General features: G+C 39.4%; 9 protein-coding genes and 1 long non-coding RNA gene across 11 annotated transcripts in view; 6 read left to right on the forward strand and 4 right to left on the reverse strand.

Annotated features, from left to right (window-relative positions):
• The first annotated feature begins 6,327 nt into the window (after positions 1–6,327).
• myo1ca (myosin Ic, paralog a) lies at positions 6,328–45,334 on the forward strand. 2 transcript variants are annotated; one of them, XM_072675465.1, is made up of 32 exons: positions 6,328–6,453; positions 22,889–23,047; positions 25,023–25,138; positions 26,400–26,598; positions 27,264–27,344; positions 27,818–28,000; positions 28,229–28,327; positions 28,419–28,532; positions 29,162–29,233; positions 29,351–29,470; positions 31,690–31,772; positions 32,078–32,183; positions 32,304–32,384; positions 32,545–32,636; positions 33,635–33,729; positions 33,835–33,881; positions 34,794–34,874; positions 35,695–35,800; positions 36,029–36,146; positions 36,231–36,344; positions 36,478–36,554; positions 36,809–36,877; positions 37,078–37,162; positions 38,323–38,482; positions 38,826–38,909; positions 39,785–39,878; positions 40,650–40,708; positions 40,817–40,952; positions 41,791–41,861; positions 41,950–42,047; positions 42,152–42,251; positions 42,842–45,334. In XM_072675465.1, the coding sequence occupies exons 2-32, from the start codon at positions 22,922–22,924 to the stop codon at positions 42,869–42,871; spliced, it is 3,096 nt and encodes a 1,031-aa protein (XP_072531566.1). In that variant the 5' UTR covers positions 6,328–6,453; positions 22,889–22,921; the 3' UTR covers positions 42,872–45,334. The 2 variants fall into 2 exon arrangements, with proteins under 2 accessions (XP_072531566.1, XP_072531555.1); XM_072675454.1 differs by lacking the exon at positions 6,328–6,453 and adding an exon at positions 14,644–15,385.
• Positions 45,335–47,266: 1,932 nt separating this feature from the next.
• On the reverse strand, positions 47,267–68,777 carry LOC140551802 (uncharacterized). The gene is made up of 5 exons (XM_072675492.1): positions 68,741–68,777; positions 51,816–51,974; positions 50,718–50,819; positions 50,359–50,586; positions 47,267–48,955 (listed from the first exon to the last, which is right to left on the reverse strand). The coding sequence occupies exons 2-5, from the start codon at positions 51,972–51,974 to the stop codon at positions 48,452–48,454; spliced, it is 993 nt and encodes a 330-aa protein (XP_072531593.1). The 5' UTR covers positions 68,741–68,777; the 3' UTR covers positions 47,267–48,451.
• A 5,114-nt stretch (positions 68,778–73,891) lies between these two features.
• LOC140551812 (uncharacterized) lies at positions 73,892–80,206 on the reverse strand. The gene is made up of 3 exons (XR_011979284.1): positions 79,219–80,206; positions 77,010–78,828; positions 73,892–76,812 (listed from the first exon to the last, which is right to left on the reverse strand). It is a non-coding gene; the product is annotated as an uncharacterized lncRNA (long non-coding RNA).
• Positions 74,470–77,474, forward strand: epd (ependymin). The gene is made up of 6 exons (XM_072675507.1): positions 74,470–74,599; positions 75,003–75,037; positions 75,161–75,295; positions 75,553–75,739; positions 76,132–76,216; positions 77,107–77,474. Exons 1-6 carry the CDS (start codon positions 74,518–74,520, stop codon positions 77,228–77,230), a joined length of 648 nt encoding a protein of 215 aa, XP_072531608.1. The 5' UTR covers positions 74,470–74,517; the 3' UTR covers positions 77,231–77,474.
• panx1b (pannexin 1b) lies at positions 79,234–88,920 on the forward strand. Its single transcript, XM_072675479.1, has 7 exons — positions 79,234–79,635; positions 82,980–83,107; positions 83,249–83,454; positions 84,152–84,357; positions 84,786–85,105; positions 85,313–85,484; positions 85,809–88,920. The coding sequence occupies exons 1-7, from the start codon at positions 79,455–79,457 to the stop codon at positions 85,889–85,891; spliced, it is 1,296 nt and encodes a 431-aa protein (XP_072531580.1). The 5' UTR covers positions 79,234–79,454; the 3' UTR covers positions 85,892–88,920.
• A 5,943-nt stretch (positions 88,921–94,863) lies between these two features.
• Positions 94,864–97,068, forward strand: LOC140565371 (GTPase IMAP family member 8-like). Its single transcript, XM_072692579.1, has 3 exons — positions 94,864–94,912; positions 95,437–96,143; positions 96,313–97,068. Exons 1-3 carry the CDS (start codon positions 94,864–94,866, stop codon positions 97,066–97,068), a joined length of 1,512 nt encoding a protein of 503 aa, XP_072548680.1.
• Positions 97,069–98,100: 1,032 nt separating this feature from the next.
• On the forward strand, positions 98,101–102,203 carry LOC140534822 (NACHT, LRR and PYD domains-containing protein 1b allele 2-like). Its single transcript, XM_072659893.1, has 6 exons — positions 98,101–98,111; positions 99,443–99,660; positions 99,959–100,215; positions 100,357–100,467; positions 100,580–100,718; positions 101,932–102,203. Exons 1-6 carry the CDS (start codon positions 98,101–98,103, stop codon positions 102,201–102,203), a joined length of 1,008 nt encoding a protein of 335 aa, XP_072515994.1.
• A 4,208-nt stretch (positions 102,204–106,411) lies between these two features.
• Positions 106,412–107,899, forward strand: ins (preproinsulin). Its single transcript, XM_072675528.1, has 3 exons — positions 106,412–106,466; positions 107,024–107,204; positions 107,666–107,899. Exons 2-3 carry the CDS (start codon positions 107,027–107,029, stop codon positions 107,812–107,814), a joined length of 327 nt encoding a protein of 108 aa, XP_072531629.1. The 5' UTR covers positions 106,412–106,466; positions 107,024–107,026; the 3' UTR covers positions 107,815–107,899.
• A 576-nt stretch (positions 107,900–108,475) lies between these two features.
• Positions 108,476–135,231, reverse strand: LOC140543683 (uncharacterized). The gene is made up of 23 exons (XM_072670150.1): positions 135,127–135,231; positions 132,375–132,601; positions 131,318–132,022; positions 129,558–130,217; positions 128,443–128,477; positions 128,263–128,327; positions 127,933–128,150; positions 127,111–127,364; positions 126,785–126,895; positions 126,523–126,661; positions 126,054–126,089; positions 125,219–125,470; positions 117,506–118,204; positions 115,725–116,429; positions 114,915–115,565; positions 112,251–112,318; positions 112,026–112,090; positions 111,722–111,939; positions 111,234–111,484; positions 110,980–111,090; positions 110,721–110,859; positions 109,919–109,957; positions 108,476–109,571 (listed from the first exon to the last, which is right to left on the reverse strand). Exons 2-23 carry the CDS (start codon positions 132,427–132,429, stop codon positions 109,300–109,302), a joined length of 5,748 nt encoding a protein of 1,915 aa, XP_072526251.1. The 5' UTR covers positions 132,430–132,601; positions 135,127–135,231; the 3' UTR covers positions 108,476–109,299.
• Positions 135,232–140,088: 4,857 nt separating this feature from the next.
• arhgap35b (Rho GTPase activating protein 35b) overlaps positions 140,089–144,179 on the reverse strand; it is a 17,398-nt gene continuing 13,307 nt past the window's right edge. The window contains exon 7 of the mRNA XM_072675542.1: positions 140,089–144,179. This exon is cut by the window's right edge and continues 1,803 nt beyond it. The gene's annotated coding sequence lies outside the window, so the exon portion shown is untranslated.

Raw genomic sequence — 144,179 nt, forward strand, 5'->3', positions numbered from 1 at the left:
GTTGAAATTTTAAATCTGTACATTTTAGTTTTAGTACCTATTCATTTTAACCCCTTAACACAGCAAGGCTCATTACACGCTATGGTGTATTACTCAGTAACAACAAGGACAGCTCGTAAGCTATTTAAGGGGTTAACTGATCCGATTCTAACAAATGCTTGACCTAAAGGTGCACGTATTTGTCACTGTACTGTGTACACTGTACAGCGAAATGTGTCCTGTGGTAGTAAACACACACACACACTAGTGAACTAGGGGCAGTGAGTACACACATACCCAGAGCGGAAGGTAGCCAACTCCAGCGCCCAGGGAGCAAGCCCGGGAATCAAACCCACAACCCTGTTATCGATAGCCCGGCGCTCTAACCGCTGAGCCACCACTCCACCTATTATAACATTTAAATGAATGCTTGAATAAATAACACTTAAAGGGAATTTGAACTGAGGAAATGAACAAACGTATTGCATAGTTTATTGGAGAAGGAGTAAACAAAGTCATTTCAAGTGACAGACCACCGCTATCTTCATGGAAACATGGTCTTAAAAGGGACTATTTTGCTTTACAACATCCTGAATGTATGTCAAAAGCTGCTCTTCACTCTCATAACATGCTGTCTTCAGCAGCAGGGATTTCATATAATGGGTTTCTTTTAGAGACAGTAAACTGTTCAGACATCTGATCCCATTCAGCAGCACTGTGAAGAATTCTGACTCTGTAACTTTCTCTGGAACAGAGCGTTCCTCACCAAACCACTCTCACCAAATTCATTTGCAAACATCGTAACCATTTATTTATGCAGAACTATTGTCAATTTGGTGGAATTTGCCTTCCAAACCGTAGCTCGAGCCTGTATGGATTGTAAAGTGAGCTGAGGGACTGGAGGGTAATAAATAAGTTGGGATTTGGCCGGTTGTGTTTTCTGGGCCGCATCTCGTAAGGAAAGAAGGCCACACAGTGCTGGGAGGGCTCAGCGTGGAGTGAGTGAAGTGTTTATGAGTTGGTGAAATATGGTGGGCTTTTCTCCCTCATAATGGAGAGCGGAGGAAGAAGACGGTGCGTCGGGAGATGGAGGGATGGTTAGTGTGAGAATTGAAGAGGGTTTTAGTGCTACGTACGTGCGTGTGTGTTCACAGATTCTGTCTTTCGTCTTGGCAGCGATGAGACTCTAATACAAGCAAAAGTGAGGTACAGCTGCCCACTTTCACAGCCTCATCCACACACACGCTCACATACCTCACTCCTTCTCCCCTTGCCCTCTCTGTCACACTCCACATGCAAACTCTGCTCAAAATCAACTCAATTAACACACGCCGAGTTTCTGTTCAGTGTCAGCTTTGTGATCTGTTTGTTCCCCCAAATCTCTTTATTGGCACAGCTCGTCCTGTGTCTGTTCTCCAACACACACACACACACACATACATTGCCCCAAAGAGCTGTTTTGTTAACACCCCCAACTTTTACCATCTCTGTGTGCCACATACACTATATGTCCAAATATTTGTGGACACCTCTTCTAATAATTGCATTCAGCTACTTCAAGTTGCGCCCATTGCTGACACAGATGTGCAAATGCACACACACAGCTTGTCTAGTCCCTGTAGATAAGAATGACCAATAGAATAGGACTCTCTGGAGCAGATAAACATGAACATATTAAGCCAGGCATGGGCTAGAGGGCTATTAAGCCCCCCAGAATTGAGCAGTGGAGCAGTGGAACTGTGTTCTCTGGATTGATGAATAGTGCTCCATCCAATATTTCTGGGATGATTTTGGATGTTGGGGATGAGGTAGGGTGGTGGTCACCCAACATTCTGACCTTACTGATGTTCTTGTCACTTAATGCAATCAAATCATCACAGCAATGCACCAAAGTCTAGTAGAAAGCCCACTGTGGGGTTGGACGGGATGATCTAGCCTTGGTTCCCCATGTGCATCAGTGAGCCTTAAGCACCCGTGACCCTGGCAACCAGAGGTACCTCACCAGACCTGCCACACTGGAAATGCTCTGACCCAGTCGTCTAGACGTTACATTTGGCTCTTGTCAAAGTGACCCAGATTTGTCAAAAGTCAAAGTGCTTACCCATTTTTTCTGCTTCCAACACATCACATTCAAGACTGTTCACTTGCTGCCTAATATATAGATCCCACCCCTTTACAGGTGCCACTGTAACCAGATAAGCAGTGTTATTCAATTCATTTCATCAGTGGTAAATAAAGTTGTGGTAAGTACATTAACAAGAACTCATATTCCATTTACACTTGTATTAAATATGGACAAGATCAGTCCTCCGGATGTGGTTTAAGTGATCTTCCTTGTTCCTTGTTCACCTGCACAATGATGTTGCGTTAAAGGCAGTTTGAAAAATGCTCATGTGTGATGGGTGTGTAATGTGGTGTACTGGTCCTCACATTAAGATAAAATAAAAGATTGAGTGGCTGAGTGGGAGTTTTTACATTTGTACTTTAAGGGTTAACATGAAAATAGTAAAAGTATTACTTTCAATAATAAAATAATAAAGAAAATATATAAATATATAATATATATAAATAATAAAACTAAATAAGAAAAGAATGCTACTAAGAAAGCTAATAAGAACCAATGAAGGTACATTTATACTGTTTGTACTTGTAGAGCTAAAAGGTACCTGTACAGTACCTCTCCAGTGCAGTTGGTATTAGCTGTTAGTTAGTTATTAGTTAGGTATAGTTGGTATAGTTATAATATATTATTGTCACATCACATTATGCAGGTGTAAAAAAATAATAATAATAATAATAATAATAATAATAATTTACAAAATAGAAATACTGAATATTTACACATTTACACAACTTCCACCATACATATACACATATTCTGCACACTATACACACTCTCGATTTACAATATTGCACTGGTTTAAAGCAGTTTAAATGTATAGGTTAGATATAATTTGAAAGAACACTAGATATGTGTGAATTCAGGTGCAGTACTGTGGGTGGGGAGACGTCTTTGTGGGTGCAGTGTGACTGTGCATCAGTCAGTGCAGGGTGCAGAGTGTGTTTGTATGGGAGGAGGTGTGAAGATACAGATACAGATGATACAGATCCATTTAATGAAGGCATAAATGTCGTTGATCAGGGATCTACTTGTAGGACTACACATTTCCACTGGGGGGGTTATTAGTTGTCTAGCGGAGTTCTTCAATTCCTGCCCTAGAGGGCTGTAGACAACACATTTTGGTGATTTCTCTGCTCAATCACACCCACTACACCTTCCCATTAACAGATCAGTAAACCCATGCCTGTTTAAGCACATACCAAACTGGACATTAGCTCTCCAGGATCACAACTGAAAAACCCTGACGTATTTGTATTGGGGTGCACTAGAGGGCGCCAGACACTTTCTTACACTGACTGCACAGTAGCCCACAGACATATATACCAGGGGAAGTCAAGCCCCGGCTTAGAGGACTGGAGGTCCACACGGTTTGGTGAGCACACTTCTAAAACACACCTGTTTAATGTCATCAATTATTTAGATAGTTTGGTTGGTGCAAGAAAATGAACAAACTGTAGCTTCTGCCCACCAGGGCTGGCTTGGTCTCCTAGTTATTTAGGTATACTTACTCTACAGTTGCATACACACACTATCTAGCTATACTCTGACTGTACCCTAGATAAGGCAGTACTATGATGTTGAGCACTTTCCATCTTATAATCTAATTGGCTAACTGAATATTCTCCCTGCAGCGTGACTGAGTAATACAATTTTCCTCCAATAAACTGACTGACTAGAGTAGAATCCTGCAATTTGACTGCCTTGTTAAATTGGTGAACACTGTTTTCTACACTTCTATATTGTTATTTAGCTATTTATCTGGTCCTGGATTAACTACACTTTTGTGTTTTCTTGCTGTAACACACCCACCAACTCACCAAGGGCTTATTAATGAACTGATAGTAGGGAGCAGGGAGCAGGGAGGTGCTCAAATGTGCAGGGCAGGTGACACTTCAGGAGCAGGATAGGAAACAGCTTATTTAAATAATAAGCTCAGGCTAAATGACATTATTCAGACTCCTTTCACGTTTTTAATGTCTTCACATTTCCCTTAAGAATCCCAATAACGGCCGCTCCCAACTCCAAGCAGCACGCCTGCCCATCTAGCGAGTATTTTCCCACCCGTACTCCGCCAAGCCCCGCCCCTCAGCGCTGAGACAGGCTAGTGGCTCACAATCACAAACCGTTACTAGGACAGTCCTACACAGTCTTTGCTGCTGCCTATGCCGAAATAAGTGACATTCAAGAGGTTACACAATATATTTTATATTACATATCATTTTATGTTGTATTATTTTTCTTTTTATTGATTGCATTATTATGCATAATAATTATAAATTATGATATTTATGAGTACTAGTGAACGATAAGACTGCATTCATGTAATTATTTATGTATGCATTTACTGCACGTTTATGGTACTTATTCAGGTTTTGAATATTTTGGAATGTTATTGGGGGAATAAGAATTAATATATTATTAATATATTATATAATATATATATTATATATTAATATATTATATATACTAATAATATATTAATATATTATTAATATATACGTTGGGAATAAGAATTAATATATTTGATCATTTATACTAGACCTTGCATGTTCAAGGACCTTAGGCTTGGACCATAGTCGAAGAAAATAAAAAGAAAGGAAAAAGCACATTGCAAAGAAACAGGAAAGCACTTAAACTTAGAAAAGTCGTCACCAGGTTGCAGCAAATAAATACATAAATAGATAAAACATACAAAACACAAACAATGTAACAAATAAAAACACATATAAGCTCCAGATGACCCAACTATCACAGAAAATAGTGAATCAGGGAAAAAAAACTAAAGCATGATCTCATTAAATTCAGCAAATAGAGGATGAGTAGGTTTCTTCACGCTTTGCTGCAGTAAGGCAATCCATCCCTTTCATATGAATGAAGTGTGCCCGGTCTTTACTCCTTTTTTTGTACCGCCTGAGTGTTATCTCTGTCTTATGGTGGAATATATATAGGCAGGCCTTAATGGAATATAGGCAGGCCTTAATGGAATATAGGCAGGTCTTAATGGAATATAGGCAGGTCTTAATAGAATATGGGCAGGTCTTAATGGAATATAGGCAGGTCTTAATGGAATATAGGCAGGCCTTAATAGAATATGGGCAGGTCTTAATGGAATATAGGCAGGTCTTAATGGAATATGGGCAGGTCTTAATGGAATATAGGCAGGCCTTAATAGAATATAGGCAGGTCTTAATGGAATATGGGCAGGTCTTAATGGAATATAGGCAGGCCTTAATAGAATATGGGCAGGTCTTAATGGAATATGGGCAGGTCTTAATGGAATATGGGCAGGTCTTAATGGAATATAGGCGGGTCTTAATGGAATATGGGCAGGTCTTAATGGAATATGGGCGGGTCTTAATGGAATATGGGCAGGTCTTAATAGAATATGGGCAGGTCTTAATAGAATATGGGCGGGTCTTAATAGAATATGGGCAGGTCTTAATAGAATATGGGCGGGTATTAATAGAATATGGGCGGGTCTTAATGGAATACGGGCAGGTCTTAATAGAATATGGGCAGGTCTTAATAGAATATGGGCAGGTCTTAATAGAATATGGGCGGGTCTTAATGGAATATGGGCAGGTCTTAATAGAATATAGGCAGGTCTTAATGGAATATAGGCGGGTCTTAATAGAATATAGGCAGGTCTTAATGGAATATAGGCAGGCCTTAATGGAATATGGGCGGGTCTTAATTGAATATAGGCAGGTCTTAATGGAATATAGGCAGGTCTTAATGGAATATGGGCGGGTCTTAATTGAATATAGGCAGGTCTTAATGGAATATAGGCAGGTCTTAATGGAATATGGGCGGGTCTTAATAGAATATAGGCAGGTCTTAATGGAATATAGGCGGGTCTTAATGGCATATGGGCAGGTCTTAATTAAATATAGGCAGGTCTTAATGGAATATGGGCGGGTCTTAATTGAATATAGGCAGGTCTTAATGGAATATAGGCAGGTCTTAATGGAATATGGGCGGGTCTTAATAGAATATAGGCAGGTCTTAATGGAATATAGGCAGGTCTTAATGGAATATGGGCGGGTCTTAATATAGGCGTAAAATAAAACACATAAATAAATAACCCTCAATAACCCGGCAACGTTCATTTTAAATTCTCTCGCGCACAGCCTACTACTACCGACCAATCATAGAGCAGGAGGCGGGGACTGTCAGAATCCAGGTGGGGAAAAAAGACAGTAGTAACGCCTGTCCAGCTCGGGTAACGTGATGCTCGTGCAGGACGCCACTGAAGCGAAGCGGACCGTCAACGGGACGCACGTGGGCGAAGGTCGTGCAGGTGCTCGAGTGAAAGAGCAGGACAACACCTGAAACCGCGGCAGGACTTTCAGGTAAGTGTGTCTCACAGCCTGAAATAGATTCGCTGTGTTTTGAATATTAATCGGGATCTGGTTCTTTTTTTCGGACCCGGGACTCTATTCGCTGACAGAGGTGCAGTAAAGGCAGAGTAACCTAAAACCGGGCTCAATAAAATCACCTCAGCTAAACCGTGACTGAAGTATTAGGTCTCAAAACCGAGTGAACGCACAGAGCAGTGGACCTGCTTAGTCCGTCCTGCACCTTCCAGCACTGGGGTGTGTTAGACTCCGTCCTTCTCTTTCAGGGACTTCTTTTTGCCTAAAGCTCTAAACTGAGAGGGGTGAGCAACAGCAAAGCAGTCCAGGAGCAGAGCCAGCGTGCCGTTGTCTTTATAAGGCTGGTAAAATAAAGTTGGTTTTATCAATCAGATTTTTCATTCCAACGGAAACTTGTATGAAACTTTACCTCAGAAATAAATTGAGTAGCTCAATATAAGATATTACTGGAGAAATATGTTAGCTAGCTACTTTCCTCATAAATATACACAACGCTGTTGTCATTTGTACAACATATAGTTATTATTGATCATTTATTCAACCTAACTAACCTACATGTGTCTGCTGTTGTCGTGTGTCAGCAATTTAGCTAGCTAACAGTTTGCTGATCCGTTTGGCCTCATCTCTTGGTATTAATACTAGCGGTAGTTAAGGCTGAATCCCAAATGAACAAATGCCCTTAATTAATGACTTGTGAAGTGCACTATGTAGTGAATAGTGAGCCATTTGAGAGACCGTCGCAGTGCTAAGCATTTGTTAGAGTAGCTAATTACAGCAGGTCGGGTTACAGGCTTAGAGCTAAAGAGCTAAACAGCTGGAGAAAGTGGTGGAGGCTGAAACAGTAATGCAGCTGTTATTACCTCACTAGAGGTCCTGCGCCAAAAGAAGACTGCCCAGGTGTGTGTGTGTGTGTGTGTGTGTGTCCAGCTCTTTTTGAGGACATGCAAAGTCATTGCCTCTGTTTTGACATTGTGAGGACATTTAGCGATCACATTCTGTCTGGATTGAAGTTTGTGTAGTTATATTTTGCATGAAAATGACATGTTCTCTATTTTGTTAAAAATGCAGCAGCCATATGACCGATATATGTAGACCAAAGGAAATGTAACATTTAGATGGGTTGACAAAACTGCTAAGCTGTTAAAGCTGGCCTGAGTTCCTGAGGTTAAGGCTAAGGTTGGGTTAGATGTAGCACAGCAGCAGCGATGTCATTTAGACGGACATGGAAACACCCAACAGAGACAGGAATATAAACCTGTCTGTGTTTTTAAGATTTCTCTCTCTCTCTCTCTCTCTCTCTCTAAAAGACCCTCCATTGTGCTCCCGCTGTAATGACCCCGCTGGGAGAAAGGGTGGAGAGCAGTTACACATTCATAAACCAAAAAAGCGCTAGTGGACCAGCTGAGTTTCTCACATTCACACATTTTGTTCAGTGGAAACTATGTGGACAGTTTTGCCGGATTACAAAAAATAGTTTAAAGGTTACAGCAATTTAAAAAATGAAGACATGGACAGAGTCCTTCAGAGTGGTTTGGTGAAGAACGCTCCGTTCTAGAGAAACATACAGAATAGTCAGAATTGATCAGAGTGCTGCTGAATGGAGCCACATGTCTGAGACGTAGAGTTTACCGTCTCTAAAATCTTTAGTTTATAAGTTATAACATGAAATGGTTATGAATATGCTGCCTGATACCAGAGACATTATATTTCTCTAGGTTTGAGATTAATTATTGAACTAGAAGAAGGTAATTTTGGATAGGAAATGAAGGTCCTGGTTCCTGTGATCACCACTGTGAAGAGATTTGATTGGCTACGTTTCTCTATAGTGAACCATTTCACTCCAAACCCTGTCAATGCCATCCATTATTCTTTACTTTGCAAAACCATTAATATAAAAACAACAGAAGACAATTGCCAATGAAATCACTGCCGAATATTACACAGATATTGTTTTGGGCTTTGGGCTATTTTTGGATCTTTTGCTGGCTCACTGGCTGTGACATGTTTGGGCTAATGGTGTTTGTGAGCTGCTTTAGAACATTGTGTGTGTGTGTGTGTGTGTGTGTGTGTGTGTGTGTGTGTGTGTGTTTGGAAGTGCTAGGAGCTCTCCGGATGTGTGTACTGGAGCTTCCTGGCTCAGGTCACAGAATGCCGGAGCCATCCGAGAGATTCTGAAAGGGAACCCCACCCTAATCTGAGTGATTAGCGTTAAAGGAGCAGCACTTCTGTTTGCATGCATATGCATAGTTTCTCAGGACCTGCCGAGGACATTCCCCCAAATAACTAGAAGTCAAGATACTTGGTAATATTTGAAATTTAAAACTGTCCAGCAGAAAATGTAAACAAATTTCTGTCCCGTACTTATACATGATCAGACTAAGAGTAAAGTCGGCTGCTTCGATTGACTGCCATCTGCTAGCTCTTCCTGTACAGAACTGGGATTTTGTTGCTCTAAATAGTGAACTAGCTCCTACAGTTAATGAGCCAAAATTAGCTACTTAATATTCATGCTAATTGCTGCTATAGGCTACAGTACATACATGAGCATTTAAAAAAACATGATGCAGAAAGTGAGCACCCTAATGCAGAAAGTGAATATTTAACATTAAGCTAACTTAATGTTAGCACAGCTTATATATATCCCCCTTCTAAAACCAAACCTAAGCCTGTCCTTGTGAGCATCTACTTGATGTTTTGTTTTGGGCCAGCCTTTCCTGACTTAAACAGGTCCATTAACAAATTTGTCCTGTCCTGTTTACATTTATGACCCAGTTAATTGGGTAAGTTATCTGAGTGACCATCAAAACTGTCTTTTTTTAGGACTATAAATGAATTTAGTATTTTCAGTGTCCAGCAAAGATGTCCCATGCACAACGCCTTAAGGCCTCATGACTTTTCAATGAGAATTTTGGAGTGGGTGGACACCTTACTCCACTTACCAAAGTTGGCAGTGCTGGTGTGTATGTGTCTGAGTGAATGCTGGTGCACATGGGGTGTGTGTACAGTCAAAACAGTATTAAATGCTCACACACACTCTCTCTCTCTGTATTGCCAATACAGTACTAATATAAACACAAGTAGATGTACACTGTATGTCCAAATGTTTGTGGACACTCCATCTAATGAATGCATTCAGCTCTTTTAAGCTGCACCAATTGCTGACACAGATGTGCAAATGCACACATACACACACACACACACTGTTTGTCTAGTCCCTGTAGAGAAGTACTACCAATAGAATAGGACTCTCTGGAGCAGATAAACATGAACCTATTGGCATCATGTCTAATGCCAGGTGTGGGCTAGAAGGGGTATAAAGCCCCCAGCATTGAGCAGTGGAACTGTGTTCTCTGGAATGATGGTGCTCCATGAAGTACTTTTGGGATGAGTTTGGGAGTTGTGGATTGGGTGAGGTGATGATCAATCAAACGCTTTTGTTGCTGAATGCAATCAAATCCTCATTGCAATGCTCCAAAATCTAGCAGAAAGCCTTAAACAGTAGAGACAGTTATTCCAACAAAAGGAGGATAAAACAGTGAATGAGCAGGTGTCCCAATACTTTTGTCCATATAGTGTATAATTAAAGTTTAACATAATAATGAGTCAATATTGTGCCTTACTAAATAACTTTCTCATGGACATGACAAGATGCTACAATACATCTGTCTGGATCTGTCTCTCTCTCCTAATAAAATGATGCATCTAAAGCTTCTAACTTTCGATTTCCTTTAAGCATCGCCATGGCGACGGAGATGGTTGGTAGGCATCTATGCATGCTGATATTCTCTTTGCCATTAAAGTGTTTTTTTCTGATCTATTGCTTTAAAACCCCAATCTGGAACTGCAGTGTCAGGAATCATCCACAAGGCCGTCTCAGGTGTGGTCTCGCAACATCAATTGTTGTTTTACAATCATTGAGAGACTTATTTATGTTCCTGATTGGGGCTTTAGCAATTAGTGAAGTGTGTTTGAGTGTTTTTGTCCTTTTCGTACACACACACACACACACACACACACACACACACAGTAGTCAAGGATGAGTACTTAAAGTACATTTCAATAGCCTGGTGAAAAAAAAAAAAAAAGATTTATCACTTGCCCCAGACTGAGTCAGCCAAGACATGTTTGATGAGTCAAGACAAAATCCTAATTGGTAGGTGTTGTTAGGATCTTGTCATTTTTGTGCAGTTAAATGTGTAATGATTGGTTGAAATTATTGATAATCAGATCACAGCGGCATAGGAAGGGAGGTGCCTACCTGATAGAGCTTGGATGTAGTGGGTGAGTAGAGTATAATGGAACGGAATGGGCTGGACTGTATGTATTATTTCTGTATTATTATTGTGTAAATTGATATCTGAAATGTGTTTCATTTGTTTGCAATAAGAGGTGCTAGGCTAACATGGGTGAATCTTAAAGAATTTGACTGAAGAGGCATTCAAATTTTATTAAAAATCAGTAATAGGGAGGGGGAGACCTTATTTAAACATTTAGGCGGAAACTAGAACTGGAGTAGTTTGTTGTTGTGTTCATATCGAGGGCCAAATTTTGGTTTTCAATGAAAAGGGACACATAGGTGTTCACTGTATTTAGGCTGTTATGCCTCTATATGGCCAAAATAGTTTAACTCTTGATTTAAACTCATATAAACTCATATATATTAAGTAAATAATTCTGACCAAAACCTTTACTTTTACCACAGTGTACAAAACATTTTTTTATTTTTAGGAAATAATGATAAAATTAAAAATATTTAATAAAATAATTTAATTAATTTAATTAAAAAATATGGTCCACTGGGTTCCACCGAGACAAGACCACTGCATTATTTCTAGAACTACTTTGTGTTTATTTACTTTTTTATGGGAAACGGTTTCACCAGTGGTTGATTTAGATGCAGATACATATAAACCTATCATGGTGATGACAAGAAGGTGGGACTCAAATCAGTGAGCAATCCCAAACATTTGACACCATTTAGATGACCATTTAATCCTAGCCGGACACATTTTTACTTACCTAAAAGAGGACACGAGGTCACTCTAGTTTATAGTTAGATAAATGTATTGTGTGGTAAATTGTAATGTGCAATACTGTCCTCTAAACCACATGGATGTGTCTGACAAAACAAAAGGATATCAGAATGTGGTGACAGTCTATGTGCAGTATTTTTTGCAATGTTAGCATCTCTCGTTCCAAGCTAAAAAAGCAAAATTCAGATACCCAAAATGGTTTGGCTTATAGACTTCACTTGAGGAAATTGTGTAAATTTGACTTTTTGCTGAAATATTTCCTGCAAGGACTGTCTGGACTCCTGAATCTGGGCAGTGGTGAATGTCCAGGGACTGGGTCATTTCTTTCTCAAGTGGGCTTGATCAAAGTGAACTTTGCCTGTTCTTTTCCCTTAAGCACACGCTTATTTGGGACAACTGTGTGTGTTTTTGTGTTCGTGTTTATGTGAGCAGCGGCCCTGAAGTAATTTAGCAGTGAGGAGACGAAGGCAGAGGGAAGAATGGCGTATGTGTTGTGGGAGAGTAAGATGAAGAAAGATAGAGTTGTCCAGCTCGAGTTTATTGGCTAAAACATGGAGTAGCAGATGGGTTCTGTGCGATCAAAAACACAGGTGGTCGACGGAAGAACACACATCAGCGCACTAAAATGTGTGTGTGTGAGACTGACTTGGAAGAGATAAGATGTTGAAACAGAGCGTAACTGAACTTGGCGAGACTGAGCAAAGATGAAACTGTAGGGCCGAGCCAAGCCTCCAACCTGATACACACAGAGGGTGTGTGTATGCATATAACACATACATACCTAACACACACACACATGAACATATGTATAAGTAGACATATGTAAAAAAAATATGCCATATATGTTATTAGTACTATTGCATAGAGGATGTATTATTATTACACATACATTATTACTCATTCAGTATGCAGTACTTGAGGATGACCTGTTGTCCTTAAAAGGCATAAAAACACAAAATCATGTGTGTGTGTAAGAAGAACAGTGCTGGGTTTGTATTTGAGGTTGTGTATTTTCCTCGTCATATGTTTATCATAAGACTGATTATGTAATAGCCATGTGTGTGAGAAAGTTTGTGGATGTGTGTGTGTGTGTGTTTGTTGCTGATCTCCATGGTTACTCTGTCAATCATCAACGTCCACCTCAGTGCATAATTTATACTGCCTTTGCGAATGTGTGTGTGTGTGTGCTTGTGTGTGTGGAACCTACTATCTGTGGAAGACGCATTGTTTTAATTAAGCAGCTGCCACAGTCTTCATACATATAACCGATGATGAATAGTGATACAGCTGTATTTACACCATATCGTGGAAGTGCTTTGGTATGCAAATACCCTGCATATCAGAGCACTGTTTCAACTAGACACATTCACCCAGACCCATTGGTCTAACTAGTCAAGCTTACCCCCTGTCCAAACTAGTCAGGTTTACCCCCTGCCCTAACTAGTCAATTTTACCCTCTGCCCATACTAAACAGGTTTACCCTCTGCTCTAACTAGTCAAGTTTACCCCCTGCCCAAACTAGTCAGGTTTACCCCCTGCCCAAACTAGTCAAGTTTACCCCCTGCCCAAACTGGTCAAGTTTACCCCCTGCTCTAACTTGTCAATTTTACCCTCTGCCCATACTAAACAGGTTTACCCTCTGCTCTAACTAGTCAAGTTTACCCCCTGCCCAAACTAGTCAGGTTTACCCCCTGCCCAATCTAGTCAAGTTTACCCCTGCCCTAACTAGTCAGGTTCACCCCTGCTCTAACTAGTCAAGTTTACCCCCTGCCCAAACTAGTCAAGTTTACCCCTGCCCTAACTAGTCAAGCTTACCCCTGCCCTAACTAGTCAAGTTTACCGCCTGCCCAAACTTGTCAAGTTTACCTCCTGCCCTAACTAGCCAGGTTTATCCCCTGCTCTAACTATTCAAGCTCACCCCCTGCCTTAACTAGTCAAGTTTACCCCTGCCCAAACTAGTCAGGTTTATCCCCTGCTCTAACTATTCAAGCTCACCCCCTGCCCTAACTAGTCAAGTTTACCCCTGCCCAAACTAGTCAGGTTTATCCCCTGCTCTAACTATTCAAGCTCACCCCCTGCCCTAACTAGTCAAGTTTACCCCTGCCCAAACTAGTCAGGTTTATCCCCTGCTCTAACTATTCAAGCTCATCCCCTGCCCTAACTATTCAAGCTCACCCCCTGCCCTAACTAGTCAAGTTTACCCCTGCCCAAACTAGTCAAGTTCACCCCTGCTCTAACTAGTCAAGTTTACCCCCTGCCCAAACTAGTCAAGTTTACCCCTGCCCAAAGTAGTCAAGCTTACTCCTGCCCAAACTAGTCAAGCTTACCCCTGCCCTAACTAGTCAAGTTTACCGCCTGCCCAAACTTGTCAAGTTTACACCCTGCCCGAACTAGTGAAGTTTCCCCCCTGCCCTAACTGGTCAAGTTTACCCCCTGCTCTAACTAGGCAACAGTGCACATTTTCAGTGTGTGAACTCATGCTTATTATTAGGTATTTGTGGAGGAGGTGGGGCTTTTAAAATGCATTCACCCTCAGAACCCTCAGAAGAGTTGCATTTAACCTGAAAATAAATGTATAGTGATATTGAAACTAATTACTGTACTGTGATGCACAGATACCACTTTTTATTTCCAATACAGATACATAATCATCAAGTATCTGCTGATTCCAAGTACTGATACACAGTCGAATCTAACTAGGTGTTAATTATGCCCTTCCACTTTTATGGATGTTATTTTGGCAGTTTTGTGAACAAATATCTTGAAAGAACAGCTTTTGCTGGTAAATTACTTGTTGGTATAACTATGAAAGCATATAGCTGTCCAATCCATAATTGGCCCCTGGGTTGGATCGGGACATTCCTGGTATGCTTACAGCTCTATGTGATCCTGTGATATATTTGGAAAATGTATCAGCACCACCCAGCACTAGAAAGAGTCACATTCATCTTTATTTTTTTCTCCTGCGGTGGGTCTGTTCCTCATAGGCTCCCAATGTGTCCCAGCATGTGAAGGAGAGAGAGGGAGAGAGTTAGAAGGCGAGGTAGAGGGAGAGGGCGAGGTAGAGGGAGAGAGAGGGAGGGGTAAAAAGTAAAGGGAAAGAAATGCTCCCAGGCTGAGTCATGTGATTTTTTTGTTTGGAGCTTTTGGAGACAGCCGTTGCGATGGGATGTCGGCCTCTGCGCTTAGTGGATTTTTCCGGAATCTGTTTTTCATTTTTTTCCCCTGCTCTAATTTTACCCATGTCCTCCTCCACTCTCACTAGTTCCAGTGATCCTCTGCTGTTTGACGTTTTCTTTTTGCTTTTTTGTTTCTCTTTAGGAGAGTGACTCATTCCAGCTATGTTAACATGCTAGAAGAAAGAGCGAACGAGTGAGAGAGAGAGACAGAGAGAGGGAGAGAGAGGGAGGGAAGAAAGAAGAGAACAGAAAGGAGAGATGGATAGAAAGAGCATGTTTCAACTTAATTGAAGTCTGCAGAGTATAGGAGCCTATAGGTGGTGTGTTTGCTAAAGCGAGAGAGAGAAAGGTAGCAAGGGCGAGAGGGAACGGAAGGTTATGGAAAAATGAATTGTAAAATGAAGGAATTGAGCAAGTAAGGAGAAAGAGTTTGTCATTGGGTGTGACGGTGTGTGTTGGAGTGTGTTTGGGACAGAATTCCAAAGAACTACATTTGAGCAGAGGCAGTCCTGCACACACACACACACACACACTCACACGTACATACTCCAAGACGTGCAGCTGACGGCCTGTCAGACAAGCTCTGAGGAATAACACTGAGGGACTCCAGGAACGAGGGATTCTTAAAAAAGAGAGAAAGTGTGAGAGAAAGAGGGGAGGAAAGCAAGAGACAGAAGGATGAGGTATCTTGGCAGGGTAAGACAACCTGTACTTTCTTACTTTAACTTTAATAAATTGTCTAAATGTTTGCTGTATGTGTGTGACCGTGTGTGTGTGTGTTTATGAACGTTTAGGCTTGCTGTGAAAATGTGAGGTCATAGAGAACTGAATTACATTCAAGTGAGTTGTCTTTGTATATACAAGTGTACAGTATAAAGAATTTCAGCAAAGCTATTCTCAGATACATATAAAACCATATATATAATATGTTAAATTTTGTATTATGACTGTAATGATTTAATATGCAGTATTGCAGGAGCAATGCAAAAGATGCAGTACAGGAGCAATGCAAGAGTTGCAGTAGAAATTTTGTGTAACCTGTAGCCTTACAGAACAAAAATGTGGGTAAGGTAAAGTAAGGTGGGTAAGTTTAAAGTAAAAGTTAAACTTACAGTTTTATTTACTGTAAAAAAAACAACAACCTGTAAACATTAGCCTTACAGTGCACAATGTGTGCAAAGTCTAAGTTTAAACTTTAAAAAGATGTGCTAAAGTTATCTTTGCATCTCAGAAAAATGTTCAAAAGGTATGTTTACACTACAATGCAAAAATAATCATCTCAGTACAAAACTGTACAGAAGACAGCCACAGAAGACAGTTACATTAGTCTTACATAATCCAGCTAAAGGGGTGTATGTGTGTGTGTGTGTGTATGTGTATGTGTGTGTGTGCTAGCATGTGTGCTGCAACCCCCAAACGTTGCCCCATCACCCTTCATGCCATTACTTCTCAAACGTCTGAGAATGATTTCTGCTCTTACCCAACTCTGCACTTTTTCCACATTTTCCACAATACACTCTGCAGCAGCTCTCGCCCCTGCCCCTTTGGGACGGGGACAGTGTGCCCTGCCCAGTCCGGGGCGCTCTCCTGTGGGCTATGGAGCGGAGAGACGGCCCTTATATGGAAGAACCCTAGCCTTGTAAAGACAGACAGGCCCATGTTCAGCCGCCCAGTGCCAAATCCCACTACAAAGAGCACTGAACTACACTACCCACAGTCCTCTACTGTAAAACAAGCACTCAGCTGAAAAACTACTACACCCATTAATGCGCATGAAATATTTGTTAAAAATACACAAAGGACTGCAGATGGCATTATACTACAGCTGCACCTTTTTATTTTACAGATTAAGTTTCAGCTCCGCTTTAGTGCCACGGATCGTCTCAAAATTAGACTTTTATTAGCAGTAGTAGTATTAATAATAGTAAGTGCATCAGCAATTGCTTATTTCGGGAAGCATCAACAAGTGGACTCATAGAGAAAATATCAAAAACAACTGTTTTTCATCTAGCTATTTTTAGATGGCCCTGAACTTCAGAATCAAACCAGTAATAATGTCTGACTTAGATCTTTGTTATTGCAAAATATAGGTAATAAAAGAAAAACCTACAAGATACAAGATACAGTCATCACACTAAATTGTGATCTCAAGCTCCCAGTTACACCTAAAGATCTATATTGAATAAATAAAATAATAAAATATAAAAGTAGAGAAATGGTAGCAACAATATGACACAATATATGAAGGAAATAGACCTTGAACATATACAGCGCTGTTAAATAATGCATAAAAGAGACCCTGGAGGAACAAAACACACAACAGTGTGAACACAACAATGTGTATTAAGAAAAGATATTTAACCCCCAGTCCCCCATGTGTGTTTGACCTGTAAATAAATGTGCTAAATGGTGTTTAGCTGTGATTGCCCCTTGGTTTCCGGGTGCTGATTACACCACCCTTAGCAGCAATACCTGCAGGCAAACTACATTCTGTAGTTGTTTAGTGTTTCACAAAGCAGTGGAGAACTTTTGGCCCACTCCTCTTTGGAGAACTGTTCCAGCTCACTGACATTTAAAGGCCTTCAAGCATGAACTGCACATTTCAAGTCTTGCCACACCATTCTAATAGGGTTTAGATCAGGACTTAGACTTAAATTTAAGCTTAGAGTTCAAATTTGTGAAACATGCTAATAAATGCATGAAATCAGACTGTTGCCTTTTGTTCTATCAGCTTTTATGTGTTTGGTTTAAGATGTTAAGTCAATCATTGTTTGAAATGTGCACAATTTCAGAGAGTACAGACAGGGGCAAACACTTATTCACAGCACTGTATACATGTGGTTCTATGGCACAGAAAACTGGTTCGGTGTCCCCAAGCAGAATTTGTTCTTTTCATGCAAAAGTATCTAACGACTCTGCTCACTAGTGAACTTGCGGCTGGGCCTGTTAGAGGGAAATATTCAAAATACTGCTGGATGAAAGTGATGTGTGATAAGAGCGAAATCTTTGTTTCTCATGAGAACAGTGGAATGTTATTTAAGTGAGAGATACTGTCTGGAGACATAGAAGGAGAGAGAGAGGGATGAGGAGAGAGGGGCAGATGTTTGTACCTAGAGTTTCAGCCAATTTAAACACTGCTAATGGAGAATGAGTGAGTGAGGGAGAGAGAGAGGGAGAGAGAGAGAGAGAGAGAGAGAGGGAGAGGGAGGGAGGGATGGAATGCACATTAAGGGTGTAGTGATTAATGCCAAACATGATGTTTGGAATCATTTAGTTGTGATCTTAATTCCATTTTTAGAAGTGTGTGTGTGTGTGTTTGGGGTTTGTTTTCTTACACTCTCTGGGCATGTTCATGCATATACCTCATCCTTTATGTCCTGTAAGTTGTAAGGTGGAGTCTGCAAAAGTACAAGGTTCAGTTGTGACCTCTATCTATTGTACGTATCTAGAATAGATGATTTTGACAGTGGACAGGTGTTAGCATGGGCCATGACTGGTCTGCAGCCCCATATACAGCTGTGTGTTGTGACACATTCCTCCTGTAACCATTCTCAAACATTTCAGTGGTGACTTGTGCCACCGTGGCACTTCTTTTGGGTCTTTTCAAATGGGCTAGCCTTCACCACCCTCAGGGATTGATGAGCCTTGGGCTCCCAACGTACTGTCGCAGATTTATGTTTTGTACCACTGTTTGTAGGTACTCACCACTGATGACCAGATGCACTCTCACAAGCATTTGCATTGATTTACCAGACTGTTACAGTCAACCCTGCTCTTGGGGGAAGTTGTAACGCTTGTGCTCTGGCTGCTTCGGCTGAATTGTTCGTAAACGGTTGGTGCTGGACTCCACAGGTTGCATACATTAAAACTGTATGTAAATGTCTATCTCTACCTTCTGTGTCCAGTGACCCTACCACCAAGGTTTCGCACCCTACCACAACACTTCATACACTTTCTGTTCTCTTTAGTCCTGCTTCCGGTAATCAAAGGGGGCTTAGGTCTTGTAGTTAATTGTCTTTCCTTTCTAGTTATACAGTATTCCTCTACTTTAGTCAAATCACTGATATCAAACTCTCAAATAATTGCTAATATTGCTCAAATATTGTTTTAGGTTATGCCCCATTCTCTCCAATGTGTAAACATAATAAAGACTAATAATCACTCCCATATGTATTATATACAGTACTGTGCAAAATCTTTTTTTTTATCTTATTTTATATTAGTGAACTCTAAAAACATTAGCATAAACACAAAGCAACACAAAGTCAGAAGGGGAGAAAAACACAGGTTTGATGAACACAGGCTGATGTCTCTGTGAACTCCAGTCACTGTATGGATTTGTTCAGTTCCACCAGTAGCTCACCTGATCTACTTTAAAGAAGGACTAAGATAAACTGGCCTGTAAGATAAACTGGGTGTTGGATGGGAACTGGAAATACTGGCCTTTATTCAGGACAGCACTAGAAGTGGTTAAGCTAAGCTAGCACACTCACTGTATTTTAATGTTAGTATTTTATGAACCAATGGACACTTAGCTTTGCAGATGAACGATCAGTTTGCCAGATGGCCAGATGGACATAACTAATAACACACACACACACACACACACACATCATAGCAGCAGTATAGGCAGTGTGGAAACAGTTACAGTTTGGCCAGATTCTGACAGCACATTACGCTTAGGTTAAAACAGTGGAAAATCTGACCTCAAGGAAGGGAAGTGTGTGCATGTGCTAGTGTGTTAGTGTGCTAGAAAGAAGGAGGAAGAAGAGTGTGGTGTTTTCATTCTCTGCGTGCCAGTTTGTGTATCTGTGCACTTTGTATGTGTAATGCATAAGTGTGTGTGTGTGTGTGTGTGTGTGTGTGTAACAGGAAGGCCACCTGTAGGTACTCAGCATAGAACAATACCTTGGCAGCAGTAGCAGTTCTCTCTCTGTCTCTGTGTGTGAGTGTGTGTGTGAGTGTGTGTGGATGTTGGATTTCCTTGGCTGTGCTCCATTGTTGTTCCAGAGATTCTTTTCCTTTATCAAGGCGGAGATAACAGCACCCTAATGACCTTAACGAGCTTAACGAGATTTTAACAACTCCCCAGAGACGCCTGTTCTCAAGAACACAACACAGGCCTCACATTGTTAATACATTGTTTACAGATGGCAGGTTATATGCCAAAAATGTAAAAAATTGCTATATTTTCAGGACATACGGTCAGTATCATCAGCTAACACTTTGAAACCCACACCAGCTAAGCGAAATAACAAGAAGGAACTATGTCACATTAGAAACTGTACTGTAGAGTAGACCAAATCAGTTTGCAATACCTGTAATACCACTAACTTTCAATTGGTCATGGCTGAGCAACATATTTTAAGTCGCTGTAAATACAACGTGAATAAACCCAAACCTGTACAAATGATTTAGAAAATGTTAAAATGGTGTTTGTCTCGTGTTCTGTTGCTTTTGTGGCATTACACCTAAGACAACTGGAGGCTGTAATCGCTGCTAAAGGTGCTTTAACTAAGTACAGAGTTAAGGGTCTGAAAACTTTCCTGCCTTTGCGCTGTAGAGCTGAACCCCATAAGAAAAAATTAAAGCACAAGGTTTACTAATAGCAACAATGATGGTGTGAGGAGCATATATTTCAGAACATCTAATATTTAGTTTTGTGGAAGTAACTCTTGCTGTTATTATCACACACACACACACACACACACACACTCTTTCACACATGTCCACAACGTCTCATAAGCAGTGTTATTTCTGTATTTCTACATACATGTGTGTGTGCTTTTATCTACTTGCTGCTTGCCTGTGTGTCAGAAGTTTACATGTACACACACACACACACACACCGGATTGTGTGTGCTAAGCTCTGGTGTGTTGACAGTGCATACAGTGTGTGGTGTAGGATTACATGGATACCAGTGAAGTAGTGAAAGCGCTGGGCTCTATGATCGTTCCATCACATGCAAACCTGAGTACTGGGGCACAAAATTGCACCACAATTTTCACCACATTTTCATCAATCATGATTGTGATTGAAAAGAGTTTAGCAGTGGTTTTATATACAGCCACTGATGGCTCAGTAATCAAATGGCTCAGTAATCTTTGCCTCTTTGTCTTCTTTGATAGAAGAAGATAGAAAACCACTAAAACCTCAAGGGTAAGTTGTTAGTTTTTGGAGAACCAGAAGCCTGCAGAGTAGCTTCAGTGCACCTTGATATAGATTCTACAACTGTTTCTCCAAAACATACTCTGATCATGTCAAGACCTAGACTAAGCCTCTACAGAGCCTTTGTTTTACTGAACTATTCGCGAGTGGACTTTTTTTTTTAATGTTGAGGTGCATGACCCTTTTGGCATTTGACCTTCAGATCTTCAACTTCAGACTTTCTCCTGCAGGATTTCTGGTAGTCCCTCATGACTACCAGATGGCATTCTCGCACCATCACACTACCGCCATGATTTTTAACTGTCGATGTTCATTTTATCAAATACTGTGTTAGCCTTATCTCTGACATAACAGGGATCCTCCAACAAGCTCCCCTTTCAACCAATTAAGCCACAGATCATTATTCCAAAAGCCTTGATTGTCTTAGTGTTCCCTAGACGGTCTACATAAGCCTTTATGTTCCTTTTGGTTTTCGCCTTTCATCTTTCTTTCGGATACCGTTTTGTTCAGTCTCTTTCTAATCATGAGTCATGAATGCTGGCATTATCTGAGGTAAGCAAGACCTGCAGTTCTTGAGAAATTTCTCTAGGTTCTTTTGTGGCTTCCCAGATAGCTAAGCTCGTTTATAGTAGTCAGTCCACATCTGGGAAGATTTATTACTGTTTCAAGTTTTCTACATTTGGACATAATGACTCTCACTGTGGTTTCTTGGATTCCTAGAGCCTTAGAAATGACTTGCGTGCTGCATTTGCCGAGACTTTTTTGCTTACTTCACCTCACTGTAACAATTGTATTTAACCTCTTAAGGTCCTGCGTCCTCATATAGGGACATTACATTTTTGCTTCTCTGCACCATGGTACTTCATTTTTTAAACCTTTGACCCTTTGGCCTCATTGTTTTTTTTTTGTTGTTGCAAAAACGGCTTTCTGTACAAAGACTAAGTTTTGTTTTTATACTTGTTAAGTCCTACTAATCCCAAATAGGAGAAATCAAAAATGCACACCAACAAAAGTGTGTTTAGTGATGTTTAGATTCTGCAGAACAGAAAGTAATCAAGTCTTTGTTGGTTTGTAAATCTGGAACAGTTAAATATGACAAATGTACAAAAATGCAAGGCCTTTTTCTTGACACTTTCCTTTTAATTTACTTATATTTATATTTGTAGTTTATTACACTGCATTTCCTATATGATTATATATTACAAAGTTAATACACATTTTTGTCCATCAGTCAATTGGAAACCAGCCAGAAAAATACTGCTAAATTTTCCTGGACAGAAAAAAAACATTGCTCAAATTATTGCTCAGATTTGGAGAATCCAACACAGATTAGAAGCGTTCCATGTTTTGCTACATGTTGTAATTCAGTTTTTTTTACCTCAGCTTTGTGCATTTTTTCTTCAATCAGAAAAAGCGAGTATTGCTAACAATATAATACATAAGTAGTTTTACAATAAATATAAACTTTAGATTGTTATTTGTGTTTAAGTATAAGTTGTATAGTTTATAATTAATAATGATAAATGAATAATGAATGCGAATGTTGCGAACTGTAATGAAAGCAACAAGCCACAAGTTTGTGTTTTGCAAATAATATCATGCCACTTGGTGGCTAGTAGGCACCAACTTGCAGTAGTTAGCATGTTCCCCCAGACTGTTACTTTATTAAGGGTCAGGTTTTTTATTTAGACTCATTTCCATCCGCTTTGGCATCTGCTGATTAATTGTTCTTGGAAATTCTTGCATTCTTATTTATCTGTTACTGTCTTTCCTTTGCTGGGCAAAAGAATGTTCCTGTTTGGAGATACTGTGTTAAAAATAACAGATAAACAGGTCAGTGGAATTCCACAATTAAGCCCAATACATGCTTGATGTCTGACATTTGCCCCTTTAGGTCTACCCAGGTGCTTTGAGGCTAATGTAGCTAAAAAGCAGCGAAGGCTTAAAGCCACTGGGTTAGCATCTTTTAAACTGCATGCCGGAATCATCACACACACCTCAAACCGCTCTCTTATACTGTCATTCTATAGGAGGTGGAGGTGGAGAGAGGTGTTCGGTTGGTGATGGAGAGCGCTCTGTCAGCGAGGGATCGGGTGGGGGTCCAGGATTTCCTGCTGCTGGAAAACTACACCAGTGAGGCAGCGTTCATCGAGAACCTGCGCCGACGCTACAGAGAAAATCTCATATACGTAAGATAAACACATACACAAACACAACCAGCATTATCAGACCAGTAAGGTAACTTCAGGGACACTGGTAATAATTGTGAGCCACCTGGAAACCCCATGCTCCTGCACATTTACCTGAGCAATGTCTGCCACAACATTAAAATATGGCACAATTTTAATAACCCTACAGTTTTTATTGTCATACACCTTCAGCAAGAAAGGTTTGCTTCTTGCTTATGTAACTATATCAAGTTCATTAGTCTTAGCCAGTTTCTTCGGGATGCTCAGGGATTAAATCTTGTTCGGGACTGTGCAGCAATCTTTTGAATAAAGATTTTCCATTAAAAAGAATATATCAATGCTGTCACTGATGTATCTCCAAAACAGCAACTTTACACAAAACCTTCTTAACCACCAGTGGAAGTTCAGATAAATTATTGATTAGATTATATTACACTTAATTTTGGATCACTTCTGTTTGTCCATTTATTATAAAATTTGGACACAAAGTAAAGAACAACTGCCAGATTCACATTATGTCAAAATGGAGATACAGGGGTTTTGTATGAAAATATAGGCTTAACCAGTACATGACTAGGCTTAACCAGTCAGTAGTGAGTTCTAAATGGCTGAAGGATAAAAGCATAAGGAGATGTGGCGTGTATAGGGTGTGGGGGCCTTGCAGACGGTAACTGGGTTAAACCACTGAACATTCACATAAGGGGGTGCCACTAAAAGTTTGAGAGAATGGAAGATGATTGTTTTTGGCACTGTATCTATAACTAGTCTTTTATAATTTAATGAATGCAGTGTTCTAATAAAGAATTCATTTAAAATCATAAAAAGTATAGTATGGGTCCCTGTCTCTTTAAGGCCTATGGAAACCAAACCCCTTTCATCAACCCTGGGTAAGAAACTAATTGTAGATCCTGGACTAGGGGTGGGCAGTATGATGACTTGTTATCATTATTGTGAAGTTACATTATAGAAAATGATGCTCAACTGGCAATTCTTCTTCTGGTCAGATTTTATAGGCACAAAACTTAAATAATAATAACTGGGTTTCTCAAGCAGTGATTATGAAGCCACATTCATATGTCTTTTAAAGTCTGTTCTTTCTCCAGAGACTGTTCTGGTTATATTTTTAGCTTCATTAAACATTAGTAGAAACATAAACAATACCTTAAGTTAGCACACAGCTTTTGACTTTGCTTAAAACAGTGGTCAATGGAGCTTCCGTTCCCAGTTCCGTTCAAAGTGTCTGTAAACATCAACAATCAGTCTTTAAGTGTAGTAGCTGATGGGATGTCAGCATAGTGTATCAGGTATTGTAATTAAGTTTACAATTAAAAGTTTTCTACTATCTTAACCACTTATAGTGCTTTGTTGATAATACACAAAGCAGGACTGTAAATCACAGCAAAAAGGCCATTTTTTCACAGATGAAAAAGAGGCCATTTCATCAATACAAAGTATTTATTAAAATTTTTAGGAAAGCAGCATCATCATCACCAGCATGATCCACACTGCAGTGTTGTGTTTGGTCCATGTTGCTTAATATCATTTCCCTAATAGAGCATATATACATTATAGGCCCAAATGTTAGTCAGTGCCCCTTCTAATGACTACATTTAGCTACACTAAGTTGCACCCACTGCTGATAGGGAGCTCCCCAGAAGCCTTGGAGACTCCTCCAAGACACTCTGACCCAGTCATATAGCCATATTGATTTGGCCTTTGCCAGATTGGCTCAGGTCTTCACACCTGGCCGTTTCTGCATAGTCCATTCTTCAACATTCCACGCATTGACTTTAAGAGCCAACTGTTCATTTACCATCTCACATACATCCCAGACCTTCACATGCCTCACTGCCCATAGCTAATTTTGTAATAATGTTATTAGCTTTATCTGTGTTATGCGTGAGAGTGCGGGCCCACATACAGGCTTTTAGAGTTTATGTCTCTCTCTCTCTTTCTCTCTCTCCCACTTTCACAGACATATATTGGCTCTGTGTTGGTGTCTGTGAATCCATACAGAGAGTTAGAGATCTACTCCAAACAGCACATGGAGCGCTACAGAGGAGTCAACTTCTATGAGATTTCACCTCACATGTAAGTGTGTAAGTGTGTGTAGGGGTGTGTGTGTGTAGGTGGGGGGGGTCTTGGGAATCCTGGGGAACATTCTGCTCATTCTCTCAAAATGACTCACTTTTCCTGGAGACTCTGGTGATTGGACCCATGCACACAGAAACACACTCATTGTCACACACACACACACACACAGTAACAGCACACCCTTTTCCATTAGCAGTGTACTGAGATTTGAGCTGTTGCCAGTAGCTGGAATCCCGGCGTTCTGCTGTAATTACAGTTTTCCCTTTCCACCTCATTCCATTTATTCATCCTGAGGCCACCAAAAGAGACTCTTTCTCATACAGGCTGTAAGATATGGGCATTATACTATATTTCAGGTACACTGCTATTGATGATGATTACAGTATGCTTCATGTTACAATACTTAAGCAAACCCCTGCTTAAGTATTGCTTTATTTGTTCTGAAATATGTCGGAGTAAATCGGAGTAAATACTAATATGAGCTCGCTTCAAGGTAAATAAGTAAGGCCAGTTGTACTTCTATGAGCCCCTTTTTACACCAAAATCTATGACCAATGAATTCTGTGACCATAGAGGACGCTGTGGTTCATGAAGTGACGAGGGTTTCATTCGCCGTTTTCTACTTATGAAAACACCAGGATGCTCATGGCTTATCCAAACCATAGGAATAACACTTGTTGGCAAAATGCCAGGGACAGGAAAACATTTTATACACAACCAAAAGTTGAGTTTCTGTGCAGCGTCATCACAGAGATGCGCACTCAACCAGGGGGCAAAAAGCAACAGAAGGCAGCCCTCCTCACACTAGAGTAACACTGTGGTCACACTGAGATAATCGGCACAGCCAGAGCTACCAAGGCTTCCAGTGTAATGTATGCCGGCCATAAAAGTTGAAAGGCTATTAGGCAATTAGTGTTATTTCTGCTAAATGTATGTACTTTCTGTTAAATATGTATTTATTTATAGTCCTCAATAATAAACTATTTACCACCTAATATTGTAAACAAAACAGCTAGCTAACAAACTCAAAACGCATAAATACTGAGATCTGTTAACAGCTAATTTGCTATGCTGAAATTTAGTCTACATACGTTTTTTTTAAAGAATGGAGAATAAAAACAATTATAGATTGTATTAATTCCAGACCTCACGTTGCGTGTAGGTTGCGTCCAGTGTATAATCACAGCTGTTGCTGAAGTGTTCGGGAATACCATTTTAAGGATGTCATGAGTGTATTTGTCTGTGTGTGTTCTCTTAGCTTTGCCTTAGCAGATAACTCCTACCGTGCTGTCAGGACGGAGAGGAAGGATCAGTGTATTCTGATCTCAGGAGAAAGCGGGGCAGGAAAAACGGAAGCGTCCAAAAAAATCCTGCAGTACTACACCACCATGTGCCCCACACGCAACAATACACACTGCATCAGAGAGAAGCTACTGCAGTCCACACCAGTGCTGGAGGTACACGTACACTCACACTCATTTCAAAGAGGGGCTATTACGGATAAACCTGGCACTTTAAATTAAGACAGACAATTGTGCAGTTTGTCTACTTTTCATTACTGCCCCAATTAAAGAACTATAAGAACTCTAGAATGGGCCTAGTATAAGTCTGGTAATGCTTTTTAAGCAGATTTATAATATAGCAAAAAATCAAGAGCCAACTTTAGATGCTCTCTGCTGACACAGACAGAACAAAATCAACAGTTTCTTGTTGAATAAGGACTAAAATACTTGTAAATGTGAAATAATTAGTGCTGCTTAGATCTGTTTTTTTTACTTTACTTTTTAATTTTTTACTTAGCTTCTGAGAATTGTCTTGTTCATACCAGATTATTTATTATATACTAAAGTCTGACTGAAATTCTGTATCGATTTATGTTTATATGTATATATTTGTATATATATGTATTTCTGCAGAAAAGAAGTCACAAATAGCAGCATCTTGGAAACTCATTTTGATCATTCTGTGTAACTCGAAAATTGGTTTATTGATTACTCTATAACAAGCACTATGTTTGGCCCTGTTCACATGTAGGCTCTATCTGAGATAAAAAACTGCAGTCTAACATTAGTGTTAAGGGGTCTCTAGTCTCTTCTAAGTGCTGCTCATTCTCCATCTACAGGCTTTTGGGAATGCTAAGACTCTTCGCAATGACAACTCCAGCCGATTTGGGAAATACATGGACGTGCAGTTTGATTACAAGGTTAGGATACAACAGCTTCAGTAGTGTTAGCATCATCAGGTCGTGCTCATATAGAATGCAACTGATATATCTGTTTGTATTTGCAGCTGTTTTGCTCACGCTGCAAAGTGTAATTGCACTAATGAACAGCCAGTTTTGGTGTTGAAACATTGTTTATTATATTCCTCGCTGTACCACTGTAACATCTAATTTATGAAAGGCTTTACAAACTATGTTGTGGAATCAGACTTAATGAGTAGTTCAAATAAATAGTTCTGAATTAATCAATTTGTTAGCTGACTACTACATCAGATTCACTATGAAAATTATTCAGTGCATCAGAAATTTCTCCACTGAAATCCACTGAAATAGTGACTGGAGAAACAACACCTGCTTTTAGAATCACCACCTTCAAAGTGATGTGTTATACACTTAATTACACACCTAAATGCTCAGTCCCTCCACCATGCTGTTGCTATCTCTCCCCTGGTCAGGGTGCTCCCATCGGGGGCCACATCCTGAACTACTTGCTGGAGAAATCACGGGTGGTGCACCAAAACCATGGGGAGAGGAACTTCCACATATTCTACCAGCTGCTGGAATCAGGAGACGCCGAGTTGCTGAAGAGACTGGGCCTGGACAAGACCAACCCACAACAATACCACTACCTGGTTAAAGTATGTCTGCGTACGATTTGAGATGCTTTGATGCTGCTTCTGAAAAGTATGGGCGTTAATGTATGTAGGTTTTTAAAGGCATTTTGACCTCAAGACTTAGATGCTTTACTGAAACTTGCTTTTTAGATACATACTGTCGATGTCTTTATGTATGAATCAAAACAGATTTTGTTAACTGCACATGCTAAGATGTTTAACTATTTTGAACATCATCTGTGTTCCTGTCAGGGTAACTGTCCAAGAGTGAGCTCTATCAGTGATAAGAACAGCTGGAAAATCGTCAGCAAAGCTTTCTCCGTCATCGGCTTTAACGAGGAGGAGGTGGAGGTAGGACACACACACAGACACAGAAACAAACAAACGCCAGTATAGATAACTCAATTCCTCTGTTTGTTTTTTTTTTACTTTTTTTCTATAGGAATTACTGAAGGTTGTTGCTAGCGTTCTACATTTGGGAAACACTCAGTTTGGAGAGGATGAATTTGGAGAGACACACCTTACCACAGAGACTCAGATCAAATACCTGACTGAGGTGAGTTATTTATCTGTCTTAGCTTTAACACCTGACACAGGTGAGTTATACACCTGTCTCAGCTTAAATACCTGACTGATGTGAAAAAGGAATAAGGAATAAGGAGTAAGAAATACGTTTTTTGTGAGACAGGTGGAACTGCTAGTAGTAGTGGGAGGGTTTTCTACTAGTTTATTTGCAGGGTTTACTACAACCCTAACAATTTCAATAGGGTTCTTGCACAACATGCTTGAACCCCAATAAAATATGAGAGCTTTAAGCTTGAAATACATCAAGCTTGTAACATAGTGTATTGTGAAGTAGTGTATTGTCTCTGTGCTCATTCAATGCCAGCATGAATCTCCCATCTCCCAGAAGCAAAAAATGTTGAACAGAGAAACGTCTTTGTGTGGGTAATAACTTGTAAATGCTAATATTTATGGAGCTTAACTAGTGCTATTAGTTTAGAAAATGGTTTAGCTGTAAAAACCTCCATTCAGTACCGGTGTGAGATGAAATGCCTGTCTCAGGTGAGTTGAGGCTGGATTTATGCATTTCCTCAGAAATAATTGTGTCCTTACTATTCGGTTTTGTTGTAAAACGTTAAGCTAAAGCACACCAATCTCATGCTCATGTTGTTGTTTTGTCAGCTGTTGGGTGTGGAGAGGTCATCTCTGATTGAAGCGCTTACTCATAAGAAGATTGTTGCCAAAGGAGAGGAGGTAAACTATGTCTTTGTCCCTCTGTCTCTCTCTCTGTCTGTGTTTCTGAGCACATTCATATTCTCTAACACATTTTGATTAGCACAGAGACATTTACATGTTGTGTTTCTGTTGCAGATGATCGGTCCACTCAGCCTTGAGCAGGCTCTCTCTGCTCGAGACGCCATGGCCAAAGCCATATACGGTCGTACCTTTACTTGGCTTGTCCAGAAGATCAACCACTCACTGGCCTTCCAGGTGTGGTAGCTCCCAGTTTTCACCAGCTTATTTTATACTTCTATATTCTATACTATACTTCTATATTCTATACTACAGAGTATTCTACTTCTGCTTTTAGGATAAATAAACATTCAAAATATACATTCTTATGAGCAGATTTACTCACTGTTTGTATCATTGTAAACTTTTGCATATTTTGGCATACAAGAAATGACCATCACGATTTACAAAAGAGGCGCACCGGCTCTTTAACACTAGACTAAGATCAAAGAGATGGTCACTGCAGTTATGCCTCATTGCATATACATTGCTCAAAGTGCAAAATAGTTTTTTCACATTTTCTCTTTATTATTTTGCTCATTTTTGTTATCAAACTACTGTTAGAAGCATATAATGGAAATGACTTGGCTGTGCAGTCTTTCCATTACTAAAAGTGGCAAAGAATGCATTTAAGCATCTTTGGTTAGGGTGAAAAATGCTCAGGCACAGTTTCACAAGCCTGAGCCTATTTACAACCCTGTTATTTTGCAGCTGAATGAAACACTGTGATTTCCTTTTATTCTAAGCTCTATTTCCTTTATGATAAACCTGGGAACCTTTCTATGGCTAGCTTTTTTGTTATTGTGACAACTCACAGTAGCCAAACAGCATAGCCTTAGCCTAGCAAAGCTTAGCACTGTAATGAGACATTATAATTATATTTTGTAATCTTACTGGATAGGGTTGCTGTCTGTGTACTGACCCCCTGTTATTCAAATATGTAGAGGAAAATACAGTTGACATTCTTAAGCACCTTTAGAGCTGTTCCTTACTTCAACCCTGTGGTTTCTATAGCAGGAAATGTCACATCCAGGCTTTGTTGGAAGCATTTAGCAAAAAGCTTGCACTTGTGCATTTAGTTCAAACCACCAACTGTAAATGAGCATGATGACTAATCACATAGGCTATAAGAACAAAAGTACTGGGACACCTGCTCATTCATTGTTTCTTAAGAAATCAAGAGTATTACAAAAAGAGTTTATCCATGACTTGGAGTAACTGTCTCTGGGGTGCTGTACAGGGAAGGCTTTTCTGCTATATTTTGGTGCATTGCTGTGAGGACTTGATTGCATTCAGCATGTTAGTGAGGTCAAGATGTTGGATGTTCACTACCCCATCATCATTCCAGAGAGCACAGTTCCACTGCTCCACAGCTCAGTGCTTGGAGCTTTTTGTTTTACCCCTCTAGCTTTATACCCCATTTCTGGCATTAGGCTTGGTGCCAAAAGCTTCATGTTTATCTGCTCCAGAGAGTCCTATTTTATTGGTAATACTTCAACAGGGACTAGACAAGCTGTGTGTGTTGTGTGCATTTGCACATCCATGTAAGCAATAGGTGCAACTTAATGTAACTCAATGCATTCATTAAAAGTGGTGTCCACAAATATTTGGACATGGAGATTCAGTCCAGTCCAGGCAGTCCTTTTATCCAGGTCAGAATCTGGAGAAAAAAAGTCATTCATTTGATCTAATGAGGCAAGGTTTGAAGCTAAAACAGAGAAAGCTAAAAAATGTCTTTTTCTTCTTTGCTATCTGGCGGAAACGGGCTTCCATACAAAAGCATGTGAGTAAAACAGGTTTTAACAACAGGATTTTATTGCGCTGGTCTCTAATTACGAAGCAGCACCTGTGTTCATTTGCATGGACATTGCATGGACGTTTGTAGGTAAATTGGTGGTGCTGCTACATTGGGCTTGCCCACCAATACCAAATACCAGCTTGTTGGGATATGCTGTTTATGCCTACTGTGCTGTCTGTATTATACTGTAGGTTGTCAAATACATAAATACGTGTTATGCTTCTGTAAAACATAGTCAATAGTTTGGGAGCAGCACTTTTTTTTTAGAAATATGTTTATTAATATAGAACACACATATAGAAAACACTGTTTTTTTTAAGTATAGTTATCCTGTAGTGTACGTACCATGTGTGCAAAAGTGTCCACCTTTCCTGAAGTTACTGAATGTCACAGCGCAGTGAACTCACATCCTGTAATGGTATTCAGTGTATCAGTGTGTTTACATTAGAAAGTGTTGGTTCTGTAGTGTAAAGGCTTTCAAAGGCTGTGGGGAGTGGATTAATAAGGGCTTTTTCCAGCCCACTGAAATGTTCATGCTTTGGATTACATTGCCCCCTAGTGGGAAGGTCATGCATTGCACTATGTGTGTCTTAGTTTGAATAACGTGGTGTGTTTACAGGACGAAGTTTACTACACCAGCAGATGCTCCTCAGTAATCGGCCTGTTGGACATATACGGCTTTGAGGTCTTTCAGAACAACAGGTCTGATCTCATCCCTCATTTTGACCTTTATCCCTTATTTTTTTTACAAATATAGAGACATATATAAACATAAAATAAAGTATCTACAGAAATCATTCTGTCTTATTTTTGCCCTGTGGAAGGATATAAAAAATGTATACATTTTATAATATATAATTTATTATATATATATATATATATATATATATATATATATATATATATATATATATATATAATTATATGTAATTACAACAATTAGAAATGATTGTTGGACTGTTCCTTTAACTGTTCCTTGAACGTAGTGACACTCTCTGTCTCTGTAGTTTTGAACAGTTCTGTATTAATTACTGCAACGAGAAGCTGCAGCAGCTGTTCATCGAACTAACGCTGAAGAGCGAGCAAGAGGAGTACGAGGCAGAAGGCATTGGGGTGCGTGCATGCTTGCAGACATGGGCCTGTGTGTGATGTTGTTGTGCGATCCAGTCCAAAATTTTAAAAAGATGTGAATGCAATCTCATTTGTTCATCCAAGTCCTTTTCTCCTGGGCAGTGGGAGTCTGTGGAGTACTTCAACAACAAAGTCATCTGTGACCTGGTGGAGGAGAAATTCAAAGGCATCATCGCTATTCTGGTGAGAGTGTGTCCATATATGTGTGTATACTGAAATGAAATTGAATTGAATTAATCTCAGCTGAACTGGTTTGAACTGATGTCAGAACTGAATTGAACTGAAGTAAACTGATTAAATTGAAATTGAATTGAGTTGAACTGAAATAAATGGTGTGACTCAGGATGAAGAGTGCTTAAGGCCAGGAGACGCCAGTGACATCACCTTTCTGGAAAAGCTTGAGGACCGTTTGGGAGGCCACGCCCACTTTGTCACGTACGTTTTCACAGTAATCACTACAAAACCAAGCCCAGATATGTCCAGAAACAGTGAAAATATATTTCTCTGAAAACAAACGTTAGCTCATAGTTCACTGAGAAGAAAATATCAACGACAGCTAATTAGCATTCACTCCTGTTGTGATTAGTTAGAGTTAGCTGATTTCTCCATAACTGGAGGTGTGTGACAAAAAAAGAGCCTCATAAAAGCTACCGAGATCTGGTCAAAGTCTACACCTCTTGCTCCTGAGCTGGGGCTAACAGTAGCTTCTATTTCACACCTACAACATGCAAGTGATGCAGGCATCTAAACGATGACATTGTCATCAGGAGATTGCAGGTTCATGTATTCTAGAAAGCATGACTGGCCTCACTCTCCTTGGGTTGGTAGGATGGCCTCCTGTCATTACTCAGCATGATGCTTTTCAGTGTGGGTGTCTGTTAGCTGATGTAATTGAACTGGCAGTTCTATGGCACACAAGCATTGTGTGATAGGATGTGCGAATCTGGTCAACATCCTTGACATAGTGAGCCAGATAACCAGATAGATCCTATCATCGTTATTGTTTATCGTGATAATTCTGCAGATGATAATTGTGTATGCAAATGTACTTTTATTGCCGAAACTGAGCCCTACCATAGGAACAAAGGCTCATCAACATTCAGGCTCATCAATATTCAAACCTTTCAGGTGTTTAAACTAAGGGAGTTCCACTTTGCGCTTTTACCAGCTAATTAAAAAGTATAGTTTGATTTAAATCTGCTCCTCATAACAAAGAAGACACTTTCGACATGAAAGTGTGTAGAAGCTAAAATGTGGGGTACATTTCAAAATGCATTGGATGCCACATGTTTAGATGGCTTTTTTATTCCACAGTATATCCATAGCAACTTTGTTGAGAGGCTGTCTAAAATTGTGGAGGATTTATTTTTAGCTTACAGCTTGAATTATGTGTATAGCTATAGTTGCTGATTGGTCTGTTTAATGTGTTCCAGTCATAAGCTGGCCAATGGGAAGACTCGTAAGGCTCTAGGCCGTGAGGAGTTTCGACTGTTGCACTACGCAGGAGAGGTCAACTACAATGTTAATGGTGAGAATAGAAATGAATTTGTCCATCTGTCCTTTATTTTTCAACAGTCTCTCTAACAGGTTCCCTGTTCTAATGCTCATTGGTTTCTGCTCAAATCTGTTTCAGGATTTCTGGACAAAAACAATGACCTGCTGTACAGGAACTTGAAAGAGGTAACAATTATAATAGCTTTGTGTGCACATACAGCTTCAGTGTAAAAGTATGAGTATGAGCGGAGGGTGACTTAGCCTACAAGGTAACAGTAGTGTTACTTCAGTGACATAATGACTCAAGTTAAAGTAAAAGTAGCTGCCCCAAAACCAACCTGAGTGAAAAAGGTATTAGGCCCAAAAACTCCTCAGCACTCAAGTTTCCTTTTAAACAGAAGTGGAACTTCTGAGTACATCCAGCATTTGTCAGCATAGAAACTGAAGCATGTTGGTTTGCATTTCTATTTCTGGAAGCATTTTGGTCTAAATTAAAATGATAAAGTTCTAAAGTAAGAATTATAACTGAACTGAAAAAGGTACTGAAATGAAATATTAAAATTTAGAGATATTATTTGAGAAAAGAACACAAGTAAGTAGCTCAATAAATGAGATTCATATCAACACATATCAGTGTGTAGTCAGCAGTGTATTGCTTCTATACACTCTTAAGCAAAAAAAGCAGGATACAACACTAAAAGGTTTTTTTGACCATTAACAATAGTGGAATAAAAGAAGCACCTACAATAGGTTTTCCCTGTACCACTGAACCAGACTAAATACCATGGATCTATATGGAACTACTGCATTTTTTAGAGAATCCTTGAAGAATCCCTATTTTAGGGGTTTAGTGGGCCATCTTTAGCCATCTATTATTATTATTATTATTATTATTATTATTAGATCAAAATCCATCAACATTTGCATGAAACTTGGCATCCTGGAGTTTGTGAAAGGTGCTATACAAACAGATATAGTTGTTATTATTATTATTTTTGTTTGTAGTATTATTACAACTGACAGAATGCAACAAGTTAACACCCACATCTGCTGTTCATCTGCTGGATATGTAATTCTGTACGTGTTGTTTTCTGACAGGTGATGTGTCAGTCAGAGAATCAAATAGTAAAGGAGTGTTTCCACACAGATGAACTGACGGACCAGAGAAGACCAGAGACAGTGAGGAAGAATTTCATTATTACGCTCCTATACATGTGTTGCCATACTATGTATGCTATATGGCTTTTCATTAAAGCAATAGCTTGGCAAAAAATCAGAAGAGTATGATTAATCACTGAGCCCAGATGCAGTCCAAGGAGAGATGTTAGGCTAATAGTGGTAAAAAATAATGGACTTAGACTGTCACCTGCCACCTTGCCATCTGACATCTGTAAATGTATGCTGGAATCGTAATTCATTTGCTTTAAAAGTCTTGAGCACAATAAATGTATTTAGTTAAACTGCAAAGATAGGCCTTATTTTATTTCAGTTGTGTTAAGAAGTTTATGTTTGTGTTCTTAGACTGAAGTAAGTCATACAGTGTTCTAAACAAATGTGAAACAAATGAAGATGTGAATACATTTTGAGCAGGTTAAGAGACATTTTTATTTATTTTTATTTATTTATCTATTTTTTTTAGATTGGTGCCAGGCCAAGTCTAGTATTTGTTAGCCTTGCATCTCCTATTCTAAACTTAAGAACCAAACCTCTGAGATCAAGCATGTCTTGGCTGATTGAGTGCATCTGTTCTTTTGATTTTTCACCAAACTATTCCTTTAATTCAATCTTGTAACAGAGTTCCCTGAATTTCTGAACATACCACCCGAGAAAACACAGTTTCTTAATACACTGAATGTAAGCACAGAAAGAACACAAGTTATTGGATTTTTAGCTTCAGTACAACCTTATTTAATATTTAATATTTAGTATCTTGTGCTTCTATGCATACAATCAAACATTTGCACACCCATTCACTCTAACCTCTATTTTGTGTGGACAGGCTGCTACCCAGTTTAAGCTGAGCTTGGCCAAACTGATGGACATTCTGATGTCTAAGGAGCCATCATACATTCGCTGCATCAAGCCCAATGACGGAAAACAGCCAGGTGTGTGTGTGTTTACTTTATTCTGCTGTCCTTATAGGAGCAGCATAAACCCCACAATTATAGAAATACATAAGCAGCCTGATTAGAAGAGGAGACTTTTGTTGGTTCAGTGAAAAATGATAAACATCTATATTTAAATCATAGTGCTATTTTTAAAATCTTTTTCTGAAGATGATTTAAAGCTTATTTAGTCCACATGTGCTTTCTTCTGTGTGTATGTGTGTGTAGGAAGGTTTGAGGAGGTGCTGGTGAGACACCAGGTGAAATATCTAGGCTTGATGGAGAATCTAAGAGTGAGAAGAGCGGGATTTGCATACAGGCGGAGCTTCGAGGCTTTCCTACAGAGGTAACAGACACTCGTGTCTCTGAGTTTGTATCAATAACAAACTCTTCAATTGTCTTCAATTGTGTATGTTTCTTGTGTGTGCAGGTATAAGCCCCTGTGCCCAGAAACGTGGCCAAACTGGCAGGGTAAACTGTCAGATGGTGTGTCCACTCTAGTCAGACACCTCAACTACAAACCAGAAGAGTACAAACTCGGCAGGTGTGTGTGTTCATCTGTTGATGTACAGTTTGTGTTATCCGTCCTCCAGCCCTGCTATTGAATTCTTCTTATGCTTTCTTTTTTTCTTCTCTTCTTCTTCCTCTTCTTTTTTCTACTTTTTCTTCGCCTACAGGTCGAAAATCTTCATCCGCTTCCCAAAGACCCTCTTCCTGACGGAGGATGCTCTGGAAATTAAGAAACCTACTATTGGTGAGTGAGAGACCAGTTCTGATATACTGATTATTTTTATCCATTTTCAGTGATATTTTCATGACCAACTCACGTCCCCATGCTAATATGATCAGAACTACAGGCCTAAACCATCACACAGTAAACTTCAGCAGTCTCTAACATACTGTCTGGCGATGTTTCTGGCATTGCATTGCATACTGATATCCATAAACATGCACAGAAGCACAGACAAAACTGTGGTGTAACATACATTTCTATTTCTTTGTCTGCAGCCATCATACTGCAAACGAACTGGAGAGGCTACAGAGAACGAGCCAAATACCATCGCATCAGACATTCAGGTAAACGACCAAGGCCCAGCCAATCAGAGATTGAGTCAGGTATCTTTGACCAGTCAAATCAGTTTAGGACAGGTAAGTCATAGAAGACAGTCTGACTAACAACAAATAAAAATGTGATGTAATTTGTGATAGAAATAAAAACAGCGAGGGTTCAGTGTGAATGACCACGTGTGCGTAACAGCATCTGTCTCTCTCTGCAGTCATTGTGATCCAGTCATGGTGGAGGGGGGTCAAAGGGCGCAGAAGAGCCAAGTGCCGCAGACAAGCAGCAGACACAATCCGCAAGTGTGTGTGTGTGTGTGTGTGTGTGTGTGTGTTTGTGTGCATTGCAAAGTGACATGGGGAGAGACAAAGAATAATAATTGACATGAATACTCATGATATTTGATCACTATTTTCAGTCACTCTCAAATACTTTAAATGAAGTCATCAGTCAATTAATTATTTAAATATAATTTAACTAGCCAGTCAGTTATCAATCAGTCAATCAATCAGTCATTCAGTCCCTTAAAACCAATGTCAGCCAATCAATTTCATTGAGTCATTTCTGGTGTTCTCCCTTATCCAACCAATCAGTCACTTTAAATCAATCCATAAATCAGTTAGTCATGTAAAATCAGTCAGTCAACACGTTAGTCAGTCATTCAATTAGTCACTTAATAACAATGAATCAGTCAGACAGTCAGTCAGTTACTTCAAATAAATGGCCCAGTTCCTTAAAATCAATCAATCTTTTAATCAGTCACTTAAAAATCAGTCATTCAATCAATCAGTCTCTTAAAATCAATCAATTATTCAGTCAGTCACTTAAAATCAATCATCCCTAATCAATGTCAGTCAGTCGCTATATAAAGCTAGCGACCGGGGACATCTGTGAGTGTGATCAATCAGTCAGTCATTTAGGCAGTCACTTAAAATCAGTCAATCTATCAGTCAGGCAGGCAGTCGCTTAAAATCAGTCAATCAATCAGTCAGTCAGGCAGTCACTTAGAATCAGTCAATCAATCAATCAGGCAGTCACTTAAAATCAGTCAATCAATCAGTCAGGCAGTCACTTAAAATCAGTCAATCAATCAGTCAGTCAGGCAGTCATTTAAAATCAGGCAATCAATCAACCAATCAATCAGTCAGGCAGTCACTTAAAATCAGTCAATCAATCAGTCAGTCAGGCAGTCCCTATAATCAGGCAATCAATCAGTCAGGCAGTCGCTTTAAATCAGTCAATCAATCAATCAGTCAGTCAGGCAGTCACTTAAAATCAGTCAGTCAATCAATCAGTCAGTCTCAGCTCAGTAACGCTAGTGAATAGGGAATATTTTATATTATAATATCTTTATATTTTGACATGACACATGAACTAACAACACACAAGAGTCCATTTTAAGTTCTGGTTGTCTTTAAAGAACCCCCCCCCTCCCCTCTCTGCCCCCGTCTCTCTGTACCAGACTCATAAAAGGCTTCATTCTGAGGAATGAGCCCCGATGCCCCGACAACGAGTACTTCCTGGATCATGTCCGTTTCTCATTCTTGATGACAATCAAAAGGAACCTGCCAAAGAATGTTCTGGACAGAACTTGGCCGAGACCCCCGCCATCACTTACAGAAGTATATACGCACGAACACCCACACACACGCTCACACACTCTAATGTAGAGGAGCTTTCAGTATGAGTGTATGCAAATGTGTCTCTCTCCCAAACCCTGTCAGGGGGTTTTCAGTCCACCATATCGAGGGTAAAACAGAGTTACCCTCACGCACACACACATCTGCACGCACCAAGTTTCTTAGAATGAGTAGTTTCATGGGCGTAGTTGCCAGTTGTTTTCTTATTAATATATGCGTAATACTGGATTTCAAAAACTCTCCCATTTAAACAGTGGGGAAAATCTGTAATTTTTGTACCTGAACTGTAATGTGAGTATGTGTTTATCTCTGTTACTAACTGTAGGCCTCGGTCCATCTGCACCGTTTGTGTATACGCAACCTGGTTAATGACTACTGCAGGAAAATCCAACCAGAATGGAAGAACCAGGTGAAACACACACATATTAGTTTTTCAATTTGTTTAGGACATGGGGCAATTAACATGTTCAGTAATTCAGCAGCATTGTTTGCATCGTTCACATCAATAACTTAACCTTTACTTTTGCTGCTGGTTATCCAAAAGTGTCCTGTGTGCGGTGTCTAGAATAGTCTGTTTAAGGTACTTTAAAAGCTGTTCAAAAGTTGTGTTTGTATGAGAAGGGCTAAAATAACAGGAGACTAAGAAAAAGAAGAAAAATGTTTAATTAAACTATACTTTAAACATTGTTATTAATTTGAAAAGAAGTGGTGTTGATCATTTACCGTGTTAACAATTTACTAACACCCCTGAAATCAATGGGCTGGTATCATGGACATAGATTAAGGCTAGTCTTGGACTAAATTACAGTGTCAGTGATGTTTCACCAATATAAATGCAACCTAGTTTGGGTCAGGAATATTACACCAACATTTTATATGCATAATTAATTTTGTGTGATTATGCATATCTTCACTGCCCAAAAACCTTCTCCAAAATGGCACGTTTACAAAAGCAGGAAAAAAAACATTTAGTGGAAGTCAGTGTAAAAAGATTTTATTCAATGCAATTTAGAAGCATTTCTATTGGTCTATTCATCACATTATTTCAAAAAGTGGAAAAACAACAGATGAGGATGAAATTCCAGCATTTGAGGAAGAACCAGCTTAAGCACATATTTACAGAAACACACATAACTTATAAGTAATCAAGGAAACTTTAACAAGAACCTGGTAAAATACACATACGCTAAAGAAAAATCCAGGAAAATCCGAGAAGAGCCAGGTGCACACACACACATACACATGCTCAAAGACGCTTACACTTTTTTCTTACTCTCTTCACAGTTGGAGCAGAAGGTTGTAGCCAGTGAAATCTTTAGGGGCCAGAAAGACAACTACCCTCAAAGTGTCCCTAGGTTGTTTGTGGGCACCAGGCTAGGTAATATTACACACACAAACACACACACATATATACATACCAATGGCATAGCCGTAATTTAAAGCATTGGGTCCCAGGAACATCACAGTTGTGAAGACAAACAATCAGTCTAATTTACTGTTAGATGAGAGACATTTTTGGGCGTACCATCCACCTCAACAACACCTTGGCAACAACCAATGTCTACACAAAACCTAGCAAGGCTCCCTGTTTCTCCAAAATCACTATCCACTCTGTAACCAAATGTTTGTGTACAGGGACACTGCCAGAAATTATAGGCCCCATTAAGAGATATTACACTGAGCCACACTACTCTAACAGTTCTGCCTAATTACTTAATTAATATTTTTTTTCTGTCAGTTGCAGGCCCTTACAAATGTCCTAACACCCACCCCCATATGGTGCCCCTTAGCAACACCTCAGCAACAACCTCTTATTTCTCTGCCAGTATCTCTGCACTCAAAAGTTGATAGATGCACTAAATGGCCTAGAAACACTAAAGCAACTACCCCATATTCTTCTACAGCCACTAACAATAATATGGAATACCATAGCAATATATTAGCAACCACTTAACAACCACGTAACAACCAGCTTGCAACTCCAAACAACCACTAAACAACTCCATAGCATCTGCCCCGCAACACAGTAGCAACCACCCAGTAATGCCTTAGCAACCACATGCAATACTATAGCAACCACCTAGCAATCTCTGAATATACACACAAACACCCACAAGGGCTCTCACACACTTTGACATTTCCTACACAGAGAATGAGGAGATCAATCTCAAGGTGCGACAAACTCTTGGAAGTGACAACAGGGTGAAGGTATGTGTGTATGTGTGTGTGTGTGTGTGTGTGTGTAATGCAGTGCAATTAAACAACTTAGCGTTGTAGCAGTATAAGGATAATCTTTCTGACTCTCTCTCTGATTAGTATGGAGTGGCAGTGACCAAGTATGATCGGCATGGGTTCCGTGCACGACCACGGCAGCTGCTGCTGATGGCATCTGCAGTGATTCTGGTTCAAGAGTCCAAAATCAAGCAGCGCATCGACTACAGTTCACTACTGGGTAAGAACAGTTAGCACAGGAGTGCCCACATCCTGGTCCTAAAGATCTACCAAGCTGCAGAGGTAGTGTCAACACTAATCCAACACTCCTAATTCAGGTACTGAAGGTTTTCAGATGAATCTCAATAATAGAGGCAGGTGAGTTTTGAACTATTCAGTGTGGTTGATCTCCAGGAACATGTCTGGGCACCCTTGATTTAGTATATATGGTGAATTAACCTTATGTGGGACATTTTACTCCATTGGTGGTGCTTCCTGTGAGAAGGCTTTTTGTGCTTCCTAAAGATGGCTCCATCCTAAATTGAGATTTGACATTAGAGAAGTCATATGATGTTTGATCACATGACATTACAGTTGGGGCTAACCCATAGTTTCGTTGACATTCATTTATTTTGTGAAACCTACACCAAATCAAGCTAATAAAGTTGTCCCACATTAGGGCAATTCACTCTACCAGCTAATTTATCCACAAGAGCTTACTGAGCTTACTCTTGCATATTGACCATACAGGGGTGTTGTATTTTTGTACTGGAGGGCAGTTAGGTGATTTTCCTTCTCTAACACACCTAGAAAGCCTGACGTGCTGCTGTGTTACATCAGAAAATCACCAGACAACACTCCTGGACTGGTCACTGAGACACTGAGAGTGATGTCATGTGAATGTCAAGTGTTAATTTCTGTTAAATTGTTCTCATGTGATTGATTTGTTTTTCCCCTTATGATACATTTCCCACACTCATTAGTCTTGTGATTTTTTGGTGGTAACAGTACTCAACTGTTAATTTTTTTAATTCTTTCTCTCTCTCTCTCTCTCTCTCTCTCTCTCTCTCTCTTTGCAGGTATCTCTGTCAGTTCCCTCAGTGACGGTCTTTTTGTTCTTCATGTGCCCACTGCTGACAGTAAGCAGAAGGTGAGGAATGCTGTGCTTTAGCTTACTGGGACAGTGCTGGCAGCCTGTCAACTTTCAGGCTGTGACCTGTTGACCTTTTTGTATTTAGGGGGACCTGGTGCTGCAGTGTGATCATGTGATCGAAGCCGTCACCAAAATCGCCATCATGGCGGACAAGATACACAACGTCAACATCAGTCAGGACAGGTTTGTGTGCTCTAGTTTATTTGTGAAGTGCGGTGGATATTGACACATTGCAACACAGCAGAAACATCTTGACTGCCCCCCCACTGTCCCCTCCTCCCTTTCAGTATTAGGTTTGCAATAGCCAGGGGCAAAGAGGGGATGATTGATTTCACCTATGGGGCGGAGCTAAGAGTGGTCAAGACCAAAAACGGGCACTTGGCTGTGGTAAGATACATACAAACATCCATACTTATACACACCTTCCATATATAGTGTTTTAACCACCATAGTAACTTAAGGGACTATGTGCTTGCAATATCCGAGCGCTGGTATTTGTGTCCTCATGCTTTTGTGAAGTATGGTTCTAGCAAAAAGCTCAGATTTTTGGAATAGAAAGATATGTAAATGTTTGAGCATCCCTGGTAAATGTGAATGTTTTTTGATTTCCAAAGCAAGTTCTTCTAAAACACAATGACTTATTCTTAATTTTAGCTATAGCAAAGACAAAATGCAAAATTATAACGCAAAAGTGATTTGATCTGATTAATGGTATGTATGAATGTACTGACCTAAATTTGGACATATCAGTAAAGTTGCAATACAATAGATAGATATTTAAAGGGATATTTGGTCCTTTTTTTCGATGTGTAGGAATGTAGGTCAGTTCAGGTTATAATTCTCATAAAATTCTCACTGGAGAAACCAAGGGTTTAAGAGTTCACAGGAATTGGGCAGAACAAAAATAACATGACATATTGAAGTTGTTTGTTTAAATAATCATCATGCATTCTCTGTACTGTTTTTTTTTCTTTTAGACTGCCCCCCAAATCAACAGCAGTGTATGATCAAGTGTCAATCAATCACAGCTCACTATGAAGAAGTCTTTTTTGCTGTGGACCGGTTTGTCTGCTGAAGAATATTCTGCTTTAGCCAATCACCACACAAAAGCCACACCTCTTTTGTTTTATTTTGCAGCTGACATATAAACCAAAACCACTTTTTATGGACTACTGTTGTACTGAAGTGATAATTATGTTTCTTTTATTTTGACAGCTTTATTTTTGACATTTCAAATGCGCCATTTACACCAGTTTTTATTTTTGCCTTTGTTGATTCACTTTCACATTTAGGACATTTAGCGTGACTAATGAAATTAATTCAGTGCTTATTATTATTGATATTATTTTGATTATAACAATTATTCATTCAAACATTTAATCTTACTGTCTTATTTAATTCAGTTGCCTACTTACACTGACCAAGTTACCCGTTCAGAATGCCCAGAAAATGTCCACAAAACTTTGCACTGGTTTAGATCTTAGAGTAAGATCGCCCTCATTCACATTCCAGAGAATCTCCTCTTACTACAGCAGATCACAGCTCACTTCCTGTTTGAATTGCCCATCTCTTCACTTCTGCTTTTTCCGGTTTTTACTTCCAGCCGTGTAAGTATATTAGTGGAGTAGGGTAAATTTGATAGCTTGACTTGAGAAACTAGATTCAAGAATCATGCCTTCTAGGTTCTTAGTAGGAATGCACTGTGAATGGGAATTGGGAATCTTTTGATGTTTCAACCATCATACATTCATTCATAAAATGCAGAAGTTTGGACTAAAGCTATCTGAATCAGTATTAACATTAACAAAGAGAAACATACTTCTGTTGCAGTAAAATAAATAAAATAATACAGAGATTTTTGTGCAGTACTCACTTAAACATTCTGTTTTTCTGGTGATACATCATCATATTAAATCATCCTCTTTGTGTAAAAGCTATACTTGACTATAGAATTGATCCCTGCAAAGTTCATTCATTTTCAGTGTAGTTGTTGTGGGTTCTGCTATATGGCTAAATGTGTCATATTAGAAACTCAAATTTTTACCCGGTCAGTAAAAAACAGAAAAGTCCTCTTCTTTTGTTAGTCTTAGCACTTTACAAGGCTAGTAAAGCTCCTTATAAGTATAGTGCACTGTAGTTAGAACACACTAAAAATGCAAGACTATTAGTATGGGGGGGGAAATGTAATCTAACAAAAGGGCAAGGGGGCCAACATAGGTCAGTGACAGCCTACAGACAAGAATTTAAAATGTACAACTAGATGATCAAGAATTCAAAAATATTCACATGAAACCCAATGTTTTAAATGTCAAAATCAAGCAGTATTATAACCATCAAAGACAAAGACAACCATTTTCACCATTTGTGGTACCATCGTTGTGGCAACTTCATGTTGAACCACATTTGCTCCCATGGTTTGGAGTTTGCTTTGACTTGCACTGTTAACTGTAGGACCTTACATAGGCAGGTGTTGGCAATCCTCAATCATGTCTAATCAATTGAATCTTCTACTGGTGGACTCCAATCAAGTTGTAGAAAGCAGTATCAGTCTCAACAAAATGCACCTCAGCTCATATCAAAGGATGCGCACACTTGTGAACATATATTTTACATTTAGAATTGTAATAAATGAGCACAAATGTCTAGAAATCTGCTTTCACTTTGTCATTGTGGGCTAGTTTGTATAGAATTATTTGACAAAAATCTCAAAAAAAAATATTTTCTATTGTAGAATAAGTTTATAATGCGGAGAAGGTGAAAAGCATGTGCAGACTTTCCAGCTTGACCGTATTTCCTGATTCACGTTCTATATACAAATTCAATTGTTTAGCCTACTTCCATCATCTGTCACTAAAAATGGTTTTAGCAATACATCATAATAATAATGAACTTGATAATTAACCTCAAAATCTGCACTGGAACTGAACCAGTGGTTATGCTGTTGAAATACTAACGTTATCTTAATGTGTTTAATAACAGAGATATAACTGTAACTACAACTGCTGGAAACACTTTTTTCAGTGTAATTTATAAACTAACATTTATTTATTACAAAATATGTCAGTTCACTACAAATGAATGGATTTAATAATTGATTTGGATGTGACAAATTTACTCAAACCAATCGTGTCTTTCAGTTAACGAATGTACTCAAGTGCCTTTTGATCACTGACTGAAATAGAGACTAAAATAGGTTTTGCTGGAATTTGTAATCATCACATTTATAGATTGTAGAATGCCCCAAGCATTCTATGTATCAGCTGAGTCTGGCTCAGACCCGTCGTTCCTGTCGAAAGGTTTCAGTGACTCACTGTCTTGGAAATGTTCCATATTTCTTTCACATTTTAAGCATAGACACTTTCATTCTAACTGTCTGTAGGTGTACTTGTATATACTATGCTCTCATGATATTTCACACCTTGAGTCCCACTTAGTTGACTTTCGTTTATAAATAAACCGAAATGATCCAAGTTGCAGACTGCATGTTCAGCCCTTCTTATCAGACAGAACTTTAGTCAGACAAAAACCACCTGCAGGAAACGTTTCAACAAATATCCCTAGGTTTCCTGCACGTTGAGTCACTACAGCACAGACTCAGCACAGGGGTATAGATTCGATTCTAAAAAGGCCTGTCTCCACAGGTTTTACAGGCAAATGTGATCGGTGGGTCAGTGAAACTGCAGAGTTGCATAAATAACAAGACAACAAATGCTGTCTTCATATCGCAAGTGTCACACAGCACCCTTAAATCTCCAAAATAATCTCCAAATAACTTTACAGGGGAAGGAAAGAAAACATTTACCTTTTAATGGAAGATTTGGATGATTTCAATTTATTCATTTATGAGAAAATTCTGACACAACTGCCAGATTCACATTGTCAGAAAGTGAAAAACGGCAAAAGTGGAGATTTATACAGCTTTATACAGCTTTTATTAGAGGCATATTTGTTGATCTGACCCACAAAAAGTGCTGACTCTGACTTTTCTGGTATTATAGAAGCAAAAGCAACGTAGCACTGCTCTTGAACTTGAACTCTTCAAGATATCAAATCCTAATGACGCCCAAAAGAAATTTTGAAGTGAAGTACGTTCAAAGTTCAAAGAAGTTTGTTTGTTCGTTTTAGAACTAATTACTGTTGTGTTCAATTAATTGGAATCAAAGACTGTTCATTCGGTAGTTGACAATGAGATTAAGATAGTCCAGGGAAGGGAGTTTGTGAAGCATGTTGTAGGAACGTAAGGAAGGAAAACGTAAACAATTACCACATATAGCTGCTGTCTGATTTAAAACACATATCTCCATTTTTGTCTGTTTCTTCCCTTGTAGCTGCTCTGTTTGAATAATTATGGATGAATAGACCAATAGAAAGGCTGTACATTACTTTGAATAAACTCTTTTTTTACACTATGTTCCATTCAAAGGCAAAAACATTTTGCCTTCTCCTGTAAAGTCACCATTTTGGAGATACATGATTGTAATTGGACAGTGATGATATGCACTAAAGAGCTAATATAAACAGCTTTTTCATTGCTTTAATGTAATAATAAACAGTTCTTTAGTAAAGGCAGTGGTGCTACATAGAACCACAACAACTCAAAGAACCAATTTGGATGCTTAAATGGTTCTCTTCATGGTTAAAGGGTTCCTTGTATTGGAAAACGTTCTGTAGCACCAAATACTGTATGGAATATGTTTTGCATGGAGTGCAAACACCTGGATGACTATACATACAAGTTTGACCTCACTACTAACATTAAAATCGAAGGGAGCAGATTAGAGATTAAAAGGCTGGTTCTGAAACTGTGAGCACAAACATCTTCATCAAACTGGATTTCCCAGAGTTGACCGTTCACCAGAAACTCAGCAAGGCAGCTACGAGGAAACAAGGCCTCACTTTGAAGAGTCCATAAAAGTATCTGACCAGAGACTAAAATTCCCTGTATAATCCAACATTGCAGACTGTTATGAAAGCCCCAATTAGTCTTTGAGGTTTCTGTAGAAGTGTTTTTATGATGTCTGGTGATCATTCCAACAAACTCTGATTCTGATTTTTGATCGTGATCTCTGCTTAATATTAGATATTGATATATGATAGACCTTGCTGTTTTTTTGTTGTTGTTTTGTTATTTGCTGATTTATAATTTACTAACACAAACCAAAACCAGGCCATAATCAGGCAAAAAACCTGAAAGTGTAGAAAGTGGTGAAACAATTTAAAGAAAAAACTATTGGAATGAATACTGTTCCTACCAACTAGAGCAGAGAGACTGATTCTAAAAACGAATTTCAATTTCAGTTTCTATCTTCATTTACGGCAACACTCCCCTTCCCCCCTACACATCACCACCACACACACAGATATACACACCACTGAATGCTCAGCATGTTTATTTGGTCATTGTCACACTTGGTCATTAATATATGTATATATACATTTCAAATAAATAATCAATAAATATAAAAATAAATAAATGCATTAGGGTGGAAAGTACAGGAAAGAGGTCGGGGAGAGTAGAATATTGCGTCCGCTACTCGCCCTGTCCCATGATTGGCTGGATCCCACAGCAGGGAGGAAGTAGGGGTTTGTTGGGGAAGTACTGGCGAGGCGGAACTCCCGCAAGATTCTTGTGTGACAACTGCACTGCCAACAGCAAGATGGCAACGGACGGTTATTTTTGTATTGCTGTTGGTTTTTGTTCTTTCAGTATTTGGATTCAATGACAGCATTTCTAGTTCTGCTTTAAATGCATGGACATTACAACTGATAGAACTGAGGACTGTAAGTTAACAAGTTTGCAGTTCAGCTTAAAAGGCTTCCAACTAGTGCAGAATGAATTCCAGTAACATAAAGCACTACATTCAGTCTAAATCTGTAAAACATTAGACCATTGGCTCAAAATGGTCAAACCTTGTAAAATCCCCCTTCCCTTTTTTGTGGTCACTCACCACACAAACTGAACAGCTAAAGTGCAACATCTACTTGGCACAGTTTCAGACTTCACAGTGTGTCTCTAGTAGCAAATACGTGAACATTTATAGGCCTGTGCTCCACAGGCTAGAGCAAATCCAACTGTGAGACTAGACTGTAGTTCTAGACTACTATAGGTTCATAAAGAAGCATTCATTGGCCAGGGGAGGATGTTTTAGTGCCATTTCTTTTTTTGAACCTGCAAACTTTGGGCTTAAAGACTTAAACACATTCACATTTTTGTTGATGCCTGCATATGAACACACGTTAGATTTGCTCTTGGACCTTGTGGCACACAAACCATAGCTGCCTCGCTTCCTTCATTCTTTGTGAAACTCAGAATGTAATGTAGTAAACACAGTATTCTGAAAATGGCATCTGTTCAGCAGTGGACGATTACAGTGAAGGACTATGAAATGACAAAAAAAAGTCAACAGTAACTGATTAATAATAAATAATATTCCGTAATAATAAATAAAACAATGTGGTAGAAATTTGAGGTACTTGTGTGTTACATTAGAACACAGACATTTGTGCATGTGTGTGCTGGATGATTAGTTTCTTTTTTTTTCTTTCATGTTTGCCTTCTTTCATTTTGCATTTTCCGTTTGTGCGTCTTAGTATTTAGCCCGCAGAAGTGTATAATCTCGTGCTAGCCTGCTTAGATACCGCTCGAGATCCCTGAGAATAACATAACCCTCCAAGCGGGATACCCACCTTGATGGGCCAGACACTTGGGCGGTCGGCTTGGCCTTGGACGTTGCAGCGACCGTAGCGACCTGAGTGACTTCCTCAGAGCTGGAAGCTGCTTCTGTACTTGCAAATGAGGTCTGTCCTTCATTGGTGGCTGCCATGTCCCATGGGGTTGAGGTCAGAATGCGGCCCAGGGTGGAGTAAGGCCCAGGCACGCTGGCAATGGGGCTGGAGGTAGAAGTAGTGCTTGTGGAGGTTGGGTTGGAGGTTTGAGATGACATAGCTGCTGAGCTAGAATGTTTGTCAGTGGTCAGGAAGGGGTTTAGGGTCGGGGTGGGGTGTGTTGGGCTAGAAAAGGCACTGGTCGGAGATGCAGTGGGCATGTAGTCAGTAGCGGGGTCCTGCTTTAAGACCTTCATTTCCGCCAGCTGTGGAGAAGAAACACATGAACATATCACAATGAGCGTCAGTCATTCAGGCCCTTCCATTCAAAACAAATGTGGGATTTCACAGAATGGTGACTGAAACCACATGTGTGAAATCATCATTAAGGCCAAAGTTTCTGAACCTGGTCCTCATGACCCAGCATTTCCCAGCATTTCTGCACAGTATGTTATGACTTTGCACCTATGTCTCTGTGCTGTCTCGATGCATACATATTAGGCAGGTAACAGCATATCATGTTTTATTGGACTGGACTGCTTTGAGACTAGCATGTCAACTAGCATGTAAACAGTTGTTCAGCTTGTGGATGGCTGAAATTATGTATACTGAATCAAGACACCGGCATATTAGAGTACCATACTAGGACACTATGCAAATATCACTTCTAAAGAAAAAGCACTGATTGGGGCTTTCATAATTCTCTGTAGTTTTGGGTTGCACAGGGAATTTTAGAGTTTAATGGACTTCAAAGTGAGGGCTTGTTTCCTCGTAGCTGCTTCAATGAGTTTTTGGCGAACGGTTAACTCTGGGAAATCCTGTTTAACAAACATGTTTGTGTTTTCAGAACCAGCAAGACCTTCAATTTCTAACAGTCACAGTCATCCAGGCTACTATATATTGACTGATTTGTTATGAAGTAAGCTCACGATAGTATCATGTACCCAGTGTTCTTAATTTAAGGTTAAGGTGAGTTAAGGAACATGCAACACAGCAAAAATTGGTGGGCTGCTACATGCACCCCTTCAGGGCCACTGCACTACACAGTTTAGTTTATAGTCTCAAAGCACTCTCTATATTCAGCCAGCAAGCCGAACTGGGTGCTGGTGGCGGTCAGGTAGACCTGTAGGTCTTCCATTTGACAAATGTATAGTCTAAAACATGGAATGTTAACGCAAAGGCACTTGGTATAAATGTGTAGATGGAGGACACAAGGAGAACCGCCAGCAATTTAGGAAACACAAATAACCGCAATGCTTAAGTTATTCTGTTTTTGCCCATTTTGCCTTGGCAAACGACTGCAAGTGTTCCTTGCAGTTGTGTAGAATAGGGGAAAGTCTTTTACATATATATGAAAAAAAAGTCCTGGAGCGAATTGCCCCGAAACTTCCTGTGGACTTTTGGCACAAGCCCTACCTAGTGGTGAGCTCTCCCCTATTTTGCAATGGCAGTGTGGGCTTTAGTGTGAGACTTAGTCATCATTTAAGAAAGTGCAAGCCTATACATGCTTACAGACAGAAGATCTTGTAGGAAGACCACAGTGAAACAGAAACCCTACAGGCCCAGCAAAATGATCCAGACTTTGTAAAGTGTAAACTGGTAAGTGTAGTTGGGTCAGAACTAAACTTTAAAATATATAATGTGTGTGTGTGTGAACACACTCATGTACCTGAGAGCTGACTTGTCTCATGAGGTCACGCAGATCCAGCTGAATTCCCAACATGCTTTGGGGCAAAGTGAGCAGTGGCCTTCCTCTTTTGTTTCTCCTCTGAATTGCATTGTCTCCATCACTCTCTGTCCCTTCTTCCTTTTCCATCTCCAGTTTCCGGCGCTGGCTCTCCAGGTGGGTCCAGAAAGTATAGAGGTCACGAGAAGCCGAGGACAAACGCTCACTGTCCTACATGCACACACACACAGCCGAGATGAAAAACTGCTCTTCATATACAGTATTGCTGTGTTTGTAGTTACAGCAATAATACTCTCTTTTCTCTAACAGACACACGCACATACTCACACACACACACATACCTCCATTTGTAGCCAGGTTTGATATTTGATGGTGACTGACGGTAGTGTGTTGAGTACAAGCCTTCTGTCCTCAAAGAGACTGTCACCAAACTGCTGTTCCTTCTATCGCATAGAAAGAGAACATGATCTTTAGTACCAATCATAAGGACAAGGTAAGTGTTAGGAGGGTAACAACACAGAGCATCATATTGTCTTGTTCAATACAAGCCAGTGCAAGTTCAATGCACACAAGCAGCAAATAAGACATTCAACAGACTGGACATGATCAAATATTGCTGAATAAATTACATGAAGTTTAATAAAAATGAAACAAGACGGCTCACAATGAGGGTAGGGCAGGACAAGCACGCTGCTAGCAAATGTGTATTAACTTGGGGCTAATATATTAGCTCATTACTCACTAGTATTATAGTTATATTATTATATATTATGTTAAACTTTTGTATTTCATTTCTCCTTATTTTTCTTTTCTGTTCAATTAATCGAATCTGGCAGAGTTATTAAAGTACCATGGTTAAAAAGTACAATTATTATTATTATTATTATTAATATTATTAATATTAATATTAATAATGATCATATTACATTTAGCCCAACATGTAATGAATTATTCACTTAATATAAATTAAAAAATAGAATATTTCCACCTTAATACTGCAGAGGCTCCGTACAATCGCCACACACATGTATGGTATCAACTTATGAAGTTTGTCGCTACACAGGTTACAAACTACGATACAGCATCAAAAACAGACAAACAGACAGACAGACAAACAGACAGATAAACAAACAGACAGACAGACAGACAAACAGACAGACAGACAAACAGACAGACAAACAGACAGACAGACAGACAAACAGACAGACAGACAGACAGACAGAGACAAACAGGCAGACAAAAAAACAGACAGACAAAAAAACAGACAGACAGACAGACAAACAGACAGACAGACAGACAGACAGACAGGCAGGCAAACAGACAGACAAACAGACAGACAGACAGACAAACAGACAGACAGACAGACAGACAGGCAGGCAAACAGACAGACAGACAGACAGACAGACAGACAGGCAGGCAGGCAGTGTTTGTGTCCTTACGTATCGTTGCAGCAGCTGCTGCACGCGGGCCCGGACGGAGCGCGTCAGTCTGAGGGAGTTTGAGAAGCCGTGGTGCGCGCTCTGATGGCTGACTAGTGAACTCCAGCTCTCCCAGAAAAACGCGCTGAAAAAGATCCCGAAAGCCAGTCTGCAAGCCATCTACAAACACACACACACACACACGAATTAAACACGAGTAGAATGAATGCCCCAAGGGAAACAAATTAGATTATTAGATCACCATGGTTACTGAGTAATTAATGAAACCGCAATACGCAATAAGTGCTGTAAAAGAAAAAAAATGTCATCGAGATTTCTTGTAATAAGTCAATACAAATACGGGTTGGAGGTGAAAAACCACACCGTGCTAAAAAGCTGCTAAAAACAACTAAGCCCTGAAGTGTTCTGCGATTTTCTGCGAGTGAACCTTTAAAGCACGCAACATAAAAACAGACCCGTTTCAGTTAGACTCGGTTAATCATCTCCTCTGGTGGTAAATATCTGTAAGCGCCGAATCCACTGTTTCAGTCTCATTCTCCCTATCAGCTCTGATTACAGAGTGAAATCCATCCCGATCATCACAGCCTGGCCACCAGACTCTCTACCTGTCCTTCTCCTCATGTGCTGCTGAGGACGGGCTGCTGAAGTCGCCCCGAGGTGCTGCTGAACCCACAGCATCCTAAAGTCCATTAAAGTCCAGAGACTCACCTCGGATCTTTGAAGTGAATGGATGGAGGCAGGGGCTGTTCACGTCTAACTGCTGCTGTGCGAGACTGAGAGTGAGTGTGTGGGGTGTGTGTGGGGTGTGTGTGAGTGTGTGTGAGTGTAATGGGATTTTATAGAGCTTTTCGTGATGTAAGGGGTTTTTTCTGGTATCGATGTATCGGTCAAAAATGTTAACACACAGATTCCTAAGTCATACGTACATTACTAAATACATGTATAGATACAGTCTTGTGCAAAAGTTTGGGTACCCCGGATCAAATGACACATTTCCCATACGTTGTGCAAACACATACACCAGTGCCGGATGTTGGAAATCGTGGCTGTTTTCATTTAACATCAACAACTTCCAGGTTGTCAAAAAAAAAATAATAATAATAAGAGGAAAAGACCTATAACTTTCCAGTGGCTGTTTGTTTTTATGATCATTTTTATGAATTATCCCTGTTTATCTTCATTATAATTATAATAAAGGGATTCTGTGCTGCTATGACCGCTACTAAAATGACCGCTACTAATTCGCCTTTACTGCTGTTGTTAACAATATAACATAGCCTGGTTAATATTGTATTATATATATATATATATATATATATATATATATATATATATATATATATATATATATATAAAACACATATATATTATATATATCTTATTATTATTATTACTATTAATATTATTAATACTACTACTAATACTAATACTAATTTTCTCTTTATTATGTGCTTTGTTTCAGTTCTGTAAAGTGTAAGTTTTTTTTGCTTTATTTGCAAAACTGCACGAGCTTCTTACTGTACCATCATGGGGGATCCCGTTATGTAACGAAACTCGTTTTAGAGCTTTTCAGGAGGAAACTCCTATCTCTACCCCACCCACCCCCCCCCTCCCACCACCCCTCCATTTCCTACTGTACTTGCAGTTCTTGTACTTCCATTTATTATATTGTTATACTTATATTCTTATTCTGCTTTACATAATTAAATACATAAATCTTAAAAATAATCTTAAAAATAATCTTTGAAATAATCTTAGAAATAATCAGAAAATGATTTTAGATGTGGCTCCCGTCCTAAAGTGAGTGCCGCCACTTCCGACTGAACAAATGATGTAGCGTGAAGTCGCTTCATTCAGCTCGACCAAACACTCTGAATTAAGCCTGTTCAGTAGTCTCACCACCGGAGGTTTTGCATTGTTTGTGTATGGTGTAGGTGAGCATTGTGCTAAATGCTGGGAACAACAGGCTGACGCTAAAATCCTTTCTAAATATGAGGATCCATAATAATCAGGCGTGCCAAATTACATGTTGAACTTCTAAGTAAAATATGTTCACATCCTCTCCCCTTCACGTGTGGACAGGCCCTGTCTGTGCTGACCAGTGGCTCAGACGTCTTTTCAGTGGTGGATTTGTTAGAAATTTGATTTAGAAAATTGGAAAACGTTGAACATTTGATACAAGCAGATACATTCACAAATTAGGGTCATTTTTTGCAGCTCCACAAACTTTACAAATCACCTGAAAACTGACTGAGAAATTATCATAAACAACAGTATCCAAATCATCAGTTCTCAGATATCAGATAAAACAGATATGATTATTTATTATTGTAAATATAGTAATAGAACAATACAATAAGTACATTATGATATGTATTTAATGTATGTATAATTTGTATTATATATCTGTATTATTATTATTATTATTACTGAATGTTACTGTACACAAATAATGCAATGATTAATGTGGTTCCAAACACTGATACAGTAGTTCCATCAAATCAGCCAAAATACATCTGTTGTATTTTATTATAGATAGATAGATAAAGACATATATGTTTATTAATCTCAGAGGTAAAGTCACATATTTTAGCTCAATAATAAAATAGTGATAACACAGGACAAGCTAATACATATTAATAAATACATAGTAAATATAAAAAAATGAAACTTCCATTTAAAAAGATAAAATATTATGTATGATATTAAATATTTATAAATATATAAATATGTGACTTAATTAACTTAAATACTTTACTTGTTTCGAAAGGCTTATTGTGTGTAAAGGAGCAGAAGTAATAAATATTGGCTACTGTAGTTAAAAGTAGTAAAGTGGATAGTAAAGTGCATTAGCTCCCTCTGTGTGTGCAGTCGAGGTAGCTCATGATTCCCACTTGTTAGCAGGTTCAGTAATGACCAGATGGTAAAGAAGACCACAACGAATCTTATCATCACCATCTGAAAAACAAATCGAAAAAAATCCAAAATAGCACCTTTACAGAAGAAGGAGAAAACCTTCTTAACTTCTAGTGAGAGTCAGTGTAAAACAATGTTATTTTCAGATACCCTGTCTTATTTAAAATCATTTAACAAATCCTCCACAGAAAACTTTTATTTTCTGAAATGTGATACTAAAGAACATAGCATATTAAATTATACATGTTGCATTTTAGTTTTAATTTTTTTAAGTTGTAGTGAACAGTGAATATGTAATAGGATTTCCTATTTTCACTTAAAAAACACAAACCATGATCTTAACACACCCTGTCCAGGGGGTGTTCCTTTCTTTGCACCCCATGATTTCTGGTAGAAACCGAACCCACTACACCCCTGACCAGGAAGTGTAGGAGTAGACACGAAGGTTATTGGAGGAATGAATAAATGAATCATTTTAACATAATTTGACCAGGGTGCCAAAAGTTTGCAATGAATTTGTGGGAAAATGGGTTGCGGGTTACAGTGAAATCAGGGGTTTCGTCTTAGTTACAGTCAAACCAGAAAGTCTACACACCACTTTCTACTTCTCCATTTTTATTATGTTACAGACTCATTCTACAATGGGTTGAGTTCAGTTTTGCACTTGTTTCTGCTCATTTTGCACAAAGGTGTCACTCCTGGTATTCAGGCCAAAATGTTTTCATGGTTTGAGAGTCCTCTATGTCTCTATTTGGCAAACTCCAAGCAGGCTGTCATGTGTCTTTTACTGAGTAGTGGGCTTCCATCTGGCCACTCTACCATAACGCAGTGATTCGAGAGATTCCAGTGCTGCCTGGATGGTTGATCTTCAGAAAGGTTTTCCAAGTATACGCTGGAGCTTTGTCAGCATGGCTTGCGGCTTCCTGCTCACCTCCGTGGCAAAGGCCTGTCTTCCCCAATCGTTCAGAGTTTGCTCCCATGGCTTGGAGTTTGCTCTGACATGCACTGTCAACTGTGGGACCTTACATAGACAGGTGCTTTGGCAATCCCCAATCATGTCTAATCAATTGAATTTACTACAAGTGGACTCCAATCAAGTTGTAGAAACATCTCAAGAAGTATCAGTCACAACGAAATGCAGCTCATATTTGGGTTTCATATCAAAAGGTTTGCACACCTGTGTACATATGATATTATACATCTCAATTTTTGATAAATAAGCACAAATATCTAGAAACCTGCTTTCACTCTGTCACATTTTGGGCTATTTTGTGTAGAATTTTATGACAAAAAATGAACTCAGTCTATTGTAGAATAAGTCTATAATGTAATAAAAGTTAAAAGACGTGTGGAGACTTTCCGGCTTGACTGTGTGGTCAATCTCTAAAATGGACAAATTGTAAATGGTTTAAAACTTTAAGAGATGGTAACTGTCAACAATTGTGAGTTATTTTGTCTATCTCTTTCTTCTCTACTTCGTAGAGCAGCTTTTCTTTTAGTCTTGGGACTTTTTGGTCTTAGAGCAAATTAAGGGTTTTTGGTCTTAGAGCAAAATAATCAACGCCGCTGCCGTGATGCATGCCCGCATTCCCAGAAGTGCTGCTAATAATTGTAATAACTGGGCCTCAAAGGCATAAACATGTTATTTGGTCTCAGAGCTAAACGGCACGAAACAAACAAAACAAAAGCAAAACAGAGTTACTGCATTAGTCCCGGTGGGGGAAACATGAAAAGTGAGATAGAAAGAGATAGAAAGAGACCCAGACAGCTACCAGGACATGATGGGAATCTCCAATGACAATTCAGGAATTTAAATTTCAATAAAGGATTTTTTTCTCTTGCAATCAAAATAAAACCACAGTGCATGTTTTTTTTCTGCCTTACTTGCTCTGATACACCTGAGTTACCTCATCAGGGAATCATCAAGGCCTTTCTGAGCTGGCTCTGGTGTGGGACAAAAGGAGGCAAAAGACAGGAATGTGTTGTTTGTGCAGTTCCCAAGCTTGAGACTAAGAGGTACTGCATCCAAGAACATTGCCTTCGCAGACATCTGTGCAAAAGGAAGTGAAATTATGTCTGGTGCAGGTGAAGGTTTAACCTGACCTACCTTGGGAAGTGAGAAACCCACAGCTTCAATAATGTAGCCTAACCAGAAATGGTCTGCTGTTGCTACTCATCAACTCAACTACCACATATTAGCATGATCAAACCAGCATCAAGCGTATTTGCCGTTATTCCCTTTAATCTGTTCTCAGCCTCATTAGAAGTTTAGATGATCATTTCCTAAAGCATGGATTCATCTAAGATACCGAGCTATTCTACAAAGAAAACACTTTCTGACAACCTTTTAAAAGTGTGTAAAGTACAGTTAAGAAGCACATGACCCAACTTGTGCTTCTTAGCAGTGGTTGTTATCAGGAAGGACCTATACAGGTAGTGGCATTTTACAATGTAAAGAGCTAATGTTTCTACAAATTATACGAATGCTGCAGCTGTCTTTAACTGTTGTGGTCAAGAGCAACAAATAAATTGAAGGACGTGGCCTTTATAAAGACCAATCAAGGTCAAGAAGGTCAAAGACCCACAGTTAAATGGTAGGAACAGCATAATGCTACTAGTACGGCTGCACAGTATACTGTTCGCAATGTGGGAACATTGCAGGATGTCACATAAAGCAATTTATTTTTTTTATTTTTTTTGCAGAATGATGCAAAAGGAAAATTCACACTGTTCTCATTTTTCATGACAAGTCTACCAGAGGCAGATTATCATTTATTTCACTCTAATCTTGGGTACACCAGAGTGCATTATTAACACTCCAAGGCTTATTACACACTAAGGTGTTTTATTCAGTAAGCACATGGACTTCTGGTGGGGCTATTTTCTGGTAACAGAAGTTTGTTATGGCTGGCGGGTCATAGGCTGTTTGAGGTGTTAATATTGTGGCATGTTGGATTATTGGCCTCCTGATGAAAATTTCTGTCATTTTTCATATCGCAATATATATTACTAAAAAAAAAGCGATGGCAATGTCAGCTTGTTCCAATACCGTGCCGCTCTACTACTAGGGTTACATGTGTGCTTCAGCATGAATGGTTAACCTAACTACCGTGAAGATGGCCCAAGAGGAAGAATTACAGCAAAGTAAAAAAAACTGTCTGGGGCGAGAAAAACAGAAGTTTGACGTTCCAAGAGTAGAATTTGTGTACAAATGTACAAATGTGAGTGTTTTTGCAAACATGGGTGTCTTTAGTCTAGCCCAAATGAAAAAAGATTTGATCTTTTCTTGGACTGAAAACAAGTTAATTAGTTAATAGAGTAATGAAACCTTGCTGACATCTTTCTGTTATACCCAGAGCTAAAAGAGGAGAGTAGCATCAGGAATTCACTGCTCTGGAGTTCTGGAGAAAAACGAGAAAAGCTGTGGTCTACTAAGATTACTGAGATAAGAACAAAACTACTGGTTTTGGTGTCATCTTGTACTTTTGTTATGTATATATGAGTCAGCCAAGACTGACACTCGCATCAGAAAACTGAAGCCGTGAAACAGTGATTTCGAACACGACTGAGTCGCATGGAGCAGACAGACCTGAAAGAGAACTTAGAATATTTCGACCCTGTGAGAGAGCTGGTGACTGTCTTGACCAGCTTTCTTCAGTGTCATGCTATAATATCAAGATTTCAGTAGTCCTTTATTTTATAGTAGGATGACTTGAAACAGGATGGGTCCCCCTTGTGAGTCTTGGTTCCTCCCAAGGTTTCTTCCTCCAGCTCTGAGGGAGTTTTTCCTTGCCACTGTAGCCGTTGGCTTGCTCACGGGGGGTCCTTCATGTTATTTCTTCTTTCTTCTCTGTCGCTGTCCTTTATTAAGTACTAATTATGTAAAGCTGCTTTGTGACGACAACAGTTGTAAAAAGCGCTATACAAATAAATCTGACTTGACTTGACTTGATTACCTTAAATGTCTAAATTCAACTGACAAAAAAAGCTACACTGTCTGGCCAGGTACCTATATTAACTCTACAACTACAAACTATGTTTGTAGATGTTTTAATCATTTAAATCCATACTTTGTAGACAAGTGTTGAAAATTGCATCACTACTACTACTACTACTACTACTAATAATAATAATAATAAATTATGTGATACATAGTGTTGTAAGAATATGATAGAATAAGATCTTTTGGTATAAACCATTTTGGCAAAGAGTGTAGGGCATGTTTAACAAAAATATACAATATACCAATATAAACAATATTTATTTAGTATTTATGAGAAATAATTATACAGATGAAATTGCGAGTGAAATCACAGAATATGATTGATGACTAGTTGAAAGAAAGCACCTTTCTGAATCCTCCTTGGAGATTCCCATTACATCCAGCTAAGTGGCCGTGTCTCCCTGTATCTCTTTCAATCTCACTTTCTCTCGTTTTCCCCAACTGGGACTCCCTTATGCCTCCCTAAATCCTTGTTTTGCTTTTAGTTCTGTTTTCAGTGGGTGATCCCTTATTTATTGCCAATCGCTCTGAAACGCAATCGCGCTTAAGTCCATTCAAGCCTCGGTTCTTCTTATTAAAAGCAGCACTTCTGGGAATGCACACATACACTGAGTTTGAGGATGAGGTGCATTTTAGTGAATGCAAGACTTTAGTCGGAAGTAAACAGAACTGAAATGGTCGCTGCCGTGTTTCCAGTTCCCGTTTAATTTTCGGGTTGAGCAACAATTCACACTTCCTTACTCCCATTCTCTTTTTCAACAAGGCCGAACAGAGGATCTTTCTTCTAATATTTAAACAAAACCATCACTGAATAGGGGGTGATTTTCAACCTGGTTCTCATTCTTAATTTTATTGTCATCCTAATCACCATCATTCTCCTGTTCCTCATCCTCCTCCCTATCATCCGCCTTTCCCTTATACTCACCACCATCACCATCATCCTCCTGCCTATCACCCACCTTTACCTTATTCTCACCACCATCACCATCATCCTCCTTCCTATCATCCGCCTTTCCCTTATCCTCACCACCATCACCATCATCCTCATCCCTATCATCTGCCTTTCCTTTATCCTCACCACCATCACCATCATCCTCCTCCCCACCATCTGCCTTTCCTTTATCCTCACCACCATCACCATCATCCTCCTGCCTATCATCCGCCTTTACCTTATTCTCACCACCATCACCATCATCCTCCTCCCTCTCATCTGCCTTTCCCTTATTCTCACCACCATCACCATCATCCTCCTGCCTATCATCCGCCTTTACCTTATCCTCACCACCATCACCATCACCATCATCCTCCTTCCTATCATCCGCCTTTACCTTATCCTCACCACCATCACCATCATCCTCCTCCCTATTATCTGCCTTTCCCTTATCCTCCCCACCATCACCCTCCTCCCTATCATCTGCCTTTCCCTTATTTTCACCACCATCACCATCATCCTCCTCCGTCTCATCTGCCTTTTCCTTATTCTCACCACCATCACCATCATCCTCCTCCCTATCATCCGCCTTTCCCTTATTCTCACCACCATCACCATCATCCTCCCTATCATCTGCCTTTCCCTTATCCTCACCATCATCAACATCATCCTCCTATTCCTCCTCCTCCTTATCATCTCTTATCATCGTTCTCTGGAATGATGGTGCTCCATCCAATACACTTGAGACTCGTTGGGGAGTTGATGATCCAACATTCTGACCTCTACAGCTCTCGTCACTGAATGCAAGCAAATCCCCACAGCAATGCTTCAAAATATAACAGAAAGCAGTCCCTGGACAGTAGAGACAATTACTTCAAATAAAGCAGGGAAAACTCTTTTTGCTAGAAACAAAGAATGAACAGGTGTCCCAATACTTTTGTCCATATAGTGTGTATGTATATATACACACACAAACACTGTACACTACATTTACATCCTCTACAGAAACACAGTTGAATTTGACAGGTAATATAAACCCTGAAGCAGTTAATGACAAGGTTTTGAATGTACACTGCTCAAAAAAATAAAGGGAACACTCAAATTACACATCCTAGATCTGAATGAATGAAATATTCTCATTGAATACTTTGTTCTGTACAAAATTGAATGTGCTGACAACAAAATCCCACAAAAATCATCAGTGGAAATCAAATTTATTAACCAATGGAGGCCTGGATTTGGAGTCACACAGAAAAATTAAAGTGGAAGAACACACTACAGGCTGATCCAACTTTGCTGCAATGTCCTTAAAACAAGTCAAAATGAGGCTCAAGATTGTGTGTGGCCTCCACATGCCTGTATGACCTCCCTACAACGCCTGGGCATGCTCCTGATGAGGTGGCGGATGGTCTCCTGAGCGATCTCCTCCTAGACCTGGACTAAAGCGTCCGCCAACTCCTGGACAGTCTGTGGTGCAACGTGACATTGGTGGATGGAGCGAGACATGATGTCCCTGTGCTCAATCGGATTCAGGTCTGGGGAATGGGCGAGCCAGTCCATAGCTTCAATGCCTTCATCTTGCAGGAACTGCTGACACACTCCAGCCACATGAGGTCTAGCATTATCCTGCATTAGGAGGAACCCAGGGCCAACCGCACCAGCATATGGTCTCACAAGGGGTCTAAGGATCTCATCTCGGTACCTAATGGCAGTGAGGCTACCTCTGGCAAGCACATGGAGGCCCTCCAAAGAAATGCCACCCAACACCATTACTGACCCACTGCCAAACCGGTCATGCTGAAGGATGTTGTAGGCACCAGATCGCTCTCCACGGCGTCTCCAGACTCTGTCACGTCTGTCACATGTGCTCAGTGTGAACTTGCTTTCATCTGTGAAGAGCACAGGGCGCCAGTGGTGAATGTGCCAATCCTGGTGTTCTCTGGCAAATGCCAAGCGTTCTGCACGGTGTTGGGCTGTGAGCACAACCCCCATCTGTGGACGTCGGGCCCTCATACCATCCTCATGGAGTCGGTTTCTAACCGTTTGTGCAGACACATGCACATTTGTGGCCTGCTGGAGGTCATTTCGCAGGGCTCTGGCAGTGCTCCTCCATGCACAAAGGCGGAGGTAGCGGTCCTGCTGCTGGGTTGTTGCCCTCCTACGGCCTCCTCCATGTCTCCTGGTGTACTGGCCTGTCTCCTGGTAGCCTCTGGACACTACGCTGATAGACACAGCAAACCTTCTTGCCACAGCTCGCATTGATGTGCCATCCTGGATGAGCTGCACTACCTGAGCCACTTGTGTGGGTTGTAGAGTCTGTCTCATGCTACCACGAGTGTGAAAGCACCACCAACATTGAAAAGTGATCAAAACATCAGCCAGAAAGCATAGGTACTGAGAAGTGGTCTGTGGTCCTCAGCTGCAGAACTACTCCTTTATTGATTGTGTCTTGCTAATTGCCAATAATTTCCACCTGTTGTCTATTCCATTTGCACAACAGCATGTGAAATTGATTGTCAATCAGTGTTGCTTCCTAAGTGGACAGTTTGATTTCACAGAAGTTTGATTTACTTGGAGTTATATTGTGTTGTTTAAGTGTTCCCTTTATTTTTTGAGCAGTATATATTCAGTGCATTAAGCATTCAGCAAATAAACAGAAGCTGGGCTGGAGTAGGTGTGAAGAAATGTCATTTGAAAGCAGGTCATTTGAACAGGGGTGTTCATAACCATTGCATGTGTCCTTAAATAGTAATATCAGTATCATGTATATTCTGCAGCATGTATAGCACTGTAAAGCTCTGAGTAAGCAGCAGTAGTACAGTAGGCCGGGTGGTTTCCTGCTTCAGGCATGTGCTCTAAGTTGAAGAGGAATCCTCTGCAAAGTCATGTCATAATGTCACTTCCTGGTATTCCCCGACTGGTACGATTGTGAGCGTAGTGCTGCCCGTCATGTCCTGGTAATATTTCCAGAACACACATACACCCACCTACACCCACACACAGTTTTTCATTTAGTGTCTGACAAAAGCTTGGGGACAATTCACTTCTGGGATTTTTTTTTGAGTGACTATGAACATTTCTTGGAGATGAGGATTTTCACTGTCATTTAGCTTCAACGCTTAGTTTCAGTTTTAAGCGTCTTCATTGGTATCCTTGGTAAAAATGCCCATAGTTTTAGGCTGGGATGTGTTACAAGTTTGTATAGATGTGATCAGGTGCTCCGTCAGTGATTTAGGCACCCGATGTAACAATATTGGGTCCCACTACAGGACCATAAAATATAACACTGTGCAGACATGCACACAACATTCTGCATTTAGTGCAAGACTGACACATTCTATAAAACGTGCTAAAGGCCATCTTTTGCAGTTTAGGTGCCATTTAAAAGGTACAAATCTTGAAGACTCTAAACATTAAGAAAAATAAATAAATAAATAATAATAATAATAATAATAATAATAATAATAACTTAAATAAACTCTCTATAAGTAAAATAAAATAAACAAACCTAATAACAATAAAAATACATATTATATTATATTATATTATATTATATTATATTATAACACTTGTCAGTTTTGGTTCAATTAAAACAAACCCTGGTGTGATTGCTCTAAAAGCATGCTAAGAGCACCAACATGTGCAGATACAAGAATATCATTCGTGACCATGGGTATGCTATAAAGTTATACATGAATATGGAGAACGAGTTAGACTGTTAGACCAGTGGGGGAAGAGAGTTATAGAGATGAGGAGGAAAACTAGAAAAGGCCTGGTCCCCAAAGCCATAGGGGTTGGATGAGGGAAGGGTGAGCAGCCCGGCTGAAGAAGACCTGACAGCAGGGATGGAGGATTTGGAGGACAGGAGAGGATCAGGCAGATACGAAGGAGCAAGGTTATCAAGAGCTTTATTAGCAAGACATTTGAATGTCAGTAATTTACAAGAAGCCTTAAGTGCTTATGTGGTGATGTGAGTGGATGTGAGTGAGAGGTTTGTTAAAGGAAGAAGAGTTAATGGCAGCTGCTAAAAGTGAGGTACAGTAGTCCAAATGGCTGGAGATGAAGCAAGAGGAGGACTGCCATAATGAACAAGAGAGCTCCAAGGACTGATCCTTGTGGATCCCTTTGAGTGACAGCAGTGGTAGAGGAGCGATAGAGACACCCAGAAAGGGTTAAGATATGAACTATTTCAGGGCAGAGCTGGTGATGCCTAGCTCACAGAACTTTAACAGGAGAAAGTAATGATTCACTGTGTCGGAGGCTGCATTTGAGGGTTCGTTTCCCTTGGTTCGGACCATCAAGAAAAAGGTGGGTCAGTCCAGGAGTCCTGCTTAATTATTTTTGAGAATTATTATTTAAATCTAACTGCTGGACCCTTAAACCTGGTTCATTATCTCACGTCATCTTATACCAGTATTGAACCACAATTTAGAGTATGAACACATGCTAATTTGTTAACAGAAGGATGTAAGTCAAAACAGTAAAATCTGATGTTACTGTGGCTGCATCCCAACTCACACCGATCTCTGGTCCTCCTGAAATTGATGTTCTGGGGTTCACTTCAAGCAGACCCAGGTGTGAAAGCAATCCGCTTCCAGCGCCTCATGTGGCTCATTTTGTCATGTGGCTGCTTTGACTTATCACCTGCATGGTGCTCCTAGTTTTCCTGCATGGTGAAATGTGCTAACTCCAGATAACACTGTTCTTCACTGCACTGTACTTTTTAATAGTTTGTGTGGTGTTGTGGTGCTCTATGTTGCACCATGGGCCTGGAAATTTGTCTCCACTGTGTACTTGAAAGACAATAAAACCCTCTTGACCTTTGCTTAATCCTTTAGATTTGCTGTTTTCCTGTTTTCAGCTTCATTTAGTTTCGCTTTAGTTTATTTAATTTTCTCATCAATGTGTTCTTGTGTATTGTCAGTAAACCCAGCACTAGTGCTAGATAACCTTGTGTGAGTTTCGCTCCTTACAGGTGACTATTTTTGAAATTTTATTTTTAACAGTAATTTTAATTTTAGTTTTAATGTTTGTATATTTTGCATTGCAACTAATGGCACTTTTGAAATGTTGTATTTTTGTTGTTTGTTTAATGGAGAGGTTGGTTAGAGAACTTGCTGCACATCCAGTCAGTGACACACTTTTTTTTTTACACATGATTATTGCTTCTGTGATCGTCAGCTTTATCACATTTTGCAGCCCTAATACTGCACCTAATACTGCACAAAAAGTGCATACACACACACACACACTGACCGCTTCTTCCACTCCGCCCAGAAACCTTTCTCTCTTTAGGCCATTTTCTCTTCCTCATTTTCTGAAGCAAGACTGATGCAATTTTGCCTCCCTCTCTCTCTGCATGGACATGCAACGCAAACAATTTTCCTTTTACGTTGCAGTGTCGGTCTCTCCGGGCCCTCCCCTGCACTTCTCAAGGTTTCTGATTTCCACTTTTCCTTTAAACGCTCTTTATACGAAGAAACTCAAGTCTCTGAATTCTCCTTTTTCTACTGAGGTCCTGATCACGTCATGTTAAGCAGCTGATACGATATATTACAATACTTACATACATAAAACACCCACATACCCCAACCTCAGTGCATTTACAAGAAGTGTTTAGGACAATTCTACTTTGGAAATCCTTCCAAATCAAAGTTAGTAAACATGCTAAATAAGGTTAGCATGACTGCTAACTTCAGTGCTGGCAAGTGGAGTGTGTAGTGTTAGAACAGCTGGCGTTAAAACAACATAAGTGACTTCTTTAATAGATCTATTCCTTGAGTCTGAATGGGCTGCTTGTACACTACTACTGCACACCTTGTGGGGCACATTTATCATATCTTATCTTTGGATCATTTACATTATATTTAAGGCATTTAGCAGATGTTCTTATCCAGAGCGACTTACAAAAGTGCTTTGCTATTTACCCAAGAAAAAACATAGCTAGTTAGAATAGACACGACTAAACACAAGTCAGTAAGGTGACCACTCTGCTATTCGCCCAAGTACTCTCTGAAGAGGTGGGTCTTCAGTCTGCGTTTGAAGACAGCGGGCGACTCTACTGTTTAGACACCCAAGGGAAGCTCGTTCCACCACTTTGGTGCAGGACAGAAAAAAGCCTGGATGCTTGTCTTCCATGGATTTTGAGGGATGGTGGGTCGAGCCGAGCCGTACTTGAATCCCGAAGGCCTCTTGGTGCAGATCGGCTTTTGACCATTGCCATCAAGTACGGAGGGGCTGGTCCTTTCTAGGCTTTGTAGACCAGCATCAAGGTTTTGAATCTGATGCGAGCAACCGCTACAGGAAGCCAGTGAAGAGAATGCAGCAGTGGAGTGACATGGCTGAATTTAGGAACGTTGAAGACGACCCGTGCCGCTGCATTCTGAACTGTACCAAACCGGACTGAACAGCTATTTTGCACTCTGCCTATTTGCACTATGACTATTTGCACACCTGTACAGATGTTCTTTTCTGTAAATATATTTTCAGCTCTTTATTACCTTTAGTACTTTTTACTTTTTTAATTTATCCCCTACTATTTATTGTTTAGTGTCATTTCCCTTTAGTTTAATACTGTAAATAATCTGTGTTCTGTGTTTTTTGTTACTTGTCATACGTGTTGCTCTCACCAAGACAAATTCCTTGTATGTGTAACATACTTGGTGAAATAAAGAGATTCTGATTCTGATTCTGGATGAGTTGCAGGGGCCTGATGGTACACAGAGGGAGACCAGCCAAAAGAGAGTTGCAGTAGTCAAGTCTCGAAGTGACAAGAGACTGAACGAGCACCTGGGCGGCCTCTCTAGAGAGGAAGGGCCGAATTTTCCGGATGTTGTACAGGATCAGTGTTTTTGTTTTTCTAACATTCTCTACTGCAGTTAGGTTGTTCAAGTTTGCCACATGGAGCAAAAAATGCTCTGCTCATGCTCACAGCTGTCTAAAAAAAAGCATCCTTTCACCACAACATGAGGACAATCAAATAACTAGTATAGCTTTTCCTGTGTTCCTTCCAGCTACAATACACAATATACAATAATATGAATTGAAAACATTTGAAAAAGAAATTGGTGAGTTCCTGGGTCCACATTTACCAACATTTCTTTAAAAAGTGGTATGCAAGTCTTGCCCAGTTAGGGTAATTGTACAGGAATCTACAGGAAGGGATGTTCTTCAGTAGGGTTCAGCTATAATGGCTACGACAGAATACTACGATAGAAATACTTTTAGCTCATATCTTATTATATAAAGAGTAAATGGCAGCTGGAGATGGAGATGTGCCTGAAGGTAAGATATATCTGATAGCAAAACACATGCAATTCAGACTAGCAAGGAAATTTTAATACTGAGTTGAAATTTGAATGCTGAGTTTATATACAATTCTGCTTCTCCTAAAGGGGCTACTCAACTGAAGTCACACACGCTTTTCGGCGTAACATAGGGATACATTTTATTGTCATGTTTCTGCCATTCAACAAAAATATCACTGTTAGGGGTAGAATATGAAATTCAATCATTTCTGGAGAGCCACTTCACACCAATACACTTCTGTGTTTTCCCTCAGCTTTCAGACAATTATATCCTTTTATGACGCTGCCACCCAGTGGACATAATCAGCATTACACACTCTATTCAGTGAGGGGAATAAGGTCAAGCAGCCACAGATTGACTTATTTATTTAAGTTTTATTACAGCAATTTGATCATCACAAAAAAGATGGCGTGCAATTATAATGTGTGTTAAAGGGTTAATATTGTACCTTCTGTTCGGACAAAGTTACTATTTAAATGAAGGTATTTCTATTAATTTATTCATATTTTAGCTCATTTGCAATACTGCCCATGTGCCTGTTGTCAGTAGAGCAAAAGGCGCCACCAAATGCTAAATAACAACCTAAAATGAATGTTAAGATTTCAAATATTGTACTGAAACTGTGATGCTGATCATTTAAATCATTATCAAGAACCTTGTATTAACTAATGTGATTCTGAACCAGATTTGACTCTCACTGCAGTACAGCAAATTAGCCACAAGAGGGCACACCAAATAAAATGCTGCTGGCCAGAGCGCTTAAAGTCTTGTCTAAGTGGCCTGTTACACAGTCCAGCTCACAGTTTTGCCTGTTCAGTTGTATCAGAGAGGGGAAAACATATTTGACTTCTAAGACCATTAAACTAGGTCAAACAAGAGGTCAAACAAGGTTATTTATGTAGTGGATAGTTTGTTTCTTAGGAATGACCAATACACATTTGTCTGCAAAACAGGCAATCCCTAAAATCCCTTTCGTCAACAGCCTGTATTAATACAGAAGCTTTCATGCGTTTTCCATAGCAATATACAGATGTTAGTAAATAAGACATCAAAGCCATTTTAAAAGATGTTTTGAGAGGTCCTGGGGTCTGACACTACCAGTTAATATAGCAGAATAGCAGACCTGATGCTACACTATCATGTTCAGTGTTGTATAGAGATGCAGCAGAAGTGCTCTGCTCATTTGGGCTTCTAGCTAAGGTCATAAAGACCATTTGCAATTTGTCTAAATCATATTCCTTGAAAGGGCTAAAGTACTCGAAGATCAGAGTGCTGTGGTGTTTGCAAACTGCTTCAGTGGTATCAAAAGAGAATAACTGTCTGTCAGGCAGGTGACCACAGGCAGCTTTCTGAGCAAAACCATAAGCAAAACCATAAGCCGGGGGGGGGGGGCGCAAATGATGTTAGTGCTTTTCGACAGAAAGTTGCCTGCAGTTTCTACACCAGTTGAGGAAGTCTGGTGTTAATCAAAGGGACATGACTCATTCTAGTGTAATGGTGATAGCCATTTTGAGGATGTTACTGTAGTTTTGAAAAGAATCAGTTCCCACAAGCTTCTGACAGACTTAACAAATCTAGAAAACACGTCAAACATTTATGGACACGAATGGCTTTGAAAAAAGTATCTGCTCATATAGTATCATTTCAGGACCCTCAGCGTAATTATTATGCAATATTCTCTCTCTTAAATGGATGGGTGTTTAGGGTAACTCTAGTAGTTAAAGAAAGCTGCACTCTACGAGAAAGGCCAGAGCAGACTCTACCTACTGAGGAGACTGAGGTCCTTTGGGAGCACTCCTGAGGACTTTCTTCAACACAGTGGTGGCATCTGCCATCTTTTATGGAGTGGTCTGCTGGGGCGGTAGCATCTCGACAGCAGACAAGAAGAGACTGAATAAGCTCATAAAGAGGGCCGGAGACAGGAGGATGACAGCCAAGCTGGCATCCATGCTGGAGAACAGCCCCCCCATGTGCAATTAAGAGTCATTTGCTGTAAATAATATTGTTTCTTATTTATATTGTGTATATAGTGTAAATTATTTATCTACATTTTTGTAACTGAGTGTCTTGCTATCCCTTTCTGCTGTGACACTGAGAATTTCCCCACTGCGGGACTAATAAAGGATTATCTTATCTTTTCCTTATCTTATCTTATCTATTTATTTTGTGTATAGTTTGGTAATCGTCCAGCATGGCTACCCACAGGTATTTGCTTGACAGTCTCCAGCCTTGAACAACATGGCTTACCTGTGGCGTTTGCATGTCGATTGCCAGCCTCGTACAACATTGCTACTACGCACATCACCACACATCAGCTAACCTAGCTAATGTAACCTAGCAAATGTTAAGTAGCATAGCATTTTGAATTATGCATGAATCTACACAATCCCACTGTGCTAGCAAATATCTTTTTTAGATGTTCATGGCCATAAATCCCTGCACAAATGTATATTATGATCAAATACCATAATTTAATGTTAGAGAGAGCAACAGCATGGCAAGTAATTAGCTTTAGCTATGTTAGCATTAGCAAACTGTTTCTACAATTGCTGCTGCAAAGCAAACCAGGTGTGATTATCTGTCACAAACATTTGCCAACGGGACAAAACAATAAGTTTTGAGCAAAAGTAAGTCAACTTAACCCACCTATCCAGCAGAAAAAAGGTATCTGCGGGGGGAATTTCGGAGGTCTCTCTACCATCCAGCCTGATCTAAGATCTATGATCTTTATATTCAGCTTTTGCTCATTAGATCTTCTCCTTTTTTGGCAGTTTCTCAGCCATCTCTCCTTGACAATCCATGTAGTTCATCACGTAGCTAGCAAGCTAGTGCCAAATACACAGTCTCCCCTGCCCCCCCTCCCTGTCCTGTGCACGACCACAAACACCCCCTGTTGCTGATTGGGTGGAATAGTGTTGTGTGGTTCGAGCCGAGCCACTGTGTTTGTGAGTAGGAACACCATGCTCTGAGTAGGAACACCATACTGTTTTTCCAATATTTGTTGAATTTTACAAAACGTGCATTGAACTCGAATGAAGTCGAAGACAGCACCTTGAAGGACTACAGCAGCTCTGCGCGAGATTCCTCGGTCAATGTATGCTGTAGTTCCTTGTTCAACCACTAAATGAAACTCCGGAGCTTGCACACAGCTGCAGAAACCTGGTCAATCCATCATTTTTCTTATGTTTCTGCCTCGTGAGGGGAGCACAATAAAGACTTTTAACACCACGACCAACACAAGTACAGCAGCAACAGTCGAAAAGCCAACACAAATGCACAGAGGAAGTCATGGCATAATGGTTAGAGACATGGGTTTGAGACCGGAAGGTCACAGGTTTGAATTCTACCAGCAGGTAGGAAATGGGGGTGTCTCCTCCCTCAATTCATAGCTGAAGAGCCCTTAAGCAAGGCACCTGACCCCCAACTGCTCGCAGGGTGATGGAGTTTGCTGCCCACTGCTCCAGGTGTGTGTGTGTTTGCTACCATGAAAGGGACAAATGCGGAGAACACATTTCACTGTACAGTGATAAATACTTGCACCTTCACTTTTATATGTGGGGCAGTGGTGGCTCAGTGGTTAGACCTCCAAGTTATTGAAGACAGGGTTGTGGGTTCGATACCTGGGCTCGGCAAGCTGCCACTGTTGGGCCCTTGAGCAAGGCCCTTCACCCTCTCAGTTGGCTGCCTACTGCTCTGGGTGTGTGTATGGTCACTGTCCCTAGTTCATTAGTGTGTGTATGTTCACTACCACAGATGGGTAAAATGTGGAGATCAATTTTTTAAGGGCAGTGGTGGCTTAGCGGTTAGAGCTGGGCTATTGATAACATGGTTGTGGGTTCAATTCCCGGGCTCTGTTGGGCCCTTGATCAAGGCCCTTTACCCTCTCTGCTCCCCGGACGCTGGAGTTGGCTGCCCACCGCTCTGGGTGTGTGTGTACTCACTGCCCCTAGTTCACTAGTGTGTGTGTGTGTGTGTGTTCACTACCACAGATGGGTTAAATGCGGAGGACACATTTTGCTGTACATAGTACAGTGACAAATACATGCACCTTACATTAGATGAGCAGCCCTTTCCGGTGAGTTTCCACTCTAAGCTTCACAGTGCAGTTCTGCATGGGAATTCAAAGGCTTTTGAGCAGCTGGTGCTCAACAGGGTTTTAAAAGTGGTTAATTAATTAAAAGAAACGCTCTTTTCATCTTGAAACACAATGCAGGAACATTACAGAAACCCTGCACGATCACACATTACCAGGTTAATGCATCTCTGTCCTCGATTGGCATAAGCCCCAAAAACACAGATCCTCCATCCTTAAATAGCACGTATGTGACTGAGTGAATTACAAGCTAGGTTCAAGACATGCTTTACAAAAGAAGCCACTAAAGTAGTTTATTCCAAAATAGATATGCACTAAAGTAGTTAAACATATCAATGCATTTATCATGGAAAATTGAGATTTTTCAAATCAAACAAGTCATTAATTGAGTTCATTGAGTTCACAGGCACCTATATATGACTTTTATAACCCAGCCTTAAAATCAGACGCTGGTTTGGTTTCCTACAAGCTTAACAATAACCATCTGTGAATAGACACCCTGCCTCCTGTTCTAATGTATTCTTTGATATTTTCTTAATACTAACATTTGCTGTCAGCTCTTACTTCACACTGTCCCCAGCTGGTCTGAAATCTCTGTCGGTGGAGAAAACAGTCCGACCCCAAGCAGCGTAACTAAACAATCACCCCACAGTCACCTGCATGCAGACTTAATGGGGTCTGTTAAGACACAACACACTGTGACCGAAACACACAAAATCACACCACTAACATGACACAGCAAAAAGCACAGACTGCGACACAACCTCATGAATCAACTACAGAAAGACGCAACGCATCCAAGAGTCATACAGCCTGACAGAAGTAACTAATATACAATCATTATTATTAGTTACATTACATCCGTCCACACAATTACTGGTACACTGTTTCATGAGCCATGTCCTCATGTTTGGGCTTTTTGAACATCTTGAAGAATTTAACATATCCAAATGAAGCTGAAGAAGAAAAAGGTTACTGTACTTTACAGGGGAGCAGGGCTCCATCACATGTGGGGTACCACATTGACATGGATTTGTACCATGGATTTTGTATGTAGTTCAATAAGCACTGGATAGCTTATTTGGATCAAACAACATACAATAGTATTGACTTTACTGAGAGTTGTCCTTCCTGCACTGTCTATAAGCTCAGCTGTAGCTTCTGCATTCACACTTTAACTGTATGTCTTGGAAACATTTACATTATATTTATGGCATTTAGCTGATGCTCTTATCCAGAGCAACTTCCAGGGTTACTCATATTACAGAGGTGGGACAATGTAGTGTTAGGAGTCTTGCCCAAGGACTCTTATTGGTGTAGAATTGCTTAGTCACCCAGACCGGGAATCGAACCCCAGTCTCCCACATGGTGTTGTAGCTCACTGGCAGGTAGTGGTGTTATCTGTATTTCACTGTGCTGAAATACTTCACATAGCATCATTCTTCAAACCTTTCAGCTTTCCTAGCTCTCTGCGTCAGTGGAAAGCTACCCTGGTTTTTATGCTCTTGAGGAACTGGCAGTGGTTCTGTATTGCTTTACAACCAGCTTTCACAGTGAGTCTTATCTCACCTCAGCTTTGTAGCTAGCTGTAAGGCTAAGGTGTCTTTCTTGGCCTACCAGTCATTTTAAGTTACTAAGTTCACCAGTGCTGTTAATCCCAAGGTGTGACTGATGTTTCTATTGGTTTTATTCTTGTTTTTTCAGCCTCGTTTTAACTTGTGTTTGAATGCTCAGAAGCAGGCCTATGTATCTTATGCCTGCACTAAAGCAATGAGTAATCTTAAACACCAGGGTGAATTCAAATGTCCCAAACATTAATGTGCCCTGAAATGAGAGAGAGTGTGTAAAATGTTTTTGTCAACATGGTGGAACCGAAACCAAACAGTGAAATTCTTCTGAAGTCTTAAATGTGTTGGATTTGTTTGCTTTAAAATGTAAAAATCAAGGAGAAGTGACTTTGTCCAAAACATTATGCAGATTAAAGTGTAAAGTCCCTCATAATTATCTTATAAAACAGGTTTTAATATGTGATTTAAGTAAGCAAGACCCTAAACTGACCTTGTGACTGGTCAAAAAACCCAACAACTTATTTGATTTTTAAAACCTTTTATAGAGCCAGAAGGTCTCTTTTGAGCGTACAGTATATGTGAGGTAAACTTGAGGACACTCTTTTATCTGTAACTTTTCAACATGTGCACTCTGTTTCTGTTCTTTGTAGCTTAGTTATTTTTAGGAGTTAAGGATACATTTCAGGAATAATCTGACTGTTACACTATGCAGAATTGTCACCACCTTCAGCTTCTGACGTTGTTTCTAGCTAGTTACGTTAACTTTATCATAGCCTATACTGCTACTTACTGTAGCAGGACTAAAGTTGCTCTGGTTTGCAGGCAAGATACTAGGTGTTGGTACAGCAAAAAAAAAAAAAAACCTTGACAATTTTGAAACAGAAACAAAATCATCTGAAAAAGCCATTTGAAATTATTACAACCTCTGAATTTACGTATTTTGCAACTGAGTTGTATCCTCCAAGTTATTTTTAGGATGAATGGGATTTTTTTTCAACATTCTGTAACATGTCGAAATCATTCTGTAAAGTTTGTCCAACCTTGCAACAGAAGGGAACGAAAGGAGGCATTTACAAAACATGGAAAACTGGTTAAGCCTTGTAGTATTTTAGAGGATTCATATCCTTTTTTCTCATATTTCATTTTTCTCTTGAGGTCTATTTACAACATTACATCAGAGCTGCAGCAACACTCCTGAGAATATGCAAATGAGTTGGTTTTCATGATCAGAGAGAAAAAAATATATATATGTACATATATCAGAGAAAATTTATTTTCACAGTATGGCATGGCTTTAATACACATGACTGCATGGACTGTGCAGTGCAGTGAACAGTATTTCTACCTATTGTGTAACTATCTATTACTTTTTTTTATAGATATAACTCCTTTATTTAAAAAAGGGAAGGAAATGTGGGTTTCCTTAATAGAAGCACTTTAAGAGAAGGAACTTCTAGAACTTCAAGAAGGAGTGCACAAATAATGTACAGTCAAGAAAGGGTAAAAGTCTGAACTGCTGTTAGAAGGACGTTTCTAGTAAAAGCCGAACTTTCCAGTATTAACCGGCCTTTTGTTTTTACACCTGGGTAATTGAGGGCTTCTTTCGTTCATGAGTGTTTTGCTCAGCACGGCCCTGCAGCGAATGTCACCTTATGCGAACCGACCTCCTGCTGGGGCAGTGTTGCTAATTTCCCAATCACCAGATACCCCAGTGAATTGGTGCAAGGCCACACGAGCTTATGTTTGTTTGAAGAAGAGGCTATTTGATTGCCTTTGCTGGAGTGGAGGAGAGAGGGGCGTCTGTGGGACATTCTGTATAAATAGGGTCATCCGCAGAGTGGTCTGCTCTGTCTGGACCAGAGTGGGCTATCTGAAGAGCAACAATGCGCACAGTCGAGCTGTTCTGCGTGGTGTTCTGGTGCCTCTGCGCGGCTGCCTGGGCCTCCACCAGCCGCCAGCCTTGTCGTAAGTGTTCTTTTATTCCCTTGACTGGCTTTTTGCAAATAAAAAAAATACATTTAAATACTGTTATTTTACAATTTAATTTGTGAAAGAAAATACTATTATTATTAAATCTTCACTTAAACTGTGGTCTGCTTGTGGGTCCATGTTTCAGTTGCCTTCTCCGGTAACTGTACTTACATGTTAGTTTTATATTAGGTGCTGCACCATTTGTCACATATTTGTCACTGATTAAGATGTAACTTGGCATTAAGTTAGGAGCAAGGAATGGAAATGTGGAACCTCTGGTGGTTCTATGGACTTTAGGAGCTTACAAAGCTGACATAGATGTCTAGAACTAAAGATCAGAGAAGGTTGTGGCAGAGCTGCAATGGTTTCCTAACAGATTTCAAACCTCTTTTTCCAGAGTCACCTTCTATGACCAGTGGCATACTGAGTGTGGTAGGTAGACGGCCTAATGACTCAGTGTCCTTTAGAGTAAAAAATGTTAAGAAATGAACTCCAGTGAACTTCAGCGGAGTTTGTGAACATTATTTAACCTGAAGTCTGTATTACAACACACAGACTTCCACTGGCGGTCATGACATTGCCATGGGGGACTTCAGCTACGATTCTACAACAAAGAAGCTTCGCTTTGTGGAGAATGAAAGCCACTCGAACAAAACCTCCCACATGGATGTGCTCATTCACTTTGAGGAGGTAACACACTGTTGTTGGAGATGCTGACTCTTTTACCAGGGTTCCTTTTTCTGCCTTGACCAGTTTTCGCAGTACTTAATTCTGTGTGCAATTAGTTATTCATGTTGCAAAATACTGGCAATATAAAGATCATTTACAGTAAGAAACACAGGCTGATGAACACCTTTATTTCTATTGCCTGGTTTTAATCATCAAACTAACATATGTGTCATAACTGAGTGATGGCCCTTCTTTCTCTTTCTTACGGACATGTGCAGGGCGTTCTGTTCGAGATAGACAGCAAGAACGAGAGCTGTAAGAAGGAGACACTGAAGTATCGTCGGCACCCCATGGAGCTGCCGTCTGATGCCACTCACGAAAGTGAGACGTATCTGGGCAGCCCATCCAAGTCCGAGCAAGGCCTGAGAGTGCGCTCGTGGAATGGAAAGCTACCCGACCTTCATGGTCAGCATCTCTCTCATGCACCCCATGCTCATGCTTTCTTTCTCTTTGATATATGGTTGACTTTAGTGTCAAAAGAGATTTAAAATGTGATGTGTGACTTGGCTAATCTAGTTACTCATTTCATTACTTTCAGAATATATTTTGTGTATGTTTTGTGGCATTCTATCAGATGCCAAAAGATCATTTTAAAAATTCTTATCTATACCTATATTTTGGGGCCTATATTTGCAAATGTTAGCGGTAATCCCATTATCTGACCATTTCATTGGCCAGTTAAGTAATTTAGTAGAACATAGTCATATTCTAGTAATAGTAATATTTTTTTTTAATGACAGTTTAGTTTAATTAAATGAATATATCATGCTTCCTCATGTTGCTGATTTGGTTTGCAGCCAACTACACAATGCTGACTACATCCTGCGGGTGCCTGACCGTCTCCTGCTGCTACCATAGTGAGAAGACTGACCTCACCTTCAGGTCAGTTAAAACATTTAGAAGCGAATGGCACTTCTTTATTGAACACTGGTTGAAATCATAAGGATAAAGTGTCCAAAAAGGATTTCTGTCAAAAGTGAACTGCTTAACCCAATGCTAAGAAAGCTAACACTTCTTCAATTACAGCTAAAATAACTAATAAAAGCTAAAGCTAAGAGATGATATGAACATAAACTATGTCTGACACATAACATGCTGTGTACTAAGCCACTATTCTGAAATTGTAAATTAATCGAAGTTTATAGGTAAAAAAAAAAACACAACAGCTGAGCGTTAATATTTGCCTTTTAAGGCACTGAATTATGAGAAAGCATGAGCAGCAAGCCATCAAGGCAACTATATTTCATATATATTTAAATATATTTCAGACACACCCATAGTATTGACAAGCTAGACACCACACATCTCAACCAGAGCTCACTTACAATACAATACACATACAATAATTTTTATAAAAAGTCATTTTGCCAGTTTGGACCATGTAATCAGCATATCATTATTTGAGTAGATGCTGAAGAGAGGGAAGAGAACTTTGGGCTGGAGTTAGGGTGGCTTCTGCTTGTGGTAGTCCCCCCTCTCTGATAAGTTGTGGAGCAAGGAATGAGAGATAACAGAGATAACAGTGAGGAGATGGAGTGGTGGAGGGTTGTGAAGACTTGTCATGGACATGTGAACAAGTTAGAGATGGTATTAATAGGGTGTAATATTAGGAGGAGGGGCTGCAGGCATGTCTCTCCCCCCAAAATGGTAATTCATAACACCACTTAACACCTACCTGTAGCCAGCCATCATCTCAGTCGATGGCAGTGATGGCAGTGGTATGAGAGTACTGCTTTTAAACCATCTGCACCCCTGCTTCTGCCCTTTCTCAGTTTCATGAATGTGGAGACGGAAGTTGACGACGCACAAGTCTTTGTACCTCCGGCCTACTGCGATGGTGTGGCTTTAGATGATGCACCTGATGACCACAGCTTCTTCGACCTGTTCCATGACTGAGGGGGTTAAAAAGATATGAAGCAGCATGGCGAACACACAGGATGATGACACACAATAAGTTTTTAAAAACAAAGCCTTCCAAAACTTCATTATATCCACTTTTTCTTCTTTCCTATGAGCAAATCTGACATTTCTTAGCTCACTCGGCATCTCTGTTTTGAGTGACAGTACTGTTTTGTCTTTTTGTGACTCTGTTTCTTTTTTCTTATGAAGTCAATAAATGCTGAATAATTCACACTGAAAATCTTAATGTCTGTTTGTGACGCTCATCAGTCTCTTAGCCATTTCCCCTGAATATCACTTGTTAACCTGAATTTGAGACCAATGGGAATTATCTGAATTTCTTCACCAGAGCTGATCTGCATGTTGCCTATTCCAGTCAGTGAACTCCAGTTTCACTGCAGTACACAGTACAGAAAAATAAATGCCCACTTTTGGTTCCCTGAAGAACCTTTGAATGGACAGAGAATCAATTGTAAATAATATACATGAATTTTAAGAACCATTTAAGGGATTACAGAACATCCACTAAATGTAAAAGTTATAGGGATGATCCTTAACCTCATAATACAGAAAGTCTAGAAATAATAAAGAAGTTTGTAATAACAGGTCTGACCCGCCAGGCACACCATAGCATAGGAAGGGGTTGAATAAGCCCACGATTGCATTGTATTTGTACTACGGTATACTGCAGGAGGTTTTTTTTTTACTGACACTGCTGGGCATTGGCAGAAGAGCTAGGAAGAGTCTTCATTGTTTTTAAATTCAATGCAATGTTTTTTTTCTTGGGTGTGATCATTTGAAGAAATTTAACACTGGACCTTACCTGAGAGCATCTGCACAGCCCTTACATAGCAGACTCTGGTCCCCATTCCTCCTCTCAGCTAGTTATGACAATATTATATTATATACAGTGTGGCCAGGAGCATTCAAATCTGTTTCTCTCGTGTTGGTCTATTAATCTGTGAACTCCCACACATTCACACACTGGAAACCACACACTTTCAGTTCAGGGTAAATGTTTCAGTAAAACAAAACATTGGTTGAAAGCACACAAGCTAGTCTACCTCACAATGGTTAAAAAAGGCCTAGTCAAAGTCCTGACCTAACCCCTATTGAAATGTTGTGGCAGAACCTGAAATGAACAGTTCATGCTTGAAAGCATACAAAGGTCACTGAGCTGAAGCAGTTTTTACAAACGTCATCTGTGACACTAATTAACAATTACAACTAATATGCACAAATTCAGGAATGTAAAGAGGGCAAACACCTTTTCACGGTCCTAGTCCATTCTAAAAAACATATGGAACATTTTTTCCATATGGAGCATTATTCGGGCTATATATTCAACTTTAACTATGTATTAAACTATGTACAATAGAAACAGCAGCAGCGCTGGCACTGTACTACCACACTGTGGCATTCCAATACATTCAGCCTTCATAATGATAAGTTCAGTGGTTTCCTTTTTGAATACAACAATATAACAGTAAATAAAGGCCAGCTATTATTGTACCTTTGAGAAAGTGCATCTCTGTCTCCATCTCCCATCTGGAAGTAACTGCATAACCTTTCTGGAGGCCTATCAATCTGGTAACCTGGAATGTAAAGTTTAGGAGAGAGACGTTTTGGTCAAAAATGTAAAACAATTACCTGAAGAAACCCCGTTTTACCATCACCGTCTTCATCATCATCATCTTCTTGTATAAAACACATAAAAGTAATGGAGACCCCTGATTCCCATGGAGACCACCGGGAAGAAATCTGCCAGTCCCTACTCTACGAAACCAGTTCACATTAAACCTTACTGCTTAAAAATATGGTAAAGTAAATGGCATCCCCCTTTGTTGAACTTTGTAGAGACCTGTCTAAAACCCCACCAAGACCACATCTAGAACCAGTGCGCCCCTCCCTGCGCGACTGGGACCCAGTACTACTCTTCCATCTCATACGTTTACGGTTTCCAGGCTCACACACATCTGACTCACCTCATCATTAACAGGTTCAGCATGTGTGTTGAGCACTTCACACACTCGTGGTGTCGTGAAACGACGCAAAACCGCATCTTGTAGAAACGTGAGAGGAACAGACAGTGTCTCTGACCGTCCCGGGCTGGGGTTGGTCACCCCTGTGGAGGGCGTTCAAGTGGAACCTGCCCACCGGAACCAGCAGGCTAATGCACTGGGCACTAATATCACCGCTAATATTTTGATAGACTGTAGTCATGGCAATAGCGCACGTGGCGACGGAATACGTCTTTTCTGACTTTTTACTGAAAGAGCAAAACGAATCGAAATACAAAGGCGTGCGGCTGGACCTGGCTGCGGACAAGCTGGTCACTTTTATAGCGGTGGGACTCCCCCTGCTCCTCATTTCTCTAGCCTTCGCCCAAGAAGTGTCTGTGGGTGAGTCTGGAGCTGTTTTGGTGTATCAGTAAAGTCATGTCGTTCGTGTGTTTTTTCGCCTGAGAGCCGAGATTTGAACAACGCGACTGACAGAAGTGCCACTGAGCCGAGTTTCAGTTCGTGTTCCTCTGTGCGGTTTGGGCTTTTGTGCTGCTGGACAGACAGACATGACAGGGCACTTTCTAGCGGTGCCAAAACGATAGACTAAACATACAGATAAAAATCATGCCTGGTTCTGGCGAAATGGGTTAAAAAGGGATGCAACAACTCCTCCGTTGTTGTTTTCTTATATCGAAAACCGTCTGTGTTCCTCTACGGTTTTGGCATCTGTCGTGTTTTGAAGACCATCTTTCCCAGCGAAACCGTTACTGAACCCCGTTATCTCGATTCACTTTCGTTGTTCGGTGGAAAACAAACGGACAGTCCATTCGTACACATCCTAAATATTAATTTAACCATAAAAATTCATTTCGGTATTTGAACAGTTAGCTAGCTGTGGTATTATTACACGGTACTTTCTGCTTTGTGTAGCTTAACGGCTAATCCATTGAAACAAAGACGCGCGCGCCGCCGCTTCGGATTCAGTAGCTAAGCAACAGGGTTGGGGAATCAGTTCAATTTCACGAGTCGTTCTTTTGAACCGGCTCTTGTCCATGAATCGATGGATGTTTTCAGCATAGTATTGCAAGCACTACCTTGTTGTTGTAAGGTGAATCGTGAATTGAATCGAAGAACAATCCGTTACAATTTTAGCATCTTAAAAGCATAACACAAAATACAATAATTCAGGAATTCAAGATACGCTTTCAGAAGAGTACCGAAGCCAAAATGAACCGATTAAATCGGTTGCGTTGAAATGAACGAATCAGAAGAACCGGTTCAGTACAGCGAATCGAACTTTCCTAATATCCCGACAACAATGGGCAGACCTCTCACAGCAAAAATGATGCGTAGGAGAGTATGTGCTTTTAGATATTACATTTATCACTCATATAATTACTAATATTAAAGCTAAAAAAAAAAAAAACAATTTTGGACATTCAGCGGAAGCCTACTTTCCAATTAAAGTTGTATTGAAAATACACTAATACTTAGACACTCTGTAACCAGTAGAGGCGCTGTTTGTTTAGGAGCATCTGAAGTAGACGTACAGGGACCCCTGTTAATCTAATCAGTGCGCTCCAAAAAGCTTGAAAACAGCCTCTCTGGGGTTCATTTGAAAAGAGGGTGCTCATAATAACCAGTGGGTTTCTAAACAAGTGCCTTTAAACATACTTGCATCAAAGTACACTAAACAGAGGAGCGCAGAACAGGGACGTATGGCTTTTGTTAAGTTCACTTGTATAATAATGTACATCTCACTGTCACTCACTTGATCTGATGACCCAAACTACATTAAGAGGTGGGACATATACAGCCTCCTAATATTTAACCACATAACAACTACATCATCACAGCAGACATAAAAAGCATTTCCAGAAGGATCATTCTGACAGTACAAATCTCATGTGTAGACGAATAAAGAAATGCACATTTTATTCATTTAAAGGAAATGTTTGTCAAAAACGTCTACTAACATCATTTTTCACTGACCACAAGTGCAGTCAGTCAGTCTTGACATGTTGGGTATATATAGCGTGAGCTTTTTCAGGTAAGAATGAGAGCAGCTAGGTGATTATGCTAAAAAACACTGGATAAAGCCTGTCACCAATCTCATCTCCAGACAATCTTTCTTTCTTTCTCTTTTTTTTTTATAAACTAATTAAATAAACCAAAAAGTACATTGATAGAGCTTATTTAAGCATAGACTGATACTACGCTGAGGTAATATTGGAACTCAGAATTGCTGCCCCACCATTCAGCAATGCAGGGAAGTTTATTTTTGAGTTAATAGGCAGAATTAATTTTGACATGTGACGCTAGTAACTGTGCAACAGCAGACCAGCAGCTTCTTTGGCTTCGAAAAGTACAGATGACGTGTTCCTGAATGCTGATTATTTTCAAATGCCCCTTAAACCTTTTTTAAATGTTTTGAAGGTCTTCCTAGGGATTCGAAAGTAGGACATAGGTTTCAACACTTGCTTTGTCTTGTATGGACTTGTCCAGGGCGAGTCATTAAGTTCCAGTGCATGTATGAATATGAACCTGTTCCTGTCAATCACGATAAGGTCACAGCTTCCTCGCACCTCATCACAACTTAAAATAACTTTTTTTTAAGACAAAGAGCACTTAATAAGACTCATGAATTTAAGCTGCTTGCCTGCTTATGAGCAAATGCCTGGGAGAAATAAGTAAATGTGACTCCCTTTGGGGCTTAAAACATTTAAGTACAGATTTGCTCTGTGAGATGCAAGGAAATAATATTAGTATAAAATAAAAATATTAATATTATAATAGGGATCAGAAATATTAGTATTGTGTTTAAATTTGAATAATATATAAGTATAAGTATTATAAACATTTATTTGCATTATTTGAGCAGTTGTTTTTGAGCATGTATCATTTCTGCAAATAAATGCTCTAGATAGCAATATTTATATTTGGAATTTAGCCAGGTATTTGGAAAATGTTGTTCATGGTTTATGAAATACAAAGTAAATGTTAATTTACACATTTACATATATAATATGTAATTTACATATAAACACATATTTTCCAAAGCTGTATAACATATATCTTTAGGTGCTGTTTTGGCATGTTCAGCACATGTATTTGATACCATTAATGATAGCATTAACGGGAAACCTGCCATGTTTAGTGGCTTTGCCTACCTTGTGTGTATGTGAAGGCAAGCTCAGTACTGTTGTACTCCAAACAAGCTTTCTGTTTTTTGTTCTGTGCTGATGCCACAATCCATTGTAGGTTTTGGAGATTCTGCTGCATCTTAAATATGTTCTCCTGGATTCAAACCTGGTGACAGGGAAGGACACTGAAGTTATTGCAATGTTGATGAAACCGGTTTGAGATGGCTTTTGCTTTGACATGGCGCACCATCATGTTAAAGTACCCATCCAATGATGGGTCAATTGTGGCCATGAAGGGAATCTTTAAATAGGCTGTACGATTATACATGCTGTTGGGGCCAAATTCTGACTCTCATCCGTGTGCCTCAGCAGAAATGCAGAGTCAGCAGACCAGGCTACATTTGCATTGTAGACATCACAACTCTTGGTTCCTATCACCACTGAAAAAGTTCTGTACCACTGTGAAGGAATGAGATTCTGTACAGTAAAGCATTTCACACCAAATCACTTTGGTGGTCTGAATGACCACAAAAATGTCAAGTTCATGTAGTGAATGTGTAAATTAAAAAGTGAACATTATTTATTGCTGTGTTGCTTTAGGGTCACAGATTAGCTGTTTTCCACCAACTAACTTCACTCTGCGGCAGGCTGCATATGTGGACTCCTTCTGCTGGGTTGCTGTAGAGAGCCAGTCTACAGAGGATGGCTCCCCCCTTTGGCTGCACAAGGTAATACAGTTTGGTCAACACACATCCTGTACACACACACACACACAATAAGAATGTAAAAACATAGAAAAAAGGCAAGGAAACTATTTCCGATGAGGTTTTAACATCTGCTCCTGCCTCTCTGTATTATTTTCTCTTCAGTTTTTTCCCTATATCCTTCTGCTGCTGGCTGTCCTTGTGTATGTCCCCGCTCTCTTCTGGCGCTTCACAGCTGCACCTCAGCTCTCCTCGGACCTCAGCTTTATCATGGAGGAGCTAGACCGCTGCTACAATCGGTCCATCCGTCTCGCCAAAAGTCTGGCAGCCAGCAGTCCTAGTGGAAAGGACATCTCTGAGGATCCCCACAGGTACTGGCACATGTACCAGTATTACCAGTTCTACAAAAAAGCCTGCATATTACCCACAACACACAGCCCATAAATGTTTTAATGTGATCCCAGCTAGCAATAGAAAGATTTCCCAATACTAAAAATACAATAAATAAAATACAAATCAAACAGATGCATAATCACTCACTGGTATTTTTATTTTATTTATTTATGTTTAACTTTTACATTACCTTTTGAAACATGCCTACCAAATGTGGAAAGCCCATATTCAAACATGAAAATAAACAAATAAATGTAAAAAAATAAGGCTTATCAGAAACATTCTAAAAATGTTCTATAACCAAAACTGTAACATTAACTCTATACTTACCCAGATTTTTTTATCTGGGATTATGGGGGTGATCTAGATGTGCAGTTTGAATGTGCCAATTTGGAATTTCATAGCCGGTTACTATAACTGATAATCAATACTTTGCTGAAGCTAATACTAAAACCAATAACTGTATTAAAAATAACAATTAAATTACATTTTTTATAGAAATTCACATAGATGTATAAGTGTAGTGAGCATGAAACAGATCAAAACTATAAGATGTTGCACATTACATGCAGTTCTAAAGAAATGTAAAAACCTCACCACTGATGACATGACTATGCTCAGTAACAATGTCATCAAACATAATACCAACATTGACTTGATTTGTGTGTTTGGCAGTGGTCTAGAGATAGCAGAGGGTTGTTTTAAATATCCCCTGGTGGAACAGTATCTGAGGACCAAGTGTGGAACATGGACACTCGCGTGGAAGTACCTGCTCTGTCGCGTTCTTACTCTGCTCACCCTGTTGTTGGCTTGCATCTACCTGGCCTACTACATCTGCCTGGTGTCCCTTACTGACCAGTTCTCCTGTAATATTAACACAGGTGAGACCACTGTAAAGTGTTGTGCAGAATTGTAGGCACCCCTGGTCGAATGTTCTGGTACTGTAAAAAGAGTAAAATTATATTGTTTATATTGTAAGCAATATTGCTTACATTTGACCCATTATTCTATGCATAAGGCTTCTAATTCTGTGAGAATGCACTGCTTCCTTGAGATGTATCCACACATTGTCAATGATGTTTAACTTTTCGCTCATTGTTTCCATATGCATTAGACTTCTTTTTTTTGACACCTACTGATGCTGAATGTTATGTTGAGGGTGCAGGAAAGGTTTTCTGATTGCTTAAATGTAATTCTCAGTAACAGAAATGTTCACCAGGTATCCCCAACTTTTTGCAATGCCATACTTGATTAATTCAAAATAATGTATATGTGGGATTAATGGCTATTTGTCTGTGTGTGTTCATAGGTGTGCATTCAGGTGAGCTTGTGAAAGAAAGCTCACCCTCTTCAGTGCAGTGTAAGCTCGTGGCCGTAGGTGTGTTCCGCCTGCTGAGCAGTATTAACGCGTGTGTGTACCTGCTGCTGATACCAGCTGTGATATACTCTGCTCTGTCGCCTGCCCGGCCGCAACAGCGTGACTGTTTGCTGCGCCCCTACCGCCTCTTGCCTACATTTGGACATGCCCAGGGTCTACAGTTGGCCACTCGTCGCTATGACGACCTGAGCATTTACCTCCTCTTCCTGAAGGAGAACTTGAGCGAGCTGAAGAGCTACAAGTGTCTGCAGGTAGGAGTGTGTTAGCGGTGCAATAAATTCTATTAAAAAAAGGTTGTTTACGTAACATTTTACAGTCCTCTATAAAGTTCATTTTAGACACACTGCAGAAAGTGCAGAGGATAAGGCTTTTAGTGACAGATTAATCCATGATAAACAGTCAGTTGCTTTGCCAATGTGTGTTTTACATTATATCTGATGTGTTACTTATGTGTGCAGGTATTAGAGTTGCTGACAGAAAGGGAGAGTGAGAGTTTGGACACAATGTGTCTTCTGAGGACTCTTGGACAAGTGAGGACTGATTTGGTGGACAAAAAACTGACCCCTGTTAAAGACAGAAACAACGAAGCACCTCCTGTGACTGTAGAAGTGGACACTTTTAAGCTCAAAGGTAAGAGCAACATTAGTGTTATGGCCTATTCCTGATTTTTACACACACATGTGTGTGGTAGTGGTGGTGGTGGGGGGGGGGGGGTATGACCTCAAATCAGTATCCCAGTTTATTTTTACATATTACCTCAGTTAATTCATTAATGAACAATTATTACATGAGCTGCTGGAGTTGCTAAGTTTGCTCAGCATTTTTTTAAGGGGACAGTAAATGAACACACTCAGTGGGGAACTACAAGAGAGTATTAAAAGAGTAATAATTTTAACATTTTTAATCATTTCCCAGCACTATAATATATATATTTTGTGTGACTTTACCGTCTAGATGTCTCCACTGTGCTGCTGCAGGATGGGCAACAGAAACCTGACTGCAGCTGTGGGAAGGATGTGAGACAGAGAGTGGTCTGAATGTCATCTGTCATTGTATCTGGGTGTCTGAGAGAGAGACAGCTTGAGCTTGAGTTCACACCCTGTTGGATATGTCTTCCATATTGTGCATGCATGAACTTCTGTGTTTTTATGTGTACTAAAACTGTGATCATCAATCACAAAACCCATTTGAACAGAAAACTGCCTTAAATTGGACTGCTAGACTTGAATAGACTTGATCATGTGCTGCACTTATTAAAAAAAAAAGAAATGTGAGTTCTAGGTACAATCAGCATAGACAGCATAGTATAAATATGTTGTTGGTTCTTATGTCAGGAAGTGAAATATTCAGGGCATTGGTCCAGCCTAGGGCTGTGATGACAACTCAGTTTTCAATAATTATCGATTGAAATGCTTTTTACAATTCCTTTTTTCAATAAGGTATTTTGAAATGTTATTTAATTAAGCCTGCTTTTATTGGTTGACTTTTTTTACAACTCTTTGTTAAAGACAACTTTACTAAGGACAACATTATGGCTAATGTAATTGATGGCGACAGCCCTAAATTATACTTGTGCTTAATCCTCAGATTATGCCACAGACCCCTCAACTAACAAGCAATACAATCTCATTGTGAAAAACAGCATGGTATTTGCATGTATAACAAACATAGGAATGTGAATTATTGAGATATAAGCCATGGAGAAATGTGAATTAAATATTCAATAAAATTCCAATTATGACAGATATGCTCACAGTAATATAAATAAACTAACCAAATTCTTCCACCTGAACATTTATGGGGTTTTTTTAGGTGACATTTAGCCCAACACAAAACTGGACTGATTGCCTGACATAAATGGTGAGAAAGTGGACATTTGTTTTAGTGGCATTTGCTTTCTTTGGATTCTAGGAAACTTTCTTTAAGAGTTTGCTTTTTTACCTACTTGTCTGAGAAGCTCATATTAATTTGAACCTCAAAAAGTTTTACAAACAAAACAAAGGAAGAAATGCAGTTAAATAATAAATAGTAAATAGTAAACATCCATATTTCCCTCTTTCAGTCATGCGATGGAAATGATGGGTGCAAACATTAAGACAATTAATCATTTGATCAATTAATCAATATTGTGTGATCAACATTAATAATGTTGGTTAGCTTAACATGGTTTAACGTACTAAAACAAACTAGAAATACCAAACTTCTCTTACTGATCATGAAAACTCAATACTGATGGACAGTTCAATTAATAAAGTCACATGAACAAACCATCCACAAACTGCTCTTATAGGTTTTAGTGGGATTTGATGAGAATAAAACACCATAGTATAAAAATGAGTACTTTATTTTTAGATGTCTGTTTGGCAATAGAGTATACTTATTATCAGTGGAAACAAGAGGTGTTTGGTGCCCCTATGTTATCGTTTTAGTAAATAAACTATTTAAAGCCTGTTTTTTATAATGGGTGTAAATGGTAAGCTTGTTTCATGATAAGCATTGTAGGATAGCCCTGTTACAAATTCAGTTAGCATACAACTTATTAAGTGTTTATTATATTGATATTCTCTAAAGCCAGATTGAAAGTATTTCCCCTCTCTTACACACCTACGAAACCTGTCAAATAACAGTAGAGTTGGATCAGGTGTGTTTGAGTAGGAAAAGAACAAAATAGTAGAGCACAAAATATGGCCTTCCTCCTGCTATACCAACATGTTAACACCATGGTTGCCAGCTAACGCTCGGTGCAGCCAGTAAAATGACCTGCCCTGGCAGCTCCTACTCAACTGCACCTGCCAGGGCGAGGAACAGTTCAACTTTTTTAAGTATACAGTACATGATTCTCTGGGGAGCTTGGGAAGTAAACCAGAAGGATTTAACAACTCCAACTGCTGTCTTGATGACTTCACACATGGGTTTTGTCTCATAAGAAATCAGACAACCCATCAGGTCAAATTCTTCCAGCTTCCAAATTTTTTCCAAGCTTTTTACCCTGATGTTTTAGCTGCACTTTTATTCTCTTTACCAGCTACCAACTCATTATTTACAGAGAAATCAACACAACGTTACTCATGGGTAAGTCATTAGCAATACACATTTTAAAAGGAAAAGGTGTGTAAACTTTTTAGTACTCTCCTCATGGATTTCTAGTATATCATTATAACTAAAAAATAATAAACCTGGTTTGGTAAATCAGTGCTTGTTGATGAGTTGGTGGTATGGGCTATGGTGGTTGCCCATTAATGTGCTAGTTTCCACAGTTTAATCCAATCATATTTATTTGAATAGCGCTTTTTACAACTGCCGTTGTCACAAAGCAGTTTTACAGAATCATTTGTCAGTGGCGACAGTAACAAGCTCCCTCAGGGCTGGAGGAAAAAACCTTGGAAGGAATCAAGACTCACATCCTCCTCTGGTCAGAACTATTTATAAACTATTGATAAAGGTCACCAAAACACTGCATAAGCCTGTCCTACTGTTCAGGTGTGCAACATAATCTTGCGGTAAAGTGCCTCCCTCAGGACCTCGCTGAAAAAAGCGCTGGTAGATGGCCGGTGCTCCGGTGCGTTCATCAACCCAAACGGCATTACAAAATATTCATAGTGGCCAGATGGGGTGATAAAGGCCTTCTTCCACTCATCGCCTTCTTTGTTGGCTATCATATATTTTATGTGCTATGTAGGTCAAGTTTGGTGAAAATCATGGCCTTCTGTAGCATCTTAAAGGCTAAAGTCATTAGGGGCAGGGTGTAGCGAGTTGCCCTCCCTCTCTTGGGGGCAAGGGGCTTGAAAGCAAGATTTCTTGCACACGGGCCCCTAAGACAAGACAGACCAAGCATGCCAAATCTATGTGTGGGTTATGACACTGGAGCCAGGGGAACCCCAACACCATATGCAGATCAGGAGCATTGATAAAATACAAGCTGACTGGCGATGTATTGGCTGATCTGCAGCCTGATGGGATAGGTCTGAAATGCGACCACCCCATGGTCAAGGGGCCGCCCATCGATAGCCAAAATGGGCAGTGGTTTGTCCAAGGTCACCTGGGGCAGACCTAGGCCCCTGGCTAAGTCAGTCTCAATAGTATTCCCAGCTGCTCCTGACTCAACGAAAGCTCTAGAGGAGGAATCCCCGGCATCCTCCAGACTCTCCTGCAATTAGGAGACGGTAAGTGTGGTTCAAGTCGTGGTGCCTCTACCACCACTTCCAGAACAACCACCTGAGGGGGGGCAGGCACCTTTTAGGAAACAGCAGCAGCCTGCTGCAAGGCCTCTATGAGATCCTGCAGTTTTTCCTTGGCCAGTTAGAGCAACTTTGATCTGCTCAAAGTCTCTGCTGGATCCATAACTAAGACAAACGGAAAATGAAAGTTGGATTTGAACCTGCTGCGTTGCTGCATTGCATGCAGTGCAAATGAAGTGAGTCATGAAAAACTAGTGAAAAAAACAATTAACCACTGTCACAAAACACAGCAGGAAAAAGAACAAAGGATGCCAGGGGAACACTGGCCAGCCTAAGATACAGGGGTAATGGAGAACTAAAAAACAGAACTGGTTTCCCACCAAAATGAACAAACAGGAAGGATATTTGTTTCCTAAAAAGAAGTACAAACCTGAACTAAAGAGGTTTCCCAAATACACAGAGAAATCAGAAAGAGAGAAAGATGATACTGGTTTGGGGAAAAGACTTGAGTTTTGAGAGGAGTAAAAGCTCAGGGAGAGCACAAATCTCGACCCTTGTGACCCTAAGCTTGTGGCCCAAACTAGAGTCAAAGACACAGCAATGTATGTCTGTGTCTCTCCCTTTATACAGCTCTTTGCCCAGGTGTTGGGCGTTGGGCTTGATTGGCTCCAATTTGGCTCTGGTGGACGGAGGTGGCCTAGTCCTGGAGCCTCTTACATTTTCTTCTTTTTATTTTAACTTATTTTGTGTACAGCATTCTTATTTACATCTTTTTTCCACATCTTTGACAAAAAGACAGAATGGATAAATTATAAATTGTAAAATGGAATGATACATTTTCTAAAAAAAAGCATCATGCAAAAAATGCAAAAAAATGCTTGAAAACATTACATCCCTATTAGTGTGTCAAACGGATTAAGAGAAGGTATTACTGAGCATAGCAAAACAGCAGATCCCTTATATAACATTATTACTCCAGACAGGATTTAACAACAAGGGGCAACATAGGAAGGGTTAAGGGTTAATCCAAGGGTGACGGAAGTGAAGGAGGATGAATGATGGATGGATGAGACGAACAAAACAAAATACATAAGAACAAACAAACTTAAGCACAAACGATCAATCAAACAACAACAAAAGGTATGATTTTATGAATCTTGCTAACACATAATTTTTCATTGTTGGACTTTTGTTTGGTGGAATGGTTTTGGTTTGTGGATTGGCTTTGAAGAGTTACATCTTGTGCTAATCTTCAATGTAGAGCTTCAATAAATGGTGTTTCCAAACTAGGCCTGAGGTAGTGTATTTGTTTTTGAGGGATTCTGATGAAGTTGATTTAGTAGGTTTTCCCATTAAATAATGCTAATATTATTTCTTGATTTCCAGTTCATAGGAACAATCATTTTATTTTTTGCAATTTTTAGCGTTATGAAGGGTATTCTATGATTTTATTTTGGAAAATATGTCATTTTGATTCTTGACTCAGCCCCTCCCCCAACAACAACAGCGGTAACACACCAGTCTTACCACCAAACACACTAGCTGATCAGCTCATTGATTTATCAGTCTACTCATGCTTTAGCAGAGCTCAGTAACACTGACTGTTTACTGTAAGACAAAATGTTATGAGCAGCAAAACTATTAACCCATCAAAATGTACAACCTAATTTGAGACAAAGCCATGCTTAAGGTACTCCATACACCCTGACCTTTGCTCAGTCTTTTGATTGCTGTCTGATTCTATACTCTTCTGTGGAGGTGTAATGCTAGATTCCTATTCTGTAATGTACATGTTTATTAAAATTACAGTGTAATACAGTGTTTTTATAGCTTTCTGGTTCTCCATCTCTACCAGGGAGTTAGGAAAAAGTGACACTCCTTCTCCATGATGAATTTTATGAAGTCTCATCTCTGGCGAAGACGGGACTTTTCCCACGCTGTTCAGACTGTGGATGGAAAAAGTGCCCTACATATTGTTGTTGTGTTACTGTTGTGTGACTTGCGTGATCTACTGATCTACTGAGCTAGGATGTCAGGAGCTGTATGCTGTATGATAGGGTCTCCACATGTAAACACGTCTTGGGTGAATATACTGACAAACACGAGAGGGTTGCATCTCTGTTTATGAAAGAGATTGTCCTGCAGGCTTTTTTTGTGCAGAGACCAGCAGTCAGCATAAGATGCACCTGGCCATTAATGTATCCTGGAAAAGAATGTCATTCTCTCTTCAGGTAGGGGGTGTGAAACTACCTCAAGTGGAGGAGTATTTTGTCGGTTGCAGTTTAGGTGTGGCAGCTGCAGGGGTGAAGAAAAAGATGATCCACAAAGCACAGCTCTCAATTTAATTGAAGACAATCTGTGTGCCTATCGTCACCTATCATGAGGAATTCTGGGTAATGACTGTAAGATTGAGATTGTTTTCTGGACTGACTCTGAGATTCCTTTATGATAAAGTCCTGATATCCAAGGGAGGCTTGGAATAGAGCTGCTGCTCATTCATGTGGTGGTTCCGGCATATGATAGGAATGCCCCCTGGTTGCATTCCACTGAAAGTGTATCAGACAACTGGGAGGAAACTAACAGGAAGACCCAGGACCATCTGTAGGGATCATATCTCCTGGCTGGCCTGGGAGAACCTGGGGATTGCCCAGTAGGTAGTGCTGTTGCTGTGCATCCTGGATTGCTGAGCAGAGCTACAGGACATGCCACACAAGTTCAGTACAAGCATTACATTTCCCATAATGCCCCAGCATCTTCCCAAGGCTTGAACAGCTAACACTTTTAGTCAGTTTTTTTCCCCAAAATAATAAAAAGTCAGGCACGCACCAGCAAACCAATAAAGGCAGTAAGGTATTCAAACTAGCTAGTAAAATGGGCACTGATGATGCAAAATGAATGTTTTAGGTATAACCAATATAACAGAATAAACTCATTTGCAATGTGTCGTTTATCTGTATTTCTGGAGCTATATTTGTGGAGGAACACAGAGAAACACTCATTCAGAGAGTTTCCTCTATAATGGAGATACTGTTCACAAACTGTTTACAAAGCCATAAATTGATTAGCAAGAAAATGTTTGATAAGATCAAAGATGCAAAACCACATCAGAAACAAATAAGGATCTTGTACACCACTTTCCACTCAGGAGGACAGGCTATGAAAGCAGAATTCTATAAAATCCTTAAGGAGAAGCTGCCTTTCTTAGTGGATGAACTGGAGGCTGGACAGAGCCATGCTTAGAGGACCTACGGCAAATCACCTGATTCTTTTGATAAACTGCTATAAGGGACGTTCTGCAAGTACAAGTGCTTCAATAACAATTGTTGCGGCATATGTTATCAATGGTGTAAAAACTAGTTTATAATTATGATGACAAATCTAATAAAAGCATTAAACCAACCAATAAAGGCAGAGCTCATTATACAAGGAAATCAGTGTGATTAATTCTGAGGCAAATAAAAGGGTTTTTAATGGGTGTGTAAAAAGGCATCTGAGCATTCCTTGGCCCAACTAATTTACACACTTATAATTTATACATCAGAGAACATTAAATACTAATTAGCACAGTCTCTGCGTCCTCAAACGTTCGCCTGTACTGTTTAATAGAGCGCCAGCCATTTTTCCACCTCCCTCAAAAATCTCCCTTGGCCTTTAACACAGTTAACATGTCTGGAAGTCTCTCCAACATGGGCGAAAGGCTAGTTTATCTTGGCCAAAATGTGTCACATTTGTGTGAGCCTGCATGTCTGCCGCAGCAGAGTTTAGATTAACTCTCGTTTGATTGGTTTCCTTATTAAAAAAGACAGTTTTTCAGCTGGAGTTAAACATTTTAAACTTATGTGAGTGGAAACTCTGGTAAGTATGTTTAGTTGATTTATGGGTGTATTCTTAAAGGAAAGGGTAGTAACCTTTTAGTGTGTCCCAATTCAGGGAGCTGCATCCTTTAGAGGTTGTATTTAAAGACTGACTGTGTCACAGTAGCGCGACTAGGCTGTCCCATTTAGAAAGCCCCTTCATATGCTGCTGAGAAATACGTCCTTCTTTTCCATGGTAATGAAGAATCCAACGGGTGGGTCCTAACCCAGCCTGCTATTCACACTCCCGCATTTTGAATTGAACACATATTACACGCATTATTTTTTTCCCCTTATTTGCAGGGATGTGTATTTTGCAGCAGTGGTTAAATGTCACTCGCAGTTCCTGTGGTTTAGTTTGGCCACACATGACCTGTAATTTGAAATGCCAACATGGTTCAAGAGCGCTGATCAACTTGCCTTTATCATCGGTAAAGCAGACATATTTAAATTTTGTTATGATCATTTTTTAATAATAACGAGTCTTTTTGGTTTAATTTAAGTAGTTTATTTGCATGTTTCTGTTTATTTTTAAATACAAAACTGTCCTGCCTTTTCAGACTCTGAGATCTTACATCAGGGACGAGAACACCTGCCTACAGCTGACAGTGAGTGTATGATGGTTTCTGTTTTTAAAAAACCTGTTAGGAATTGGGAAAGTCATGTAGTGTTAGCAGGGCTTAGGCCTAATGTTGGCTGTTTTTCAGAGACCAATCACCATTGTCGGATTTTACACACAAGAATTCATTTAAAAATGACTTTTTTTTTTAGAAAGGTTGTGATACAAAGACGCGTGGCTGAATAAGCAGGATAAAAACCTCTAATACTGTGCCTTTTCTGTACTTTAAACTTGGCTAGGGTAAACGTGAATATTTATTCTCATTATGTCTATGGTTACAGTGCTCGTTATAGCACATATTGATTTGGACAGGCTTGAAGAGCAGTCACTGTAAAAGTCATGTTTACAAAGTTACTTATACTGCTTCTGCTCCAGGCTGTTCACATTATAGGGTGTTATTAATGTTATAATAATAATAATAATAATAATAATGGTTATTAGCATTATTATTGACCAATCTTGATGTGTTAACAAGCTAACAATCTATTTTTGGTTTACAAAACATTTTGCCAGTACCGCTGTGGAGTGTCAATGTGCTCTTTCGCAAACTTCATGTGTGTAGCAATGTTCTTTTAAGTAAGCAACAGCTTCCTTCGTGGTGTCCTGCCATAGACACCCTGCATGGTCAAGGTTTTATGGACTGTAGACTCAGGAACACAGATGTTAGCCTGTACCAATGACACCTTCAAATCTTTGACTGTCACTCAGGGTTGTTTCTTTACCTCATTGATGAGTCTCTGTTGTGCTTTCGGGGTCATTTTCACTGGGTGCCCAGTCCCAAATTGTCTTCATTTGTAGATTGTTTGCCTTCCTGTAGACTGGTGAACTTCTAAAGTCTCTAAAATCACTTTGTAACCCATTCCAGCTTTATGTAAATCAAGATCCTCTGAAAGCTCTTTTTGGCAAAGCATGTCCCACATACATGGATCCTTCAAAACGTTTGAGTGATTTTTATCAGTCAGAGTAGCTCTAGTCCACACCTTCAAACTCATTTTCTTAAGAAGACTTCAGGTATGCTAACACCTGACTCCAATTAGATTTTTTTATGATCATTAACTCAAAGGTTCACATACTTTATCCACTAGCACTATGAGGTTTTAGTGGTTGTTCTCAATGAAGACATGAATGATCAGAATTTTTTGTGTTATTATTTTAGGCACATTATATTTGTCAATACTTGGATTAAGATCAGATCACATTTTATTAATGCAGAAAACCATTAAAAATTCCAAAGGGTTCACATACGTTTTCTTGCCACTGTATTCCACATGTTTTACAAGCAAAAACACACCTATTGCAGAGATAAATGCTGTTAGCCTAATGTTTTATTTTTCAATATGTATTCACTGTTTTTCTAGATGTTATCAGCATCAACCAATAAAGAATGCAGCCCGGTCTGTGAGTCAGGTATGTGCTTTAAAATGGACTACCACTTCAGATGGTAAGAACAGGGTATTTTACAATTGTTACATTTACATTTAAGGCATTTAGCAGACGCTCTTATCCAAGGCAACTTACAATCTGTCTAATCTTGTCTAATCTGTGTCCTTAAAAAGCCATTAATTGCACATTATTCCTCAATAGTGTTGTAAAATGTTTTTGTAATTTTGTCTCTGTGTGCCACCTTAAAAGATTTAATATGAAGCAATCAAGAATATACTGAAGTGTTGACTTTCAGTTTTAATGCAATGGGTTTAACAAAAACATTGTATTAACTGTTTAAGAATTACATAGTCCCTCTGTATTCACAGGCTTATTTCATCTTCTAATCCAAAATGTATATTTTAAATATTCAATATTAACATTAACTCTGTTGATTTATAGAATGGCTTGAATCAGTGACATTTTACTTCAATTATTCTTTAATTATCTGTAATTAATTAATTGTGCATTATATATTAAAACAAATATCCCCATCTTGTTATTAACAGGAAGCACCGGTGATCTGTCAGAGGTTAGGATTGTGCTGCTTGGGAATGTTCAGTCTGGAAAGAGTTCAGCAGGAAACACCATCCTGGGCAAAGAGGAGTTTGAATTAAAGAGAACTGCTCAGTGTGTGAAGAGACAGGGAGATGTAGCAGGGAGACACATCACAATGGTTGAAGCTCCTGGATGGTGGACGGATACACCGCTAAAGGAGAGCACTGAGTTACTTAAAAACGAGATTGTGCTCAGTGTGTCTCTGTGTCCTCCAGGGCCTCATGCTGTTCTACTGGTCATACGTTTGGACCCTGTGTTTAAAGAAGACGAGAGAACAGCATTAGTAGAGCACCTGACACTTCTCACTGAGGCAGTGTGGAGTCACACTATAGTGCTGTTCACCTGTGGAGACTGGCTGGGAGACACACCTATAAAGCAGCACATTGAGAGTGAAGGGAAGACCCTGCAGTGGCTGGTAGAGAAATGTGGAAACAGGTATCATGTTCTAAACAATATGAACAGGAGTGATCACACTCAGGTCACAGAGCTGCTGGAGAAGATAGAGAAGATGGTGGCAGCAAACAGTGGATGCTGTTTTGAAATGAACAAAAACATTCTACAGGAAGTGGAAGAAAAGAGGAAAGCAGAAGAAGAGAGAGTAAAAGAGAGGATGATGAAGGTGCAGAAGGGGAGAGATGACCTCAGAACCAGGATTAGTATGTTGTTCTTTATCTTGATTGTATGTGTTCATCTCATTTTGCATAAAGTCATATTTACGTGCAAAACACCAGTAATTAGTAAATAAGGACACCTCAGCCACCTCAGTCCTTTTTTAGGCTTGTTTAAGGTTCTGAGAAAGAAACGGTTCTTTTTATCTTCCAGTGCACACATCTTATCTCCCAGTGCTGAGGATTGTGCTGCTGGGTTACAGATATGCTGGGAAGAGTTCAGCAGGAAACACCATCCTGGGCAGAGAGGAGTTTGAGTTAAAGAGAACTGCTCAGTGTGTGAAGAGACAGGGGACAGTAGCAGGGAGACGCATCACAGTGGTTGAAGCTCCGGGTTGGAGTAATAGAGCTTTAGAGGAGAGCACTGAACCACTTCAACAACAGATTATGCTAAGTGTGTCCTTGTGTCCTCCAGGACCCCACTGTCTGCTGTTGGTTATACGAGTAGACATTGTATTTAGGGAAAATGAGGGAAACATATTAAATGGATTCATGAAGCTGTTCAGCCAGAGAGTATGGGGTCACACTATGGTGCTATTCACCTTTGGGGACTATTTGGGAGACAGACCCATTGAGCAGCACATTGAGAGTGAAGGGAAGACCCTGCAGTGGCTCATTGAGAAATGTAGAAACAGGTATCATGTTCTCAACAATATGAAAAGAGGTGATCAGACTCAGGTCACAGAGCTGCTGGAGAAGATAGAGAAGATGGTGCTGGTAAACAGGGGCCACTATTTTAAAATAGGAAGAAGAATTCTACAAAAAGTGGAAGAGAAGAGGAGAGTGGAAGCAGCATTGGCAAAAGAGACGATGATGAAAGCAGAGAAACCGAGCAAGATCAAATTATGTGGCGGTAAGAATCTTAGTACACAACACTGGATAAGGAACTGGCAGTTCAGTCTGAGTAGGAAATAAAAAAATCCTTCTTAATGGGGTGACATGAGATCCTGAGGCATTTAATGTATATGAAAACTATATAAGCACTTTTTAGTAACATTTTGAAGAGGATATTGATTCATATTTTAATCTCAAACTGTATAAAATATAGACATTAAGCAGTATATCCATTAACCATATTTTCTATTGTATTTTAGTAGTATGAATATTGGCTTAAGACATTACTTGCAGCAGCTTCTCATAAAAGATAGCAATCTTTTTTATTTACAAATGAGCATATTATTGCTGTCATACAAAAACCCTGTATCTCCAAAACAGCAACTTTACGGAAGAAGAAAAAAAAAAACCTTCTTTACTTTAATGGAAGTCAATGTAAAATGTTTTTATTCCATTGTATCTCATTGTACTCCATGTAATCATTTTGAGCATTTCTGTTGGTCCGTTGATCATGAAATCGTGAGACAATGTAAAGAACAACTGACAGATTCTAATTTTGTCCAAAAAAGGGTTTTTGTGTGACAGTAACAATGTTCACAACATCAGATTAAAATGAATAAGTAAAGCAGTCTGCAGTCTTGTCTGTTTCATTAGTTTCAATATCAATTATTTTGATTATTATGTGTAAGCATTTTGTTTGAATCTAATGTAGGTTAAGGAGTATGTCTGTACAATGGCTGCACAGTAAACATACTTTGAACCATAAAGTGATTATAGTCATTATATGAAGTTTAATATGCTGAAATGTTTGTGTCATTGTATTTCTATCTACTTCTATTTACTTTATTTCCAAATATTCCCAGGGAGAAGAAAGGAGAAACCAAATGCACATGATCTGATAAGTTCTGCTTGCTCACAATTATACCCTATCAGTCCTGTTTTTGGAGTATTAAGTTCCACAGACTTCTCCCACACATCTGACTATGGCTCTTTAGCCTCCTTTGTTGAAGCATGCCCATCCACTAGTGAAAATAGTGCCAGCTTGGGTAAGTTACCAAAGTGCATTTTTGAGCTGACTTATGTTTCTGCAAAAAGACATCTCTGTACCAAACCATGGTTCATGAGTAAGCGGTTCATGGTTAAGCTAAGCTAAAGGCTAGGCTTAACAGAAACTGAACAAAGACAATATACAAGTCAAGGCAAATGAACAAAAATTGCCAAGTATGGGAACATTGTTGGCAATGAGTTTTAGCCACATTGATTACATATCTATCGATGTGTAAGTGTGGACCAGGCCACCAATAAACAGGAACGCAGTAGTTGCCTCAGAACAGAGTGGCCTCCTCTGATAAACTCTGTATTCTCATTCTGCCTCTTCATCCCTTTTTTTTCAATGCAGTAAACCACCCCATACACAATGCCACTTGCAACAATTCAGCAAACAGCAGACCCCTTTACTTTGCAGGATTAAATTATATAAATAATTTTTGCATTTCTTCCACAGGCGACATACACCCTTGTTATCTACTATTCCCAGCTACCCCTGTGCATTAAACTCCTTACCCTACACATCCCTATTTATCTCTCAAATTTAATCTATTTTTAGATCTTTTTAGACTATCCTTCTCTATCCTTGTATCCTGTATCTCTCTGCTGCCTCATTTTCCCACACAATTGATGCCTTCCATCCTCTTCCATCTTCCAGACCTCAGCTGCATGTCTGCAACCTCTTCATCTCCCACTTAACCACTCTCATCATACTGTAGAGGCATCCCTTTATCAAGTCTAGCTTCATCTGCTTTTCTACTGGCTGATGTCTGCCTTTAGGGCATCTGGTTAGCTGATCCTGCATTGGACTACAACATCACTGATTTATTTAATGAGGATGCCGACTAAAGTAGAAGTTGCTCAGTGCTCCAACTTCAGTTCATCATCTTTCTCATTTACATCTTACATTTTACAGTCATGTGTTTTTAAACCTGGAAAAGAAAAACTGTAGCTCATAGTCTAGTACTTACCAGGCTGGGACACACAATAAGTAACAACAACAAAAAGTAGCATATTGTAATGATCCATTTAAAACCCAGAATGCTTTGTAACCTTGTCATATAGACGTACGATGAAGACACCATTTAATTAATGTCTTATGTATGTTTAAATAGAGCCAGACACAGAATCCAGGGAATTGCACGTTGATCATGTGAGTACCCGTGTAAGAATCTCAATTTGGTTCGGAAATATGTTATTATGGTGTTTAAAGTGTTATTACATACTACTTTCTAATCTAGTCCATAGAAGATACTGAAGTATTTGTTCCTGATATCCTTGAAAATGCATCACACACCAGGACCAATAATTTATGCAGGTACCATTGTAACCAAAGAAAATACCTATGACTACTCAGCTATGCTATCATATTCTTCATGCCTTCTTTAATGTGTCCTCTACGCGACAGGTTTCAATGTCCTCATGCTGGGCACTATCAGTGCAAATTTACAAGCCTTGTGTTTGAGATGGAAGGAAAAGGGGAGGTGCTATACAGAATAGACTCATGGGATTCTCATCTCTTGGATGGATTAGGCCAGATGCAGCCTGCAGGACCTTTGTACAATATTGACTGCATTGAAGGTTCAGTTAGTCGGCTGCACCTCCCACACTGCGAGATACTTACTGGTAAGTTTGTGAGGAAATGGTGGCAGTCAGTGAAAAAAAAAAGTACCTTTATTTGTACTAGGTACTAAAGACGCTTGTCATGAAGGGTTGAATAATGCTGAGACTGCAGTAGTCATTAAAATACCATTCTGTGTTGAATTTGGAGAAATCTAAGCTTTTTAATGGTTTAATTGGTTTATTGGAAACAGCTGAAAGTTTGCACATTATGCTCATAAACCCACTGTGCAATAAGAGTTAAATCATTTCGATTGCAACTGTAGCTGGTTGAGACTCACAAATACCTGCATGTATGTTACAGGGGGAAACCAGGCTGAGTTGATGGTGGCACATTTTACTGGTGATAATATAGAGATCATACAGCCTCTGAAAATGACAGACACACATGCAATTGTTGACGTTGAAGGCCTCTCTCTCTTTGGCCTTCTAAAAAAGATAGTATTCTACACCAGTCCTATCAGTGCCCAGGTGCTGCTTTTTTATGAAGAAATCATTTGCAAGCAGATCAAGAACAAACTACTCATCCACTTGTTGCCAAGGAACGTGCCAGTTGAAGAGGTAACACTGGCTATTATTCTAGCAAGCATTGTTCATGAACAATGGAGACCATCATTGTTCAGTTGTAATATTGGTTCTGACACTAACAGGAACTTTTAAGTGCACGTTTATATATATTTTGTAAATGTCTTACTATTTAAGGTGGAGAAAAAGCGTAAAGGCAGCATCTACTTTGAGACCAGCTCCACATGTCAGCTTACTCCTGGTAGTAAATACAGACCATCCTGTGACCCTTACCTATCCCAGCCAAAGGTAACTTAGAATCTTGCTATGGAAAAAAAAAGCTGCAGTGTAGTTGTAGATGTGTCCTCAAAACACATTCATTTTTGTGAGTCCTTTCATTCAGGTGCTATTTCTTTCCTAGGTTGCCAAATTTGAGTGTGACTATGGACCAAACTATCACCCTACGTTTGTGGTGTTTTTTGAGGCTGAGGAGATTACAGTAAGTCTGTTAGATGAAGATGGCATGGAGGTGTGGGAGGCACATCAGATTTTTCCTTCAGGTAAAAGTGACATTTTAGTTACATGTTTGTATGTGTTCTTGACATACTGTGGCTTTTAACAGGCAGGTAGTTCAGGTGTAAGTTTTATGTTCATATTATTTTGATACACTATCCAAATACATTGGAATCAAATGTGTACCGGTTGTCCAAGAAAACAGTTAATTTTGTAAACAACCGTGTATCAGGCATTAGAGTTAGAATTAGTAACATTTCTGTATATGTCATTGTGGCCTTAACAAAAACTATGGTAATGCTTGTGAGTTGAACTATATATTTTCTGGTATGTCTGTCATGAGGTTGGAGATGTGGCTGCCCAAGCTAGTGGAACAGGATGTAACCTGAATATTAGACACCATTACTGAAATAACCTGGTTTTAGTTGGTTCAGTTAGGAGTTTCAGTTTGTTAAACAGTAAACATTTATCTCATAGCTACATGCTTTTTTTATTTATTTGTTGGATTTGTACACAAAAATACACTCATGTGAAAAGCATACAAATTAAGTTGGCAACCTTTATATGCAATGTCTGAGGTCTGTTTTATTACTGTAGGTCATCAAATGGATGCAGCTCTAGTCAAAAGCATGAAAGGTAAAGTATGAAATTTTATAGTTAATCCCCTGGCTTCGTGCAATAAAATATTCATGGGCATAAAAAAGAAGTCATGGCTAGCTGGAGGGAAAATTGAAGACTTATAAAAGCCAAAGGGGGCTCTGAGTGGCTAATGCACTTCCACTATGGCCAAGGGGTTGTGAGTTTGAATCCCGAGCCATGTCGAATTTCGAAGGAGCACAATTGGTCGTGCCCTTTCCGGGTGGGTAGATGGGCTTTTTTCCCCCTCATCACTCTTAAAGCTTAAAGTATTGCTTAAAGATATAGGGTGGCTGGCTTTGCATGTAATAGAGAAGTCCTTACCCTCCTAGTGTCGGGAGCATTGCTAATGCTAGGGGTTGGGTTAATTAGGAGTACTTGGGCGAAAAGGTAATTGTATTGGATCCAAAGTCCATCAACGCAAAAATAACCAAGAAACATTTTTAACTAACCTGGCAGTGGGAAAGTCAGAGGGGTGGTTGGGGTGGCACTCATAGTAGGTTCAACTGCAAATCGGAGAATCTACTACCAACAGCAGCCCATCTTACATATAGGCAACAGTAACTGGTGCAAGAGCTAATTAAGCTTTTAAATACACTGTAATCTTTAACACTTGCATTACAGGAGCTGAATTTGTGGATGAACACAGAGAAAAGCTCATTCAAAGTGTTTCCTGTGTAATGGAACTAGCAGACTCTCTACAAAGCCAGAAAATGATTACCAAGGAAATGTACAGTAACATCAAAGTTGCTAAAACATCTCAGGAACGAATGAGAATCTTGTATGAAATTCTCCAGTCAGCAGGACGGGCAGTGAAAGCAGAATTCTTTGAAGTACTTAAGGAGAAGCAGCCTTTCTTAGTGGATGAACTAGAGTCTGGATCCAAGAAGGCTTAGTGGACCTTTTTTGAAAGAGGAAATTCATCTATGTTGTACAGCTCATTGACAAAACATGGATATATACATTAAGTGTCTTTTCCTGTGCATGCTTTCATCTAATGACTGTTCATACAAACAAGTCACAAACTGAAAATATATTACTGTATGTTCTATTCATTTTTGGAAGATACTGATAAAATGTAACCTCTGATTTATGTATTATGTGAATGACTGTTGGAATTAATATCAGAAATAGCTTCTTCTGGTCAAAACTGAATTTCACAGAGCACATTTTTATTCAGTGTCTTTTAAGCTAGGTGAATCTGAACTCTCCATCAGTTGTGAGGAAAGCCTAAAGTGTATTTTAGCTTAACAGTGTCTTACATTACTATTTTGTGAATCATCTTGTGATGCATTAATACAGTGCATGATTTTGATTAGCCATATGTGTAAGTATTGTTGAACAGAATTGTATGTTGACAATTATTGGGTATATGTGCTATTACCTGTTTGTCAAATTAAAGAAAAAGAGCATGCATTAAGCTTTAAGCTTTTCCGTTGTAGCATAAACACAATTTAAATGCTCATATGTGAAATTACATTCTTAATAATAATGCACAATAACTGTGTTGTGCAAATAATTGCACATGAATGAGTCACCTAAACTTATAACATAACTTATTAGTGTGTCACTGGCTGCTCTAGAAATTATATGTGATGTCATGATGTTATGTGATGTCAAGTGACTAGTTCAGGCACATAATTTGTATGACAAGGTGTAATATGAATAGCTTGTGTATTGTGCATAAATAGAACTAGTAATGCAATTACCAGTGCTACTGTTATTTACACATAACATACCTCCAATTCTTCTAATGCATGTTTTGAATGAATAAAGCTTAATATGCAGTGAACATTTAGAATTGTCCACTGGCTTTACTGCACAAATAATACAACCGGAACTAAACCTCAAAAATCATTTAAATATAGTGTTGCCATTATTACATTTATTGTTTTAGCTAAAGACTACCTCAGTGCCTGGGGAATAATTGAGGTTAGCTGTCTGGTTAGGTGTCTGGCTCAAGGATGTAGGCAACTTGAGAGTCAGTTGTACCACAGAGGTCTGGAAGTCTTCTGAAGAATAAACTAAATGATTAAAGAGTCAATTTTAAACACATTAGAACTTCAGAAGCAAGATGCATCTTTCGGTTTTGTTCATAAAACAAAAACAAAGAACATTTTCAAATACGACAGTAAGAATTAAATGTGTAGAAATGAATTTGATCACTGAACTTCATTAACAGACTTGAATAAGCACAAGGCCAGGCTAAGGTTGCAGGCTATTTCCTTTTTAGCTTAGGTGCTCTGAACAAGTAACCCATAATTGCTAAAGTTAGACCAAATTAAATTAAAGGATTAGGGTTAGGGTTTTCCTTTTGAGGTTAAGGTTAGGGTTAGGAAAAGGGTCCAGTTAGGGATAGTATGAGGTTTTGGGTTTAGGTTAATGTTAGAGACAGGATAGGGGCCTGGGTAAGGGTTAGGGTTATATTTTGGTTTGCAGTTAAGGTTGAGGTCAGGATTAGGGTTAGGGTTTTCCTTTTGAGGTTAAGGTTAGGGTTAGGAAAAGGGTCCAGTTAGGGTTAGTATGAGGTTTTGGGTTTAGGTTAATGTTAGAGACAGGATAGGGGCCTGGGTGAGGGTTAGGGTTATATTTTGGTTTGCAGTTAAGGTTGAGGTCAGGATTAGGGTTAGGGTTTTCCTTTTGAGGTTAAGGTTAGGGTTAGGAAAAGGGTCCAGTTAGGGTTAGTATGAGGTTTTGGGTTTAGGTTAATGTTAGAGACAGGATAGGGGCCTGGGTGAGGGTTAGGGTTATATTTTGGCTTGCAGTTAAGGTTGAGGTCAGGATTAGGGTTAGGGTTTTCCTTTTGAGGGCCAGGGTTAAGGTTAGTGAGAATTGGGGTAATTGTGTTTAATGGAAGTAGCAATTTAAGTTCAGTTGATGTAACATATCAACAGTAAATCTACTTAATGTACAGTGTATCACAAAAGCGAGTACATCCCTCACATTTCTGCAGATAATTAAGTATATCTTTTCATGGGACAACACTGACAAAATGACACTCTGACACAATGAAAACTAGTCTGTGTGCAGCTAATATAACAGTGTAAATTTATTCTTCCCTCAAAATAACTCAATATACAGCCATTAATGTCTAAACCACCGACAACAAAAGTGAGTACACCCCTAAATGTCCAAATTGAGCACTGTTTGTCATTTTCCCTCCAAAATGTCATGTCACTCGTTAGTGTTACTAGGTCTTAGATGTGCATAGAGAGCAGGTGTGTTCAATTTTGTAGTATAGCTCTCACACTCTCTCATACTGGTCACTGAAAGTTTCAACATGGCACCTCATGAGAAACTCTCTGAGGATCTTAAAAGTTGAATTGTTGCACTACATGAAGACGGCGAAGGCTACAAGAAGATTGCCAACAAACTGAAACTGAGCTGCAGCACAGTGGCCAAGATCATCCAGCGTTTTAAAAGAGCAGGGTCCACTCAGAACAGACCTCCTGTTGGTCGTCCAAAGAAACTAGGTGCACGTGCCCAGCGTCACATCCAAATGCTGTCTTTGAAAGATAGGCGCAGAAGTGCTGTCAGCATTGATGCAGAGATTGAAGAGGTAGGGGGTCAGCCTGTCAGTGCTCAGACTATACGACGCACACTACATCAAATTGGTCTGCATGGCTGTCACCCCAGAAGGAAGCCTCTTCTGAAGTCTGTACTCAAAAAAAGCCCGCAAACAGCTTGCTGAAGACATGTCAACAAAGGACATGGATTACTGAAACCATGTCCTATGGTCTGATGAGAACAAGATTAATTTGTTTGGTTCAGATGGTCATAAGCATGTGTGGCGGCAATTAGGTGAGAAGTACAAAGATAAGTGTGTTATGCCTACAGTCAAGCATGATGGTGGGAATGCCATGGTCTGGGGCTGTATGAGTACAGCAGGTGTTGGGAAGTTACATTTCATTAAGGGAAATGTAATATATAAGCTGCACACAGACTAATTTTCATTGTGTCAAAGTGTCATTTTGTCAGTGTTGTCTTAAATATCTGCAGAAATGTGAAGGGGGTACTTTGTGATACACTGTACAATGTATTTAGACACTGTTATGTCACCATAATACTCTGTTGAGAGTCTATAAATCATCTGTAAAGGACCATTTCAAATATATTACCATACATTACCATAAAATGTATAACACATGAAATTTCCTGTACATCCAAATCTCCACATATGCTTCTAACCAAAGTGCATCTTGTCACATTTGCAGCTCATTACACAATATTGACTTAGTACTATTACAGGAACTCATCTGAGCTGGTTAACATATTAGCAACTATTCGAAAGAAACAATTATTAGACCATTTATTTTTATTGCATGCTAAACATGGGCGTTAACCCCTTTCTAGCTTTTGACATGAGCTGTTAGCTCTATACTTGAACATACTTTTTTATAGGCTGTGATGAATTTTTAACAAAGAAGCAGATGTAGCTGATAGAAGTTGCCTTGTGCTCTGTTAAAACATGATAACATAGGATGGGTGACACGTAAAACCTTTCAGTTTAGAGCAGCAGCCTCTCAAAATGTTTGCGCACGTCCTTGCCAATAGATATGTTTATACAGCATCTCTACTCTTTCAGAGGAAACTACAGCACATTGGCTTCTGTTACATTACACACAGTTGGTATTTAGGAATGAAGGATCTTTAGGCTACTAATTAAACTGACCAGCTGTCGCCTTCTGTTGCCCTCAGAGAGCAAACACAAAATGTGCAAATCAGCAACCTTCAGTCCAATCTCCGATGCTCCTTTCTGATCAGAGTGGTAAAGCTTAAGGTCCATTCTGGCACGTTTAAATTTTTTTGTCGCGTAATCTTCAGACTAACCCTTAAGGATTCTCAGAATGCACAGAAACTGGAGTGTGTTCACGTCATCATGGATAACTGGCAACTTCTTAGCAGCCATCAAGAGTGTCCAGGCGGAAAAGTGAATTAGCTAGACAAACGTAGCTAATGTGGCATGTGTGATTGGACAGCCACTTAACAGCTTTCGAGCAATTGCGTGTGTACAGTGTTTTTTTCCGCTGACATGGACAAACAGCAATACCTGCACAGGTATAAAAGGTGGAGAAGAGCTGCTGTTCGTTCCCAAACCACCTCTCCTCTCTCAGCACTTCACCATCTCTGAAGGAGTCCTCCTCTGTCTACTAGAACAGGTAAGAGAGCAACTTGTTAAGGTAGGAAAGCAGATGTTAAATTAGATAAGTGAATTTAATGGTTTTAAATTTTTGTAAAGAACTTAATTACAACAGATGCCTGCTTTTACAAATCGCTGCTGTACTTTACATACTTTAGAGGAAAAGAAAAAAAACACCTTATCGTTCAATGGAAGTCAATGTAAAAAGATTTAATTTCAAGTCATTTTGGAGCATTTCTATTGGTCCATTGTCATGAAATTCTGATACAGTGTGTAGAACAACTGCCAGATTCCCATTATATAAAAAATGAAGATACAATGTTTTCACAGTAGAGCAACGACAAAGTGGTTGTTGCATATATTGGCATGGTCTTTATGTATTATTCTAAATTGATGATTGTATATCTGTACAAACTGGGGATGATAATGCATGCCATAATTTAAATGATGCAGAATGCAAGACTTGGCACTTAGCATGGTTAAAATGATCTGCAGCATATGCTCATTATATCTCTTGCAATTTCACACTGCATACTTCTACCACTTTCTCTCACCTAATCCCTCTCTCTTTCTCAGACCATGGCTGTGTGGCTTCAGGCTGGTGCTCTGTTGCTTCTGCTGGCTTTTACCACTGCAGGAGCCAATGCTGCCGCACCTCAACATCTGTGTGGATCTCACTTGGTTGACGCCCTCTACCTGGTCTGTGGCCCGTCGGGCTTCTTCTATAACCCCAAGAGAGAGGTGGACCCACTGCTGGGTAGGAGAATCCCTGCATTATCAAAACAGATTGCACTGAGCTGAGGATACAATGCAGGATGTTTGTAAATTATTAACTGGAGGTGTAACTTATAAATGATAAAAATGTTCTTAACTTTGAATGGAAGTCAATGTAAAAAAAAGTTTTAGCAATTTATAGCATTGCTGTTGCAAAATTGGAGACATGTTTTTTATTGAACAGCAGTGATATACACTTATATAATGAGAAGTTAGCCATTTAACTTGTATTACTTACTGAAAAACAATACCATAAGGGTCAAAGACTGATGCTCCCTTCCCAATCATGTTATCAATTAAGCTGCTAACCTGATTAATGTGACTTTAGCCTCCATTTTTACCGTAGAGCAAACAGAATTCATGAAATTTTTCATTGCAATTCCAGCATGTTTGGATGTGGATGTGATTCTGAATTAATCAATTATTTCTGATTCTTGCTTCCAGGGTTCCTTCCTCCCAAGTCTTCTCAGGATGGTGAGCTGGCTGAATACCCATATAAAGAGCACACTGAGCTGATGGTGAAGAGAGGCATTGTGGAACAGTGCTGCCACAAACCCTGCAGCATCTTCGACCTGCAGAACTACTGCAACTAAACCCCCAGCTACGACACTGCTGACTACGCCACCTCCACAGACTACCCCATTAGCCCAGAGCTATTACAAATGGAAAAAAAATGGTCTGACCTGATTACTTGTCTTTTTCCTAGAAAATAAAGTTTCATCAAATGAACGTTGGGTGTGTATTTATTCCTCACGATTCTACTGGAGATCAGTGTGAAATAACACACATGTAACACAAGAGGAAAGTGTGTTATAGTAAAGGACAAAACCTCATTTCAGGTTATGGAACTCACACAGTTCCTAATCATTGTGATACTGAACCACAAATGCAAACAATAGAACACAAAATACACGGTCAAATAAATCTAAATTTCATTTCAGAATTATCAATCTTTGAGGAAGTAGGACTGCATAAAGAATCTAAGGCTACGCTCACACTCATGCCTCACTAATCAGTTGCGATATTTTGCTCAGATCTGATTAAGCTATCTTGACATTGATACATTTATGCACTTCACCTCCGTCACCAGCAACAACTGAACTGAACTGGCTCATTTTCCAAATATTAAGCAAGTCGTCAACTTCTACATCCTTCCACTGACTGTTGTCACGGCCAAAGTTGGCTGATGACTACAGCACTAAGCGGATGCATGCAGACAAAAAGTGAGAACAGAGCTCTGGAAAGACTGCAGGCTGCAAGTGTAATATTCTTTTAACAGACTTTTGCACAGAGAAACTTTACACCATTAGTGAGGGACTGTGGCTAAATGCTCCCCAAGCTCTTAAAGTCTGTTTTAAGCAAGGAAAATCAGCAACATTTGTCATAATTAATCAAACAGCATTGTGTGAGAGGCACAGTTTCTATCTTTAAGTGCAGGGTGTACAGTTACACGTTTAGTAACGCTTCTGGTAATTTACCCCGTTAGATAAAAGGAGTAGCTGTGATTGACTGGGAATAGTGAATCAGGGAGATATTGGTGCTTCTGGTCCTGCCGCTCTCAAGCATTTCTCTCAGATTCTCAGGGAAATCTCATGTGTTTCCTGTTTTCTTTGCCAGATTGTCCAGACTGTCTACACTGTGTGTGCACTCAATTTTCCTCACATACTGCATTGTGTCTAATCACCTCAGAGACAATACAACGTCTGTGTTTTTCTTTCTGCCAAGCTGAAGAGCCCTCCTGTCAGGGTTGATGCTGTTGTAAGATCAACATTGTCTGGGTGTCTCTGCTGCTGGGGAGGAGGAGGATGGATTACCCTTTTGAGTCTTGGTTGCTTTCAAGGTTTCTTCCTCTCCTTTTGGGAGTTTTTCCTGCCACTGTCTCCACTGATTTGCTAACTTGGGGCTCAGACCCAATCTTTGTAAAGTTGCTTTGTGACAATGACTGTTGTTAAAAGTGGCATATAAATAAACTTGGACTTGAGTTAATGAAAGACACATGCTCAGCATTACTGCACAATGCTGTATCTCTATGTACAGTAATTCTTTTCTTAAAATAAGTGAGGTTGCTAAAAGGTAGTTTAGGCCCTGCTGTGTCCAGCCTCTAGTTCATCCACTAAGGAAGGTTGCTTCTTTTTAAGAAGTTCATAAAATTCCACTTTCACAGCTGTTCCTCCTGAGTCCAGAGCTCTGTACAAGATCCTCATTTGTTCCTGGAATGTATTTTCAGCTTGTATGCTGCTGTACATTTCATCACTTATCATTTCTTTTGTTAGCAGGCAGTCAGCAATTGCCATCACAGAGTAAACTTTTTGAATGAGTTTGTCCCTGTATTTGTTCACAAATTCAGCATCTGAAATTTCAATTAAAAAAGAAATTAAAATAGTTAATAAAAAAAAAACAAAGCTATGAACATATCAGCACACACAGACAGACACACACACATTCTTTTATGCATTCAATCAGAAACAAACCCATTCTTACATCTGATCTTCATGAGCATCTACAGTGGTACATGAACATTTGTGAACATCTTTTTAGCCATGTCCCCCCATTCTCCTAATTCAATTAAAGAATTGTGTGCTATTTTCTTCTTGCGTTTCAGCATGTTTAAAGGGAAAGTTAATGAATCAATGGAGTGCAGAAAGAAAATTTTAAGAAAGAAAAAAGTATTTGTGAAAATAAGGCTGTGGATTTTACCTGTATTCATGCTGAGTAGGTCTGTTTCAGTATTACAACCTAATATGACAAGACAGAAAATAAATGATTATTACTTTTAACACATTTTCTTTAAATTGTGTACTGGTTTCTGTCATGTAATAGCCTCATGGCTATTATTAAGCAGAATTAAGAATTACAGGCAGTGTTTAAGAATAATAAAATTATATATTGGCCAGTCTGAAAGCTAGAATGCAAATGGCAGCCTACTAAACTCCCAGTCTGTTTGGAAACAGCCTTACATCTTAGAGAAGAGCGCTTACTAAGCCATACTTAACCTAGCTTTCCTCTTTGAAAGAACACAACAAGAATAAAACTATTCAGAGTCAGACAGTACTGAACTTTATATACCAGTAATCTGCAGTTGTGAAAGACTTTATGATTTTATAACAATAATGTTGGACAAAAAACTAAACAAAACATACCACACATTTTGCAACCCAAAAGCCGTTTAAAACAGACTGTCTCAGAGAACTCTCATATCCATATTAAGGCAATAATAAAGCTAATAATAATATTTCTAACAAGAATAGTTTTTTTAACTTCTTATTTTTTTTTACATTTGTTTATCAATCCCCCTTCCCATGCCAATTTCGCCACCCATTCATATCTCCCCATACCACTAGCAACGCTGTACCACGATTGATGGGTAGCTAAGATGCTCAGAATAAAGACAACGGGTCCCCAGATCCGCCACACCAGGCAACTACTTTTCTTTCTATAGTACACAGAGAAGCTGTGCTCATCATATTTCAATATTGAGAAGAGTGTAGTTATTGGATACCTGTAAGAAAGAACTCATGAGGTTCCCACACTTCCACGCCATCTTCATCCAGAAGACTTACTGTGATGCTCTCAGACTTAACATACACAACAAATGCAGGGTGGTAGTTTGGACCATGGTCACGTTCAAATGTCTCAACCTACGGTTAAAAAAAACAACAGCTTAAAAAGCTGTACTCAGCATGCAAAAAAACTGTACAGCTGGATGGTATTGATGCTAATGATAACCTTTTTGCTGTCAAGGTGCAGGCTGTAGTTACCTGTGGTTGGGGTACATAAGGGTCACATAATGGCCTGTATCTTCTACCAGGTGTCAGCTGGCATTTAGAGCTGGTTCTAATATTTGTAAAGTCCAAACATTGATTCTTCACCTTGAAAAGTTATTAAGATTAATAGTGACATTTAAAAAGTCCCCAGGCTCCAGGTGATCAATGGCAAAGAAAAATGTCTAACAAGCAAACAATATTTACATTTTTGCCCTTAAAATAAAAATAAAAAAAAAACTTTTTATTACCTCCATAAGTGGCACATTCCCAGGCAACATGTGAATGTGCATTTCCCTCAAGTTGTGCCTTCCTGTTACTAGTCGGTAGAAAGGTAGCACTTGGGCATTGATGGGTCTAGCAGAGAATATCTTGGTGAGGAGGCCAAAGATTGAAAGGTCTTGAATGGCAATGATTACATGTGTGTTTGTGACTTTCAATGGTTCAATGATCTCTAGATTTCCTTTGGTGAAATGTGCTACAGCCAGCTCAACCTGACTGTCTTTGGTAACATAAGACAAATCAGAAAAAAAGATTATATAGATGTTGCAGTTGATTGACAATACATTTAGCAACAGTACACTTACAAATCTAGCAAAAATGTATCAATAAAGAGTTTGTTTTTAAAGGTAACAAGTAAACAAGTGTTTGTTAAATGAGCATTATTTGGGACCATATCTTAAAGGACATTTGCACTTACATCATAATTAATTTAAAATTGTGATTAGACTTTACTTACCAGTAAGTATCTCACAGTGTGGGAGGTGTAAATGACTTACTGACCCCTCAAAGCAGTTAATATTGTACAAAGGTCCTGCAGGCTGCATCTGACCTAAACTATCCAAGAGAGAGGTATCCCAGGAGTCTATACTGTATAGCACCTCCCCTTTTCCCTCCATGTCAAAGATGAGACTGGTCAATTCACACTGAAACTGACCAGCATGAGGGCACTGAAACCTGCAGAGCAGAAATTACAAAAAATATTAAACTCACTATCACCATCTGTCATTTGGAGAATTCCATAAGATAAAAACACATGATACCTGTGTGTGATTTTTGCCATATTCTGCATAATTTCAGGAACAAATCCTTCAGCACCTGTGCACAGCTGTTTAAGTTCGTAAGAAAATATGAGAGTTTTCTTTTAGTTTTCTGGTAAACTCTCAGTGGAGTTAAATATATATCTATCAAAGATTCTATATAAATCTTCAAAAATAATGCAATTACTGACCCCTTTTAGATTATGGTATTGACACCAATGCACTCACATTTTCACTGAAGGCATGGTGTACCGTTGCTGTTGCAGAGTAATCTCCCATTTCAGGAAGTGCCTTCACTGTACAACAAATGTTGTACATGATATGAGACATTAAATAAAATGGAGAACAGTATGCAGCATATATATATATATATATATATATATATACAGTGAGTCCAAGAAGTATTTGATCCCTTGCTGATTTTCTTCGTTGGCCCACTAATAAAGACATGATCATTCTATACTTTTAATGGTAGATGTATTCTTACATGGAGAGACAGAATATTAAAAAGAAAATCCAGAAAATAAATCTAAGGAATATATATTAATTGATTTGTATTTCATGGAGTGAAATAAGTATTTGATCCCTTAGTATTCATTAGCAGTTCTGGCTTTTACAGACCAGTTAGACACTCCCAATCAACTTGTTACCTGACCTGAAGCCACCTGTTCTCACTAATCACTTGTGTGAAAAACACCTGTCCACAGAATCAGACAGATCACACAGATTTCAAGTCTCCAACATGGGTAAAACCAAAGAGCTGTCACAGGACCTCAGAGTCAGAATTGTTGACCTTCACAAAGCTGGAATGGGCTACAAAAAGATTAGTAAGGTGTTGGATGTGAAAGTAACAACTATTGGTGCAATTATCAGAAAGTTTAAAGAGTATAACATGACAATCAACAGACCTCGGCCCGGTGCTCCAAAGAAGATTTCGCCTCGTGGGGTGGCAATGATGCTGAGAACAGTCAGAAATCGTCCTGCAACCACTCGGCAGGAGTTAGCAAATGACCTGAAGGCAGCTGGGACCACAGTTTGCAAGGAAACAATTGGCAACACTTTGCGCAACAATGGATTCACATCCTGCAGTGCCCGAAAGGTACCCCTGCTGAAGAGAGCACATGTGGAGGCGCGCCTCAAGTATGCCAATGATCATTTGAAAGATGAACCAAGTTATTGGGAGAAGGTTTTGTGGTCAGACGAGACCAAAATTGAACTTTTTGGCCTCAACTCCACCCGCCATGTGTGGAGGAAGAAAAATGCTGCCTATGACCCCAAGAACACTGTGCCCACCGTCAAGCATGGAGGTGGAAGCATAATGTTTTGGGGGTGTTTCTCTGCCAAGGGTACAGGGCTACTTCACCGCATCACTGGGAAGATGGATGGAGCCATGTACCGCACAATCCTGAGGGACAACCTCCTCCCCTCTGCCAGGGATCTGAAAATGGGCCGTGGTTGGGTCTTCCAACATGATAACGACCCTAAACATACAGCAAAGGCAACAAAGGATTGGCTCAAGAAAAATCACATTAAGGTCATGGAGTGGCCCAGCCAGTCGCCAGACCTCAATCCGATCGAAAATCTATGGAGGGAGCTGAAGGTCAGAGTTGCCAAGCGACAGCCCACCAACCTTCATGATTTAGAGAGGATCTGCAAAGAAGAGTGGGCCAAAATTCCCCCTGGTGTGTGTGCTAAACTTGTGGTTAACTACAACAAACGTCTCACCGCTGTGCTTGCAAACAAAGGCTTTGCCACTAAGTATTGAGTGTGTTTGGCAAGAGGGATCAAATACTTATTTTCCTCATTGAAATACAAATTAATTAAAATATATTCTTTAAAATTATATTCTGGATTTTTGTCTTGATATTCTGTCTCTCCATGTTAGAATATATCTACCATTAAAAGTGCAGAAGGATAGTGTCTTTATTAGTGGGTAAACAAAGAAAATCAGCAAGGGATCAAATACTTCTTGGACTCACTGTATATATATATATATATATATATATATAGATCAAAACACCTTAAAAACAAACCCAAGCTGAAAAATGCTTCTATCTAGTGGAACGGATGGATGCTAGGGTTTCAGTGTGCTCCTGAGTCTGTGTTACCTTCTGATTCTCTTCTTTTAACTAGGCTGTTTAGTCAGACCTGCTGGAGTCATCAGCCATACTTTGACAACTAATTTTATCTCTTTACCTTCTCCGAGTTAATGACTCTCCACCTGTCTGGTCTGACACCAATGGAACACTGACAACTGGACTCCCCTGCTATCTGCGTCGGACCAACTGCCCACCCACCAGGCTAACCACTAGGCTCTCCTGCTACCCACACCAGACCAGCTGCCCACCTTCCTGCTGCTGCTATCTGTCTACCGACTAAACTGAAGTGTACATGGACTCTAAATGTTTGCTGCTAATATTATTATTATCACCATAAACCATCATACTTTCATTATTATTACCATCTCTATTATGATTATATGAGTTATGCTCCAATCAGCACACCTGAGCAGTAAAATAGTATTAGGTGGTGGTAGGATTGGTGGCAATTTTTTTAGCAATATATATATATATATATTTTTTTTTACGTAGTTCTGACCAGAGGAGGATGGGCCCCCTGCCTTGGTTCCTCCCAAGGTTTCTTCTTCCAAACCTGAGGGAGTGTTTCCTTGCAATTGTCCCTGTTGGCTTTTTCACCAGGGGTCTTTTTAATGATTTGTTGATATCTATATGTTGCTTTATGACAACAGCAGATGTAAAAAAGTAAAATCTTCCAATGCAATTTTGTGTTAAAAGATTTGTAATGTGTGTGTTTATACCCCTTCTGCAAGTATACTTGTATATTTCTGAATGTGACAGAAAAACATCTCATGATATTCACAGACTGACTTACAGGTGTGTGTTTTTTCTTCTTCTGCTGCTCTCCTCTTCTCTTCACCCTCGTGCAGAATGTTTCTGTCCAATTCAAAACAACATCCACTGTTTGCCGCCACCATCTTCTCTATCTTCTCCAGCAGCTCTGTGACCTGAGTCTGATCACTCCTGTTCATATTGTTGAAAACATGATACCTGTTCCCACATTTCTCTACCAGCCAATGTAGGTCCTTCCCTTTACTCTGAATGTGCTGCTCTATTGGTCTGTGTCCCAGCCAGTCTCCACAGGTGAATAGAACTATAGTGTGACTCCACACTGTCTCAGTGAGAAGTTTCAAATGTCCCTCTATGACTCGTCTCACACTGTCTTTAAATACAGTGTCTAAACGTATGAGCAGTAGTAAAGCATGAGGTCCTGGAGGACACAGAGACAAACTGAGCATAATCTCTTGTTTTAGTAAATCAGTAACAGGTATGTCTATCGGCCATCCTGGAGCTTCAACCACAGTGACATGTCTCCCTGCTACTGTCCCCTGTCTCTTCACACACTGAGCAGTTCTCTTTAACTCAAACTCCTCTCTGCCCAGGATGGTGTTTCCTGCTGAACTCTTCCCAGCATATCTGTAACCCAGCAGCACAATCCTCAGCGCTGGGAGATAAGATGTGTGCACTGGAAGATAAAAAGAACCGTTTCTTTCTCAGAACCTTAAACAAGCCTAAAAAAGGACTGAGGTGGCTGAGGTGTCCTTATTTACTAATTACTGGTGTTTTGCACATAAATATGACTTGAACGCATGAACGCATACAATCAAGATAAAGAACAACATACCAATCCTGGTTCTGAGGTCATCTCTCCCCTTCTGCACCTTCATCATCCTCTCTTTTGCTCTCTCTTCTTCTGCTTTCCTCTTTTCTTCCACTTCCTGTAGAATGTTTTTTTTCATTTCAAAACAGCATCCACTGTTTGCTGCCACCATCTCCTCTATCTTCTCCAGCAGCTCTGTGACCTGAGTGTGATCACTCCTGTTCATATTGTTTAGAACATGATACCTGTTCCCACATTTCTCTACCAGACACCTGAGGTCCTTTCCTTTACTCTGAATGTGCTTCTCTATAGGTATGCCTCTAAGACGATCCCCAAAAGTGAACAGCACCATAGTGTGACTCCACACTGTCTCAAGAAAAGGTTTAAGATGCCCCTCTAATGCTTTTCTCTGCTTGTCTTTGAACACCGAGCCCACACGTATGACCAACAGCAGACAGTGGGGTCCTGGAGGACACTTAGATACACTGAATACAATCTCCTGTTTGCAAAACTCAGTACTTTCTTCCAAATGCTGATAAATAAACCATCCAGGAGCTTCAACCACAGTGATGCGTCTCCCTGCTACTGTTCCCTGTCTCTTCACACACTGAGCAGTTCTCTTTAAAGCAAACGTCTCTCTGCCCAGGATGGTGTTTCCTGCTGAACTCTTCCCAGCACGTATGAACCCCAACAGAACAATCCTCAGCTCAGTGAGAGGGACTGTTTTACCTGTATGAGAGGGGGGATAATATAAATTACACACAAAACAAATTAGGCGGGTTTAAAACTGTACTGCAGCCAGTCAACAGAGGCCATAAGATATGTTTTGGCTTCATTTTTTGTCATCCAGTTCACTCTGATTTAGAGTCTATGGTTTAAACACAGAGTTGCTCTTGGTTAACAGGTCAATTCTAATGAGAGGGAGAGGGAAATTGTAAATGTATTTTATTTGTTTCCTGATAAAAATTACCACCAGGATGTACTCAAATGTATTTAGAAATGGAGAGCGAATCAAGTGGTAAATGTATCTCCACAGAGTGTAATGGGAACCGGGGTGCTACTCAATACACCATTGAGGAGTTAATGTGCATGTGACTTTGAACTGTGACAGAATGATGGGAAAGAATGGCAAACTTTGGGAAACACAAGCCAGTCGGTGGTGGTTGTGTTTAGAGAGGTTCTGGGCTGCTAAGTTTTCTTGTTCTTCCAGACTTCAACTTGACCTCCACCATTTATGTTAGAACTGCATGATATTGGGAAAAAAATCCCCTTTATTATTTCAATGTATTGCTGTTCTGTGATATATATATATAGTAATATTAAAAATTACAGGAGTTTTCACCAGATTTGAACAGAGGCCAGTGATCAAACACGTGGTATTAAAATGTGCATGTTGTGTATCCTAGATTAGAGTTACATAAATTATAATGGGGTAGATATGACCAGCCTTTTTTCCTTTTGCAGCAAAACAAATGGTAGCTTGGCATGTTTCCTTGCATTTGCCTTGCATGATACTGCACATACTGCAATGTGAATACTGCACATACTGCAATGTGAATACTGCACATACACACATTGCAATGACTATGACTAAAACAACATATTCTACATTTCTAATTTCTGCCCACTGACATTACTTAATCTTGCTTAAATTGTTAATGCCTTTTGGAGAGCAGTTGATCTACTACACGCTTAACACTTCACAGTATCAGACATTTTGACTAGGGATGCTCAAACCTTAGCATGCCACTGTATGTCACAATTCCACATCTGATAAAAACTAAAGAAACATAAGCTTTGTTTACCAGTTTCTGCTCTGATGTCCTCTCGCTGTCTCCGCACCTTCCTTAATTCCGCTCTCTCTTTTTCTGCTCTCCTCTTTTCTTCCACTTCCTGTAGAATTTTTCTATCCATTTCAAAACAGCATCCACTGTTTGCCGCCACCATCTCCTCTATCTTCTCCAGCAGCTCTGTGACCTGAGTGTGATCACTCCTATTTATATTGTTTAGAACATGATACCTGTTCCCACATTTCTCTACCAGACACCTGAGGTCCTTTCCTTTACTCTGAATGTGCTTCTCTATAGGTATGCCTCTAAGACGGTCCCCAAAAGTGAACAGCACCATAGTGTGACTCCACACTGTCTCAAGAAAAGGTTTAAGATGCCCCTCTAATGCTTTTCTCTGCTTGTCTTTGAACACCGAGCCCACACGTATGACCAACAGCAGACAGTGGGGTCCTGGAGGACACTTAGATACACTGAGTACAATCTCCTGTTTGCAAAACTCAGTACTTTCTTCCAAATGCTGATAAATAAACCATCCAGGAGCTTCAACCATTGTGATGTGTCTCCCTGCTACATCTCCCTGTCTCTTCACACACTGAGTAGTTCTCTGTAACTTAAACCCCTCTCTGCCCAGGATGGTGTTTCCTGCTGAACTCTTCCCAGCACGTATGAACCCCAACAGAACAATCCTCAGCTCTTGGAGAGGGACTGTTTTACCTGTACGTGAGGAGACAAAATATATAATTAAACAAAAAAGGTGATTCTGCAAATTACCAAAAAACAAAAACATGCCCATGCCTTCAGGAAAATCCTCTGCCAACCTAACATACATACTTCCCTGTGAAATCTCAGGCTTGATCTCGACTGAGAGCCTATTGGATCACAGCATTTACAGATAGATGTTCAGCATCCATCCAACATTGATTTTATTGAACAGTGGGAAAATGTGTAAGTAAAAGGGACATTTACTGTTATAAAGTCAGACTTTACTTGTGTGCTTATAATGCCTTTACAAATGCCAAATGCCTTTTATGCTTCATGATATGGTCTAGTTTGCAAATAGATAAGTAGGACTATTTAAACCCACATGTTCTACTGTGTGTATGTAAATGTAGTTGCTGCCTAAATGGTCTCCTAATTACACTCTACACAGGTATGAAATGACTTACTCATTTGTGATCTGGAGTTCTCTCCCATCTCCTGCACCTTGATCCGAGACTCCATTGCTGTCTTTCAATTTTTTAGCTCCTGTACAATCTTCCTTTACAGTTCAAAATGGCATCCACGTCTCATTGTTGAGAACATGATGTATGTTTCTCAACCAACCCCTGGAGGTCTTTCCCTTCATTCTCAATGTGCTGCTCTATGGATGTGTCTCCAATATAAATTCTTTGAGAAACAAGCTTCAGGTGTTCCTCCAGATCTGTTCTCTCACTCTCCTTATTGTTGGTGTCTAATACAAATTATGTAGTGAAGCATGAGGTCCTAGAAGACATAAAACATACTAAGAACAATCTAATGTTTGAGAAACTCAGGTGTTTCTGTCCACCATACTGGAGCTTAGACCAAAGTGACTCGCATCTCTGTGGTCAGCGATTCTTCCCAGTGTCTCTGTTCTCCTTGCACCAAAATCCTCAGCTCTGAGAGATTGACATCATCTGCAGGACTAATATATATATATATATATATATATATATATATATATATATATATATATATATATATATAGTCTTTTATATACACATACATACACACATATTTAAAATAACATTGAATTCCCATAACATGATGTGAACACAGGGTGACAAATAGTAAATACAAGTTGTTGTAAAATGTTTAAAATAGAACATTTACATTTACATTTATGGCATTTAGCAGACGCTCTTATCCAGAGCGACTTACAAAGTGCTTTGCTATTTACCCAAGAAAGAAACCTTAGCTAGTTAGAATAGACTAATAATTCAAAGATACCTCTAAGCTTAGACATTACTAAACACGAAGAATAATTAAATAAACTGATTGTTGAACTCAGATGCTAAAGTTCACACTATTAAGATAAATTATGAATCTTTTTGCTCTATCATTTATATAGTTTTATATCAAAACTGTTTAGAACTCATTTACATACTCAAGTAAAACTACTAAAAACTACTAGTAAAAAGGGTCTAATGGCTATTTTCCAACCTTATCATTTAAAACAGTGTACACTCTTCAAAGGGTTTTTTTTAACAATGTCATAGAAGAAACATTTCCATAAAGAACCTTGTTTGTAGTAGAGATGTGTGAGTGTCACAAAACCTTTGAAGAACCATCACTTAATGTAAAGTTTCTTTACAGTCATATATCTCTCTTACATATGTGGGTCTTTAATTGTATCTTTAAAAAAAGATTTAAAGCACATTTATTGTGCTTTTATTATTGTATATAATTTAGAATGGTTTATGTAAATAACCTCTGTTCTGATTGGCTGCATGGTGTCTCATTTAGAAAGCAGTCCTGCCTTAAACACTTATTGTATCTGTCTTACATGTGTTTTCTTCCATCCTCTATAAAGAACACACTTGCCTAACATTCAGGAATTCAGGAAACGGGTTGTTTACGAAACGTTCTCGTTCCTGTCGACGATGTGTTTAAGTGGCATGTGTGAAGAACCTTTTTTAAATGTTTAAAGAAATAAATATAAAGGTCTTTATCGATGTAAAGGTTCTTTACAATCACCGCATATTTGCAAAAGATCTAGATTGTTGGATTTTTTGTTAGCTAGATATTCTTATTGTTTTTTTTCGTGGCAGCGACGACATGGACATTCTGCTTCCTCAATCGTCTACGGTTTTTTTTTTTCTTTTTTTTTTTTAACCAACGCCTCGGGCTAGGTTCAGTTCCTGGAGTGTAAGGCAAACTCTGGGCTTATGAGTTGTGTTTTGAAGCAAAATCACCATTTAAACAATAAAAGTTCAGACGAGACTGATCTCAGTCAACATGCAGCACCTCTAGAATCAGACAGAGTGGCTCTTCAGCTCAGGATTTACAGTGAACTTTACATCACATCTAACTGCTGGAGCTCAACACGCAAAGATCATGAGTGTAAAGATATAACCCTTACCTCCTTCTCTCGGTCTTTGGGGAAACGAAAGCAAGCTTCGCGCACACACACACAGACAGTAGCTCCGCCCCTTTTGGTTGACGAGGCGAGGCGAGTGCAGGCACATCTGGACTGGGCCCAGTGTGTCAGAGATGGAAAGTAAAGTATAAGTAAATAAGCCAGTTGCCATTCCTGTAAAACATTAAACAATATAAGGTAAAGGTGCACGTATTTGTCACTGTACTGTGTACACTGCACAGTGAAATGTGTCCTTTACATTTAACCTATCTGTGGTAGTGAACACACACACACACACATAATACACATATATATATAATTTCTTATATAATCTTTCGGAAGTCTTTCTGAAATAACGAACATTTTAAATGCTAAACTTAATGAAGTCTACCGGATAAAAATGATACATTTTAAATTGTTGTAATTCCTGAGACACTAGAAGTTTCCCCGGGTCCCTAGCAGTCTGTCGTTTTGACGGAAACGGAAACGGATGCTGAATAATCATAAAAAAAAGTTAATAAACCATGTATTAAGAGCCGCAATTAAGTCATAGTTAACCAATATGTTCAATTCTCAATATGTTCTTATTAAATCACTTATTTCTACGGTTTCGTATGTCCCTCAAATTACTGTCCACCATGTCTGAGTGCTGTCCCCGCTCCCTGAGCCTCACGCTCGCCCGCGCGCCCGTCAAGTTCATTTGTCTTTTGGCGCCAAGCGCGTGAGTGAGTGTGTGAGCTCTGTAGGTATCCAACTGTTCTGCTGAAACCTGAGGTTTAACAAATCAGCTAAACGTGTCCTTCTGCTCATCTCTGTGCTTGCTTTTGCACTGCTCACATTACTGTCGATGTCTAAGTCCGAGGAAAAGAGTCAGACGTGTGTGTCCGAGCGTGCTCAGTCAGGTACGCCGATTAGCTACTTCAGCAGTTTCACGTGAACCAATTTTACTCGAGCTAATAGTGTTTAACATTCATATTAATGCTGTATATTATATTAATATTGCCAAGTACAGTGGAGTTATATTAATTGGTGATGTAGGGTTGCCAACTTCTTCAAATGGAAATAAAGGGCGCAAGGGTAGGGTAGAGGGGTGGAGGTCCACCCGATAAAAACAATAATAATAATTTCTTTTAATTTTCTCCAATTCGACATATATATATATATATATATATATATATATATATATATATATATATATATATATATATACACATACATATATATATATATACATACATATATACATATACACATACATATATATATACATACATATATACATATATATATATATATCTCCACTTTTAGTGGATCAGTTTGAGTTGAACCTCAGAAATCTTATATTATATTGTGGTTATTAAAACACTAGCTACACTAGCTTCTACACTCATATATACACTCATGTCTACACCACGGCAACGTTTCTTAAAAATATTTAAAAACTGTCTGCTTCACCTAAAAAGTGTCATACGTTAACAGGCATAAATTCACATTAAAAAAACCCATATCTATAACTTCCTACATGTGTGTTCTTTCATCCTCTATAGAGAACACACCTTTCTAACATTCTAACAACACGTGATTACTATTAGCTGGATTAACACACTGCAAAACTGAAGAAAAAACAACTTGGCATATTTGGAAAAAATAATGGCACATTAAATACCATGTTATTTTTATATATATGTTGCATAAATGTATAATGTATAATGTATAAACAGGTTGTTTATAAAACATGTTTGTTTTTTGTAGATAATTTGTTTAGTTATGTAAACACTCTCTGAGTGAAGCCATAAAACAACCATTTTTGGTTCCATAACGGACCAAGTGATATGTGTGAAGAAACCTCTTAAAATGTTTAAAGAAATAAATATAAAGGGCTTTATCAATGTAAATGTTCTTTATCAGTTAAAAAAATATCCATGTAAATATCATTAAGCAATGTAAAGGTTCTTTATCAATGCAAACAATTATCCATGTTAAGGTTCTTTATCAATGTAATGGTTCTTTATATAATGTTTTTTTATCAATGTAAACTTCTGTTTAGTGTCGGACTGAGCTCGGAGACTGCCTTTTTGGATCTTGCACCTCTGTGACAGCATTTCTCACAATGAGAAGAGCCCACTTTCTTTGGGCCGTGGAACATTACAGACTGGCTGAGGGAGAAGAGGGCTATGTAGTGACTACATGGTTACATGTACTACTACATGGCTCTGAGGTAGAGGGGCAGAGTTTGTCTCATTTAAAATTCTTGGTTTTAATAGTCTCATCTCGTATCAGTTCAATATGGAACATGTCTTTTAGTTTCCACGGGGCAATTCCATATTTTAAAGGATGGTTGGCAATCGTAAGGTGATGTGAGGTGGAAGGGCTGTGGTTTTCAGTGGTCTGATAAGCAGATCTCCAAATCTAATTGGACGGCTTTGGCAGCGATGAACAGTTCACCAGTTTTCCGAATAAGCTGGATCTTTACCTCCAGTCTGTTAAAACCAGTAAGTAGCTGAAACAGAGAAGTTAAAAAGGACAGAGCACAATTAAACCGCAAATGCACACACAGCTCATCTAGTCCCTGTAGTGAAGTACTGCCAATAGAATAGGACTCTAGAACAGATAAACATGATCCTATTGGCACCATGACCAATGCCAAGTGTGGGCTAGAAGGGTATAAAAACCCCCAGCATTGAGTTGTGGAGCGGTGAAACTGTGTTCTCTGAAAATGATGGTGCTCTATCCTTTTGGGACAAGTTGGGGAGTTGAGGAGGGATGGTGATCATTCAACATTCCAACCTCAACAGCGCTCTTTTCGACGAATGCTAACAAATCCTCACAGCAATGCTCCAAAGTCTATTAGAAAGGCTTTTCTTTTACAGTACAGACAGTTACTTCAACAATAGCAGGTTAATTGAATTCAGAAGAAACAACAAATGAGCAGGTAACCAAATAGTTTTGGCCATATTGTGTATAAATCATTTATTAATTATGTAAAAAAAAAAACAAAAAAAAAAAACACACCTTTTGTTAAAAAGTTTTTTACTTTAAGCACATTCAGAAGTGTGCACATTTATCACTGATGTTCTGCTCCACAGCTCCAACCTCCATGCTTTTTAATCCCCTTTTGCTACACTCTTTAAGATGTCAGCATAGCAAAATGAGCACCATTTCCACCACACAACAATGAAGACAGTAAAAATTGATTATTATTAAAATTGACGTATTAACATCTATTTTATTCAAACATGTGTATAAAAAAAGGATTATACAATCCTTGCTGTTTTACCTGTGTGTTCGACATTAATCCTTCCATCAGTGGTCGCTGATATTTTAGCTTAGTGCACTATGCTCACTTGTTTTGTATACACAATATGTGCATATACTTCAATAATCTACTAATGCAAACTAGAAAAGTGCACTTCCTGAAGCAAACATGGAATGGGTGCACAGTTAAAAATAGATTCCACCTCCAGGCAGTTGCTAGGCTGTCACTATGTGGTTCCCAGTGGCTTCCATGGCGTTGCTACCTGGCAGCTATGGTATCTCAAGTGGTTATCGTGGTGTTGCTAAGTGCTTGCCAGATGGTACTACAGCCTTGCAAGCCTTGATATGTGCAGATATTATGGTATTGTTTAGTGGTTTCTAGGGTGTTGCACAATCAGACCAAACAATCTGGTATTATAATAGTGTTGATATCTTAAAACCTGTGGAACAAGTTACACAGCATAAATCCTATAGAAAAATAATAAAGAAAAGGAACATAATTCAGATAACAGTACAGTTATAGCTATAAAAGCTGCACACCTCTTTCTCCTTCTCCATGTTTTGTTTTCCATTAAAGACTTAGATTGAGTTTATTATTGCCTTAAACATCTACATACAATGCCAATAATTACTAAAATCAGGTTATTAAAAAATATGCCATTTTATGTTACTGAGGTTACATATCTGTACACACCCTTAGCTTAAGAAAAAAAGCTATGAGCTTGTCTGTCACACCTGCCCTTGTTTTGCCCTGCCATGTGCTTTCTAGCACATGGCTTTGTTTTGTATCTCGTCAGTTCTGGTCCCTCCTGTGCCTAAGTGTTCACACCTGTACTCAGCTCCTTGCAACATCCTCTTGTTTCCCATCCAGATGTCCCTCGTCCTGTCTTGTGTATATCTATCCCTGGGTTTCACGCTTGCCTTTGTCTGTTCTTGTGTTTGTTTTCCCTGTCAGTCAGCGGTTTGTCAATTCAGTGTCCAGTGGTTACCTTGATTAATTCATGTTCCTATGTGTATCTAGTCAGTGTCTCCTTGTTACCTCGCTTTGTTTATGTCCTTAGGTTTTCTTGTCTTCTTGTCTTAGTCTGGTACATGCGTCCTTGGGTTAATGTTCTTGGGTTTGCCTGGTTAGTGTGTAGAAGTCCCCTGTTCTTGTTTCTTTGTATCCTGTTTTGCCTTAGTTTCACATATATGTAAATAAACCTGCCTGCAAGTACGTCTGCTTCCTGCTTCAACATGCCACATGACATTGTCACACTTGTTTCTGCATGTTTTTGCCCATTCCTCCTGGCATATCCTTGCAAGCATTTTGTGCAGTATGTGGCTGGTGTGGTACAAAATAATTTCCCATCAAAATAGTCTTTATGTCTTCATGCATTCCAGGTGCTCCACTAAGTAAGGCTGCTTATCTTTAAGAATTTTATAGAATTCCCCTTTCACTTCCGGTCCTCCAGAGTGTAAAACAGCATACAAGACTCTCATTTTGTCCTCGTTAGTGTTTTCTTTATGTACCTTGTTGTACTCTTCATTAGAGATCATGTTTTTACTATTTAGTTCATCTGCAATCTCCATTACTGATGAAACTCTTGCAATGAGCTGTGCCCTGTGTTTATCAACAAATTCAGCACCTGAAATTAAAATGAAAGTATGTATGAAGACTTAGAAGCAAACACGCAGAGTTCCCTCCTGACTGAAATAAACAGATTACATACATCAATTAAGGTAACACTTTGTTATAAAGGCCTTACAGTAGCTTTGTAAATGTAAACCATGGATAAAATAGCCGAAACTCTACTGAAATATTTACACACACACACTTTGTTTTTTTTGTCTTGCTGCAAGACCCTTTTGTAGGTTATGCTCAATCCAAAGTTACACCCTTGCTCCAACGCCAGTGTAAATTACTCTAAGGCAGGGCACCAACGCTGAAGTGGAGCTAGACAATTTTTTAATTATTAATTTTTAAGTGTCTGCGCTCGTAAATCTTTTCTCCACTTTTTGATTCAGTCTACTGTATCTATTAACTAGTCCAATACATCTGATACAACCACCAGTCAGCATCACGTTAGATCATCTGAATAAATAAGGTCAGTAACAAATATGATTAACTCATGTAGTTGTAGAAAAAAAGTCAGTGTGTAGGGGTGGATGAAAAGCAAGCAAAAATGAGGCTACAACCATGTTCACACATATACACACAAAATGTCATACCTGAAATAATGCTGGGATTGGTCTCACTACTACAACCTAATACAACAAGACAGAAGCCAAAGGTTACACATGCGCACCCTCAAGTGATCAAACAATACATTTGATCTGTTTTTATCTGATTAAGCATTGTGGAAAACAGCAGAAATGCAGCTCAGATAAATTTCTTTAAAAAAGTCACATTAACACAGAACAATAATAAAACGTTGTATTTGACCAAACAATTGTTTAGGTTTTTAGACTCCTTACTTTGCTGTACTCTATAACTTTGTTTTTTGGTTCATTTAGAAACAAGAGAGATGAAGTACTTTAATTAATATGCATAAGCTCATTAACATGTTAATTTTGATCACATGTAAAACATGAGTGGCAGACTGACAAGCAGTTCATACCATCTAGATCATTTAAAATCCTACCATTCAATGTACTGGATGCATTACTGCTGCCTACAGTGGAAACACAACAAGATTACCTGTAAGAAGAATCTCACGAGGTGCCCACACTTCTGCACCATCTTCTTCCAAGAGACTTACTCTGATGCTCTTAGCCTTCACTAACACCACAAACGTAGGATGGTAGTTTGGTCCGTTGTCACGTTCAAACGTCTCAACCTAAGAAAAATAAACACCAGCATGCAAAAATTTCTCAGCTGTAGACAACCACTACTGGACAACTTTGACAACTAAAGGGGTATCATTAGCATCCATGCTACCAATGTGCAAGCTGTAGTTTACCATTGGTTGGGATACATAAGGATCACAGAGTGGTTTGTATTTTTTTCCAGGTGTCAGCTGGCAATTGGAGCTGGTCTTAAAATTAGTGAAGTCCAAATTCTGATTCTTAACCTGGAGAAGCAGAAATTTTTTAACTCATGGTCACAATTGAGAAATCTTGCAGTGGAGCAACAATGATGCAAAATGAAGATCAGAAAAATGTTAGTAAAGATTGCATCATATCAGATTCCTGCAAAAAAAGACACATTTCTAAGTAAATACTGACAACTATCTAATAAGCTTTGCACATGAGATCATAAATATGAATTCTCAAAATGATAGATTACCTCACTTAGAGGCACATTCTTTGGCAACAAATGGATATGCAGCTCTCTTTGGTCTTGCCTGCCAGTTACTTGTTTGTAGAAGAACAGCGCTTGGGCTTTGATGGGTCTGGGAAGGAATATCTTGGTAAGGAGGCCAAAGGGGGAGAGGCCTTCAACGGCAATGATTACATGTGTGTTTGTCACTTTCTGTGGTTCAGTGATCTGTAGATTGTCTCCAGTGTAATGTGCCACAGCCAGCTCAACCTGATTATCATCTGTAAAAAAATCAGAAGAATGATCACAGTTCACAGCAATATATAATTACAGGAAATGTAAGTTATGTTAAGTCATTCAAGAGTTCAATTATACTCTGGTCCTGTGCAAATCTCAAAGCATTTGCACACTTTAATAGTAACAATAGCAGGCTAGCTGCACTTATCAAATGAATGAATGGATGTTTTGAAAGTGAGCTAAACTGAGCAGACCACCTGTTGCATACCTGCTGCATGCAGCAGATCTCCCTTGGATTGAAAAACCATTTGTGTTACAGCCTACAGTCAACATGCTCAAGTGGGGATTATATGGGTGGAACGTGGAACAAAATGTGACCCATGACTTATACACCTTTTACATAAAATAACAATACTCTAAATATGGCCAATGATTCCAAACGTTTAAATGCAATTCAATTGGTTTGTAAATTATGTAATGCTTACTTAAAGCCACTGTTGCCTCATGTAGGATTGTTTGACCATGTTTCTTACACAATGCTGAAACATACTTCCTGCTTAATTAACTTCACCAGGATTACAAAGATCAGAGCTGGTCAAAAATGAAACCTACCAGTGAATCTCTCGCAGTGTGGGAGGTGTAGATGACTAACTGACCCTTCAAAGCAGTCAACATTGTAGAGAGGTCCTGCAGGCTGCATCTGGCCTAATCCATCCAATGGATAGGTATCCCAGGAGAGTAGCCTGTACAGCACCTCTCCTTTCCTCTCCATCTCAAACACGATGTTGGTCAGTTTGCACTGAAACTGACCGGCACAAGGACACACAAAACTGCAGGGCGAAAGATCGATTTATTCAGCACATGAAATTGTCTGTCATCGTCTATCGGCCATATGGCTATTCTTTTCTTTTAGGAACTCAATGATATAAGCAAACACAGTACCTGTATGAAATATTGCTCTTGTCATTCTTCACATCAGGCATGAATTCTTCAGCACTTATTGAGGGCTGTTGAAGTAGACCATGGTGTAAACATTTTCAATATAATATCTTTTTCAATGAAAAAGAAATAGGATTCTTTAACAGATTTGCACATTATACAGGTAAATGCTGGTCTACTCACATTTGCTGTGTCTGAACTCTCAGGAAGCTCCATCTCTACATGAGAAGAATGAATCTGCTCAGTTAAGCTGATAGAATAACCCACACAAGTGCTCTTTATAGGCAAATAGCTTGCCATATGATTATGCCATTAACAAAATGATTAAAACAATGTCCCCAAAGAAAATGTGCAGCAGTCTATAAAACAAGTCAGACCACAGTTCAGGCTGACACAGGCTTAAAGGTTGACGATTTGCAGTATATGATGCTATTGCATTCGAACTGCATGTGATTCATGTAATATACAGTACTGATAGAAAAATTACTTTTTGTACTATTTATTGATAATAGAAGAACCTAATGAAGAGTGATGATAAAACAAGGCACTGTATTTTGACTCTGTCATGTCTATGACATATGACATATGTATATGTAACAGCACATTAGATTTGACTTTTTGCATGTTGGCGGGGACTTGTGCTTAATTAGACCTTGCTTATTTCTATTACATTGCTCTCCGTTTCAAAATGGTCATCATCATTTCCTGCCCCCATCTCCTCTATCCTCTCCAGCAGCTCTGAAACCTGATTAATATCACGTCTGTGAACATGTCATGCTGAGAACATGATAATCACGTTTGATAGCACACGGCTGATTGTACACATTAAATTAAAGAGTTGCCTACCTACAACTAAGGTTTCCATCACAGATGACTAGCTGGTAAGCTAGCAAGCTGTTAAAACAGCTTCGAATAACATGTTTTCCAAGCTAAGCTGCTTTATAGCCAGGTACTGGCTGACCAGCATGAGAGTGTTTAAAAGACAACAAATGCTGGTTTATGCTGGTCCGGTACTGGTGTGGTGTGGCCCTGGTTGACTAGCATATTATAGTTATTATGCCCAAACCTGGCGCTCTTTTCTTTTTTTTCCCCATTCTAAAATTGTACAAAAAATATTAATACAATAAAAATCTTGCTCGAGATTTAACTTTATGCCTTTTGGAGATCAGTTCATTTTCTACACATTTAACTATTCACAGTATCACACATTTTGACTAGGGGTACCCAAACTTTTGCATGCCACTGTACGTCACAATTCTGCATATGATATTATCTAAAGAAATATAAGCTTTGTTTACCCATTTTTGCTCTGATGTCTTTTTGCTGTCTCTGCTTCTTCATTTTTTCCACTTTCTCTTCTTCTGCTGCTCTCCTTTTTTCTCCACAGTTTGCCGCCACCATCTCCTCGATCTTCTCCAGCAGCTCTGTGACCTGAGTGTGATCACCCCTGTTCATATTGTTGAGAACATGATACTGGTTTCCACATTTCTCTACAAGCCACTGGAGAGCATTCCCTTCGCTCTCAATGTGCTGCTCTATAGGTGTATCTCCCAGCCAGTCTCCACAGGTGAACAGCACTATAGTGTGACTCCACACTGCCTCAGGAAAAAGTTTTAGATGCCCCTCTAATGCTTTTCTCTGCTTTGCTTTAAATTTCGAGTCCACACGTATGACCAACAGCAGACAGTGGGGTCTTGGAGGACACAGAGATAAACTGAGCACAATCTCATGTTTAAGTAACTCAGTGCTCTCCTCTACACGGATATTCCTCCACCATCCAGGAGCTTCAACCACTGTGATGTGTCTCCCTGCTACATCTCCCTGTCTCTTCACACACTGAGCAGTTCTCTTTAATTCAAACTCCTCTCTGCCCAGGATGGTGTTTCCTGCTGAACTCTTCCCAGCATATCTGTAACCCAGCACCACAATCCTCAGCTCTGGGAGATGCAGCCGGTCACCTAAAACAGGAAAAAAAGCATGACCACAAAATAATCATAATTAACAAATAAAGATTTTAACCACACTAAAGACATACATGACATAGAATGTGTAATACATGTATGCTCATTCTTGGTATTCATACTATTGAAATATAAACTTTGGCTATAAAAATTATCCTTCCCCTTGCATGTTTTTACCTTTTATAGTTTTTATAAGTGGAATCATGGTCAGTATAATTGAGCTTTTTTGACAAATATTTACAAAACAAAACTCTTTAAGAAACAAGGTCTCAGAAACGAGTTTCCAAATGTAAATGCACGGCATTGACGGAGGTGAACATTTTACCAGCTTCCTGAATAAACTGTATATTTACCACCAGTTTCTTAAAACCAATAAATAACAGGAATCCAATACAGTTAAACGGGAGTGTGTGTGGGGGGGGGGTTGATTTCAGATGGGCGATGCCAATTTTTATTTTGCTTATTTAAAATTACTTTGATTTGATATATAATTACAATGGCGAAGAAATACTAAAACAATAATTCTACACATAATACATTTAGGAGACTGTAATTCTACTTGAATAAAAAAAGCTTAAACTTCAATTTATACTTACGTATTTTCTAACTGGAATATTTGTACGTCTACTTAAGTATGGGACATTCCTCTGCCACCTCTGAATTTCTTAAACACATTGCAAAATGAAGAAACACATTCCTGAAAATGTTTTGCTGTCTTCTTGGGTACTTATCCTTCTTTTCCTAGTTCAATGCTTCTGTTTAGGGGAGCCCATGACTGCTCATTGTTTGAGGATTTAAGAGAATATCTAAAGAATATTATATTATGAAATGTTAATTGCTAATGGCTAAGGAAATTGGTCATTTCAAATGATCACTGTGACCAAATCTCTTGGAGTTCCCCAATCACCTGCACGGCGCTCCTTCCCTTTTTTGCACTCAAATTTTTAAATTTTACAAAAACATAATACACTAATACAACGGTTAAAAAAAAAATCTTTAACTTCAAGCCTATTTACAAAAGCAGGCATTTTGACTAGGAGTGGACACACAATCCTACTTCTAATATTCAAAAGTAAAAAAAACCATTGTGTGCTTACCCATTTTTGCTCGGATTCCATCTCGCCGTTTCTGCACCCTTTTCATTCTTAATTCCGCTCTCTCTTTTTCTACTTTCCTCTTTTCTTCCACTTCCTGTAGAACATTTCTGTCCATTTCAAAACAGCGTCCACTGTTTGCTGCCACCATCTCCTGTATTTTCTCTAGCAGCTCAGTCACCTGAGTTTTATCACCTCTCTTCTCATTGTTAAGAACATGATACCTGTTCCCACATTTCTCTAACAGCCACTGCAGGGCCTTCCCTTTACTCTCAATGTGCTGTTCTATGGGTGCATTTCCCAGACAGTCCCCACAAGTGAACAGCACTATAGTGTAACTCCATACTGTCTCAGTAAGAAGTTTCAAGTGTTTCTCCAATACTGTTCTATGATTCTCTGTAAATGGGAGGCCCAAATTTATGACCAACAGCAGACAGTGGGGTCCTGGAGGACACTTAGATACACTGAGTATAATCTCCTGTTTACGAAACTCAGTGCTCTCTTCCAAAAGTTCACTAATAAACCATCCAGGAGCTTCAACCAGAGTGACATGTCTGCCTGCTACTGTTCCCTGTCTCTTCACACACTGAGCAGTTCTCTTCAAAGCAAATTCCTCACAGCCCAGAATGGTGTTTCCTGCTGAACTCTTCCCAGATTGGACACGTCCCAGCAACACAATTCTCAGTTCTGAGAAAAGCCGTGTTTTACCTTTATGGGCACAAAAAAAAAAAAAAAAAAAAAAAAAGATTTAAATTTAAATGTTATTCTACACTCAAACATCTGACTTGATGTGCAACAACTTGAAGAATCCTCTTAGTGGGTTTGTTTGTTTTGTAATCATACATACATACACTGTACAGACACATTTCGCTGTACAGTGTACACTGTACAGTGACAAATATGTGCACCTTTACACACACACACATATATATATATATATATATATATATATATATATATATATATATACACATACACACATTATATATTATTATATTCTTACATATTTATTATTAACAATGAGATGCTGTGTGGATGTAAATTGTGTGAAGTGTCTTACTCATTTGTGATCTGGAGTCCTCATTTGTCTTCTGCACCTTTATCAGATTCTCCATGGTTCCCTTTTCAATTTTTCATTTTTTCAGAACATGATACCTGTTTCTCAACCAGCCACTGGAGGCCTTTCCCTTCATTCTCAATGTGCTGCTCTATGGGAGTCTCCAGTACAAATGACACTCTTTGAGAAACAAGCTTCAGGTGTCTCTTTTTTTACAGCCTTCTCAGGTCCTGAAGGAAATAAAACAAAACAAATGAAAACACGACACACTGAGCACAATTTCCTGTCCACCATCCTGCAGCTTAAGCCAAAGTGATGTTCAACTCTTTTCAGTGGTTTCTAGTGGACTCGCCAAACACATTAAAATAACAAATATCAACTATAAAAATGCATTAAATTGTCAGTTTGTGATTACTCCAATAGTATTATCATAATATGCTGTGAACATATGGAGACAAAACCATGAATAAAGTCATAAAAGTATACAATTCAATTAAAAGAAATAGCCAAATTAACTCTGTAAATTGCTGACATTCTAGCTAGCAGCATTATGATCATTTCTTTTAAGCCTGTTGTTTGTATGACACTGTATAAAATACCTTACTTTTTATGTTTCTGTTGCTTGTTTGCGAAAGTAATGGCACATTTAATACATTTTCCCCCTGCAGTATAAATTCAGAAACTAAATAAGAATTGTTCAGCAAATTTTGAATATTTAAATGGGGGTTTGTTCACTTATTTACACTTTAAACAAAACGTTAATTGACCAGAGGATGCAAAAGACTATTTATCTTGTGCAAAGGATGCACAAGACTATTTATGTGCGTTTAAGTGTGTTGACCTTTGCAGTTTTAGTTTTACCTATATGCATAATGTAGGGAGTGATTGAAAAACTTCACAATATTTACAAAGTATATATGCACCATGGGGATATCCAAAGAGCTCTCTATCCAAAAAGCAGAGGTGCAAGAAGGAATACAGAAAAGAATCAGTGCCAAACTGAAAAGCAATCACTGCAGTGGAAAAATGGGAAATGCAATGCACACAATGCATTGCTTTTTCATAGTAACATACAGACTACATAAGAAAATGAAAAGCAAACATGTCCATTGGACACAAAACTTAATCGTTGCACAACCGCAAACGCACATGAGATTGTGTTTAAAGTCTGACATGTGGAAACCAGTATATTTCAATAGGCTAAAAGCATCATATCAGAGAACGCTCCCAGCAGATGTACAGGAAGATATTTGAATATAATTAAATGACTATATCTGAGTAATTAGGATAGTAATGAAGGGAACTAAGCTTTAAGAAATATACACATACACATATTACACTTTTGGATCACTCAAGCAAATATTGCCAGTGAGCTCAGAAAGTACAAAGCATCTGGGAAAAAAAATATAATTATCGTGATAAACTCATGAAAACGTTCACAATCCCTTGATGGCAATGGTCAAAAGCCGATCCGCACCAAGAGCCCTTCGAGATTCAAGTACGGCTCGGCTCGACCCGCCATCCCTCAAAATCCGTGGAAGACAAGCGTCCAGGCTTTTTCCTGTCCTGCACCAAAGTGGTGGAACGAGCTGCCCCTGGGTGTCCGAACAGCAGAGTCGCTCGCGGTCTTCAAACGCAGACTGAAGACCCTCCTCTTCAGAGAGTACTTGGGCGAGTGGTCACCTTATTGACTTGTGTTCAGTAGTGTCTAAACTTAGAGGTATTATGCTTAAATTTGTAGTCTATTCAAACTAGCTGAGGTTTTTCTTGGGTAAATAGCAAAGCACTTTGTAAGTCGCTCTGGAGAAGAGACAAGTAGGACATGTCGATAGGTAGCTAGCTAGCATAACTCTAGAAACTCTAGGAAATGTTTCCAAAGAGCTTTTACACACACACACACACACACACACACACACAGTGTAAACAGGAAACCCGTCTATATCATGAAGTTTAACAGCATTATTCGTTACTTGTTTTGTTCTGTAACTGTTAGCACTAGCACCAACACAGCAGCTGTAGTTTGTTGTCTTTCATCTTCTGCACGGATTAATCTAGCTACGCTTTGATAAGATATGAATCTCCCACAGATGTCGGACACGACACTAACACTTCCACAGTAAGGGGCTTGCATGACATCAACGACATTTACATCCTGTTTCCCCAAACGCTTACTTTTAGACACCCTTAGCGAGTGTAACGTTTAAGCGGGCTTGAGAGTGAGAGTTGTGCAGCCCTGACTTACATTTACATTTACATATATGGCATTTAGCTGACGCTCTTATCCAGAGCGACTTACAAGGTTACTCGTATTACAGAGGTGGGCCAATGTAGTGTTAGGAGTCTTGCCCAGGGACTCTTATTGGTGTAGCGCAGCATAGTCACCCAGACCGGGAATCAAACCCTGGTCTCCCACATGGTGTTGTTATAACGCAATGGTAGGTGGTGGTGTTATCTGTTGCGCCACACCAACCACGTTGACTTGGAGCGAAAGCACGGTTTTAACATAAACGCCAAGACGAGCTGATCTCAACCAGCATGCAGGAAACACCACCACCATCATCATCATCGGGACAGAGAGAGTGGACCCTCAGCCCGTGTTTTTTTTGTTTTTTTTTTTAATTAAACACTACCACACCAAACTACTGTAGGTCAACCTCTGAAATTCATGAGCGATAAGTTTTTTGTTTTTTTTAAAAAAAGGGCTAGACTAACTCTTATTTCTTAAAAAGAAAATACTAAAAATAATGTGCCTCACCTGTCCATCGGTCTTTGGCGAACGAATCAATAAAACGAAAGCACTGGCCATCACAGTAGCCCCTCCCTTTTTTAGTCAAGGAAAGACGAGGCGAGATCAGACTGAACCAATTCATACAAAAAAATAGTATTTAAAAATACCATAGTATTAAAATATACTTCTCCACCATTACTCGTGTATCCGTTAGTGTAGAAGGGTGTAAAGTGTTTGTGGTTTGGAAGGCAGAAATGTTCTTGCCCGATTTGAGACCTGCCTCACATGGACGGCGCGTGCGCAAACCTTCACGCATGCGTACATGTAAGTTAGGTTTTACCGCGCTACCTGATTTGGACTCGCCTGTAGAGTTTAGTAAATCAGTCAGAGAGGTTTTTTCCACCTTGTGCCCTTTCATGGTGTAGGCTAAATGTCTTATGACTACTGTATTTGTAATTAAAGAGTTTTCGGTGTTCAACCATAATTATATTTTTATTAGACAACAGTTATTTCCGGCTATACAAGCTTTTTCTTTCTTTTTCTTTTTTTTTTTTTTTTTTTTTTACAAATACCGTATCACTCCCTGATCTAAAGAAGACAAGACTGACCTAAAGCCAAACTAAACTTTGTTGTTACAAACAACAAACGGACAAGGAAAAGGGGAGTTTAATTTGTTGGTCCATGTAAGGAGCTGGAGCAGGATCTTCAGGCAGTGCAGCCAGTGATTGGAGTGATGAAGTGACAAGCTGCTTGTTAAGGAACTTATTCACAATATATTCCATGTATTATGTATATTCCACCTAAATTATGTAAATGTGAATATTTGCAGTTCCTGACTCTGAATGACTTGATGACAGTACACACATTTCTATTGGTAAGTGTGATTATTGCACATTTTATTACAGTTGTAGGAGCTGGATAAGTTATAAACCGACCATATTTCTAGACTGATCGTGTCCCATAAGACACTTTTGTATAATGTTGTTGTAGGAATCTTAAAGAACTTGTATAACATTTATGTGGCATCTGTAGTAAGCAAAAGTAATGGTTTATAATGTCATTTTTCCTCCTGTATATAATCAGTATACAACATATATTGTTGTGCTGTTACAGTAAATGATAAATGTGTGGTAGTCAGTGATCAACTCTAGTAGTTGTATTACAATTCATAATACTGATTTTGTGTAAAATAGGGTTTGTTTTGTTCTGTTCTTTATTTTGTTTTATTTTATCAATTACATTTTTTAAATATCTAAGCAACTGTGTGTTTACCCATGACTATTGCTTTATGCAGAGGGAATTACTAAACATACAAAGCATACACCAACTATGTCAATAAAAACATAGGATTGTTCCATAATGAGGTATGATCAGAGGGGAAACCGTTGAAGCATTTCTTTTGCTTTCCACCAGGCAGATAGTGTAGATCTTATTCTATAATAAATAAAAAGGCTTTTCTAAATGTTCTAAATAAAATCTAATAGATTTATCCATAAACAGAGTGCGAATATTGCCTGTGTCCTTTACTAAAGTGTCATCAATGTCTAATCACTGGACTTACAACATAGCCAACATAGATTAATTGTTGTGACAAAAAATAATGACTGAAATTCTTAACTTCTAATTTTTCAAGATTTCAAGAGTTGAAAAGTTTGATTCAGGCTTTTGGTTTTTCCAGTACAACTTTTGTAACTGTGAAACAGGAATCATGGAGAGTAGGTAATCGATTCTTGGGAAAAAGTTCATTTTAATTGTAGACATTTTTGTTGATGAATTTTGTTGAGGTCATAGATTATTTTCAATCTATATAAGGTAAAGGTACACATGCATGTATTTGTCACCCAGAGCGGTGGGCAGCCAACTCCAGCGCCCGGGGAGCAGAGAGGGTCAGCGATAGCTGTTGATGTTCTCCTACTTAGAAAGATGAGGTCTGTAATTATTATCATAGGTACACTTCAACTATGAGAGAACTCCAAACTTAACCATGGTGAAGACCAAAGAGCTGTCGAAGGACACCAGGAAGAAAACTGTAGACCTGCACCAGGCTGGGAAGAGTGAATCCTGGTAAAGTGTACAACAGGCAATCCTGAAAGTGCTGAGACAGAACCCAAGGGTAACAGCCAAAGACCTACAGGAGACTGCACAACCTGCAGAGACCTTTGGTCATGAGTCCACTGTTAGAAAAACACTGAACAAGAATGGTGTTCTTGCAATTACACTATGAAGGGTGTCCAAACCTGTCCAAATCTTAAATTTGCTGCAACTTTCATGCTTGCCCAAGACCACCTGAATGTTCCACAATGCTTCTGGTAAAATGTTCAATAGACTGAAGGCCCAGAAGTGGAGCTTCTTAAATGATCACCCCTATGTTTAGAGAACGTAGCACAATGTTAGAATGTAGTACACTAGCCTCAAAACCTCTTTCCAACTGTGTTGCATGTTGGAGGGGGCATCACTAAATTCAGAAGTGTATCAAAACATTTTACAGGTGAGTGAAAGGGCAGCAGTCTTTGACCTCATGCTGAAGAGACTTTAAGAAACTAGACATGCATTTCCTGAAGGAGATACCAACGAAAAAATAAAAACAAAAGTGAAAAGAATTGTTAAAAAAAGTAGAGTGCGCAGTTCCTATAGAAACTACAAGTGTGATTGCAGATATTTTTTGCTAACGTGATCAAAACCTAACCAAAAATGTTTAGGGCAAAAGCTCATAAACATTTATCTTCAATGTGGAGCCCCAAAACTTTTAACCAAAAGATGGATGGTCCAAAAGCTCATTCAATATATTTGGCCAATAGAACAGAGAGTTGCAGAGGGACAGATAGACAGACAAACAGAGATTTGTAGATGGATAGAATGAGAGACAGTGAGAGTTGTACAGAGATAAAAAGACAGTGAGTTGCACAGGGATAGATAGAGAGTTGCAGAAAAAGAAACAGACAGAGAGTCAATATCAATTCGGTCAATATAACTTTGTATGTTTGTCTAATTAAGTTAAATGTGACTTGGATAATCATCTGACAAAAATGTATTAGTAATCAATGCTGAAATCCAGGTAATTCCGTTTTCTGAGGTTTTTTTATGAGTGTATTTTTACTTTACTGAGTTATTATTATAGCTTATGTATTTGTAATGAAGTAAAAGGATTAACATTTAAATACATTTGCTGGAAGTCATTGTAATCTTAATCTAACCAGAGGAACATCATTTGAAATGTCTATAACAGCATTTTGCCTTTGCAGGGGAAAAACCAGCATATGAAGTTCAGAAACATATGTACCAGTTCCAAATGCCAGCTGACCCCTGGTAAAAAAAATACAGGCCATCCTGTGACGCTTATATGTACCAGCCAAGGGTAAATAACAGCTCAGCAACAATAATGTTACTATTAAACTAGCACTGTTGTGGAGATAGCTATACAATGCTGATACTTTGTGGAATGATTTTTTGAAGACCATTTTGCTTCCTTAGGCTGAAATATTTGACTGTAACTATGGCCCCAACTATCCCCCCCAAGTTTGAGGTGTTCCTTGACTTACAGATAAGCAATACAGTTTTCCCGTAAGTACACAGGGCTGTGAGACTGCTATAAGGGCTATAAGCGGAGGGTCATAATTGGCTTTTTGCAATCTATTAAACTACAGTATAAAGTTTATAATATTGATTTTTAATTACATGCTTCTGTAAGGAGCAGTGATGGTCTGAGGGGATCAGCTGGGTACATCAAAGGCATTTGTGACCTGCCATACAATAACCGATGGCATGGATAACACTGAGAAAAGATCTCTCATTTGCATCCCCACCCTCTCTTAAGGTCAGCGGAGTATGATACATATGCGTGTCTCAGACAGTCAAACTGTCTGAGGTGTGGTGTAGCGCTTTCCTTTGTCAACAACACATTACAATCATTAGCAGAAGCGTTTATGCTGCACTGACTCACAGCTCACTCTCCACTGTTTGACTGTTGTGCCACTGGCAGGTTGATGTGTCTAAGATGCTAGACTAGTACTGTCTGTATGTGCCTCAACTTATTAATGTTAGAGAATGATAGATGATGTCCAACTCCTAACTTGTTGTGTGTGGCCAGCCGGCCAGCCAGCCAGCCAGCCATGGATATTCGAGAAAAAAGTCAGGCTGAGGTGACAGAGTAAGGTCACCCACAGTAGGGTGACGAGATGCCCTGAAAAATTAAGGAAATCCAGTACTGAGTTTTAAGTAGCGAACAATGTCTTGCTTTTCCTAAAAATCAACTGATTTACTATTGCAATCAATACTGCGAACAGACTAAAAGCAGAGCTGCCTGCATATGTTTCTATGGATTCCTGTTCTATTTCAAACCAGATAATAGAGGATGTAGCTGCTACTGTGAGAGGAATGTTGAACAAAAAATATCAAGTTTTTTTTTACCTTATCTGCTGAAAAGATGGTTAAAACGAATGTGACACAACTGGCACTTCTGTGTAATAGTTTGATGATTCTCTGACTTCGCACTCTCACCCCTGAATTTCATTCATTCTACTCAGGTCGCACTAGCCCACAGCAGCCCAGCGAGAAAAATGGTGTAAACTGACGTGGATCTATTTATTTTCTCTTATTAGATATTAGATCTATTTCTTTTTTTATTGGATAAAAAATATATTAATTGTTTGTTATACTGGTTTGCAGCACAGAGAGAACAGAGAGAGAGAGCGAGCAAGATGGAGAGCAAGAACTAGGGGCAGAAGAAACACTTGTGTTCCAATATTTTTGCATATGTAAACTCTAGAACATAAAAATATTCTAGGAAATAAAAGCTGAAATTCTGACCCTCTCGTCTCATTCGCCTTTTGATCGCAAACTAAAAACTAAAATCTCAAACAGGTAAATACATTTATAGCATAAGGTACTCAAAGTAATGATGGAGCAGTGACATTATTCTCGTGTCAGGGCATCGACATCAGGGGCTTTCAAAGTCAAAAAGCAAGACAAACAGAACACCACCACCATCTGTTTCCATGTAACAGGACTGATTTATTGTCTATGGTACAGCTCATACAGCCCTCCTGTCTCTCCTCCAGGAGAGGCTCTGCTGATGCTTCTTTTCATTTCACACCATTTACATCTTTAAATACATGTTATTCATAATTTCATGACTTCTGAAATACTGAAAAGTGGCAACCCTTTCTCCTGGTAAGGGTCTTCAATCATGCATGGTACTGAGTTCACCCTAAATCCATCCACAAAAAGAAACAAAACAAACGTTTGTTGATCAGTATCAAAATAAACAGCATCCATCGAGTAAAAGGCATAAAACATCGGACACCTCACACGCACAAATGAACACCCATTGGAAATTTTTCTATTCACTTCACTATAAAAAAAAAAAAAAAAAACAATCTGCCTTGCTGCCTTGATTGTTTTAGATGGTGCAAGAGCTCAGGTGATTCAGCCACAGTGCGCTCTCTGAAACCCATACTCTCCCCATATAGTAGAACAGCCCATTTCAGACATGACGTTACAGGTACTCGCTGCTAACAGCAGGGGGTGGTGATCTCCCAGGGAATTGAAGGCAGGGAAGAGGCTCTGAGACAGGTTTAGAAGCAGACTAGGGAAAAGGAAGCTACTAACTCTTCAAACAACTGCACAATCATTGTCCCAAAGACTAAGAAAACCGTTCAAAACAAAAATCATATAAAAGGGTCCAAAACATGCTGTACCAGTCAAAGGTTTGAGGACACCCAATTGAATGTATGTTTGTTTTTCCATAGCCTCTAAAAGCTCATGCTTAAATGCTTGATATACTGCTGCAAACTTTTGAATGGTACTGCATTTATAACTTCATTCATAGTCACAGAATTCTTGCAACTCCTGACTCATCTGCAGTTCACACTACAGTCACGAGAGGGCAGCAGATACTAGAGCCACTCCACCTATAGCAGAAAATGTCACAGCTAAGCCTGTACACCGCAGTTGAGATCAGTTTACCTGGAAACATTCAGACACCCATCCTGTTAAAACCAGGTTTATTCTACAGTGTTTTTTTTTTTTTTTGGGGGGGGGGGGGTTGGGGCTGGTAAACGTTCACAGACAGACAATCCAGGACCATTTCCTTCCAGACATCCTAGTCCTAGTCCTAGGCCAATAGCAGATATGCTACAAGAGCTCTCCTGTTAAAGAGAAGCTTTGTGGGGTTTAAGAGAAAGGAGAAAAACATAAGCAAAGGTGTTGCAAGAAACCAAAGAGCAGAAAGGAACAAATCGCTCACGCTTGCCGTCCAGGACAAAGAAACAACCTTCAACCGAACAATCACTGTCAGTTTTAAACATGAATATTCCTGTAAACACTAGCAACACACACACAAACAGAGGCTGGATCAATTTAGCTTGTCGTCCCAAACGTAAGAGGAGCTTGTGTTCCTTAAGACAGAAGGAGCAAACCTGACCCTGATCAAGACTGTAGTTCGGCATTTCTCTCAACTCACAGTTTTAAAATTGACCTATCCATGCTCTGCCTTCTTGTGCAGCAACTCCCAACATGGCTGGACGGGCTTTGAGAAGGGCCTGACTGCAGCCGTGCCTTTGCATGCCTCACAAGCAAAGGAAACTAATGGGATACTAGGGGCCTGTTTACACCTTGAAGTAACATGAGTTTCTGGTAACTGGATCACGTTCGGGTTTCACTTGTCCGCATAAAAAGCCCGGTGTAAACACCCTAAGACGCATTATGATCAGCTTATGATCAGATCCCTCAAACTACATTTAGAGGTAGTCAGATAGAGAGAGCATCCACATGTAATACAAGTGTAAATGGAATGTGTTTTCTGTAATCAATCAAAGAGAGAAAGCGGAAATACGCCTGTCGAAAATATGCCTTGCTCTGTCTGTGTGCACACTCACGCTTGTGCCTATTTACCAGTTGATGCAATATTATATAAGCAGTATTACTTTCCTTGTGGTTTTCTGGCAGAGCCATTACAGGAACGTGAGAACCATCTACTGTTTCTCTAAACTGTTCACAGTCTCGCGGAGCAGAAATGATGTAGGCGTTGATGTGCTTGTAATGCGGGAGAGTAAAATCAGATCTCATCTAGTCACACTGGGAATGCGTTTTAATGACAAGTGTAAACAGAATCTGGTCTATAGCCATATCCAAAACGCATGTCAATGCCAGATGTAAAGACCGTGGAGACCGTTTTTGTTCAACCTGCTAAAACAAAATGGACCAGAAGTCGGCCAAGCAGCACAGCAAAACCTAACTCCAAAACTAACTTATTTGGTGGTTTTAAATCTTAAGTCTCTTAATGCTGGACCATGAATCATTCTGTTAGAATGCTTGACTTGTCCTGACTGTCTAAAACTTATGTCAATAGAGTGTATATACCGAAATTGAACCTGCCATGTTGTGAGGAGAGCTGCTGGCCTGCTCTAGCATGTCAACAGGCTAATAGTTGTTAACGGTCTGTTACCTGCTGCTAGGTCAGGGATATTCTTTTAGAACAGTACGGGCTTGTACTTTTACAGACCCCTGCATCTTGCAGCATCTGCAGTGCCTCGCAGCATTATTGTTGACAGAGGAGCTCAAAAGCAGCATGTTTAGGTCTCAAAAGTAGCAAAACCAGTCAGCCCAAACTTGCGGATACAATCCGGGCTTCAATTTCATGCCTCTTCAGCTGCATACACCATACTAGAAAGATTATGGGGTGAATTAGGTGTTACCGTGCTAACCAAGCAGGCTCTAGCAACATTTACAGTATTTGATAGATGTACTGGGGCCTGACAACTGGATTTAGCTACAGCTACATACAGTAGCCTAACTTTGCTGTAGCTTTATATATATATATATATATATATATATATATATATATATATATATATATATATATATATATATATATATATATATATAAAATTCTACATCAACATGCATTGCAGCATTTCACTGATGTGACCTTGGCTAGCCAGCAACATTATAGATGTTAGCAATGTTACATATAGCTTAGCCTACTGGCTTATCCCATTAATTAAATATTTATCCCTAAAACCTCACAACGAAAACTACACCTGACCTTACATATACAGTGTTTAGCTGACCCTCTTATCCAGAGTGACTTACAAGATTACTCGTATTATTAAGGTGGGCCTGTGTAGCGTTAGGAGTTTTGCCCAAGGACTCTTATTGGTATCCAGACTGCGAACTGAACCAGTCACCTATATTTTGTGGTAGCTCACTTGGCAAGGTGTAATCCAGCTTCACATTAGACTGAATGCGATTTCCCCCCAAATCTGTTCTCTAAATGCTTGTCCAACCAATACGCCACACTGCGGGCCGAGCATGGATAGGGCAATCAGTTGCAGCTTAACCAGTTCTTGATTTGCTCATTCCAGTTGTAGATAGAACACAGATGATCAAACATTCATATTTCACCAAAAAAGTGGATTTTTTCTATTTTTCGGGGAAGAAAAAAACAAACCCACAAAAAAACAAACAAACAAACACAACAGTACAAACAACCTGTCAAGTATGTGAACCTAGCTTAAATGTAATCACCCCTACCAAATCACCAAATCTTTAAAATAGTCATTCAAACTAGTGTCTGAGTCTAGCTGGGCACTGAGCACTACTTTGGTACTTAAGCTACTGTACCTTGGCTGGATTGAGGAAAGAAAGAAAGAAAAAAAAGGGCAATTCAAGCAAACAGTGTATATTACAAAACTCTCATTTCAGAAAGGCTTCATGTTTTAAGAGAACGGCAAAGTCATTTACAATCTACACACAACGAAGCGTTGGATTTTTTTTTTGTTCGTTTTTGTTTGTTTGTTTTTCATCAAATGGATTCATGAAATGCACTGACACTCTGGGGAGCTTAGACTGTGTACGCGATGGCAGATGCAGAGAGCCGGACTGCTGTACATTTTGAAATCTGAATACATTTGTTTAAACAATCATGATATGAGTTAATGTCTACATTAGTCTAGCCATGGCTTAGCCTTCATGACACACACATGTACGAGAAAAATCCAGGACAAAAGACACACAGAAGCCTCGCGAAGATCATAAACCATCCCCGGCGTGGGCTATGGCCTAACCCAAATGGAATTCAG

Source organism: Salminus brasiliensis, chromosome 1 (assembly GCF_030463535.1).
Source record: "Salminus brasiliensis chromosome 1, fSalBra1.hap2, whole genome shotgun sequence".
NCBI lineage: Eukaryota > Metazoa > Chordata > Actinopteri > Characiformes > Bryconidae > Salminus > Salminus brasiliensis.

Excerpts from the sequence above, each read along its gene's own strand:
- myo1ca (XM_072675454.1), top strand. Across the intron at positions 26,599-27,263 it reads AGTCCACACCAGTGCTGGAG|GCTTTTGGGAATGCTAAGAC; the intron begins GTACACGTACAC and ends CTCCATCTACAG. Across the intron at positions 29,471-31,689 it reads ACCACTCACTGGCCTTCCAG|GACGAAGTTTACTACACCAG; the intron begins GTGTGGTAGCTC and ends GTGTGTTTACAG.
- LOC140551802 (XM_072675492.1), bottom strand. The coding sequence starts at position 51,974 with ATGGCTTGCAGACTGGCTTTCGGGATCTTTTTCAGCGCGTTTTTCTGG. Across the intron at positions 50,820-51,815 it reads AGCAGCTGCTGCAACGATAC|AAGGAACAGCAGTTTGGTGA; the intron begins GTAAGGACACAA and ends TCTATGCGATAG. Across the intron at positions 50,587-50,717 it reads AAACCTGGCTACAAATGGAG|GACAGTGAGCGTTTGTCCTC; the intron begins GTATGTGTGTGT and ends GTGTGCATGTAG.
- epd (XM_072675507.1), top strand. The coding sequence starts at position 74,518 with ATGCGCACAGTCGAGCTGTTCTGCGTGGTGTTCTGGTGCCTCTGCGCG. Across the intron at positions 75,740-76,131 it reads AAAGCTACCCGACCTTCATG|CCAACTACACAATGCTGACT; the intron begins GTCAGCATCTCT and ends TTTGGTTTGCAG. Across the intron at positions 76,217-77,106 it reads AAGACTGACCTCACCTTCAG|TTTCATGAATGTGGAGACGG; the intron begins GTCAGTTAAAAC and ends GCCCTTTCTCAG.
- panx1b (XM_072675479.1), top strand. The coding sequence starts at position 79,455 with ATGGCAATAGCGCACGTGGCGACGGAATACGTCTTTTCTGACTTTTTA. Across the intron at positions 79,636-82,979 it reads CGCCCAAGAAGTGTCTGTGG|GGTCACAGATTAGCTGTTTT; the intron begins GTGAGTCTGGAG and ends GTGTTGCTTTAG. Across the intron at positions 85,106-85,312 it reads AGAGCTACAAGTGTCTGCAG|GTATTAGAGTTGCTGACAGA; the intron begins GTAGGAGTGTGT and ends TTATGTGTGCAG.
- LOC140565371 (XM_072692579.1), top strand. The coding sequence starts at position 94,864 with ATGTTATCAGCATCAACCAATAAAGAATGCAGCCCGGTCTGTGAGTCA. Across the intron at positions 94,913-95,436 it reads CAGCCCGGTCTGTGAGTCAG|GAAGCACCGGTGATCTGTCA; the intron begins GTATGTGCTTTA and ends TGTTATTAACAG. Across the intron at positions 96,144-96,312 it reads ACCTCAGAACCAGGATTAGT|ACATCTTATCTCCCAGTGCT; the intron begins ATGTTGTTCTTT and ends CTTCCAGTGCAC.
- LOC140534822 (XM_072659893.1), top strand. Across the intron at positions 99,661-99,958 it reads ACACTGCGAGATACTTACTG|GGGGAAACCAGGCTGAGTTG; the intron begins GTAAGTTTGTGA and ends TGTATGTTACAG. Across the intron at positions 100,719-101,931 it reads ACATCAGATTTTTCCTTCAG|GAGCTGAATTTGTGGATGAA; the intron begins GTAAAAGTGACA and ends CTTGCATTACAG.
- ins (XM_072675528.1), top strand. The coding sequence starts at position 107,027 with ATGGCTGTGTGGCTTCAGGCTGGTGCTCTGTTGCTTCTGCTGGCTTTT. Across the intron at positions 107,205-107,665 it reads AGAGGTGGACCCACTGCTGG|GGTTCCTTCCTCCCAAGTCT; the intron begins GTAGGAGAATCC and ends TCTTGCTTCCAG.
- LOC140543683 (XM_072670150.1), bottom strand. The coding sequence starts at position 132,429 with ATGGAGAATCTGATAAAGGTGCAGAAGACAAATGAGGACTCCAGATCA. Across the intron at positions 132,023-132,374 it reads GGACTCCAGATCACAAATGA|GTAAAACACGGCTTTTCTCA; the intron begins GTAAGACACTTC and ends GTGCCCATAAAG. Across the intron at positions 111,940-112,025 it reads ATGGCAAAAATCACACACAG|GTTTCAGTGCCCTCATGCTG; the intron begins GTATCATGTGTT and ends TCTGCTCTGCAG.